The 144,179-nt window shown below is 31.9% G+C and overlaps 12 protein-coding genes and 1 pseudogene across 21 annotated transcripts in view; 6 read left to right on the forward strand and 7 right to left on the reverse strand.

Moving 5' to 3' along the window:
- LOC100812022 (uncharacterized) overlaps window positions 1-9,479 on the reverse strand; it is a 21,059-nt gene extending 11,580 nt beyond the window's left edge. The window contains exons 1-2 of the mRNA XM_041016173.1: window positions 7,969-9,479; window positions 7,714-7,824 (exon numbers count right to left, since the gene is read on the reverse strand). Of these exons, the coding sequence (XP_040872107.1) occupies window positions 7,714-7,824; window positions 7,969-9,244 (1,387 nt within the window). The 5' untranslated portion in view covers window positions 9,245-9,479. The remainder of the gene's footprint in view (window positions 1-7,713; window positions 7,825-7,968) is intronic.
- A 6,138-nt stretch (window positions 9,480-15,617) lies between these two features.
- LOC100813114 (G-type lectin S-receptor-like serine/threonine-protein kinase At4g27290) lies at window positions 15,618-24,330 on the reverse strand (annotated as a pseudogene).
- Window positions 24,331-27,647: 3,317 nt separating this feature from the next.
- On the reverse strand, window positions 27,648-31,631 carry LOC106798964 (G-type lectin S-receptor-like serine/threonine-protein kinase At4g27290). Of its 2 annotated transcripts, XM_014776739.3 has the most exons (7): window positions 30,223-31,631; window positions 30,024-30,128; window positions 29,601-29,746; window positions 29,281-29,491; window positions 28,927-29,164; window positions 28,693-28,840; window positions 27,648-28,157 (listed from the first exon to the last, which is right to left on the reverse strand). In XM_014776739.3, the coding sequence occupies exons 1-7, from the start codon at window positions 31,514-31,516 to the stop codon at window positions 27,864-27,866; spliced, it is 2,436 nt and encodes an 811-aa protein (XP_014632225.1). In that variant the 5' UTR covers window positions 31,517-31,631; the 3' UTR covers window positions 27,648-27,863. The 2 variants fall into 2 exon arrangements, with proteins under 2 accessions (XP_014632225.1, XP_014632226.1); XM_014776740.3 differs by lacking the exon at window positions 30,024-30,128 and having other exon boundaries at window positions 30,223-31,599.
- A 5,792-nt stretch (window positions 31,632-37,423) lies between these two features.
- Window positions 37,424-44,594, reverse strand: LOC102670291 (probable receptor-like serine/threonine-protein kinase At4g34500). Its single transcript, XM_006582675.1, has 3 exons — window positions 44,552-44,594; window positions 42,292-42,700; window positions 37,424-37,526 (listed from the first exon to the last, which is right to left on the reverse strand). The coding sequence occupies exons 1-3, from the start codon at window positions 44,592-44,594 to the stop codon at window positions 37,424-37,426; spliced, it is 555 nt and encodes a 184-aa protein (XP_006582738.1).
- A 4,955-nt stretch (window positions 44,595-49,549) lies between these two features.
- On the forward strand, window positions 49,550-51,735 carry LOC100500370 (uncharacterized). The gene is made up of 2 exons (NM_001250074.2): window positions 49,550-50,115; window positions 51,437-51,735. Exons 1-2 carry the CDS (start codon window positions 49,662-49,664, stop codon window positions 51,490-51,492), a joined length of 510 nt encoding a protein of 169 aa, NP_001237003.2. The 5' UTR covers window positions 49,550-49,661; the 3' UTR covers window positions 51,493-51,735.
- A 9,753-nt stretch (window positions 51,736-61,488) lies between these two features.
- On the forward strand, window positions 61,489-64,214 carry LOC100782462 (uncharacterized). Its single transcript, XM_003527255.4, has 4 exons — window positions 61,489-61,951; window positions 62,932-63,112; window positions 63,193-63,286; window positions 63,709-64,214. The coding sequence occupies exons 1-4, from the start codon at window positions 61,638-61,640 to the stop codon at window positions 64,068-64,070; spliced, it is 951 nt and encodes a 316-aa protein (XP_003527303.2). The 5' UTR covers window positions 61,489-61,637; the 3' UTR covers window positions 64,071-64,214.
- A 3,538-nt stretch (window positions 64,215-67,752) lies between these two features.
- LOC100783006 (mRNA cap guanine-N7 methyltransferase 1) lies at window positions 67,753-73,502 on the reverse strand. The gene is made up of 13 exons (XM_003527256.5): window positions 73,141-73,502; window positions 72,665-72,804; window positions 72,504-72,572; window positions 72,341-72,412; window positions 70,976-71,077; window positions 70,667-70,723; window positions 70,042-70,180; window positions 69,724-69,788; window positions 69,553-69,603; window positions 69,243-69,305; window positions 69,011-69,134; window positions 68,794-68,855; window positions 67,753-68,149 (listed from the first exon to the last, which is right to left on the reverse strand). Exons 1-13 carry the CDS (start codon window positions 73,214-73,216, stop codon window positions 68,051-68,053), a joined length of 1,119 nt encoding a protein of 372 aa, XP_003527304.1. The 5' UTR covers window positions 73,217-73,502; the 3' UTR covers window positions 67,753-68,050.
- A 2,665-nt stretch (window positions 73,503-76,167) lies between these two features.
- Window positions 76,168-81,608, reverse strand: LOC100783543 (beta-glucosidase 25). Of its 6 annotated transcripts, none has more exons than XM_003527257.5 (13): window positions 80,876-81,607; window positions 80,564-80,630; window positions 80,397-80,455; window positions 79,603-79,678; window positions 79,451-79,522; window positions 79,275-79,362; window positions 78,768-79,023; window positions 78,189-78,304; window positions 77,863-78,086; window positions 77,716-77,747; window positions 77,226-77,328; window positions 76,779-76,887; window positions 76,168-76,438 (listed from the first exon to the last, which is right to left on the reverse strand). In XM_003527257.5, exons 1-13 carry the CDS (start codon window positions 81,002-81,004, stop codon window positions 76,246-76,248), a joined length of 1,524 nt encoding a protein of 507 aa, XP_003527305.1. In that variant the 5' UTR covers window positions 81,005-81,607; the 3' UTR covers window positions 76,168-76,245. The 6 variants fall into 6 exon arrangements, with proteins under 6 accessions (XP_003527305.1, XP_006582226.1, XP_006582224.1 ...); XM_006582163.4 differs by having other exon boundaries at window positions 79,603-79,634; window positions 80,397-80,474; window positions 80,876-80,950; XM_006582161.4 differs by having other exon boundaries at window positions 80,397-80,474; window positions 80,876-80,950.
- A 5,421-nt stretch (window positions 81,609-87,029) lies between these two features.
- On the forward strand, window positions 87,030-89,753 carry LOC100784609 (organelle RRM domain-containing protein 2, mitochondrial). The gene is made up of 4 exons (XM_003527259.5): window positions 87,030-87,284; window positions 88,381-88,449; window positions 88,577-88,683; window positions 89,306-89,753. The coding sequence occupies exons 1-4, from the start codon at window positions 87,122-87,124 to the stop codon at window positions 89,402-89,404; spliced, it is 438 nt and encodes a 145-aa protein (XP_003527307.1). The 5' UTR covers window positions 87,030-87,121; the 3' UTR covers window positions 89,405-89,753.
- Window positions 89,754-102,206: 12,453 nt separating this feature from the next.
- On the forward strand, window positions 102,207-105,935 carry LOC100785133 (uncharacterized). Its single transcript, XM_003527260.5, has 2 exons — window positions 102,207-102,796; window positions 105,705-105,935. The coding sequence occupies exons 1-2, from the start codon at window positions 102,456-102,458 to the stop codon at window positions 105,763-105,765; spliced, it is 402 nt and encodes a 133-aa protein (XP_003527308.1). The 5' UTR covers window positions 102,207-102,455; the 3' UTR covers window positions 105,766-105,935.
- Window positions 105,936-109,069: 3,134 nt separating this feature from the next.
- Window positions 109,070-113,078, reverse strand: LOC100814182 (organic cation/carnitine transporter 4). The gene is made up of 2 exons (XM_006582165.4): window positions 112,529-113,078; window positions 109,070-110,427 (listed from the first exon to the last, which is right to left on the reverse strand). The coding sequence occupies exons 1-2, from the start codon at window positions 112,962-112,964 to the stop codon at window positions 109,160-109,162; spliced, it is 1,704 nt and encodes a 567-aa protein (XP_006582228.1). The 5' UTR covers window positions 112,965-113,078; the 3' UTR covers window positions 109,070-109,159.
- Window positions 113,079-121,593: 8,515 nt separating this feature from the next.
- LOC100814717 (disease resistance protein RUN1) lies at window positions 121,594-132,298 on the forward strand. 4 transcript variants are annotated; one of them, XM_041016657.1, is made up of 7 exons: window positions 121,604-122,363; window positions 122,564-123,677; window positions 123,784-124,068; window positions 124,226-125,188; window positions 125,276-126,003; window positions 127,940-128,038; window positions 131,959-132,298. In XM_041016657.1, exons 1-5 carry the CDS (start codon window positions 121,849-121,851, stop codon window positions 125,828-125,830), a joined length of 3,432 nt encoding a protein of 1,143 aa, XP_040872591.1. In that variant the 5' UTR covers window positions 121,604-121,848; the 3' UTR covers window positions 125,831-126,003; window positions 127,940-128,038; window positions 131,959-132,298. The 4 variants fall into 4 exon arrangements, with proteins under 4 accessions (XP_040872592.1, XP_040872591.1, XP_006582229.1 ...); XM_006582166.4 differs by lacking the exon at window positions 127,940-128,038; XM_026128985.2 differs by lacking the exon at window positions 131,959-132,298 and having other exon boundaries at window positions 127,940-131,937.
- Window positions 132,299-135,439: 3,141 nt separating this feature from the next.
- Window positions 135,440-138,057, forward strand: LOC102666185 (disease resistance protein RPV1). Its single transcript, XM_006582167.4, has 4 exons — window positions 135,440-135,967; window positions 136,061-136,097; window positions 136,564-137,087; window positions 137,419-138,057. The coding sequence occupies exons 1-4, from the start codon at window positions 135,510-135,512 to the stop codon at window positions 137,540-137,542; spliced, it is 1,143 nt and encodes a 380-aa protein (XP_006582230.1). The 5' UTR covers window positions 135,440-135,509; the 3' UTR covers window positions 137,543-138,057.
- Window positions 138,058-144,179: the final 6,122 nt, after the last annotated feature.

Below are 144,179 nucleotides of genomic sequence, written 5' to 3' on the forward strand. Positions count from 1 at the left end.
AAAGTCGATGTTAACTGACTCACGTTAATATTGATTTTTGAAAAAATCGATGTTAATATTAGAGCGTTTACACCAGTTTTTCAAAAAATTGATGTTGGGAAATTATTAGTTAACATCGGTTATTGTGAACATCACTTGATTAACATTTATTTTTTAGTGAAAATCGATGTTGAACCTACATTTAAAAAATATGAATCAAAGCCCTATTTTCCCGCGCTCTCGTCTTCTCAATCTCAGCACCCTCTTTGCCTCCACTCTTGGCATCTCTATCTTAAAGTCCCTACTAGTAAAAGCATTGTGTCTTCGAATTCTAGTCTTTGCACTCCGGTGTCGACGTTTTCCGCCACTGTGACATCTCGTGTCTCTATCAGGTATCGTCCCTCTATTCTACTCTTTCTCTTTCTATTTGGCTTGTTTGTGGCGTCAGGTACATCTCACGCCAAGTACCTTCCCTGCCTCATCTCGACCTAAGCATTTAATATTTTATGGTATGCTTTATTTATGGGCATAGAAATCCTAAGTCTGTTGATACAATAAAGGTTATGTACAATAACCTTATAATGCTAAACTTATTCCTCGTGTCATGAAAAAAAAGGTTATGTTTTATGTATAGTGGATTGTGCTATATAGCAACCTTATAATGTTAAACTTGTTACACTAGATTGTGTTATACATTGGTGTTGTCTGGCTGTAGTGGATTGAGCTTAAAGAAGCAGAGACATATTCCTCTTGCAGGGAATCTGTTTTATGCATAGATCAGCAATTTATGTATTGTATTGTGTATGTATATTCAATACTTCAACATGAAACTAAGATGCAACACAGGTATAAGCGTGCTTTTTTCTCATATTAATGTAGCACCATAGATAGCAAAAGTTTTAGCCTTGAGATGGAGTCTACAACTGACAATTAATTATAGGATGGAGAGGATTGAGACTGAGCCTGATTTTAATTTTTCAAGTTGTTTGTGCATGCTTTAAGGATAGTAAAGGAAGTCCACAATTGCTCTTGAAATTGAAGGACTGCATTCAATTAGATAGGAATAAACCAGCACATGTTATGGCACCACTTGGTAGGTGCTACCAAAATTGTGTGGGAAGACTTAGTGCCTCGACAAGCCTCTATAAAACTATAATGATGGACTCGTTTGTCCTTTTTTATTAATGAATGATTTTATTTTTGAATAAAAAAAGGATAAAGGTATAGCAATATTCATTAGCTAGTGACTGCAATGCTTGTAAAATATGCTTCGTCAAATTTAAGAAAAGAGACTTAACCTTTACGCATGAATATACTATCAAAATATGTCTTCCTGAATGGGATAAAGTCACACCTTTAATGAAAAAGTGATATTTTCATGCATCGAAAAACTTTGTGAGTATCATAGAGTTAATAATTAGATGGATCAAAGTTTGATGAACGCATGTCGCATGAGCCCTATGTATGAGAAAGGTGTGGAACATTTTTTGTAATTCGCCTTTGAAAGAAGTCAACCGGATGAGGATGGAAAATATTTTTGTCCTTATATAAATTGTTTGAATGGGAGAGGACAACTACTCAATGACATACGAGAACATCTATTGTATGATGGAATTAAGAAGAATTATACAACATAGATATGGCATGGTAAATTGACACACATGCAAAGGGAGTCCCAATCTGAACCAGTTGATGTACAAATGGGAGATCGCTTAGAGGAAATGATTTGTGATCTTGGACAAGAATCTTTTCAGCAATCACATGCTCCTATGTATGATATATTTGGTGTTAATATTGAAGATGATGATTCAACCCTTGAAAGTTGTCTCACTTTTTTCTCCACACAAATGCCGAGTAACATCAACGGAGATGAAGTTGATGACATCCTCACAAATCGTAATGATCAAAATGAAGGAGAATTAACTAACATCGTATAATGTAATTTATTTTATATATACTTGGTTTGTTACTTCTAGTTACATAACTTAAGATAGTTTTCATATGTTGTTTAATTAATGTTGTTGTTTTTTTTATAGACACATGGCTACACCACTCAGCTCACCTCCTTCTCCTACTAAGTCAGCAGCACCTTCTTCACCGTCTTCGTCGAAGAAGACTAAAAAAGCAACACAACTCAAATCGTTGCCTACTAGACCAGCTCGGGTGGAGAGACCAGTGGTTTATGTTGATCTTGTCACTAAGAAAGCCAATGGTCCCCACAGAAAGAAATTACAAACATATTTGGGATTGTCACTCACGATAAGGTAGATGTTACATATGATAATTGGAAACAAGTCTATGTCGCTCAAAATGATCTGATCTAGGAGGATATTCAAGTATTTCAATTAAATGTTGAATGTTGTTGTAATATGTTGTACTAAAAATCCTAATTTGTAATTTACTAACTACAAAATGTATTTATCGGATCGCAAGCTGAATTTGATATCCCTGAATCATCCGATTTGAGGACAAAGAAAAAAATACTCTAGGCCATAGGAGAGTGGTAGAGGTAGATTAAGTCAGATCTAACCTCTAAATGGGCCCTGGCACACGGCAAGGAAGGTAAGGAAGACAAAGTCTATGAGAAGTATGGAATAAGCAAAGAGAAGTGGACCTAGTTTTGTCAGAGTCAAGAGATCCTTCAGGGGAGGTTAGTTGATTTTCAACATTTTTAAATCTTCATATTTATTTATTATTGTCAACTAAACTAGTTACCATTATGTGTTATTGTCATAGGATGTTCAAAAAAAGGCACATGCCCAGAAACAAAACATTGTTCCCTCACATGTTGTCTCATGGGGGATATGATTTTCTAGAAAAAAAAGTTGATGGAGGAGAAGCAAACAAAACGATTGGAGGAAGCAATCCAATCTGGGAGCACTAAAATAATCGTTGATCCTCCATCTCCCATCAGACGACACGTGAAATGGAAGATGGTCCGCACGAAGAAAACTAATCAAATGACGTCTAAGGTTGTAAAGGAAATTACAGGCAGGATTGTAAGTCACTTTTATTTGTCAGTGGTCATTTTTTATAACAATTTTTGGATGAGTAAACCAATATTGTTTCATCTGTTGATTACAGGATTCCTTTGAGGAGAAGGGCTCACAAGACAGCTTTGTCGCCCATGGATATCAGGATGTACTCACTGCTGCCATTAGGCGACCAGAGCACCCTAGTCGTGTCTGTGCTGCTAGAGCCGGCGTGACAATCAAACACTACTTTGGACAGGCTTCAAAGGGCTCCCGCACCTCTTCCTCCATGGTTGCTGAAGACCTAGAGTTGCTAACAAAAAAGATTAGAGACCAGTTGGAGGAGTCGATCACACAAAAAGTGACTCAACAATTAATTATGTTCTTCAGCCAGATGAAATCACAAGGACTCACACTGCCTCCTGAGTCTGAGGTTGGTCCTTTTGCTGCTCATGTTAGCACAAAGGAAAGTTGTGTCGATCTCTTGAGATAGGACCCAAAAACGGGTGACTCAAACAAAATTAGGTTGTATGTCGATGACATTCCTCCCTAACTTATTGCTCTTGGAAGAGTTTATGAGGGGTCCACAACCGTCCACAACGTTCCTTTAGGCAATGATCAAGTGAAGGTCGGTGTTGAGGACGTCTAAGATGTTGATGCTCGCGTTCCTATTGCCACTCAAGAGATTCAGTAGTGGGGTAGACACTTAACACCTTCCTTGTTTGTCCAACACATCTCGTAAAGCCTTTTTTAAAATTGGTATTTCATTTCATTTTTTTAATAATTATTAATAAATGATTTGTTACAAATCAATTTTTTATTATCATTCGCTTAATGTTTATTAACTGTGTAGGATAAGCAGGTAGCCGAAGGACCGGTGAAACTTGTAGATATACCAGATCCTGATGTAGACCCGCTATACCTGATGACATTGACCATTCCGTAGTTTTTCCTGAAGCCGTTACAAGTGTCGTGAGATGGTAGCGTGTTTGGGGTGTATAATCATAACTTCCCATTGTACCTAAAGCATATCTTTCTGAAATAACTTACGGTGGTCAATGTCTGAGCATCTTTATTATACAATTGTGAATTATGCAAGTCATTTTACATTACTGTGTATTACCTAACTGATTGTTTTATATTTTTGCATAATGTACTATATTTTAACAACAATAAGCATATGACTGAGACAACTATGCGAGTGGAAAATGTCGATGTGTATGGATTCCTCAAGCCACGGGTTATACAAAGAACTAGGCAATCACAATTCAAATCAGAAGATTATATTAAGAAATAGATGCAGAATTCACATAGAGATGTGTACCTAGGATCCTACTTGAATGGATAAGTTAAATTGAACAGATCAATTTAAATCATGTATGTTTTATAATAACTTAATGTTCTCCAATGCAGTGCACATTGGCAAATGGTCATCATTTTGCCTAAGGACAATGTTGTCATCTGGTTTTATTCCTAGCACAATAGGTTCGACAACTACTTGAAAGGAATTACTAACAAGTCAGATATATTTTGTAATACATCTACTTTATGATTACAATTTGACTTCAATATTGTTATTGAATAATACACATGCATGTTTCTCTTAATTAGTGCTTTGAAAGGATTCAACGATAGACAAAGAAGTAAATATACGGGTACTACTAGATGGATTGTAGTTAAAATAAGTCATTTCAACAATGTTTCATGTCTTAAAAATTAAACTTTATTACACTTGAGTTAACTTTGAATATCTAAATATCCTATTTAGTTAGTGTAATAAGAAAAAAGGAAGCATTGAGTGCAACTACGACGTAATGCATTGGATGTTAACAATAGTCCTAGGAGGTTTCAAGGATAACTGGAAAACAGTAATTGTTTACTTCAAAACTAATTCAATTTCTTATAATTTTTATTATTTAGACTCATTTAATAACTTATGTGTTTTATTGTATCATACAGTATTTTACTTATCAAAGATCATTGGAACTAGAGAAAATGAAGGCAATTCACATTAAGTGGGCAAGATATTATTTCGAAGTTAAACTTCAAACACTTGGAATTTAAGTGATTTTATAATTGTAGAGTAGTTATTATATTAATTTAGATTAGGTTACAAATGATTTTATTTATTGACTTTCGTTTTTCTTATAACTCATTGTAAATATTCAATTATATATAGTGGACAAAATTTAAACTGGTTGATAAAGATTGTCTGGTCTGCTATTGCTTTGGAATTTTACTAAATACAAAAACAATCAGGACTTCTAAATATTTTATTTTTCTTGTAATTTTTTGTATGATACGACATCGGTTTTGTATAAAATCAATGTTGTGTAATTTACTTAACATCGATTTTGAAAAACCAATGTTATCATTGAAACTTTTAACGTCGATAGTTTCAACATTGGATAATAACCGATATTAAAAGCCTATTTTCTAGTAGTATCTTGAAATTTTTGTTGGACACTACTCCAATCAAATCTCTAAGTCTTTTAAATCTTTTAGGTGAGGTTCCTAATGAGAGTGTCTTACTAACACTACTACAAATATAATTTTTAGCAACATATTTTTATTCTAACACTTAATAAAAATATTACTAAAAACTTTTGACGATATTCAATAAATTTTGCAAAATTATGTATAATGTTACTAATATGTTTTTGCAATATTTATCAAATATTTTGTATAGCCCATATTGTTAAAGCTTTTTTGTGACATTTTTAGACTTTAACAACATAGACGATATACAATATTTGATAAAATGTTGTAAAGCATATTGGTAACATTTATTTATAATTTGACAACATTTTTTAATGTGACCAAAGATTTTTAGCAACATTTTTATTAAGTATTAAACAAAAAATATTACTAAAAGTCACATATGTAATAGCATAAATTAAGCTTTGGCTCTTTACCTCTTGCATGAGAACTGCCCAGGTCCTAAGGCCTAAAGTGTCACTCAACCACAAATTCCTTGATAGAATCTGGCAAAGCAAAAATTATAAGCAATGCCAAGCAACTCTTCATGCTATGTTTGATTTTCCGATGGGGAAACTCCAAACTTAGTTTGAAAAATAACTCATTTTAGTGACATATTTGGTTGTATCCAAAAGTAATTTTATAGAAGTAAAACCTGAGTTGCTTTTGCAAATATAAGTTGGTCCACACTTAAGCTTACAAACTTTTATCCAAACATGCACTTAATCTTTAACAAGTTCCAACTCAACTCACTAAACCCATGTGAGATTAATGGCCTTGTTAAAAAGCCACCTGGCCCAAATTCCCAGTTAAGCTGAGATGATTACACTGCGAGTTCTTCATATAATTTTAAGTTTTTTTAATTTCAAAAGATATATATAGCTATCATGATTTAAGACTTTGGAGACAAAAATAAGGGTGAATAATTTACCAATATTGATTCAGTTGTATCGGCTCCAAGGCTTTTCATTTAAGTTATAGATTCCATAGAATTATGTTCAATGAATCTATAACATATTGTAAGGATCTTAGAATCTATGATTCTCTCATATAGTTTGAAAATAAGTAGAACTTACCTTGATCTATGAAAGACATAAGTTCTTCAATCTTCTTTGTCTCAATCTATCCCTTTCCTTTCTTTTATTTTTTCTCTCACGTTCTTGATGGTCATTAGAGGAAAAACGCTTATGGCAGAGATAGAATCCTTTGCTTTTTATAAACCAACTTCCATCAAGTTAGTTATCGGAAGTTTAATAACTTCCCATAAGTTTAACAAACTTCCATCAAGTTAGTTATTGAAAGTTTATTAACTTCTCATATTTTCCAATAGGTCCCTTTATTTTATTAAATCAAGTTTAGGCTCTTAATTCACATGAGTCACATTTCTAACATTTTCCCACTTGACTCTTGTGATGTCATAACACTTCATGATTTAATAATTACATAAATCATAATGCGCATTAAAAGAATTTTGATAAATTGGCTCCATCATTAATCATAATTAAAGATAAAAACAATAAGATTCATGGCGGTTACATGTCATTTAATCAACATATTCTCTTTCATGTACTACTATATTATTATTCTCTTTAATATGACTATAAAATGAGAATTCCATAATGGATTCAAACAAAAGTCATTCTTTCAAAAACATAATATGTTTTCCACATCATAATTTGCATGCATATACACATAAAGTGGAAAACACAAATTTCATAAACTTACACAATAATGAGCTCAAAGTGTCAAATAGACATTATTAATAATAATAACATTCAACATTCACTAGCAAACATAATGCCCATATTCACTACATGGCCAGTAAATACTTTGGGTGATAAAGTTAATAAACTTCCAATAACTAACTTGATGGAAGTTTGTTAAACTTATGAGAAGTTAATAAACTTCTCATATTTACCAATAGGTCCCTTTATTTTATTAAATCAAGTTTAGACCCTTAATTCATATGAGTCACATTATTCTAACATTTCATAGTTATTTTTTTCAGTTGACTTCTCTGGACAAACAAAATATAAATATTGTGTCAACTTCTTTTTACGCCTTCATTTTTAAATTGTACAAATAACAAATTTTGTCAAAGAGACACAGAACAGAGTTCAGCTATAGGGCCACTTAACCAAGATTTCAAAGGATCCTCTAAAAACCCAATAACAGCACTTGTTAAGGGAATTGACAAATATCAGAGTGTTCATTTTTTAAAAAGATATAAAGAACTATCCTGCCATCTTTCAAGAAATTTAAAAGAAGAAAAGAATAACTTTACCAGCAACGTTCCTTCTGTAGATGAAAAAAATTGCAAGGATACCGCCTAAAGTTGCAGCAACGAAGGTTATTATATTTACTATTTTAGAGATCTTCTTGTGCCAGTTAGACTCTTCATCACCATTGAATTTGATCAAAGAAAACAGCAATGGTTAAATTCCACATTGAAAGACCAAGATTAAATTCTCAGAGATTGAAACTATGGTGAGAAGAATAATAAAAGGATTAATTGGAACTATGGTGATAAAATATTTACCTAATTCTGAAGGAGGCAACCTTATATATAGACGCTGCCCACTTTCGCGATCTGGAAACAGTTTGATGTCAAATAACTCACCAAACCACATGACACAACCACTGCCTGCTCCACTTATATTTGTATTTGTATATGCCATACAAGAACAATCTTTCAAGCACTTGGTTTTGCATTGCTCTAGATCAATACTCTCATCCACATATGTTCTTTTAGTATCAGGAACTTTCAACCTGTCCAATGGAGCAAACCCATCATCCTTGCAACTCAATGGATGTTTGAGGACACATCCTTGGGTCCTGTCCATTGAGTTCCATTTTTCAGGAGACTCAGGCTTGTACCCTTTTAAGCACTCACACATTGGTAATACACTAGGGCTGCAATATTCATTGGCTCCACAAATCCCATAATGATCACAAGGGTCTTCCGGCCTTGTTGAATAAAACCCCCATGATTTAGTCGTCTCTGACCATACATAACGAGAACGATCTTGTGCGGTTTGGTTAACTACCAATTTTGATAGTAAACTAGCATTCTTGAGAGTCCATTCGTAATAAATCTCTTCCTTGTTGGAGACAAACTTGTAAAGGTAAACGGGATTGTTAATTTTCGGCCTGCCGCCACTGAACTGCAAACCATTCCATGGTCCGACTCTCTGGTACTTTTTGTTTCCCTTCATCAAATACATTTCAGGATAAGGGTGCAGAATAATACCCCAAGTGAAGTCTCCTGGGGTTGGATCATCAGCACTCTTCCAAGCTGAAAGGTGAATACTGAGATTTCTTTTGAGGTCCCATCCAATCTTCATTCCTGACACCATTGTATCAGAAGGGTAATCAAAGCTTTGCCACAGATATGCCTCTTGATTTGCTGCATTCTCATCCCTTATCACAAGATTGCCAGAATCCAAGAGATTTGCCACTGGATTTATTGCTTCTTTTAGAGAACTTGTGGACCAAACTACAGTGTTATTGTGTGTAAGGACCAAGTGGCCAGAACTTTTTAGGCTCAAGAGGGCAGAGGAATTGTTGATTGGGAGAACCCAAACAATGTCTCGCGACGGAATATTCTTGAACCAAATCCCGAGGTAGCTTTTGTTTGGATTTCCAAGATGGAAGAAACCAAGTTCAAAGGTTCCACTTGGGGAAACTATGGTTTTTCCGAAACTGAGGGATTGGGATTGTGAAATGGATGATGTGTCTGCTGCTATGGAAACTACAAGAGAAGAGACAAACAGTATATAAGGTATCGAACTCATCATAGTAAGAATAAACTTCATTGAGTATCTAAGCTTGAGAGTTAGAGCTTAAAACAGCCACGCAGAAGACTATGAAAACTGAAACCATCTGAATAGAGAGAAAAGCTTGTGCAAGACAACAAATTTTACGAAGTAAACTGAATTAACGCGTGGACTAGTCGGTGGCTCAATGCTGAATAAAGACAAGTCACGTAGTAATGTGCGATGGAATGGAACAATTTAACTTCTCTTGTAAATCCAAATAGTGTAAGCTTTTCAATAGATTTTCAATATATTTGGCTTGTCTTTCTAGCCTGTGTGAGTGTAAGGCTAGAAGGAACTCAGTCTTAAATATTTTGGCTCTAAGTCGTTGTGCGTGTAACCCACGGCTTTGACTCTTGAGGCATTTGAAAAAGACAGTGTTTAGCAAAATTGAAGGTTTGGGTGCTCATAGCATAGGAAGGACTATTTACCAAAGTGAAGAAGCTCCCCGTTTAACTTGGGGTTTTTTCTTAACAGGCTAATTGGACTAATGAATAAGTCATACTTTCTAAAGCTGAAATATATTTTTCTCCTTGTAACTTAGTATTTTTTTTATTTTTGTCCTACCAAAAAAAAATATTTTAATCTCTATAAATTATATTTGTTTTACTTTTGGTGTCTATGGTTTGTCTTTTTTACAAAATAAACTAGACATTGACATTTATATTTTCTTGGCAATGATTTGTCTTTGTTACAAATAAACTAGACATTCAAATTGATTTTTTCTTGGCAAGCTTTATTGTGTCCATAATAATTGAACCATCACAACCTATCTATCTATTTATAAATTTTGAGCCACACAACCATAGGCTGTCATGTCACTTTATTAATCTTGTCACATATGCACAATTGCTTACAGGCCAATTCTTCTACTGCTTTTTTTACTCATTGTTTTCTTTCCATAATCATTAATGTTTACTATTCAATTTCAAATTTAATCTTCAGTTTAATATTCATCACTATTTTTTATTGTAATTCATTACTCAATTTCAACGGTTATACTTAATAGTATTCATTGTTTGGTAAGGACTATTTACCGATTCACACAAGTAATATATAAAACGGTAAGACCAAGTATCGTATTCACAGAAAATTTGTTTCACCTAGGTTATGTATATTTAGTAGGTAAACACTTTTTTAGCTTTGAAATGAAATAAAAATTGAGTGGTGAAATAAGTTTTCTGCAATATTAACTACCTAGACAAAAGTAAAATACTAAAAGTTGTAAAATGCAACAAATATCAAGATAAAAGCGTTGGAGAGTTTCCTATTGAAATTTCTCTTGTCTTATAAAAGGTTTTTTTTCTATTTAATATTATCCTAGTGTTCTTACACTGAGAAAATACTCAGACCATGATTCTTCACATGAATGATCGAGCCTAACTCTCTTAGTTTTTGTTCTTGATTCCTCAACAAACTCGTTCTAAAAGAGTTGTACTAAACATACAATGTAAAATATACTAGATTACTGTATTTTATTCCTACACAAATAGATTTGTAGCATGCTCTATCAAGTTCTAAGGTTTTAAAGCATTTTCCAAGACTAAAAAACCTAACTAAACATACAAATGGGTGATCAAGCCACAAGCATGTAAAATAATTGTAGATAGAAGCAAAAAGAACACTAGAAAATAACATTAAATAGATAGTTAGAACATTACATCATGAGTTTCAGTAGTTTACTCCCCAACAAAGAGGTTCTAGCCTTTCATTACAAGTAAAGCTTCAAAACAACAAAGAAAGCAATGTTTTTGGTGAAAGAAAATAGAAGAAGATGAAGGAGAATGTCTTCTCCAACCTCTCTGCCCTATTTATCTTTGTTTTTCACATAGCAAATGCTTGGCTAGACTCTGGTTATGGTGGTGACTCTTGGTTTTCCGCCAATCTAAGTGTTTTATAGACTCTTGGACGTCTCAACACACGAAGGCTCACTCAGTTAGTATGTCTCGCTGAGCGAGAGTAAGTGAAATTCCGCTAAGCAAGCTTGGGTGCGCTAAGCACAAGAAGAGACAACGTCCTCCCTAAGTGGATTGGCTGCACGTTGGGCAGGCTTATCTCTGACTTATCCTCTTCTAGGGTTTCTCATCCGCTAAGCGAGCTGGCTGCCTCGCTAAGCGGATGAAGCTCACTCAGTCAATATGCCTCGCTAAGCTAGTTCATCAGTAGCTTTTTGCACCTTCTCTTCTTTGGCCTACAAACTGAGTTGACTTCAACATTAGGTCACAAAAAATGGAGTTTAAAATCACCCAAGAAAGAAAATATATACAATTTCCGCAAAAAGAACCATAAATTGAAGGCACATTGCTATTTTCTCGCAAATTTTCAATACAATAATAACTCATGAATAGCAACTAATAGAATAACAGTGAATTTACGAAGAAAAGGCACACAAATGCGATCATAGAAAGGGACTATAATGATTAAGAAACCAATTGGGATGATTAGGAGGGATGCGAGAGGGATGTTAAAATGTTTTGTGATCCCGGTGTCCATGGTGGAGCCTTGCTAAATAGAGAAGGTTTGGACTTATGCTAAGCAAAGGGTCATTATGATTGAGCAACAAAATATAGGGAGCATGCTTAGAATAATTTTTGCATTTTCTACTTGGGTTGCCCTATTTATATGCCTTATGTTGACCTTGACATGATGTGAGACTTAGGTTTTTCCTATTTTTTTATTGTTGTAGATGGGCTTGTAGAATATTTCACATTATAGAAGATTAGGAAACTGATGGTGGCAGTGTCAACAAAAGATTAGGGAACCAACCCAATTGTGACAGTTTTTTCAAACAAATGGCAACAAAATTTGGGCCAAAACAAGATCATTCCCAAATCAATAATATTATCCCATTCCCTCATGTTTCATTACAATTGCACTTTTGGAAGCTTGTGTTGTACACCGAAATGTCCATTTCCTCTTCATTATTCATCATTCATAGTTATGTTACATAATTGCATTGCGCTACGCACACGTCATTTCTTTAAACCTAAGGCCCCTTATTAATTCTGTTGCTTCCACTTTTATGTTTATTTTTAAAATAACTAGAATCCAACTTGAATTACTGAGAATGTCTTTGAATATCTAAGAATATTTTCTTTGGTTGCAGGTAGTAGGTTGAGCCAAAAAGCTACAAAGTTAATTATTCTTGAGTGATAGGCGTCAGAGTTGACTCTAGACTGTTGTGTTTGGTTTGTCACTGCTCTGATCCCACTCGTGCCTCTTGTTATTGACCGTATTTATCATGTATGTATTTGTTTGACTCACACCAATGATAATTACATGGTTATTTATATATCAATTTTGTGTTATATAAGCAATTATGTGCATTGTGAGTGAACCGTAGTTTCCCATTTGAGATTCTATACAATGATTAATACGGAAAGTTTGCATTAATCTCTATATGGAATCTTGAATTATTCATTTGGACAGTTTAAGAATACTCATTTTTTATAGTAGATTAATATGTATATGTTAATTGTCTTTTCTTAAATTTGTTAAAATTTTGATATACTTCATTTCAGTTTGTTCTCCGAGTGCATAGTTGAATGTGGTGGATGAAGACATGCCACCACTTTCATCTGGTGTACTTTGGGACATAGGAAAATTGCTTCCAAAATTTCAACAAATTTAGAAAAGACAATTAACATGTAGTATTGAATCTACTATAAAAAAAAGTCTTCTTGAATGGAATAGGGTCACACCTTTAATGAAAAAAGTGAGGTTTACATGCATGTTAGATAACTTGATAAAGTCTTACAGCAAAGGGAAAACATGGATCAAAGTTGGATGCAAGCATCACACATCAGTGACGAGTATGAGAATAGAGTTGAACAATTCCTCCAATTTACTAAACTCAATGCACCATGTTTGCGGGGTAAATTTTTCTGTCCATGCGTAAAATGTGGGAATAGGAGACACCAGTCAATATATGTCATAGGATCATTCCAAATTACACAAAATGGATATGGCATGGGGAATTGCCAAACAAGCCATCAGTCTCTCACCCTGAGTCAGTCGATGTAGACATGGGATACCGTATAGAAGACATGATTTGCAATCTGGGGCAGGACAGATTTCAACAAGCACATGTACCTTTGTATGAGAAAATAGAAAATGATTCAAAGATGCCTTTGTATCCTGGGTGCACAGCTTTCACAAGGTTGTCAGCGGTATTAGCTTTGGTCAACTTGAAGGCACGATTTAGCTGGAGTGACAAAAGCTTCACTAAATTGCTTGTTCTATTGAAGAAATTGCCTCCTCAAGATTAGACGTTACTGAAGACTCAATATGAAGCGAAGAAGATTTTATGTCCAGTGGAAATGGAGTACTAGAAAATCCATGGATGTCCAAATGATTGCATTTTGTATAGAAATGAGTTTGCAGAAATGCGCAATTGCCCTATATGTGGTGTATCACGCTACAAGATCAACAATGGTGAATGCATTCATGATGCAACCGCAAACAACAGTCGCCCAGCAAAGGTCCGTTGGTATCTTCAAATAATACCAAGGTTTAAGCGATTTTTTGCTAATGGACATGATGCAAAACACTTGACATGGCATGCAGACGGGAGAAAAAGTGATGGATTGCTCCGACATCCGGCTGATAGTCCGCCATGGAAGGAATTTGATTGTTTGTATCCTGATTTTAGGAATGAGCCAAGAAATCTAAGGCTTGGTCTTGCTTCAGATGGAATGAATCCATTTGGTAACTTAAGCACCAATCACAATTCATGGTCTGTTTTGCTCATGATTTACAATCTCCCTCCTTGGTTGTGCATGAAGCAAAAATACATAATGCTTTGTATGATGATAGCGGGTCCAAGATAGCCAGGGAATGATATTGACGTCTATCTGGCTTCGTTGATCGAAGACTTGAGAAAATTATGGGAATACGGGGTTGATGTGTGGGATGGTAATCTGCAGCAGACATTTAGGTTGCGTTCAATGGTTTTCTGTATCATTAATGACTATCCAGCATATGACAATTTAAGTGGTTATAGTGTGAAAGGTCATCACGCATGTCCTATATGTGAGAAACATACTAGCTTCTTCCAACTAAAACATGGAAAGAAGACAATATACACAAGGCACCGAAGATTTCTCAAACGGTATCATCCATATCGACGATTGAAGAAAGCTTTTAATGGATCTCAGAAAAATGAAAGTGCATTGAAACCATTAGATGGAAAAGAAGTTTATGATCGCGTGAAGGATATCATAACTATCTTTGGAAAGACACAAAAGAAATTTGCAATTGAGACAAACATATGGCAGAAAAGGTTCATATTCTTTGATATTTCATGCTGGTCTGATCTTCATGTTAGACATTACAGAGACGTCATGCACATGGAGAAAAATTTTTGTGATACTTTAATTGGCACCCTTCTTAACATTAAAGGCAAAACAAAGGATGGTTTGAAGTGTCGTCAAGACTTGGTTGAAATGGGTATACGAGAGTAGTTGCATCCAATCTCATAAGGTTCGCAAACGTATCTACCCCCAGCATGTCACACAATGTCAACAAACGAGAAGAGGAGTTTTTGTCATTGTTTGTGTATGCTAAAAATCCCACAAGGATACTCTTCAAATATCAAGAGCATTGTATTCGTTAATGATTTGAAATTGGTTGGCTTGAAATCTCATGATTGTCATGTATTAATGCAACAACTATTGCCTGTAGCGACAAAGTTTGGCTTGTCATAACATGTTTGTGCTTTGTTTTAATGCTATCTGTGGCAAAGTCATTAACCCGACAAAATTAGATGAATTGGAGAACGAGGCTGCCATTGTCCTTCGTCAAATGGAGATGTATTTTCCTCCATCATTTTTCGACATAATGGTTCATTTAATTATTCATCTAGGGCGGGAAATCCAAATTGATATATAAATTATAGTGTAACAATTATTATTATTATTGTCAAATGGAGATATATTTTCCTCCATCGATAAATTTTTTTTTTCCAGCTGATGGTGTTTTGTCAGGTGGTGCTGGCCCCTAGAAAAATATTGACTTGCTACAAAATGCTATTACTGCCATTACTCTATTAGGAAGCATAATGATGTTATCGAGGTACCAATTAATTATGGAAGCAAATCTATACATATCAAGATCAATAATGTTTGTGCATAGTTTAGCCATTGTCTGGATTTTTTCTCATGTATAGAAGTTGGTTGAGTCCTAGCACAGCAATAAAGCATGGTAAAAGGACCAAAGGCTAGTGGTAAAGCATGTATAGTCCTAGCACAGCAATAAAGCATGTATAGAAGAGGTAATGATAGTGGTGCATGGTGAAAGGATCAAATGCTGCTGATTGCTAATTGAAAAAGTATCAGCTTGTCTCAAAACATGGATCATGATTCCAACGGGCTCGACATTACAATTATCAAATATTCTTTTATTCCTACTTTGCCAAATAAAATCTAGTGCCACTGCCTAAACAACAATCCACTTCCTATGATCATACACTTCAAGCTCATTTCTTATCAAAGATATTTACTACATGCATTTTCACCGACCACTTAATGAGGTAACGGTTAATTCATCATTTGAAGTCATTTGCTTTAGATTTGTGCCTTGATTTCTTTCTTTCAAAATCTGCCGTGGAAAGAAACCAGGCTCTTTTGGCACAACCACATCCATCTCACACCCCCCCAACATTTGAATTACTGAAGTCATGGTTGGCCTATCCTCCGGGTATTGTTGCACGCATAAGAGACTAACATGGATGCATCGCAGTACTTCTGGGATAACAGATGAGTCCTTTATGCTTGAGTCAATCAGCTGTAAAGCATTATGCTCTTTCCAAAGTGTCCATGCCTGAAACATTAAATAAGCAAAATATTAATTATTGATGTTTAAACTTTGGCATAGAAAATAATAAGTAATTTCAGCGCTTACATAACCAACAAGGTTAAGAGTTTGGTATTTGTGACAGAGATTTGTTTTTATTCCACATACAATCTCCAACAACAATATACCAAAGTTGAAAACATCAGATTTGATTGAAAATTGCCCATCAACAGCATACTCCGGGGTCATGTATCCACAACAAGAAAAATTAGAGCAAACAATTCACATTAACACTAATATAATAATACTCGGGTCCCTAATAACTTTTTTGCAGTTGATCTCCGAGGAAAAAGTTTTGTTTTATTTTTAAAAAGTAATTCTAAAAAAATATTGTCTTCATCTCTCCCACTCATCAACTTGGCTGTGCCGCTTCTTCTGCCCCCATCGATAGCTGCTGCGGTGACTCCGCAGCAAGTGATCTCGTTCTTAGATCTGGAGAGGCTGAGCTAGCTACATCCTTCTCCTCTTAACGAGCCACCCACCTCTTCCGATTTTGAGGAAGATCTCCCACCACCACCAGTTTTCAAAAACCCTCATCCCTTCCCACAAATCTATAGCCCCAACACTCTTTCTCCAAATCCGAAACCGAATTAGGATCCAAGACCAAATACGCACAATGTTTTCTCTGTCTAGATCGGCACAACCCAGCCAATACCTTTGTGTCATGCACAACCCCTGCTCCCCAACACCCCATGTTTTTCTCTATCCCTCATCTGAATATGCGCGTGACCCACCATAATCCCAGGACATGTGTGCGACCACGATAAACCAGATCTCTGATCTATAGCGCTACCTCCACCCTCTACCTTGTTGATGTCGGGTTGGGTAGTTATGGAGGGCACCGACAAATGGTTTTTTTGGTAGTTTCTGAATTTTATTTCCATTGAAAAATTATTTACCTAATTTTTTCAATGCTTGTTGCAAATTAGTGAATGTTCATTGGAATTGAACATGTATTTGAGACATACAAGATTTATTGATTCTGAATATTTTTTATGATGGTTGAGATTTAGACAAATGAAAGTTATGAATTAGAAGCAAACATTTTGAACGTAATATTTGCAGATTGTCATTATGGTTGATATTGGAAGTTGTTGGGGTTTGGGCATTTGCATACTATTGCGGTGGTGGTTGTGTCATAGTGAAAGTTTTTGTGGCCGGCAACGATTTTGATGGCAGAAGTTGTTGCGAAGGTGAAGAGGATCGCAAGGGTGGTGATGAGTAGGAATAGATTGGGGTTTAGAAGGGGTAATAGATTGGGAAAAGAAAAAAAATTAACATGCAAAATGATGTCTTTTTTACTTTTTTAAACACAAAACACTTTTTCCACGTGTAATTCCACTCAGATAAAAATCACATGTAACATCTCACGCGGCATGCTTGTGTGGTCGGTTAATAACCAGATAACGATTTTGAATTAACCAAAAACAAGTATTTATGAGAAACCAAAAACATATTTAAGTCCAATATAAATATAGAGATAAACAAATAGATGTGGTGTATTATAATTAGACAGAGACTCACTAAGTCCCAACTACTCTCTCTGTTTCCTTGAGTTTGGTCTCTCATTAAGTCCCAACTACTCTGTTTGTGTTTCCTTGAGTTTGGTCTCCTCCAAAAGCTCTTGTCATTCCAAAATCTGATATTTTTTTATTTAACTTTTCATCAAGTAAAATGTTACTTCCAAAATCTGATATTTTTGGATTTAACTTTTCATCAACTAAAATGTTACTTGCTTTGAGATCTCTATGAATAATCCTTAATCAAAAATGTTGATGAAGATACAAAAGTCCCTTAATAATTCCAAGTATTATCTGGAAGCTTGGAGGCCAATCCAATAATTAACGTTTTATTTGATATGAAAAAGTTAAAAAGTTTGTTTAAATATGTTTTTGATTCCTAATAAATATTTGATTTTTATTTTTGTTCTCTAATAAAAAAAAATTTGCATTGATTTCCTAATAAAATAACACTTTTATTTTTATCCTTGATGTTTTGTTTTAGTCTTGCTAAATTAGAAAATTTTATGTTTGTTTTCTACTAAAATAGAAAATTTTGTTTTAGTCTATATTAATAACAAATGAAAAATATTTATAATAGAACAAATACAAACAAATTTAATTTATTAAGGGTTAAAAATAAGTGTTAAGGACCAAAAATAAAATTATTATTTTATTAGAGACTCATCATAAAATAAAAAATTAATAAGAAACATACAAAATCGAATATTTATTAGGGATAAAAACATATTTAAGCATAAAAAATTTATTTCAATATTGGATATTCAAGATTAATTAGCTGCTAAGTATAACTTAAAGAAAAGAACACAAGTGAACCTAGTTTAAGCATTCTTCATATATTACATACCAAATATGAAGAAGTCTAGGCTACCATTAACCATGTATTCATATACTAGTAGTTTTTCATGTCCTTTAATGCAACAGCCGAGGAGCTTTACAAGATTTCGGTGTTGAAGCTTTGCAATCGGTTTTACTTCTGTTATGAACTCAGTTATTCCTTGTCCAGACCTACTTGAAAGCCCCTTCACAGCAATTTCTTGCCCACCCACTAATTTTCCCTGCATAATTGCATTCATTTTAGGAGTGGCTTTCAAAATGAATAATTCTTCTCTTGATTCTAGTTGTTCTTCTTTTATTTAGAGCTAAAATATTGAATTACCTTATATACAGGTCCAAAGCCACCTTGTCCAATCTTATTGTTCAATAAGAAATTGTTAGTGGCAGTAGCGATTGTTAGCAGATCAAACAAAGGCACATCCACATCTTTTAGTTGTCTTTCAATGCTTTCTTTTGTCTTTGACTTATCTGGAATCAGTATAAAGAATAAAACATTCAACAGTATCATGAAACATAAGGGGGGATTCAAATTGGTTTAAATAGATAAATCTGCAATATTCAATTAGAGAAGGAAACAAAAAATAAATTGTGTGAACTTATGGAAATTTCTATTAGAAATCGTATTTTATATATTGTAAGCTCCCAAACATAGAGAACTGAGATGATAAGTTTCCAGAGGATGATACTGCCACTACAACATTGGAAATTAAGCTCTGTTTTCACATAGTCCCGCGAATAAGACGAGCATTATTACGGCTGATCCAGATGAACAAAACTATATACAGCACTTGTGTTGAGACTTGAGATAATATATGACCAACATATTCTATTGTTGGCAAAAGATGAAGTTTCATTGCAGCAAGAACTGTCCTCCCTACAGCGAGAGTCTGACATGGCAAAAAAAAATATAGATCCAGCACTCATTAAAAGAGCTTGTAACATCAATATCAGAACCTTTTGTCACATTTTTAGATTCAGTGATAGATTTGTGACTTTTGCTCTCTCTCTTTTGCCTCTTCTCCCTTCATTGTAGTCTTTGATTTTGGTGTTATTTTGGATCAAATTATGATCCATAGAAGCTAAACTTGAAGTTGCTGGATTGAATGAAGTAGTTTATGTGATTCTCAATTTGTGATTCATTTTTCTTAGTCATGTGATCCTTTTCCAAATCCTTGCTTAGATGCTGCCTGATCAACCTGTCTTTAATTTTAGGGATTGAATTTTGTGGAAACAAATTTGATTCTAGATCTGAATTGAAAACGTGTGAGAACCTAATTTTAGGGATGAAATCATATTAAAGATTCACTGTGCAATTCTAATTTCTAGGTTAAGTTAACTAATGAATTAGGAATTTAACATAGGAATCAAGGATTAATCACCTAAGAAATTATAATTAATCAATTGAGTTAAATCTTCTTTGCATTGACCTAAGAAAATGATTTGAAATTGAATCACTTATGTTGAATGCTATAGAATTAGAGCCAGCAAACCTTTTTCTCTTTGATTTATATTTTTGCTCCAAAAATCTATTCGAAAATCATAAAGTATTTTTTTTCTTGCCATAGTAAGCTCTAGTTTTGCGACAGAAAAATTCTCTTTTTGAGAATATATTGAAAAAACACTAGCTCATTCAGCATAGTGAATTGACAACTCCATGTAACAAATGCTTCTACTTATTGTTTTGGATTCAATATATATTTGGTCTCTGATAAATATTTGTAACATCTCATTTTTTAAAAACTAATTTAAAAATGATTGTAATTTATAAATAAATAGAATTTTAGAAAATGATGAAATTTTTATAATCAAATAAATAGGAAGAAATAATTATATTAATTAAAATAGTGGTTTGAGAGAAAATAAAAAGAATATTTTATTTATTCATTTGATAGAGAATAAAATAGAGTTTATTCTTATAAAATAATAAAAATAAATAAATAGAGTAAATGATAGGTTGTGAGTACCCTACCTATAAATAGAAACATGTGATGTCAGTTTGAGACTAATGATAGTTTATATGCCTTCTCTTCCTCTCAATCTCGTTTTCTTTTTTTCTCTCCCAAAATCCTCTCTTTTTCCGTATACCACCAAACCTATCTCATAAAAATGACGATCTTGAACTCATTCACCGTTGGATCGTTGTGAAATTTGAGCATCAGGTTCGGAACTTATTTCCGAACATTGTCACCGTTGATAATTATGAAAACATGTCAGAGATGAGAAAAATACCCTTTACATCATAGATTTTCCTTTCTTGCAGAAACCCAGAACTATCTCAGTAAAACTACAATCCTGAACTCGTTAACTGTTGGATTGTTGTAAGTTTTGGTATGTCATTCGCAATTCATTTTCTCAGATCTTTACCGTCAGGATTTTCAAAATAATGTTTGCAGATGGAGAAATACTCATCGCACATAGACAGTAAAATGAAGGCTTCAATCCCTTCTTCTCTCTCTAATGCTTAGAAACCCTATGAGAACATTCAGAGGAAAAGCTTGAAGAATCTCAGAAAATTGTTAGAGATACCACTATCGCTGTTAGAATACACACGTGAGTCCGTTTAGAGGTAAGGGATGGGTTTATCGCAATTAAGGTTAGAATGAACATCTTTAGGGATCCTTAGAGGATTAAATTGGGTTTATTTTGGGATGTTTATTGAATTTTTCCTTTATGATTATAAATACAATATCGATGTCATGATGCAAATTGGTTGATAAAATTGAGTTCTCCTAGTGTTTTCATTTTTCATACCTATGATTTTGATTAATTGGTTTTGATATAATTGTGCAAAATTATTTGAGGGGTTTTACTTCCCATGTTCTGATAAAAATTTTGTATAAATTGTTATATTGAAATTATGAGATGTGAAATTGTGAACATGAGATTTAGTTGTGAATAAGTGTGTGGTTAACACTTGATATGAAAATACTTGTGTTGTGAGTTGTGAAGTATATAATAACCTGACGAGTGTTTATATTGAGAAAAGTGTTTATGCACATTGTTAAAGAGAAAGTGTAGGTTCCTAGTTAGGAACCAATGTTAAAATGTAGCGCAATGTGTTAAACATGTTTGAAACATGAGTGTGGGGTCATAGATATTGTATAATTCATGAGCAGTGTTTGATTATAATATTAATGTTGAAATTGGGGATTACGTGTAAACCTCGTGCCAGATTACATTGGGACACAATGCTCTGATAGGATGTGACATTGGGGATGAGTTTTTTATTTTAATTGCATAATGTTATTTTATTTTATTTTACCTCACTGATTTAACAAAACATTTTTTGTAAAAATTGCTTGAGGTCTCTGCCATTAGTCGGAATTCGTTATATGCTAACGTGTTCGTTAACCAATCACATGTAATCTTTGTCTAAGTGAGATGACACGTACAATTTAAAAAAAAAAAGAGTAAAAAATGACGTCGTCTTTTCTTCCACTACCCATATTCTTCTTCACCATCACCACCACCCCCAAAACCACAACAACCCCAGTCACAACCTCACTCCAAGCCACCTTTGGAGAGAAAAAACCAAGCTCGAAATACCCATCATCAACAATGCAACCTGAATTCGAAGCACGAACCACCATGACACATTCTCAAAGCAGCACTATGACAACAACAACCTCGTCGCATGGCATCATTGAACTTCTCGAAGGCCACCCTTCGCGCAATGTTGTCGAAATCATCTTCCACACAAGTTAGGGCCCCAAGCCATTATCGGGTCGGATCGAACTAATTTCAAGGTGTAGAAAGTGTCGCACACTGTGGTACAAAGTCAGGGACTAAATTGTCTATTTACTCGTTTTGTTATCATCAAATGGCGTGGCATCTTTTAGGAGGCACGTCCACATGTCATGTCACGTCATCCTTTAGTGTCACGTTGGATAGTCCATGTGACACTAAAATTGAACTCACTAACTGCATTATTTTAAAATTTAACGGAATGATTATTTTGCAACCCTTATGCAAAGATAGGGACTATTTTGAATTTAATATTAAGTTAGGAACTAATATGCAAAATGGGTACAATCTCAGGGATTAAATTGCCTATTCATTCCTTTACATTATTAATGAAACTGTATAAATATGAAATTTTGTCAAAGAGGAACATAACAGAACCCTGCTATACAAATTTTAAAGGATCCTCTACAAAACCAATAACAGCACTTGTTAATTAAGGGAATTAACAATAGTGAAATGTGAGAGACGAAAAGAATAATTTTACCGGCATTGTTCCTTCAGTAGATGAAATAAATAGCAAGTACAACTCCTAAACTTGCAGCAATGGAGGTTACAACTTGCAACAATGGAGGTTACAATTATTATTATTATTATTTTACCGGCATTGTTCCGGTTGAATTTGATCAAACAAAACAGCAATGGTTAAATTCCACATTGAAGGACCAAGATTAAATTCTCAGAGATTGAAACTAAGGTGAGAAGAATAATAAAAAGATTAATTAAAAAGTTAATATAGTATTTACCTAGTTATGAAGGATGCAACCTTATATATAGACGCTGCCCGCTTCCTGAACTGGAAATAGTATGATGTCAAATCAAATAAATCACCAAACCATATGACACAGGCACTGCCAGTGCCTGTTTCACTTATATTTGTATTTGTATATGCCATACAGGAACAATCTTTCAAGCACCTCCTTCTGCATTGCTCCAGATCAATAGTCTCATCCACATATGTTCTTTTAGTATCTGGCACTTTCAAGCCATCCACAGGAGCAAACCCATCATACTTGCAACTCAATGGATGTTTCAGGACACATCCTTGGAACCAGTCCATTGAGTTCAATTTTTCAGGAGACTTAGGCTTGAACCCTTTCAAACACTCACATTGGTGATGCAGTAGTGCTGCAATACGCATTGCCTCCACAAACCCCATAATCGTCACAGTAGTCTTCGGGCCTTGTTGAATAAAGCATCCATGATTTTCCAGTATCTGACCATACATAACGTGAACGTTCTTGTGTGGATTTGTTAATTACCACTTTCGATAATAAACTAGCATTCTTGAGGGCCATTTGTAATAAACCTCTTCCTTGTTGGAGACAAACTCGTAATGGTAAATGGGATTGTTAGTTTTTGGCCTGCCGCCACTGAAACACAAACCATTCCATGGTCCAACTCTGTGGTACTTTTTGGTTCCCTTCATTATATAGATCTCAGGATAAGGGTGCAGAATAATACCCCAAGTGAAGTCTCCTGGACTATAAAACAAGCTCGAATTTGATCTTCGTTACCTTTTCTTAATAATGAAAAACATTTTGAAAAAAGTGAGACGACCTAGAACTACTGCTTCAAGAAAAAAAAAAAAAACAAAAATGGATAATCAGCATTCTTCCAAGCTGTAAGGTGAATACTAAGATTTCTTTTGAGGTCTCATCCAATCTTCATTCCTGACAGCATTGTATCAGAAGGATAATCAAAGCTTTGCCACAGATATGCCTCTTGATTTGCTGCATTCTCATCCCTTATCACAAGATTGCCAAAATCCAATAACTCTGCCACTGGATTATGTGCTTCTTTTGGACAATTTGTGGACCAAACAACCGTGTTGTTGTGTGTAAGGACCAAATTGCCAGAACTGTTTAGTCTCAAGATGGCAGAGGAATCATTTATTGGGTTGCCACCGTTTGCAACCCAAACAACATTTTGTGACGGATTATTCTTGAACCAAATCCCCAGGTAGCTTTTGTTTGGAAGTCCAAGATTGAAGAAACCAAGCTCAAAGATTCCCCTTGGGGAAACCATGGTCTTTCCAAAACTGAGGGATTGGGACTGTGAAATGGATGATGTGTTGTCTGCTGCTATGGAAAATACAACGGAAGATACAAAAAGTGTGTAAAGTATGAAACTCATCAGAAAAAGAATAAACTTCATTGAGTAGTTGAGCTTAAAACAAAGTTTAGGAAGTAACCAGAAGTTATTAATGGATTAGACAGTGGCTCATTGATGATTAATAAACAATAACGTGATGCAGAAGGCAAAGACTCTCTAACTTGTCCTGTAAATGCAAATCACGTGAGCTTTTCAGTAAAATTTTCAATATATTTCGTGATTTACATGTTTTGGTTGTGTTTTTCTAGACTGTACGCAGTCTTGAATATTGCGGCTCGGTCATTGTCCGTGTAATCTACGAGCTGGAGCCTTGAGACATCTGAAAAAACAATGTCAGACAATAACATAGGATATATGGATGCTCTGACGCTCATGAGGACTATTTACCGAAGTCCTCAAACGCCAGCTTACAACCATCTATAATAAATATCTAATTTTATATTTTTTAATGAATTTTTATTTTATGATGAGTCTTTAATAAAATAATAATTTTATTTTTTTATCTTTGACGATTATTTTTAGTCTCTAATAAATTAACAAATTTTATATTTATTTCATGATAAATATTTTTTATTTGTTATTGATACAAAATAAATCAAAATTTGTTAATTTATTAGAAAATAAAAAAAAATCTAATTTATCAAGGAATAAAATAAAATATCACAGATAAAAAATAAATGTGTTATTTTATTAGGGATTCAACGCAAAACAAAAATTTATTAAGGAATAAATATAAAACTCGAATATTTATTAAGGATCAAAAACATATTTAAATCAAAAGGATAAGATAAATTACCGCTTTCATCCCCAAAAGTGTAATGCACAATTTAGTGTTTGAAAGAAAAACAATTCTAAAATAATCCCTAAAAGTATAAAAAAATGCATAAAAAAACTTCTTGTATCAAGGGTTGAACATTAACTTTATGTCCTATTTCAATAGTCCTTGAACTTTATAACTTAACTAATGTTAAATTAGTTCTTAAGATTTACAACTAAATGTCAAATTAATTCTTAAGCATTACAGTTTAATTACAAAATGGTACACGAGAGTATAAATTAAAGTTAACACTTCACACTTTATGACCGGACTTCTTTTTACACTCCTTTTACACTTTCAAGTATTATTTTAGAACATTTGTTCTTTCAACGATCAAATTATCATCATTTTACACTTTCAAGAATAAAAGTGATCATTTACCCCAAAGAATATATTAAATGAACTAATGATTAAATCACAATGATAATAATAATGATAAATTGTCACTTTCATCCCTAAAAGTGTAACGTTGTAAATGAATTGAATGCACACAAGAATGAGAAGGATTTAGAGATTGTGAAAATATAGCATTGCACAATTAATAATGATTTAAAGAAATTAATTAGTATTATTTATATAAATGCATCTCTTTTTTGTAAATCATCTCTTAAGAATTTCACAGTTAAGTATGTTTGACTTTGAATAATTTTGATATGGGTGACCTCCTAGAAAGAAGATGAGTGAGATTAAAGTACTCCGAAAAGTCTTATGTTGATTTATAGAGACGTTCATTGGTTCTGAAAATAGTGAGTCGTTACAACCTACAATTGATATTAAAGTTGGTTGTTAATATCTTAGAAAAGATTACCGATATAAGATTCTCACTGGCAGATTCTTGTGACCAATAAGAAAGTTAATTTAAATGTCATTGAGTCAAGTGTCGGAGAGTGTGAGCAACCAAGATGTTAGGTCTCATATGTGTAACAATCGTGCTTGTACTAGTTTTCCTAGAGGTTTATAGGTTCTCAATATATTTTCATTCACCAAAAAACATGCAATTGTATTTTGAAACTAAAGTGGATACATGACTCTTCAATTTAATAATATTAACACTCATTTATTGGATAGTTAAGTATAATTAAGAGGGATGTACATTAAAAATTGAAAATTGTTGACTTCTTGACAAGCATACCAATTCGTCCAAGTAGTATTTTAGAACGATAAGATCGAGTGTTGAGTCCCCAAGGACTTTGTTTATACTCAGAGTTTGTATATGTCAAATTTTAAGCAATTAATGAATTGAATTGGTGTTGTTGAGTGATGACACATAAATACAATTGATGGAAATTAACTGCAAAGTAAGGAATGTGCAAAGGTACGAAAACAAACACTAGCTCAAAATTGTGAAATGACGTTGATGATGAGTTATAGAACTGTGTTGGGGGCTCAGCTTACAATAACCACTCTTCATGCAATCATAAATGATTTTTCTCTATTTAACATTAAATTGATTATTACCCACATCCTCTAAACAACTCTAACTATAATTCCTCAAGTGAGAGAGTCTAAATCACTTAATATCGCTCTTAATCCCTTAAGAGTTATATTAAACAATTTGCATTACGAGCATAGATGCATAAATTAGGCTAAACAATATCATTATATTCCTATATATGGATCACTTAGATATTCTTTCCAAGTTCTTAATATGAACATTTCACAATGTCTAAATCTTAAAACATTACATGAGAATGGATGATCAAATCACAGATATGTGAAAAAGAACAGAAAAGAACAATAATATCAACATAATATTAAATAGATAGTTAGAATCATTTCACCAAAAGAGCTTAGTTTGTAGAGCTCCCAACAACAGGGAGTTTCTCATTGTTATGAAAAGCTTAAAAATGTAAAAGGTGAAATGAAATGAAAGAGGAATCGAGTGAAACGGATAGGCCGAAGCTCCGAAAATGGATTTCCTTCAACAACAGCTATGGCTTAGCTTCTTTTGCTTTCCTCTACTTCTCCTTTGCTTCATCGTGAAGGAAGGTAGTGAATGAATGCTTCACTTTTTGCAAATATATTCTCATTCGATGGCCAATCAAAACCTCCTTTATGCATTAAGCGAGGATTTCACGTTGAGCACGACCATTCAGTACTTCAATCCACTTTCATATCTCTATTATATTTCTACAAAAAAAAAAATGCAACCAAAATTACTATAAAATCATTAACTTTAGCATCTTCTAGATAAAAACTCAAAAGAAGCTAAGTTCATGTCGTTTTAACACAAAAGAAGTAATAAAAGAGAAGAAAATTAAATAATTGTTATGTGATTTCAATATACAATTAATGTATACATAGTACTTATAAAAAACGAAATTCTATTCTAGTGTAATGTTAGAGTGAGAATGAAAAAATTGAGAACAACTAAAGGTATGAATGTATGAAAATGGATGATGTGACATAATAATAAAAAATGTTTATATTAACATATAACTTTTGGCTTTGCATTTTAATTTTATATTATATATTCAAGTTTTATGTATAGAAAAAATATTGTTTAGAAGAGAAATTGTAATAAAATAATCAATTAGAAGAATTTTTTAATAGAAATTCTTTATTGGTCATTGACATAACTAATCATCCTTTATCCCATGATAATAATAAAAAATTAATAGATACATAAAGAAAAAATTTACATCAAACCATCACAATATGCACTTCAATTTTATAGGTTATAAATAGATTATATCTAATTTACAACAATATATATATCCATCTATCTCATTGATTATCAGCGAGCAGTTAATAAGGTTGTGGACATTGCATTGGTTGAACTAAATGAGCTTGAATTTGCTTCAATAGATTCCTTCTTCGGAAAATCCCCTGGCTCTTTAGCTTCATCCAATTCCACCTCACTCCCCAACAATAGAACCACTGAGGTCATTGTAGGCCTATCCTCTGGATATTGTTGCACGCACAAGAGTCCAATATGGATGCAACGTAATACTTCAGATGCAATACAAGAATCCTCCATGTTTGGGTCAACTATTTGTAAAGCCATATCCTTTTTCCAGAGTGTCCACACCTAAATCACAAGAAGAAAACTGTTATTAGCCAAGCAAAATTGTTCAAAAATATGTGAAGTCTAACATAGATAAATCAAATAATTATCTAAGTTTTTAGTTTCTAAACTTTTTCGAAATTCAGTTTTAAATTTCTAAGCTTTTGTTTGACTTGTCAATATTTTTCAGTTTTTTTTTCATTAAAATTTTTAATCCCTAAACTTTTGTTTGATTAGTTAAGATCCCTCATATTTTTCCATTAATTAAGATTTTTAGTCTCTAAACTTTTGAAAAAAAAATTATTCTTAAAATCTCATTAAATAAATAAAAATAATAGATTCAAAATTTTGTTTATAAATACTTAAAACTCAAATATCTAAAAATTGAAGAACCTTGATCACTCAAACCAAAGTTTAAGGACTAGACATTTTAATGAAAAAAAAGTTTAGAGAACTTGAATAATCAAACAAAAGTTTAGAGACTATAAACCAGATTTTAAAAAAAGTTTACTTATTAAAGACTCGGTTAACCCTAAATTAAAATCAGCCAAATGCTTACATGATCAACAAGGTGAACGATTTGATTTCCACTAGAACATCTACTTCTCTTCCCACATATAATCTCCAACAGCAAAACACCAAAGCTGAAGACATCAGATTTTATAGAAAATTGTCCATCAATAGCATATTCTGGTGCCATGTACCCACTGCAATTAACCGTTGAGGGGAATAATATTAATGTGACATGTCTCTTTAAAATAACAGAATGGTGCTAAATAGTTAAGACACTTACTATGTTCCAACAATTCTGGTTGTGTTTCCTTCAATATTCTCTCCTCCAAAAGTTTTAGCCACTCCAAAATCTGAAATTTTGGGATTCAAAGTGTCGTCTAGTAAAACATTACTTGCTTTTAGATCTCTATGGATAATCCTCAATCGAGAATCTTGATGAAGGTACATAAGCCCGCGAGCAATTCCACAAATTATGTGGAAACGCTTTGGCCAATCTAGCAATTTCCCTTTGGTACTATCTGTGGTATTCATAGGAATCATAGCAACTGCATCATTAAGTATTGAATATGCAAGCCATCACTATAATCATAAAACACTAGTGAGTACTAATGTAAGATTTCTTGATATTCCTTACCAAAAATGAAGTAGTCAAGGCTGCCGTTAACCATGTATTCATAAACTAGCATTATCTCTTGTTTTTTAATGCAACAGCCAAGAAGCTTTACAAGATTTCGGTGTTGAACTTTTGCAATCAGTTTTACTTCATTTACGAACTCGCTCATTCCTTGATCCGAGTTTTTTGAAAGTCTCTTCACAGCAATTTCTAACCCACTGGGTAATTTTCCCTGCATGATCACATTCATATGAATAGATGCTATTTGTAATATAAACATGTTTCTCATTATTTTTATTTTGGGTATGAATATTATTACTAGAACCAAAATACTGAATTACCCAATATACGGATCCAAAGCCACCTTCTCCAATCTTGTTCCCCTCTGAGAACTTATTTGTGGCTGCAATGATTATTGACAAATCAAGCAATGGGAGATCCAGATCATTCACATAGCTTTCATAATTCTTTTCTGTCATTGATTTCTCTGGAAAAAGAAAAACGTAAGTATTATGTGAATTTTTTTTATGCCTTCACATTATCAAACTATACAACTAGGAAATTCTGTCCAGGAGACACAGAACAGAACCCTGCTATAAGGCCACCTAACCAATTTCACAGCATACTCTAAAAATCAAATAATTTGAATAACAGCACTTGTCAAGGGAATTGACAAACAGCAGAATTTCTACTTAAAATATTCTGTGCAGAACTATTCAGCTATTTTTTCTGTCAAATGTGAGAGAAGAGAAGAATAATTTTACCATAAATTTTCCTTCTGTAGAGAAAATAAATAGCAAGTATAACTCCTATAGTTGCAGCAACGGATATTACATACATTATTTTAGACACCTGGGGCCTGATAGAATCTTCATCAAACAAAACAACAATCATTAAATTCCATATTCAAGGACCAAGCTTAAATTAAAAGGTTTAATTTGGAAAAGTTAATAAAGTATTTACCTAATTCCGAAGGAGGTAACCTTATATATAGACGCTGCCCACTTTCTGGATCTGGATACAATTTGATGTCTAATAAATCACCAAACCACATGACACAGCCACTGCCTGCTCCACTTATATTAGAATTGGTATATGCCATGCAGGAACAATCTTTCAAGCACTTGGTTCTGCATTTCTCAAGATCAATACTCTCATACACAGACGTATTTGTAGTATCTGGCACTTTCAAACCATCAACCTGAGCAAATCCATCAGACTTACAAGTCAATGGACTTTTAAGGCCACATCCTTGTGTCCTAACCATTGAGTTCCATTTCTCTGGAGACTTTGGCGTGAACCCTTTTAAGCACTCACACATTGGCGATGCAGTGGAGCTGCAAAACGAATTCCCCCCACAAACACCATAATAGTCACAGTACTCCCCTGGCATGGTTGAGTAGAAGTTCCACGATGCAGTGGCCTCGGACCACACGAAGCGAGGACGCTCTAGTGAGGTCTGGTTGAGCACCACTTTTGTGATCAAGCTAGTCTGCAAGGTCCACATGTAGGTGACCTCTTCCTCGTTGGAGACAAATTTGTAATGGAAAACAGGATTAGGCTTCATTTCTGGCATGCCACTGAAACGCAATCCATTCCATGGTCCAAGTCTGTGGTGCTTCTCTTTTCCCCTCATCATGTAGATCTCAGGATAGGGATGCAACACAACTTCCCATGATAACTCTCCTGGTGTTGGATCATCATCACTCTTCCATGCTATGAGTCTTCTATTTAGCTTCCTTTTATGGTCCCAACCAATCTTCATCCCTGCCAACATTGTGTTAGAAGGGTAATCAAAACTTTGCCACAGATATTCTTCTTTGTCTTCTGAATTTGCTTCACTTTTCTCTCTTATCACAAGGTTGCCAGAGTCTAATAGCTCTGCCAATGGATTCTGTGCCACTTTTAGAGAACTTGTGGACCAAACCTGATTGCTGTTGTGTGTAAGGACAAAACTGCCAGAACTGTGTAGTGTCAACTTGGCTGAGGAGTCATTGATTGGGTAGGAACCGTTTGCAACCCAAACAAAGGTTTCATCCGAATAGTTCTTGTACCGAATTGCGAGGTAGCTTTTGTTGGAATTTCCCAGAGGGAAAAAACCAAGTTCAAAGACTCCATTTGGGGAAACTATGGTTTCTTCATGACTGAGGGACTGAAACTGTGAATTGGATGATTTGTCGGCTGCTATGGAAACTACAAGAGAAGAGATAAAGAGGGTATAAAGTATGATACTCATTAGAGAAAGAATAAACTTCATTCAGTACTAAGCTTGAGAGTTAAGTTAGCAATAGTATATAACAAACATGTTGTAGATTAAGAAAACTGAAACAAGTGTTATATATAAAGGAGGAGTGTTAAGAAGTCATCATTTCAATATATTCTCTCTAATCCGTTAAAACTTATTAAAAACTACAAAATTAAAAGAGAAAACTATTAAATAAAAAAGTGTCCCACAATATTTTAATATTTTCAATAAATTTCCATTAATACAAAAAATATATATTCAAATGTGTTAAAAAATCGAGAGGTTAATTTAAAAGAAATTTTCATCAATGAATCATCAATAATCACGTAAGTAAATTTAACATCATATTTAACTCAAAATTGTAATGCTCGTATCTAAAAATCACGATTGGTATCAATAGCTCAGATCAGGTTTATGAAAAAATAAAAATAAAAATACAAGTGAAGAGAAGTTTCACATTGAATAAAAATAAAAAAATTGATAAACATATAAGTGCATAAAAAACTCATAAATTTTAGAATTAAAGAATTGAGTTGATGTGTAATGTGAAAAGTGTGTTCTTTGAATGAGAGATACCAAAATTTACGATACATTGAGTAAACGACCGAAGTAATGCCTTAACAATAATGGAGTCTAGCTACTCATGCACCAAAATTTACCATACATTGAGTAAACGACCGAAGTAATGCATTAACAATAATGGAGTCTAGCTACTCACATGCACAAAATTTACAAGGGAGGACAAGATGACAAGTACATTGCTGAATGCTGAACTAAGAAAATTCAAAGTCAATAGTGTCGTACGTGGTGCCAAAGACAGAGAGTCTAACGTGGTGTTGCTAAATATACAGCTGTATTTTTTGTCATTATATTAATGATGCGAATATTCATTGGCTACTTGTTCACAAAATCGTAGAAATCATATAAACTTCTTTTTTACACCAGAAGTCATCTAAACTTAAGCATAGTAAATGTTAAAAAAGTATTTATTAAATCAAAGTTACATTATCATGAATGTTTGTTAAACCACATCATTCAACCGTTATTAATCATAATAATGCTTCAACTATTTCACAATGTTTCATTAGTTGTCAAAATGAGTGAACAATAACCACTAACTGCCAACCGTTCATTTTCCCTTTTCTTATTCCCCCGACTTTTGGATCACCATTGTTATCTATACCATCTACATTGTATAATCTCAAACCACAACCTTCCCTTGCTAGCTAGTGTCCTTCATGCTTGTTCTTTTCCATTAACCTTTGAACTTATGGTCCCCTTTCTCTCTTGTTTTTTTTTTCTTTTTTGCTTACCTTTTTATTTTCAACTTGAATGGATGAATAGCATTTCCATATTATTTGTTAACAGGATGAAATGTTGCATGTTAAGTAGTTTTTTATTTTCTTGAGTTGTATAATATTTTTTAATTTTGTTTGAGAAAACAATTTCAAGTATTCATATAACACGTAGATTTATGTTTAGCTTTAAAACAATCTACTTATACAGATCTATATTTACACAATTCTTTATTCAACAAAGAATTTCTATTCACCACATGGGCAGCTATGTGAATGCAATTTCCGAATTTCAGTTTATGTGAGGCGGAGTAGGCGAAGGTTTGATGTTATACTAGTCAAAAAAGCAAGCACGTTGCTTTTTATTAACTTTTCATTTATTAAAGCAATCTTAGATTATCAAAGAAAAAGTAAAGCATTCATGTTTCTTCCTTTTGGTTTACTATTTTTTTTTCTCATTAAGAGATAGCTAACTTTCTTTCCTATTTGTTTCCCTTCCTTAATTAATTATCCTTATAAGAATATCGAGTTACATGCATATGTCACATATAATTCAAATTTGATAAATTTAAATTTCATTTGGAAAAACGTTTTATATTTTTCTCCTTAATTACAAAAAATGTTTCGCATTATTTTTTACTTCACTCTTTGTTTCTAAAAGTTTACGTAAGAAACAGTAAATTCAATTAAGAGGAGCGTATATAATACAGCTACGTGACGAATGTGAATTACTAACTTATTGCAGCTTTCCTTTAAATTATGAGAAGTGTGCAAGTTTGAGGTTTCTAAATAAAATAAGAAAAACTAACATTATATTTGTGATTGAGAAACCAAGCTCAAATCTCTTAAAAGTAAAATCTTGAATTCAAAATTTGTAAATAGAAGAAAAAAATTACATTATAGAGATTATCTATCAGTGAAATTTTTTTATAAAAATTAATAATCAGTAAAGTGGATCAGTGATACTTTACACCAATAAATATTTAAAAAAAAATAAAATAATATAATTAAGAAAAGTCCATTCTTTGCTCTATTCAAAGTCAAGCATGCATATGTTCCGAGTCGCATCAGAAAGTTCACCATGAGAACCGCAGCCAATATCTCTTGTCCTTGATAGTTCTTGAATGGTCGTAATATTGGAACTTCCAAGGAAATTAGTGTGGGGTCATGCAAGAAACTTTTCATGAATCACACACCACTCACAGAGTAAAGGCATCAGCATCTAGCAATGTTAGTTATCATGTTTTCTTTTCACACTGACACGTTGGGAAATTGATGATAGTTAATTTGGAAAAGGATCGCAACTATTTTTGTGTGAAAACGATGCAATTATAAAAAAAACTACATTTTTTTCACAGCAATACTACTATAAGTCTGTGTAATTAATTCCTTTGTCTAGAGAAAAAATAATTTATTTAGACTCACATGAACCCAAAAACAGGCAGAAGATCAACATATACAAATTCAGAAATTCTAACAAATTACAATAAATAAATGAATAAATAACACAAATATTGTTGTATGCTGGTTCATTAACAATCATTAGTTAGTTCTCTTACTCTTTACCAACTTAGTATTTTTCTATTTTTTGTTATTTTGTTATAACATGTAATAGTTAATTAGTTTTAAGTTGGTTGGGTTAGTTAGGCTTGAAATAGTGCTTTTATTTTTTCTTCTTGTATAGCTTAGATCATAAGAGAGTTTCGTACTCAGAAAAAATTCTAGAGAGATTGAATAAAGTGGCTGCTGTGAGCACAGTGCAGTTTTGGTTCATCCCTTTTTCTGCATTTTGCTTATTCTTATTCATACAAGAAACTCATTTTTTTGTGAAGTAAAATCTGATATTAACACAATAAATTGGTGCGGTGAACATGGAGCGATTTTGAGTTCGATTCAATAAATGGGCTCGGCCAAGTATGAGGTTGAAAAATTCCCATGATTTTGGGCTATGACGATTGAAGATTAGAGTTCTTCTTGTTCAGCAGGACCTCAAGAAGTCAAACTTAAAAAGATGATGGCTATGAGGATAAGAAAGCACTACTGCAGAAGACACACAGTGCAATTATCCTCAGTCTCGGAGACAAGGTGCTAGGCAAGTCTCTAAAGAAAAAATTGTTGTTGGGGTTTAGTTTGGTCAAAACTTGAAGGTTTATACATGATCAAATCTATATATATATATATATATATATATATATATATATATATATATATATATAAAGGTACACTAATATATTAAATTTCTACGGAAAACAAATCTATGCAACAAGTTTCTTTTTTTTTCACGACTAATGTGCTTCCATTAATATGTTTGGGTTGAACTGAATCACTTAATTATACTTATACAAGAATTACTTGGAAAACATAATTTCAATAGATAATTGTCTACTTCAAAACGCGCCCAATTAATTATGTATACGTCGAGTAGTATTAAAGGAGGAAAACAAATTAATCTTGAGAATCTAAAGATCTAAAAGTTCAATCGAAATCTAGTTTAATAGGTTTAGCAGTGTGAGTATTATAAATTAGTGTCATATTTAATTCTTATGAATTAAAAAAAAAAAAAAAAAAACTAAGGTTCATGGTTTTGCTAGGTGATTTCTCGATAATAAATGGAATCTTAGAATGCCCAGGAAGTCAAGTAACTAACAAACTTGATTTTTCTTCATCATTGAATGCAGATCGAGTAGCTTGCCAATTTGTTATATGATGAGTACATTATTTGACTAGTGGTCAGATTCTTATATAGGACCAATTAGCTAATTAAGGACGTGACAGTTGCTTCTGCACATTGAAAAAAACATCACAAAGGTACAAATATAGCCAATAAAGTTTATTGATAAACAACGGATGAAATGAGGCATATGAACCTTCCTCTGAAATTACTTTGCACCAAAGTATACTACTTCGTAGTGTGACCACTTAATTTATTGGACCTGAATAAGCCCAAATCCTAGAAAATACCGAAAGAAAGCCATGAAAGCAATAGCTCTCAGCCCAACAATAACTGTAAACGCGTGGAGGAAACAGGGGAAATTGACCTCTCTTTTCTTTCTTTTTTTTAATGAATGTGTAAATCAATGATAATTTAATTTTGGAATGAATAAAAGTTCTGATTTATTTAATGGATGTACGAAAATTATGATAATTACATTTTATCATTAAGTTTTCATGAGACTATTTTGTTATTGAAATGTAATTTAAAAATCAATTTGACATTCAGTTGTAAAATTTAAAAATTAATTTATTATTAAGTTGTATGGAAGAACAAAACTATTATACTTTTACACATTAAGAAATTCAATCTGAATTTTTGTTCTTTCAAGGATTAATTTGTTGCCAATTTACACCTTCAAGAATCACAGTCAATTAATCATGAAACAGTTTTGAACCAAATTTGATGTGTGGTTGCATATAGTTGGCATTGTTAGTTTCAACCTAATGTTGATTTTGAGTGTATGAGTTTAGTTTTTTTTGTTACATGTATGATTTTTTGATTTAAATCACATATATCTTCTTTGAAGGTAATTATATTCGATGAATAAGACTGTTATAGACAATAAAATTCTTCCTTTAAGTATTTAACACCAATTGATTCACGTGTGTATTTGTGGTTACATTATATGATGAATCTAAGTTTGAATTTATGAAACTGACATCATTATATAAACTTTAGAAAAACAATTTATCGGAATTCACTTTAATAGATTTTATATTTTTTTATAAAATAAATAGTTAATATATTTATTTTCATTACAAAATCATCTAAATTGTATTTGCCTCCTCCCCTAACTTCAGTTGGCCCCGGGACAAGCTAAGTAGTCATTCACATCTTAGCGAGGAGGTCTAAATATTTTACTAGTCAATTAGTTTTTTATTTTATTCCAACATGTATTTAACTTCTAGTAAAAAAATATTCATTTAAAAAATTCTTATGAAAGCAATTGTCGCCATTCCTAGTAACCTTCATCCTCCACTGCATGTATTAAAGATGTCAGTCTAAAAACACGTTAAAACAAACATAATTTTAAGGAATTATTTACATATTTGTTCTCACACTAAATAATTCATTTTTATCTAAAATTTATTGAGTTAAAAGTAGTTTCAGTTACGTTTTGTGTTAAATAAAAAATTATACTGATTTTATTACTTAACTTGCTTTTAAAATAAAAATATCCCAATATAAATCATTTTATTTCAAAATTAACTTTTAATCAAAATCAATGTTAAATATGGTTTCATTGAAAATCAACTTTATAAACATTCTCCCAAGCGCACACTAATCGGGATGCCAAAGAACTATTATAAAACTTTTCTAGGTTTATGAAAACAATTTTTATCCTCAATAAGTATTTTTTTTAGTAATTAAGACTTATCAAAATCATATTTTAATAAATTTATGATAGAAATTTAAACTTAATTAAAAATATTTAATAAATACTTAACTAAGATATTTATCTAACTATATCTTTAACGAAAATTAAATCTCACCTAAATACCAATTGAAAGGCTATGCAGTACCCTCCTTAAATACCAAATTCTCAAAGCTCCTGAGATTGTGCCCCTTTTTACAACCATATTGTCTAATCATAGACACCTCAACCGCGAGCAATCAAAACCAAATACATCAGCACCCTACAAAGAAACCACCCAACAACACCTTATCACTACCATGTGTCAACCCTAACTCAGATTGGAGAACCACCTTGAGCTCATTGCTTTTATCCTTTCTACCACAACCCAAATTGACCAATCACTTATTGGCTATGGAATTTTAAGAAAATGAAATCTCTCCATCGATGTGTATGGGTAGAGCTGGCATCACCCATTGACACAACTCAAACTCACTCATACTATTATATTACCACCTTGGTTTGTGGTGTCAATTATAAATGTTGTCTTCACCATAAATAAATAAATAAATAAATATATATATATATATATATATATATATATATATATATATATATATATATATAAAAGTTGAAACCAACTTTTTGCATAATGGTGGTAAGTTGTAACTTCGCCCCGACAATGGAGTCGATTAGACGTTATTTCAATTTTTACTTCCTGCACTCCCTTTTTACTTCATGCGCCCCTTGAGTTTTTGTGATTGGACAAAATTATCCTTGATGGATTTATTATGCCCCAACCCTTTGCTTCTCTGAAACCCATCCCTTTTGGCACTCCAGCCCCAACACCTAGCAATGACCAGGGAAAGAAGATTGAACCACATCGACGTTGTTAGGGCTCAACCACATCAACAACGTCATGTTGCTCAGCCATAGTGACCACTACCACTCGGACATTGCCATCCAAGTCACCATCACCTTCAACCACTTTGGAGAGAGCCTCATGCATTGATCCATGATTAATAATAAGGGAATTGCACCCTCTAATGATTAAAAAATCTCTAATTTATGGGTACCTTTCCTACACCATGTTTGAAAGGTTGGGTCAATTGTGCAGTTGAGGGTGTGATAGTGTTTTCAATGATCATTTGGTGAGACTGAGGTAGTGAATGTTGAAATTTGAACAAGGTTTGTGAGGTTGATGTGGTGTGGCATGGATTAGTGTGGGCGCTCCAAGGTTGAGTAAAGTTATAAGGAACAACCGCACCCTATTTCGGAATAGGATTTTTCCTATTCTAGAATACTTACACACTTTTGGAATGGTCATTTTTCAATATGATTTTTGGGTAATATCTTGCGTTTTGATAGTGTTTTTGACGAAGTGGTAAGGAATAGGAAGCGATGACACACAACAAAGATGAAGGGGAAAAGGGTTGTCGCTACCACAATGGGGTGTGTATTAGAGTTACGGGTTGAGTAAAAAATTCAAGAAGAATTAGATTCATATTCCACAAGATTACGAGTTTGAACCTTGTGTAAGTCAAAGGATCTTATTGGTGGGTGAGTGATGTGTAAGTATCTTTGTAAACACTCAATAAATCTTGATGCATGTTCTAATCCTAATGATTCTTGAGACATACTATGACTCAAGATTCAACTCATCTAAACTTTTTTTATAGTAAAAAAAAACTTTTAGAGATGAAATTATAAATTATAAATTTACTATGTTGTTAGAAATGCTTATACATTTGTCATCTAGTGAAGATATACTCTTACTCTCTTAAATGATGATGGAAAATATTGTTTTAAATTATGGATTTTTTTGGGTAAAATAAGTTATGAATGTTTTGGTGGATTTATATATATGATTTGAACTCTTTATTTAAATGAAAAAGTGAGGAGTAAATCAAACATACCAATTTAAAGAGTTTAATTTTCATATATATGTTTTTTTTAAAAATTATATTATGAATTAATTAGAAATTACTTTAAATTTAATTTTTTTTAAAACCTATTATTTTAAAAACCTGGATTTTCTAAAACAATTTCACATTATTATATTTTAAAAATTATTTCCAAAATAAGTATTTTAAAACCCGAAAATTAGAAACAATTCAAAAATGTTTTATCATCATCTTCTTATATGTTCTTTAAGTGCTTTGTTCAATTTATACGAGACAAACTTATAAAAAAAATAGAGGTATATTCAAGACAAATACTTTCAAATATATTTAATGAAAAAAAATTGGAAAAACCGATAGTAACCATCTTTTATTTCACTCCAAACATAAAACTATATTTAGAAACATTAAGCAAAAATATATCATTGTATCTTTTCTTTTCGATTAATGTCGGTGCTTTAACATATATGCCAAAATAATTTTATTAGGGGAAGATAGCATCATAGAAAAGACTATGCTAGTACTACACGCTTGGGGGACCTCACAACCCATACATGGGCCAATTGTTACCGGTAACCGGAAGAACATAGCCCCGAATCATGAGAAGCATTGCATAAAGGGTGCACAAAGGAGACAGATATTTGTGAGTTGCCGGTGGACGCTGGTCCACGTGTTTCAAAATCATATTAAACAGGAGGCAGCTACTTCGGGTCCCTCTTTAGGGCAATGTCATGATTGTGGCTTGAAAATTTGCTAACCCACGTCACAGTGTCAAACATGTAACATGTAAAAGACCCTGATATTTTTTCTGACCATTTTCGTCAAAACAACGCAAACCAAGGTGAAATGTTGGTTCTCATTTTGATAATTGATATTGAGTGGCTAAACTTTTCATAGAAGATGACTTCATGGTCATTTTTCTAGTAAACAAGATTTTTTTAAAATAGATTTTAGTGTGTTTGGATGGAGTAATTTAATAGGAGGATTCATTTTTTTAAGGAATTTCAAATGATTCATGATAAAATAACTTATTTGGATAGAGTATTTGAAAGGAGATTTAATTTTTGGTATTTTTATGAATCATTTTAATTGACTAAAACAGTGAGATTTCAAATTCTCTCAAAAAATATAGAATTTGAAATATTTTTTTCCAAGATGTTTACTCTAACTCACATTCTTGCTCGCGATTCTTTCTCGTTCAACACTCACAACTACGGGTGACCAAAGTTTTTACGGCCGATATCGACATAAGTTGTTTTTCACTAACGTTGGCCTAAATTTTTTTTTTGTCATAACTTTTTTGTATGATGTCAATCAAAGTTATTTTTTATCGATATCGGTTAAGATTTTTTTTAGATGATGTTGGTCAGGGTTATTTTCTCACTAACGTCAGTCATGGGAAATTTTTGGCTAACGTCGGCCAATGATTTTTTTGGTCATTATCATCCAGGTTTTTTCAGTTGATGTTGACCAATGATTTTTTTGGCTGACGTTGGTTAGATTTTTTCTACTAAATCGGTCATGACTAACTTTTGAGTAGACACCTGTTAAGATTTTTCAGCCAACGCCAGCTAAGTTTTTCCAGCCAATATCAGCCAAAACTATTTTTTAGCCAATATCGGCTAGGGTTATTCTTTAGCCAATGTTCGCTATGGTGTTTTGGCTGATGTCAACTAGATTTTCTTAGCCGACGTCAGTTAGGATTTATTTGCTGACATCAACTAGGATTTTCTGGTTGACATCAGTCAGAGCTATTTCTTAACCACATTAGTTAGGTTTTTTGGTTGATGTTGACTAGGGTTTTTTTTGCAAACACTAGCTAGGTATTTTTGACCGATATCGGACATGACTATTTTTAGTCGACATCGACTAGGTTCTTACATTCGACATCCACTAGAGTTTTTTCGGTCGACACTAGTCATAGCTATTTTTTAGCCAACATCAGCCAAGACTATTTTATAGGCGATATTAGGTAGGGTTTTTTGTACGACATTGGTCAAAGCTATTTTTTAGCCAACTTCGACTAGGGATTTTTTGGCCAACGTTGACCAATGATGTTTTTCAGCCGACATCGGGTAGGTTCTATTGGTCGGCATCGACCAAGCTATTTTTTGGCCGATATTGGGTAGATTTTTTGTCAACGCCTGCTAGGATTTTTTAGGTCGACGTTGGTTAAAAATAGCCTTGGTCAATGTCGTTCGAAAAGGCCCTAGCCGGTATCGGCCAAATAAACCCTAGCCGACGTTGGTAAAAAAATCTAACCAACATCGACTGAAAAATAGACTCAACCAACGTTAGCAAAAAAATAACCCCGACTGACGTTAGCTGACAAATATTCCTGGCATACTTTGACAAAAAAAATCTTATTTGATGTCGACCGAAAAATAGCCTTGGTTGATGTCGATTTAAAAACATCACTGGTTGTGGTCAGGCAAAACAGTCCTAGTTAAAATTATCAATATTTTGTATTTATAAATTATTAAAAATTGAAAATATTTTTTAATTAATATTTCAAAATTAGATTGTGTTTATTTTCTATAAAGTTTAATATTAAAATTTCATCTATTTAAAATATAAAATTGAAATTTTGCATATGGAGAAAATTGAATTGCCCTATCCAAACAAAGAATTTAAAATGAAAGAAATTTGAATTGATTTATCCAAACAAAACATTTGAAAAATAAAGAAAATTAAAATCAAAGCAATTCAAATTCTAGGCATTTCAAATTTTTTAAAATTTTGAAATTCCTGATCCAAATACAAGGTTAGAAGTAGGTGTAGAGTATTCATGTAGAGTGTGTTTGGATAAGGAAATTTAAAATTTTAAGATATTTTAAATTCTGGGAATTTTAAATGCTTCAATTTAAATTCCTTCATTTATAAAATTTTGTGTTTGGATAAAAAATTAGATTTCTTCATTTTTAAAATTTTGTGTTTGGATAAAAAATTAAATTTCTTCATTTTCAAAATTTTGTGTTTAGATAAGGAAATTGAATTTCTTCATTTTTGTGTTTAAAAAAAAACTGTAACAGCAGTTAGAAGTTAAAATAAAATGATGTATTGATTATTGATTTCTAATAATTGAGAATAAAAAATAAAAGGTTATTTCCGTTTAAGGGATGAAATTAGATGTTTATGCTAAATGAATATATTTGTAGGTGGTCAAAAATTGTTGGAGGAATCCTAGCAGAGTAAAAAATTGAAGAAAAAAAGATGTTGGAGAATTATAGAAAGTGACATACTTGTTGTTGAGAAGATTCTTGACAGCCACGACGGAAGCATCATGTAGAACACCTCTGTACACAACGGCGTAGCCTCCTTCCCCAATAATATTCCCTTCCACAAACCCGCGCGTGACGAGTTCCACTTCCCAAATGGTGTACCAGCGGCCCCACCCTATATCGAGATCCTCCATCAACACTAGTTCGCTGCTTCGGTGGTGCTGGGCCCCACCAATTTCAACCTTGACCTCCGCCTCCTCCATCTTCTTCGGATCCGAGGCCTTGACCATGGTGATCTCCTTGGACACTAGAGGGATGCTCCCTGAGCTGTGTTTCGCCGCCAGGTTCCGCTTCTTGTGAAAGCAGAGGAAGAAGATCAGAAGCAGAATGGTGAGAGAAGCTATTTCACAAAAGAATTTCAAATTCTTTCCTAAAATGAAAGAATTTGAAATGCTAATATTTAAATTAACTAAATTTTCTCATCAAAATATTCAAATTTCAATTTTTTTCAAATTTTTATCCAAACATCTTATTTAACTGAAAAGTAATTAAAATTCTTTAAAAAATTGAATTATCTTATTAAATTTCTCTATCCAAACATACTCGTAAATGTTATCAAGTGTGTATTTGTGTAGGTATTATCAAGTCTGCATCAATTAATTAATTGATATATATAAGATTATTCTACTTTGATTAATATTCTTTGTTTTAAGTCTTACATATGTTAGTTATGGAACTAATTAAATATATATATAAATTCAATTCAAAGAAACATTTAATAATTAATTTTATTGGTAATAAATTCATATTAATCATGTGTGATATCATTAAGCATATGAATTGTTACCGAAAGTTATTTTTTATTACTGCATTATTAATATAAAATATTTATTGATTTTATTAATGATTAATTTTCATTGGACATTAGTTATCTTTAATAAATTCTTCTTTTTTAATTATATTTTTTTTATTCATAAAATTTAAATTTAATATTTAACTTAAGAGAACTAAATTCAATATTCTTGAAACCAATAAATTATTAGTTTATACAAAATAATTTTAACTTAACTATAGATTTTGAATTTAAGTTTTAAACATGTGTAATTATATTAAATACTTAAATACAGTTAAATATGTAATTATCTCTCATGAAATATACTTAGGTTTTTAAAATATGTCAAATTTGATCCACAAAGGTTGGACTAGTAAATTCAAAGCTACATGAGAATCTTGAGAAGTTAAAAATCCTAACAAGTTACATGTAAATTAAGATAAATCTATATGTTATATAAGATAAAAATTTGACATATTTTAATTTTATAAAGATGAAATATATACTAAAAATTTTACAAATAAAAAAACATACATCTCTAATTTTATGAGGAAAAAAGACATATTTTAAGTTTTTTTAATAAGATTCTTTACTTGTTTAAACAAGTAAAGCAGAAAGTGAATAAATATAGTACTTAAAATAACATTACTTGTAGAAGAAAAAGCTAATGAATGTATTGCAAGGAGCACCATTGGATTCAAAATTTTGTCCTTCAGAACTATTTATTATGAATTTTATTTTCTTAATTTTAAAGTAAAAAAAATATCTTTTTTTTTTAAAAAAAAAGAATTTAATGAATTCAATATCCCTTCTTTTAGTGGAAATTAAAGAAGATGCAACAAAGAGAAAACTCCAAGGAAAATTGCTTTGAATTGCTACTGTGGCCCCAACCCATAATCATAAAAAAAAACTAACTACCTAGGCTTTCCATATGAATTACAAACTCCATTAAAACCACATGGTTTTTTTATGCCCCAATTAGCCTTCCAAGCTGTCCACAAATATGACTAGTCATCACCTCCCAAAGGCCAAGGTTTGTCCAGCATGTGATAGATGCGTTTCACCAATTAAGTTTCCGCAATTCTTGTTATACTCACATATATTTTTTATTAGAAATAATCATGTTTAAATAAGATAAAATTAATATTAACGATAAAAAAAAATTTCTTTAAATATTTAAGGGAATTGCATAGGACTCAGAATCCCAAACTTTTGTCTCTTGTTACAAGGAGCACCATTGGATTTTAATTGATAAGAAAGTATATTGCTGACTCACTCTCCAAGGTTACTTTTCTGTAGCCATCCTTCCCAGCAGACCAATGTTTTGACTTTTGACCCATAAGAATTGATGAGCCATGTTATGCTTGGAAAAAGGAATTGAACTAGATCCTATATGATACCTGAACGCTTGTAAAAAAGTGCAATTAACTTTTGGTCCAATATATATACCTCCAGCAACGTGCATCTCTAGGGTTACCTTTACAGGGCCCATCTAAACTAAGTAAAAGAATAAGTACTGTTTAAAATATTAGTATATCCATGTAGTAGAATGTTTATTAAATATATAAAAATTGTTTGAAACCTTTTCCATAAATTTATCCTAATGAGTCCTAATCATCTGTTTTTTGGTCAAAGTATTGTTATTATTATTATTTACAAAAGATTACTGATTTGCTTCTTTGTAATTCTACCTGATCAATTTCTGGTTTGAACCATCTCTTAATTTTCGGAGGCCAGATAATTTTTTTAAGTGCCCCTTTATATGGTGTTATCTCTTATCTCTACATTCCATCAAAAAAATCTCCTCTCTTTAAATTTTTCTAACCGATAAACAAATGTTATTATGTTACTGGGTACCAAACAATATAAAACAACCCATTCCGTTTATTTTGTAAACGATAATCCTTTTAATGCAATACAGCTTCATTATTATATTAAGTGCACATAAGAAATATAAGATTCGTTTAGTGATCAGAAAGAAAAAAATCTCATTAACAAAAATTAACAATACTAATAACTGATATAGCATTTACCCATAAAAAATATATTAGGTGCACGTTTATACTGGCCTTATTTAACTAGCCGTGGGTCCAATAGATTTGCAAGATTCACTGGTAAGTTTATTTTAAAGATTTGATCGTTTTTTCTTACTGTATTAATTTGATACTCTGAGTACCAAGAATTGAGTTTAGGGGAAGAAATTCTTACTAAAGGTGATATCTTCATTTAATACTTTACTATGTATTGAATAAAATCATCTTTAAAAATAATATATGAGAGAAACTGAAAAAGCACTACTATTCTGAATTAAAATAAAAAAAATGACATTGATTTTTGAAAAATAGTACTATATTTTAAGTTATTAGTTATTTTTTATCTAAAAAATTAGATATGATGTGAAGAAATTTACAACATTTACCTATGATATTAAATTAATTAACTGAACTAGATCTAGATCTAAATCCTTTGAAATATCTAAACGGATTATCATTCTGATTTTATATCGGTACATAATATTCCAATAACTAGATTTTAAAAGTAATTGTACTTTTTCATATATATCTTTCATAAAAGACAATATTTATTAAAAGACGGTTAAATACTAAACACCTAACAAAAATTCAAATTGTATAATACATCACTTTGTAGAAAGCTAATCCTTCCTATAAAATCAATCATCGTTAGTATAAAAGTAACTGTACTTTATAATATCGCAACAAATTTAAATGCTTAAAATCAAACTCTTGTAACAAATGTTATATGTTTTCTTAAATATGTAACTGAAAATCACCATGCCTAATTTAGTCTCTTTTATTAACCACAACCCATTCAGGTCGTAGGCTATTGTCTAAACTAAATGAATTTATTAATTTAAGGCTACAAAAAGAGTTTAGCACTTTCACACTTACACACACTGAATCTTTCCCATGAGTTCATAACCATGAAAGTTCTAAATGACCGTTTCACCCCCCAATCAGTAACAGAAACAGAAAGATGCTAGTTTTCTGACCAGCTCTGAGCCTACTCTGACCGTTACTCCCCTTAACCCCTTTGTCTCCTTCTTGGTCTTGATGAAATGACCAAGTTACCCTTTTGGGATCTAACCAGGGTTAATATTTTTTTTTTCCTTCTATGATTGTGTCTTGCTTTCTATGTTAGTCTTGATTATGCTTTCTTAATGCACCTACTTTGGCTGTGGTGATTGATAATTTCCTTCCTCCTGTCAACGTCCATCCATTTCCATGATGCAACCCAACTAAACAAATAAGAGTGCCAGTTGAACTGATTGGGCCAGATAAATTATTGTGCATCATTATTTGGTATTTTGTGTGAATCTCACAATACCCTATATGATATGCAATTGTGTTTCTAATTTCTAATTACTGATATATGACCTAAAAAAACAATTTTTTCATATGCTTTTTAATCTCATCTAAATTGAATAATGGAAATTAACAATCCATTTTCTAAACTTCCACACTTATTATTTATTTGAAAATGTACATGTGGACTATTCATTTATTCTTATCTAAAGAATAACATAAATTAAGTTTCATATTATAATGTGAAGAGCTGTCCTTGTCACTCTTATATTTTCTATTATTATTATTATTATTGTTATTATTATTAACTTAAAACTTTTTATTAGATAATTAATAAGATGAATAATTTATTAAAACTTCTTTTATCTAATTAAAATTTTAAATAACAATTATAATTCTTTAATTTTGAACAAAAGTCATCTCTTAACCATATTACTCGCTTAATTTTCATACATTTTTTTATTGAATGACACTTGACATGGAAAAAAAATAGCTATAAATCAATTTACACAAATTTATTTTAACTTAATTAATGGTCTCATCTTTGACTTAAAAAAAAGTAATCTTAACTTTAAATTTTAAATATATAACTATGTTAAATACTTAAAATGAGATTATTATTGATTATAATAATCATATTCAACTCAAAGTAAAATTATCTCTACTAGAAAATATCAATATTCTCTATTAAGAAAATAAAATCAAACACAATAATAACAGTATTTTGATATTAAATTCTATTTAAAAATAGTTATTCACTTACAAGGATGGTTCAATGTTATTTAGATCAAAGTAAAATTTTAAAATTAGTCATTATAAACCAATTAAAAAATTATTAAAATAATTTTATTTTATTTCAGTGTTATTTTTTAGATTATTTAAGATATAAAAATTACTTATTAATTTGTGATAATTAATTTCATTTAACATTTTTATCGTTAATAAAGTTAATTCATTTAATCTTTATTAAAACACTTTTGGTTTTAATGAAAATTTTATTTGTATGTTTGGAATTTTAAGGAGTTTTAGCTTATTTTGCGAATAAAAAAGTTCAACTGATATTAATTTTAAAAATATTATTTTAAATAAATAATTTTAATAATTCAATTATCAGTCCAATTCTTAGAATATTTATTAAAGCAAGTGTTTTTAGCTACAAATATCATTTAATATAAAAATATTATTCATAAATATTAGAAATTGTTGTAAAGAAATTTAATAATTAATAATAGAACTCTAGATTTAATAAAATCAATTTATATCAATCCTAATGCATTATTAATTCGATTCAATTACTTAATAAAAGACATTTTAGACAAATGAAAAGCGAGTTGGCTGAAGATGATGACAATATATAATATAGATCAATATATACTCCTTATAACAGGAACGAAAAATAAAAAATGTTATTCGTGTGTCTCTTTCTACACCTTTTATGAAAAAAATAAGAAAAAAGACCTATTAAATTTTTTATATACTATATATATAGAGTAAAATAGGTTACTTACCTGATGCTGATCAACTAATCAAACATTTATTAATAAGTGTGTTCTAATATGAAATTATTCCAACTTAATATGTTATTTTAAATTTGAGTTCTAACTTAATCACTTATTTTAAGTTTGTGTCCAAGATATGTAGTTCTTAAGTTTGAGTTCATGATAAGTAGTTATTTTAATACTTAGAGAAAGAATTTTACTACATATAATTCATAGCAAACAAAATTGTTTTTGATAGAAAATACCTATCATGTTTGCCTAAAAGGAAAAACAAAATGGTTATTCAAGGTGAAAACCCGTATATTGAAAATGAGATGCTAGAGAGTAGTAGACATGAAAGCAGTGTTTTGCTTTTACTTTCGGGCAAGGGTAAGAAGCAATAATTAAGGTCAAGCAAACATCCTAATTATTTTAGCATGTACTAACAATGCTTGGAACTTTCAAGATAAGTTACAACATACATTCAAGCAAAGGACCAACAACTACATTTATAAGCATAAAACAAATCAACGTAAGATGTAGTTGAGACATATAGTTTGATATTGAGTAGAGTAACCAGCATGGGTCATAAAATATCGTTGCAAATTAAACCTCTGAAGCCATCCATTCATCATCATCCAATGAGACCCACACCACCACACAGCAGATAAAAAAAATTATTAATTAGAACAAATAATTCAACACTAGCTCATTAATTAAAGTCTGAAATTTGTTTTTTAACTTAAATATCGAACTGTAATCTAAATTTATTTTCATTAACTAAAGTGCGGAGTTTTGATTTTTAACTTAAATATAGAGTTATAACTGAAGATATTTTTATTATTTTGATGATGATAGTATTAATATTAAGTAATTTCTATTAAAAATTATAAATATTTTTTTTGTCGAAGAATGCAAACACATATAAAATAAATATTTTTCTCTTAAAATAATTTATTTAATACTCAAAACTTAAATCCTGAATGAGTAGAGGCATAAATCAGTATCACTTGATCATTATTAATACTTGAAACATTACTTTAGTCCAAAATGAAACCATGGGATAAGAGAAAAAATTAGTAAGTTTTAAGTAAGAAGTCTCCAAATACCTAAGAGTGTGTTTGGATGGAGAAATTTAAAATTCTGATAAATTTTAAATATTTCGATTCAAATTCTTTTATTTTCAAAATTTTGTATTTGGATAAAAAAAATTAAAATTATGAGGATGAAAAAAAAATGAATGGAAAAAAGAGAAGATATGGTTAGTGTGCTAGTTATATGTGTTCCTCTATGTTAACAGCTGATCGATATTTTTAGGAGATCAGATCGTGTTCCGAAGACCGTAAAAAGAAAAGTTCAATTTCTCATCTTTTAGAAGAAAATTGAAATTTCAAATTTTAGTTGTTTAAAATTCTATTTTAAAATTTCAAAATTTTAAATTTTTCATAAAAAACATTCAAACAAACAATAAATTTTAAATTACAAAAATTTAAATTTCTCTGATAGATTATTTTCCTCAATTAAAATTCTTTATTCAGAAGCACTATAAAGGTATTTAAAAAAAATCACCAACAACCCAAGGGCAACATAGTCACTCCACACCCACCCATGACCTTTTCTTAAACAGCCTCTACATTTTCCTTTCCACCCTCGTCACAAGAAAAAAAGAAAACTCCCCTTAAACCCCCCCCCTTCATGTTCTTTTCTTTTCTCTTTTTGCTCTAAGCAAAAACCACCACTCCGCACCACACCACCACCATGGCAGCAAGAGCAAAAACTCCCCTTAACACTCTCTCCTCTTTCACATTCACACTCTTTCTCTCATTCTCTCTCCTCCAACTTTCTCTCTCCTCCCCCACCACCATCCACGACCTTCTCCGCTCCAAAGGCTTACCACCGGGGCTCCTCCCGGAGGAGGTGAAATCCTACACCTTCTCTGAAACTGGGCACTTGGAAGTGTTCCTGGACGCACCATGCCTCACAAAATACGAGAACAGAGTCCTCTTCGAACAAGTCGTCACTGCTAACCTCACCTACGGAAGCCTCATAGGAGTGGAGGGTCTCCAGCAAGAAGAACTCTTCGTGTGGCTACCTGTCAAGGACATTATCGTAAATGACCCCTCTTCCGGGTTGATACTCTTTGACATTGGCCTCGCCCACAAACAGCTCTCGCTGTCCCTCTTTGAAGATCCACCTCACTGCAAAAATCAAGGTATAAATTAATTATAACTATAATAATTTCGATCACACTACTACTACCCCTCAATTTTTTTATTTGGATCTCCTTTTAAACATGGTTTTCACTGAGATTTTTTTTTTTATATATAATGTTAGTTGTTGATTGGTAGTTTGTTTTTTTTTAAGAAGAAAATTGTATTCGGGATTTTTTTTCTCTTTTATTTTTCATTTTCCCACTAAGTAAAACTTATAATTCTTTGTTTTCACTTAGATCTGCCACTACCCTTTTGATACTACTTTCCAAAACTATATATGCAACAATATTGGGTCACACTGCAAACAATTGAGAGTTCTTTGACCATATCAATTATCAATCTACTGTCTCCTGCAGTCTTTCTGAATGATTCTACATTATTTTTAAATTTTTTTACCATTTTTTGGGAGTGTGAGTGAGGCACTGAATTTTTTTTGGAATTTTGTGTTGATCGAGGTTTCTGTTGTTTTGTGCAAAAGAAAAACAGCTGCTCCTTCTCACAGCTTCATTCATGACTCTCGTTTCACGAACTGAATACTTGTGGAGTTACAGCAGAAGCTATTTTATAAAATAAATAAAAAAACCAATTTTGTTACTCTAACGTTATTCTCTCTCTTACAATAGTCCCCTAAAATAATATTATTTTTTTAAGTAATCTTTCAGTTGTTGAATATGTATCAGTCAGCTTAGTTCCTGAGATGTTATACTTAAGTAAAGTTCAGGAACTACTTCAAATAGTTTTTTTAGTATTTAGTACTACTCCATCCACATAATTTCTAATGTTTTTGGATTTATTTATGTAATTTGTTTTATTTTAAGGATCATATAGTATTAAATGGGTAGTTTACTCTTAATTTTTTTTACTAACTTTCAAAAAAATTATTTGCTTTCTCTGAATTTACCTCTCATGTCTTCACATCCCAATTACCACACTGTCCTTGAAAAAATACAAGAAGCTCAAGACAATCACATCCTCACTCAACTTTTTCATTCAGACAAAAACAATTAAGAGGAACTTTCCTGTGTTCAAAGGGGGAAAAAAGTACAATATTCTACGCAATATGTCAGTTCCTGAGGCTCCTTATTCTGCATCTCACAGTAACATTTTTAGGCCAGATCAGTGCAGGTTCATGTGGGTGGGGTTAATTACTTGATTTTATCTGTTTTGTTGTTTCTAGTTGTTTTCTTTTTCTTTTTCTTTTTATTTGCATTGTCATCATTTGAAACTTTGCGTGAATTTTTCAAAGGGCTTAATTAAAAGACGAGATTTTTTTGTTCATATGCAAAACTCGTGGCTGAGGCTGATTGTATGGTTGTGCAGGTGGGTTGAGGAATCATGTGAGGAAGGAAAAAGGTTTCTTCGAGGCCCTGAGGTAGAAAAAGATGCCACCTTATTTTTTTCAGGCTTCACTTGTTGTCTTTTTCTTTGGTCATGTTTATATAAATTTTAGCCTTGCAATATTATTGCAACTATATAGTAGTCATATGAATTAATGGAAGTAGGTGCTTGTAGCGTAGAGGTTGAGCATTGTAAAAATGTGAGGAGAGAGAGAGGAGAACAAAAGAAGAAAAAAAACTATGGAATCTGATAATGTCGTAATCAAATTTAACTTTTGTTCATTGTGTTGTTCTGTTTTGAGATAAAAAGATATGATAATTGTCAAAGCAAAGGATCAAATCTAGGTTTATGAATTCGCAAAGCAATGACTAGGAAACTTGCCAACGAAAATGGGGAAGAAGAGGTATTAGGAATATGTTAATTGTCCCTTCGTTTTTTTATGCCTTTCTCTGGCACATTGATATTACAACTGGATTTTTTTGTTCTTTACTTTTTGTTAGGGGAATAACTGATTGGAAGAATTGATTAAGATTCTTAGAGAGAAAAATAATATATTCTTGGCCCTCAGAATATTAATTTTAGTTCTTAAAAAAATTTAATACATTTTTAATAGAAAAACATATTTTCAGTCTTAATAATGAACTAAAACAATATCACTGTTTTTATAAATGAACTAAAAATAAAAAACATATCAAACTGTTCTTTAAGAACTAAAACTAAGTTTCAAGATATTATGAGGAATAAAAACATAATTTATATAAAAAAATTGATCTTCGCTGTCCAAAAAGTTAACTTGATCGTCTAGGCTTGCACACTTTGCATAAAGAATCCTTTACTTTGAAAGGAGAAAAGCTTCTCTTTCAAAAGGACAATTGGTGTTGATGTAGCATTGAACTCCTCTTGAGCATCAATGGCATGCGAGTCTTCTTTCACATACCATATTAAATAGATTGATCATAGTATAATATTTAAGCTTTGCTATGTCTAATCTCGTGATAAAAAAAGGTAATATACTGTTTACCCACGTTATTTCTACATGCTCTGAAATATCAACGTTGAAAAAATATCTAAATTTGGGTCATTCAATGGAATTAGTATCATGTGCATGGTATGAGATTTTTAAATTTAGACAAAACTTTAGAATAAACATTAAAAGTGTTTTTAAAAAATATGTTTAATTTGAGCCTTTTTAGTCAAACCAACATAAAAGCAAACTTGATTGCTTTGCTGGATGCAACACGAGTTATTGAATTGCAACGGCACAAAATTACAATTTCCATGATAATTGCTTTTATTAGGAGTTTAGCTTTTCTTTTCGGTGAAAAAGTTAACAACTTTTTATTGTTAATATTATCCTTTAGATGGATTTTGGGAATTTGGAAATGAGGAGGGGAGTATAGTAGGTTGAAGTGTGAAACTGTTCGAAAGTCATACTCAAATAATGCCATGATTGTGTTAAGTGCGTCTATTGCTGTAAATCAAGAAGTCAAAAAATCATAGAACAATAAGATTCTCTTTTCTTGAGACAAGTTTACAAAACAACGGAGGAGAAAAAAGTTTCACGAGAAGGAAATGTCGACAAAAAATGCATGTGGCAAATTATATTCTTCTCTCTCCCAAACCTTAAGTTTGGTTTTTTCTTAAAGAAAATTAAAAATCTTATAAGAATTCTAATATATTTTTGTTGAGATTTTAGTGAATCTTTATAAAATATCAATAACCACCCATGATAGTTAATCGGTAAACGTGACAAAATCTTCTGTATAATTAATATAATTATCTTATGTAACGTCTATATATTAATTTGATGAACTCACTTAATTTAATTAAATAAAATAAAATCTACTAATAATAAATAATTAATATAATTATCTTATAATATTAACTCACGTTAATTATTGAAATAAAAAATTTTAATAATTTTTTTCCTTAGTTTAAATATGGTCACGATCGAACGCCTCCAAGAAACTCTAAGACTCCATTTTAGTAAAAAAAAAAAAAAAAAAAAAGTAGTGAATTCTTTTAATTCAACGAATCCTGGTTTGATTTTCTCTATTCCGGCTGGGAGGTTGGTGGTGATATACATACCAAGGTAGATTTGTCCTTTCATTGCTATTTGTTTGTGAAAAGCCTTATTGGAATGTTTGTTTCCAATAATGGAGGTAAAACACCAAAATAAATTCATGATAAAATATTAAAAAAATGAAGAAAGTAATGTGGATATATATAATTCATTTGAGCAATTGGCTTTGTATAGGCTGCTGCCTCTCCCACTCCCTCGTATGTCGTATATCATGTCTTTTGTTCTGTTTTTTATTAAAAAAAATTGAAGGAGTGTTTTTTATTAATATAATAAATAAACAACTTTAGTCAATAAAAACCTAAAAAAAATAAACAACTTTAGTACATGTGCATCGATTTGGGGTGTACGCTCACTTTTCTAAAAGGACCAATCATTATTTAAAAAATTAAAACTAACAACATTTCTACGGAAATAATTTATTTTAGATTTTTGGATTATTTTTTTAGTCTTATAGTGTCTTATATGATGCAAGATCTTTGTTTATTTTTTTTTCTAGTGATAAATTCTAATTCAACTTCTTTAATCATTTTTTTTTTAGTTTCACATTTCAAATTAATTAGGAAACAAGACATTAAGAATACATTTTTTGAGAAAATATGAGTTATTAGAAGTTCTTTTCCTTGAACCAACCTCCTACATGAAGAATTTCTTTATTATTATATTTTTCTTTTATCATTAAAATATTTATTAAATTTCTTTATTACGTGTTGTACCAGACCCACAGGTAGTCGGTCTCCATAGTGGATAAAGTGAGATAGACATCAGAGTAGGAAATATATATCTCAAACAAATATTTATCTTATGATTCTTATCATTGAAGTTTCTTTTCAAGTACCTCATTTTAAATATAAAAAAAAAACTCGACCTAAAGAAAAAATAATACTTACCCTATCGAACAAGCGAAGAATTAAGTAAGAACACTCATTTTAAATAAAATATAGATTTATTATTCATTTGTTTTTTCACTCATTTGTCTTACATATTTTTATCTTATATTATTTATTTTAACCATTGTAAAATTATAATATTTGATTTATTATTTTAACATTAAACTTCGCAAATTTGACAGATGTGGACACTTCTCAGCCCGAGCCTAAGATAATCTCTCTAAAATACACATTAAGATGTTGACCCATTTTTTTCTTTGTTGATTTCTCTCAATTAAATTTCCCATGTTGCACTAAGTTACTTATGTATAGGGTCAATAGTTCCGTAACATTTAGCAACAATAAAATCTTTAACCCAACAAGTGCTCTCCGATCCAAGCGTTTTCATTAGTTTTTATTAGATGATTTATTTTAATTATTATACTAATTAACATAATAAAACATAATGAGTGTATTTGAGAAATTATTTCAGATAATTTTTAATGTTTTATTAGCTGGAAAGTCTGTTTGATTGGTTGAGAACTCATCTTAGTTACTTTTTTAACTAATTTTGGTTATGTTTGATAAAAATGAGTTGATAGGCTAATAGTTAAGTTAGTTGTAACAAAGGCTGACCCAGCAATATAAAGTTAGGGGGCAAAATATAACTTATATGATCTTGTAATAAGAAAATTACCTTGATTATTTATTTTATAAAAAGTCTAAAATCCATTAAAGTAAATTTCAATAGGTCTAGTAGAACTTAATATTTAGTTTCTATTTCCAAAAGTTTATATTAGTTTCATAAATTCTAGGTGGAAGTCGTAAATTGATTTTGATGAGAAGTTAAAAATAAAAAAATTCAAAAATCATAAATAAATATATGATTTCTAGAAAAAACAAAAACATGGAGAAGCTCCACCAATATATATATGACTTCTAAGAGAAAAATAAAAATTTAGAAGTCGAAATTACGTTTACGACTTCCACTGAAATTGTGTTTCCATTTATGACCTACCATGGGCGGCTATTTTTATTCAAAATCTACCGGATTTGCTAGTTTTGAAAAATAAAAGTTCCCCTTATAAAAAAAACATATATTTTAACATCTTATTTTTAGTAAAATAAATTAAAAAAATTATTTAAAAATAAATAATTTAGAAAAATGATAAGATTTTTATAAATAAATAAATAAATAAATTTATTAATTAAAATAATGATTTAAAGTAAAATAAAAATATTTTATTTATTCATTTGATAGGAAATAAAATAGAATTCTTATTTATAAATTAAAAAAATAGAGTAAATAATAGGCTATGTTATGATACGTTTTTACGTTTTCTCTTCCTCTCAACTTTGTTTTCCTTCTTTTTCTCTCAAAACTTTTTTTTTTTGCGTACATCCAAACATGTCTTAGTAAAATGATGATCTTGGACTCATTAATTGTTGAATAGTCGTGAAATTTGAGAATCAAGTTCGGAACTCATCCCCAAACATTCTCACCATAGGAATTTGTGAAACAATGTCTGAGGTGAGAGAAATGTCTTCACATCATAGCTTTCTTTTTCTCGCATACACCCAAACCAGTTCCAATAAAACTAAGATCCTAGACTCATTAATCGTTGGATCTTCGTGAAATTTAAACATCAGGTTAGCAATTCAAGTTCACACATCTCTGCCATTGAGATTTACGAAAACCTATCCATAGACAGAAATGTTTCTCATACGGAGAAAGTAAAATAGAGGCTTCGATTCCTTCTCTTTCACCCTAACACTTGGAGACCCTAATAGAGCAACCAGAGAAAAAACTTGAGGAATCTTATAAAACTTTTAAAGAGTCTACTATCACTGCCAAAATACACACATGATCCCGCTTAGAGGTAAGAGATGAGTTTATTGCAATTAGGGTTGTAATGAACATATGTAAGGATCCTTGGGGGATCAAATTTGTGTTTATTTTAGGATGCTTATTGTATTGTAATTCTTCCTGTATGATTATGTGAAATTGTTTGAGGGGTTTTACTCCCCGTATTTTGAGAAATATTTTTGTATAATATGTTTTTTTTAATAAGATTAGCGTGATAAATAGTTATATTGGGATCACGAAATTGTGATTGAAATTGTGTATAAGTGATAAATTGTATATGTGATATTGTGGGATAACACGTTGCTTTGAGATTATAATATTGTTATTGAGATTGAATATAAGTGTAAAGTTGAACATGTGTTAATTTGTGAGATACAAGTAAATATGTGATGATGGATTATAACATTATGAGATGTTAAATTGTAGACATGAGATTTGGTTGTGAACAAGTGCGTGGTTAACACTTGATGTGACAATACTTGTGTGTGTGAGCTGTGAATTATACAATAATCATACTGGTGTTTCCCTTGAGAAATATTTATGCGCAGTGTTAAAGGGGAAAATGTAGGATTCCTAGTTAGGAATCTAAAGTATTAAATTGTAGCGCAATGTGTTAAACGTGTTTGAAACATGAGTGTGTGATCATGAATATTGTATAATTCATGAGTAATGTCTATGTGTAAAAATTATTTTAGGGGTTGGACCTGAATTAGGAATGTGAGACCCTAACGAATTCTTTAGAGTCTAGGTATTGGGAGTAAAGACACTCGATTTGAGTGTTCCTTTAAGTTTATGTTGATTCCGTATGGTTGGAGCATTATTGCAAAATAGAATGACCCTGACTGGTCACCTTATGATTTTACATAGTGAGAGTGACTTGACATACTTATTGTGTGGTATGTCTAGTTATGTACTCCTAAGCGCTCAGTGTGGTTTTTCATTGACATGGTACCACATTGCATATAGGTTCGAGTCTTAGTATAATTGTTGCATAACGTTTGCTAATTGTTTATTATGAAATTGATGAATGTTATTACGTCTTGACCCGAGTGTGTGATTCATGTGTAATGTGATTGATGATTGAAAAATGAATTTTAAATGATAAAGTGGTGAAGCGACTTGAATTGTATTAAGTTGAACTATGTTATAAATACTTCCACAATTTATTTTGATTAAGTCTTTGTTTATTTGTATTTTTTTTAGAAATGTGATAACTCACTTATGGTGTGTTATTTGTGTTTGAATCTTGTGATGATCTTGAACCTTATGTTCGTGGAAACAAATGACTAGGTGAATAACTTTAAAGAACCTCATACTAAAAGGCATTAGAATACGATGCTTTGATAGAAAATGACATTGGGGTATAGGTTTCTGTATTAATTACATGAAGTCTTGGATGATCTTGTTTAGAGCCGAGATAATTTTATTATTTATTTTGGACATATTCTATTATGATGTTAGAAAAGTGAATGTGAGCCTTTCACCCTTTGAAATGCTTTTATTTAAATGTGTTTTAAAAACTTTTAATTAAATTCCGCATTCTTATTTCTTTTACTTTAGTACATATATGTGTGGGATAGAGGATGTCACACATAGTATAATCATATTTAACTGAAAGAATATTTGATGGTGTGTTTTAAAGTTTAAGATGTGAAACTCTTATATCGTGTTTATAAGTTTGCCTTGTTAGCATCTGTTAATAAATAACTTTAAGTTCCAAATCAATTTATAATCAAATGAAAATAAAATTATAAGAGAAAACAAATGTTGATGGCTTCTAGGTGCACCACCATTACAAATGACTCACCATGCATTGCTATTAACAACCCTATGATTAATCTATGGAGCATCTTCTTATCCTATACCCTATCCACTTTATTTCTTTTTGGTTCCTCTTCTTTTGCCTCTCACCTTATGAACCACCTTAAGAATGGTCATTGTGTTGTAAGAGTTATTGTTTTCTATTTCTACCCTATGCTAGTTATTTTTTTTCTTCTATCTTTACATTAACTTTTTCTTAATTATTTACAAAATACTATCGTGACTCTCTTTATATATTACACTGACTCCTTTAATTGTTTGAAACTATTGCATATAATTAGGATCGGTCCTCACATTTTGAGGGTCCATGAGGAAACAATAGAAGAATATTTTTATAAATAAGTATTCTAAAGTTAAAAATATGTTGTCCCTTAAATTTAGTCTATTGTTGCTTTTGGTTCCCTAGATTTAATTTCTTTTTTCTAGTCTCTTATTCTTTAAAAATACTTTGTAGACCCTCCCATTGTAAAATACAGATTTAAATACAATTTCATAGACAAAATGCAACAAGGACCCAAATATGAAAGATAAGAAATATATTTAAGTTTATTGTAAAATATAGGATGACATATAACTTTGGTCCTCGAATTATATCAAATTCATAGTTTTGGTCCATTTATTTTGAAATAGAGATATTTGATTCCCCTATTTTAGAAAATTTGTATTTTTGGTCATATTATCAATTTTGTCTATTTTTATTTCTTGCATTTTAATTAATTAAATCATTTATTGATGGTAGCTTAAATGAATATATTAAGTCTACAATTCAATTAGACTAAAATAACAAAATAAAACAAAAGCCAAAAATAGGAGAACACAATGACTCTATTTTAGAATGGAGTGACCAAAATTATAGATGAATAGGTTGGTGAAAACTATATGCAAATATAAAAAAATAAGCATATGTTCCATTAAAAAAGTAGACAGTAATTTCCTTAAAATGATAAAATATATCATTACATGCAAAATATTTTCTCTATTAAAAAATGCATATAAATAAAAAATGTTACATGCAAAGTGAAGTTTAATTTTTTGTTGAAAATGTTAACTTTAATATTCAGATAAGTTAAACTTAATAATTAATTTTTTTAAATGACGATAACATTAAGTTATTGCCAAAAGAATTTGAAACTTTTTTTCTTCTCACATTAATTTATTATACCCCCTTAATTATGGCCACAGAGGAGTTGCTCCTCCAGACAACCCTCAAGGCCGAGCTTGCAGGTAATATAAGGAAGATTCTTGTAAATATTTTAAAAAATAGGAAGTATTTGTGCAATTTTATGAAACTTGAGAAATCATTAATGTAATTTAGATCATATTTGATAAAATTAACTGAAAAATTAGCTAGAAATTGAAAAATTAACTAAAAGCTAAAATCTGTTAATCTAAAACTATATGTTGAAGTAATTATAAAATAACTAGAACAAAAAGATTTAAAAAATCATAGTTGTAGTTAGGAAAAGAATAACCCCTAGAAAAGAAAAAAATAATACAAGAACAATTTCATTATCAACTGCTAGAGTTTTCATCAAAGCAAATAAAATTTTAGCATGCATATAAAAATGAGAGTAAGTAAGAAGGTTGGAGAAAAAAAGGAGAGTAATGAGCAAAATGATACTTTATATGTATAAATGATAAACTTACTTATAAAGAAATAACAAATTCTATTCAAAATAAAATAAAAAATTTAATTATTCATTTAATATTTATAGTTTATAAATTTATTTCTCTTAATTTTTATAATTAATGAGTAAATTTTATAATTCTTAAGTTTATATTATAAATTCTAAAAAAAAAATTATTGTTACAATTCTTTAATTAATTGAGTTAAAAATAAAGAAATTTAAAAATTATAAAAATAAAATGATGATAAAAAAAATAACATCAAATAAAAAAAGATACTATTAATGAAGTACAGAATCTTAGAGCTATCAAAAAGGGCTAGTCCAGCCCACGTGGGTTGGCCCGCAACGGGTTGAGCTAAAAGTGGGCTAGCCCAGTTCGGCCCACTTTTGTGTGGACTAACAAAATGTCAGCCCGGCCCGGCTTATCATGGATTGGTGGGTTATGCGGGTTGACCCACTTTTCTGCCTTTTTTTTTGTAAAAATAAAATAAAATTATTCCAAACAACTTAAAATAAAATCCAATATAAAAACCAAACTAAATCAAATCCAAACATTCAATATTAAAGTGATTGAAGTCTTCAAAATAAACATTCAACATTAAGATAATTGAAATTTAAATATCATAAAAAATAAACTTCTAAACTATTGAAATTAAACATTAGAGTCATGGACTGTGAACTCCAGAATAACTTCTTCTTTTCCAACATCATCATTAATTTCATCTACAAAGACAAAAAAAATAAACAATATCATTAATAAGTCAAATAAATAAACAACACACATTATTGTTATGATTATTTTAAGAACAATTATTGTTATGCTTTTACCCATGACTTCATATTGATTATGTGAGTGAAAAATTATATAAATGTGAAATTTACTCACATTATTGTTATGATTATTTTAAGAACAATTATTATGATTATATGCTATAAAACTATACACATATCTTTGATGATTTCAAAGTTAAGTTATTTATTTTATATTTTACTCTTTTTACTTATTTAAATATTAATAAATATGAAATAAACAGGTTATAAGAAAATATATGATAAGTTACCTTAATAAATCATAATATTTGATATATTGTATTTTATGATGATAACCCCATGAAAAGATTGATCATCAATATGTTTAATTTTAAAAGATATTCATAATACTTACAAATTTCATTTATAATAAATTATTTATAATAAATTATAAAATAATAAAAAATATATTTTATAAATATTTTATAATGCAAAAGTTTAATGAATTTAAATTTAAATAATTATAAATTTATAGTTACTATTTAGAGCCGTCAAAATGGGTTCCGGTCCGTGAGACAGTCCGATCTAATGCAGGTTAGAGGTGGGTCGAGTTCAATTTTTTTTTTTAAGATCGGTTCCAACATCTTTTCCAGTCCGACCCACTTAGTCCGTGGGTTAGATGGACTCAACCCGTGGATTGGTGGGTCCGCCCATCAACTCATCAAATTTAAATAATATATTATTTTATTATTATTATTATTATTATAAATTTATAATTATTAAAAAATTAAATTTTTATTTTGTAGAAGCCTGTCCCTTTCTTAATTTCTTAAAAATATAATTTCTTTATATTTTATTGGTATCTAATATTATTTAATATATATATATATATATATCAATAAATTTATTTTTTTCTAAATATTTAATATCATATTAAATATAATTACATTAAAATTAAGTAAAAAAAAATATATTTTTAATTAAACAGATATAATCTTCAAACATGGTTAAGCTATCAAATATTTTCATGATTTGTTCCTTATGTGTAACCCTATATCCTCTCTTTTCTGTTACGAATAAACAACACTTCTTAACCGTGTCATCTAAGCCATCCCATATCCTTTTGTTTTGTTCTCTTCAGTCTGTTTGCGAGTGCGAGTGAAAAAAAATGGGTGGGGGAGGAGCTATGAGGTCGGCGGCGAAGATAGCCGGAATTGGCGTGTCCAAGGCGGCGCTCCGGCCTTCGGCGCTCCCTACGGAGCAGACGGTCCGCAACGCGTCGCGACCAACGGCGGTCTCCGGAGTGTCGTCGCAGTCGGCGAAATCCGCGGAGGTGGCGCCGCTGCACACGGCAGCTGCCTGGGACGATTGGGACTTCGCCGAGGATGGCGAATTGGTCGTGCCGAGGATGGTGTTCGGTTCTGTCCCCACTCTCGATGAAGCTAAGGAAGCCACCGCAGAGTTGAAGGACGCTATTGATCAGTATATTGTTTTTTTTAGTATTATTTTTGTGTATTTGTGGTTTCAGTTTTAAAGTTTTTGTTTTGAATTTTAACTGATTTTCTGTGCTGGGTTTTTTTTTCTAAAGGTTTAATTTCTATGCTCTTAGTGTGAAGTTATTTTTGTTTTGGTTGGTAACCATCGAATTGGTTAAAACTGGGTTTTGATCGATAATGTTAGTCCACTTGGTTTTGATAGATAAGGTTAGTGCACTGGCACACACTATCAGTGAGTATGAAATTTTTTTTTTCTTTCTTTCATGCTGGACAATTAAATTATATATATAAATTTCCGTTTTTTTTATGAATATGGAAACTCACTTTTTATTGAAAATGACAGCTTCTTCGATTGTTGTTGTTGCTGCAGCGGCTTTTGTTGACCTTTGTATAGTATGTTTGAGCATGATGTTGTTCTTGGTAATATTAGGGATAAACACTGTTGTTGGCTTTGTTATCTTTTCCTACTATTTCTCTTTTTAAACATTTTATTTCATCCTTGTTTCTAGATATGATTATTGTCTGAGTAAATTTTGGTAATGTTTAAAGGTATTGCTTTTGGGAAGTGTAGGACATAGTGCATGTTTGAATAACCATTCTGAACATACTTATGGGATGTGTAGGACGTAGTGCATGTTTGAATATCGGTCCTAAATGTAACTTTTGGGTTCTGAACACACTTCTGGAAAATAACATATGTGAATGTATTTTTGAAAAGGTGCAACCGTTATTATCCAAACATGTATTAATTCATTTGTTTTGGTGGAGATAAGTTATATTTATGAATTCCCTTTCTTGGGTCTAGTGTGCAATCATGGGGAACAATGGTTATGTTAAATTTTGTATTTTGAACCTTACTTTACTGGAGGAGGAAGTTATTCTTTTTCACATAAACACACATGGTGGGATATCTTCGATGTCGTGATACACTTATCCCTATCTGAGATCATATTTATTGTATTTCAGAGTATATCTTTGTCCTGAGACTTCTCAATATTCATCTCCCGGTGGTCAAGTCTCTGCTTTGTCTCCCACTCTCTATGGGCCAGTGAACAGATCTTGTGTCATTGATGCTATTTCAGATCCTACGGCCCCAAAGCATGCCATTCAGGCTTTTCATTTGCTTAGCACTAGTCGTGAGGCCCAGGTAAACTGGTGATGTTTCAAGTCAAAATTACAGTCTCTTTCGCTATATCAAGTTATTCACTTGTCTTTGGTTTCAACCAGGCTGTTGTGGCTTCACTTGCTTGTGACCCAAATGTATGGAATGCAGTCATGGAAAATTCTGCTGTCAGTAGTTTCTTCCAATCACAACAGTCAGGTAATCTTAATTCCTATTCAGTGTGTCTTGGTTTTGTAGGATAAAAACTTTGTAAAAACTGAAAAATCTGAATTTGGCTGTGCTATTTTGGAAGTTTCAACACTTAAAACTGAATGGAGTCTTAGGTGCTTTTGGCACTTTTCTCTAATTCACCCAGTAATCCATGTAGTAAAGGTTTACATTAAAGGTTAGCATAAGCTACTGAGGTAGAATTCAATTCCAATTGGAGAACAACATTAAAAGCACTTAAGGAGTTGGATCTAGTTATTGTCCTTATTTTAAATGTTAGTCCCATTACTTTGATAGTGAATCTTATCATGTTGAATTTTCACATGACCATAGCATGGGATTTTTTTGTTGTTATATCTCTTAATTAGAAATTAAATAGTTGATGCCATATGTTAATGCAAATTGTGCTGCAGTGGCTGGTTTTGGAGCAGCAGAAAATTCTGAGGAAGTGGATAAGTTATCAAGCTGTGCTTCTGAAACAGTCGAATCCCCTGAGAAATTGGAAGGGTCGGCTGAGTCTCACCCGGGGAACATGTTTGACGATTTCATGGGTCTTCTGCAGAATGTGAAGCTTACAGTTATTGAATTGGTAAGTAGGTTGTCTGGTTTCCTTCAGAACATATTCCCAACACCTGATGCTATGAGAGAGAAAATGTCTTTCGATGCTGATGGGAACACTAAAGCAAGTTTCATGGATAGTAAAATTAGCATGGGAGGAACCTTCATAGGTTTGGCAGTGCTGGTGATAATGGTGATCGTGACAAAGAGAGCTTAGACTCTAACAAGCAAAACTACAATTTGTCGACTTTTCTGATAGTTTTGAAACCATGTTATTAAATATGAACTGTTTTTAAATTGAGATGTGTCGCACTTGGTGATTTATTTCCATTAAAATAAAATTTGAAAGTCGTCCTGGAAAGTTAGTTTTTTAAAGCTTTTTATTTTTATTTTTATATCATCTTTGTTTGTCTTTTGAGTCCAGTGTGGATAGATAAAGTTAATTCTGAAAGTGTTTGAAATGGTTCACACTTGGATGAGTAGGGAGTGAATTGGTTGTGTTCCTTTAAGGGCTAGCATTTAAAGTTGGCCAAACATTGATTTAAAGTTTGAACATGTTGCCGAATCACTGTAGTTTATAGCTCTACCTGGACTAAAAGATAAGTGATGGTTGTTCAAGTTGTTGAATACAAGCACATACCGTAGCTGAAATCTTGTGTGATGTAAAGTTGAAACTGGTTTCCAAAATATCATTATGTTTGAAAGTTTCAACTTTAATCTTAAAAACTACTTGATGAATGCAAGTATTCCTACATTGAGTAGAATAGGAATTTTAATATGGTTCTTAACTTACGAGATTTTTTCACCTATTGAAAGTCTTTTATTTTTTCACCCTCTTTATCAGTCTTTAACAATTGGTGCTTGCATTGCGAGATAGACCACAGAAAGGACTACTTATAAGTTGGATTAAGATGCAATACAAGTTGGATTAAGATGCAATACAAATAGAATACTAATAGGTGAGTGAAGTCTTAAAAGGAAAAAAATGGCCACTAAGGTTAGTGTCAATAAAGTGAAAGTTGTGGTGGACACCAATCCTTAAAGGAAGTGACCATGTTATGAGTTTCACATTGAGTAGAATAAGAAACTTAATGTGACACATAGCCATGTGGACATTGATTATTCAGAAATGGCTATTGAACACCTTATTTGCCATGTAGCCATTAAGAAACTTAATGTCACACATAGCCATGTGGACATTGAGTATTCAGAAATGGCGATTGAACACCTTATTTGCCATGTATGTAGCCAATAGCTATGCACTCTCCATACGGGCTTCTAACAGAACACAAGGATGATCGCTCCATCAACAACAATACAGCAACATGCAAGTTGTTCTTCCACTACTTAGCTGATGCTTTCCGTGCTGGACTTCAATCCCATAGGAATTAGAAATCATGTAGGATTCTTAGATACTACTGGTTAGTTAATTAGGTTAGTTGATAAAAGAATTAAGGTGCATGCTTATTGAAAGAAAACCTAAGAAAGTTTTTATAACACACATTTTATGGCATTAATCATCATACATGAAGTACAGCTAAGTAGTGGAAGAACATTAATATATTAATCCGTAACCAATGTCGATCGTAAATATTTTTGAAAAGATAAGGAAAAGTTAAGCTTATGGAAGAGAAGACTTGGTCAAAACCTTCTGGGTGATATTTGAAGCTGGGGAAAAGTTTGGTTGATGTCTAACCCTATTTTACACGAATTAGACTCTAGAGAGAAAAGAAAAAAAAGTATAAATATAATAGGTGATATAATATAATAAAAAAAGAGAAAAAAAATATTAATATTGAAACGTTTGATATATAGATATCATTACTCTACAGCATGTTATCCATGCAGAAGATTTTATCCATTTACGTACATCACTTTCATAATCTAGTCTCAGTTTTCACTGTAGACTAACACAAAAAGTCTGGAACATCTATCAACGTAGTGATGTAGACCAATTCAAAGTCTGGAACATAATAAATGGACGTGGAAAAATTAAAGGGAAGCTTGGTGACTCTTTGAGCAAATTAATATCGTAGAATTACAGGCAATTTATTGTTTCTTTATTTCGACAGAAACTGCGTAATTAAGCTAGACAATGAAAGACACGTGGGAATGGGAGATGTAGTGATGCGATGCCTGCACGACTAGCTTGCAAACTTGAAGCTGAATCACCATCACGCATCAAAAGTTGAATCCATCAGCCACACCAAGGTCCTTTTCCATAGAGTAGAAATAAATGAAATGAAAGTGAATTAAGATGAGATAGTCTTAAATTAAAGTAAAATGTAAAAGTGTAAATTTCATTGTAGTTTATTATTTATTTCTCTTTTTTTATGTTTTTTTCAACTCAAACAAACGAACACTAAATCAGTAAAAATATTAATATATATATATTTTTTTATAATTTTAATTAATATATAATATTAGTTTTTTTTATAAGTAGGTGAAAATCCTTTCTGATCAAACATGAAATAAATATATTTATCCTTTCTAGTACCATGATTTCTAACAAATACAATGAACCAATGGAAGTTCTTTATATTTTGATTATTTTGGTTGGTGATTTGTTTATCAAATAAATTTGTTCAAAAATTGAGTAGAAAATATGAATATAAAATTTTAAATTGTGGTTTGCAACCGCAATAACTGCCGCAACATATAGATTTTTTGATTCACTGCATTCACATTGTGATTACAATTGTGTAGCATTTTGGATTTGCATTTTCCAACCACATCTAACACCAAATTCACATCCAGTAAGCCAAAACTAATGTGAAAGTTATAAAAAATTGCTTCAGCTTGAGGTGGATCACACCAATGTGATGCCAATCCAAACATGCTTGTAGTCACAGTATCTCGCAATGTTAAGGATCACGACAAAGTTGTAACTGCAACCACAAACACATTTTAGAACCATGATTTTAAGTGGTAGAAAACTAGAAATAGGACCAAGTTTGCTTAATTTATTTTAAGAAAATACATATAGACTAAATTAACTAAAAAATAACTTAAGAAAATGAAATTACAGTTTGAACCATAGTGGCCAGAAGCATGCATGGTTAAGCTTCTAATTTAAGTATAAATGGGTAAGATGATGGGTTGCCCTATCCATGGTCCATTTGGGGTTCATAGTAAGAGGAATGACAATAAAGTGGTGTGTAGTAGCATAAGCATATGTTGGTTTGTTATAGGAATATCCATGCATTCTGTAGCAAAATTTTGGTGCTGGGTGACCAGGATTCTCACTGTAATAGTAAAGTACACACCTTGAGATGGTATTTTGGTGATTGGATATAGAGGAGCAATGGAATGGGAGAAGTGCTGGTTTTGGTTTGCGAGTGCATGCTAGGAACACTGGACTGCACCAACTCGGGAATTTAAGGAAGGTCATTTGCTTTTAAAAAGATTCAAAGTCAACTAGTTCTTCTTATATCACATCATTGGTAACAATTATGTCCCTTGCAATCACAATGTAACAAAATAGCAAAACCCGTAGTTAAATGAATTGCATATCCATATCCAAGATTTGGAAAATACTATTTTCCAAGATTTTTTTTTAGAAAGTTGCATAAGTGACTAGATAGATTTCATCTAAGAGAGCGATTTTTCATATGAAAGATTGAATATCATAAGCCTTAAGTTTATAGGGCAGACATCCACGAGTAGCCAATAAATGAGTGGCAGAGTTAACCTAACAATAACAACTATAGGATAACATTGATACCATCTAAAAATTTAAATGAGGCTAAATCTAAAAAATTAGCTCATTAGGTTAAGATGAGTTACCCCTTCACTTATATACAGTTTTAGACATATTACTAATCAACGTAGGATTTCCAACATTGTGTTGGCAGACAATTGTTCCTTCAGTAAAAATAAAAACTCGTGCCAATGGATCATTTTCAATATTCACTAACATTATCATCTGCTGTAACAGGGAAGAATATATTACAGAGGAAGTTTGTTAAAAATAACCTGCCACAAATCTAATCAAGAAGATAATACAAATCCGGAGGCAGAGATTTTGTTTTCAATTATTTATAGTAGACCTACAAAATTCAACGTACATATTGCAGCAAAAAAAATTGCTGGAGCTCAAGGTTGTGAGATCAATGGTACTGGCACATGGCAATACAAGCCGATTCATGCCCTATGCCATTGTATAAAATTCAGTCACTGGCTGTTTCTTATTCACGTTTAATCATCAGTGCTAATGTACATGATGTCTTCCTCTGAAATGTGCATTGACCCTCGGTTCCTTCTGCCACTCTGTTGGGTTTTGTCAGGTTGACCTCGCTGTGTGATCACAAGAAAAACCCTTCAGCTATTTTGTGATCACAATTTTTAAGGAACAAGTTGACAATGGTGGCATTATTTAGAACATGCAAATGTTTAGTATTCTTATAATACCTGTTTCCTTGCAGTTTATCTTTAATTGACAGTTTTTCCTTATTTCTACTTCAAAAAAAAATTATGGCTTAAATATATTCCCCCCACAAATGTAACAGATTTTTAGTCCCTCTAAAATTGAGTTTATGATCCTGCAATATTTGTTGTTACTTCTTACGATCCTTGGCATAAAACCCACTTGCATGGCCACCAAGTCACAGACTAAACAAAAACTGCTATATCTTACAGGAATCAAAAGCTAAATTTGTTAGGACAGAACATTTTTTCTAATAGCAGGTCATGGTGGGGACCAAAACAGATGACAGCAAACATAGGAGGGATCAAAAACTTAAAAAAATTATGCAGAGACTAATCATAGTGTTATATTTGGAGAGACCTCAAACATATTTAAGCCAAAATTTAAATTATGAAAAAATAATGATATACGTGACATGTCTTGCTTTAAAGGGGAGAGAGTACACACTAAAGGTGAACTGAAAAGTTTTCATTGTCAACATGAAGCAGCCAACTCAAGTGCTTTTGATACTGACCTTTCTCAATACAAATGACATGTATAAATATGCTGCCTCCCATTCATCAGCAGAGAGTGTACCTGACAATAGCAATACATACATGCACTATGTTACTAGGTTTTCTGTTAATCAGGAGAGGTAAAGGTGGGGTTTCACATACAAAAGACAGGGAAAAAAATAGTTCAATGAAATTAAATTGAAATTGAAAAGATAGAGACTGGGCACAAAGTGTTACTTTGATCTTGGTTGCCATCTCCCAATGCACCAAGTCTTCGCATGAGCTCCACAAATTCCGGTTTTTTCATATACTCATGCACAAATTCATGTGAGTTCTTTGCGAAAACAAGCTCAAAGTCATTCTGTAAACAACAAGTTTAAATTAGTAGTCTAGAAGTACAAGCCTTTGAAATCTGATACCAGCCTTAGAAAATCTAGAATTTCACAGCGTTTCAAACAGTGATGCATACCTCTTCAGCTAATGACTTGAATACATGGAAGGGGACAATCCATTCAGGACAATCAACAGCGTCCTGAAACAAGACATCGTGTCTTAAATGGAAGCATAGGTATTAACAGTATGCCAGCTTTACAGGGCCCTAAATAAGAGCAGTCTTTGAATGATAACTTCATAACACTTGTTACACATAGGTTCTCAATGTTTATGCAAACACAAAGTCATACATCTTAGTTATTTGACAAGGAAACTCCAAATCAGCCTTTGTGATGGGAAAACAGCTACTTGATGTTCAGAAAAAGAAGGTTAAAAAGAAATTCTACCTCCAAATGGAACGTGTACTTTATTCCAAAAGGGCTGGAAGATTTAAATTTCTGAAAGAGACAAGGAGAAATCCAGGTAAGTAGAATTCACAAAATCATTTCCAAAATTATCGAGGTTCCACACATTAACAAAGAAATGATGAAGCAGCAGGATCAGGAAAACAAAATTACCTTATCAGAAAATTCTTCATCAAAACGCACCCAATAGACTCTGTTGCCAAAAGTTAATCCTTCAGCTACAAATTCACAGAGAAAATAACATCTCCAATCAAGAATGACAAAAAAGATCTGCCGTACCCAACAAGTCAAATAGCGCGCATTGCAGCGTATAACGCTATCAGGCCGTGGTTTTCAGCAAAAACACAATTGCGATGGCATTGCGGAAGCCGTGAAAAACGCCATCGCAGTTCAATTCGTGTCATTGGACATCATCAACTACTAAATTTAATTTAAAAGAATAATAATCAGAATTGAACATGAGAGAAAAACCTTCTCTAAGCTTCTTGATTATCACATTGGCATCAGGCATTGTTCCAATGAAAATGCCTCCTGGGCGAAGTAAAGCTGACACATTAGCCAATGCTTGCCGGGCACGGGCCTCCGTAGACCATGAGTAATGCAATGCAAACTGCAGCATTAAAAAGTTTATCAGACTAGAAAGTATAAACCAATATACACTTTCAAGATGGAATGAACATAATTTGTATTGAATAGAATAGTCTAACTGCAAACATTATGCTGATTTTGCTTGTACTGACAAAATGGTAAGGCTATTTTGCATATTGAAGGGGGGAAAATGTAGTTATGAAGAAAAAAATGGTAGACATATCACCAAATTGCATTTTTATTTAATTTGTATCAGGACAACTGTAGTGGAATGAGGGCTTTGCAAGAACAAAATTAGACATCAAATAAATCATCTTAAATGCAACTAAAGAAAAACATAAGGATGTTTAACAAGAATGTATGGGAAAAAAGTTAAAGCAAAGAGCAAGGTAAATACTGGGAGAGACCACTTCTAAAGAATATTAGATTTTCTAGCAGGGCAAATGAATTTCTCTTTCTGCATAAATACACCAATTATATATAATTAGTTCAAGAGTGTATCATTTACCTGGCAGCTACAAATATCAAAAGGAGCATCATCTGCAAGAACTTTGTCCAAGCGAACCTAGCGAATGATATGAACAATTAGACCTTCTTTGAACATCTAAACAAAATTCAGAAATTGATATTGAAGCTGTGGATCACAAGATCACTTTCTCTAGAGAAAATTAAGGATGTGTTTGATTGTATTTTGTTTTTTAGTTTGGAAAACTATTATTCAAAACAATTTTCAGATGCTAATCGTTAAACAATAGAATTGGGAGAAGATGAAAGAGTGTTAGAAATGTTATTTTCAAAGGATAGAAATGTTAATCACCTCATAACAATCTCCACATATAAGGCGAGCAGGAAATGTAAACTTTTTACGTCGCTGATGATGGTCAGCATCACCGTTGTAACGTGTCCGGCAGTCCTTGATCTGGAAAGATTGTTGAATTCAATGAGCAGACCGTGAGGACAGACATGATAATTACAAATAGTTTGACATGACAAGGTATACAGTGTTTCACCATGTAACGGCAAGGATTTGAGCTATAAAATATAATTGCAAGTTCATCACTTAAAGTTGGGGAAATATATAGCTGCACTGGAAAATTTACTACCACTAGCAAATACTTGAGTTCTGCATTGTAAGTATAGGATTCATAATACATTATATATATATATATATATATATATATATATATATATATATATATGAAATTCTTCAAATCCAAATTAAGAACAAACTTCTTGGGAATTACTAGAAACAAAATGAATAATTATAAATCATTGTCATCATAAATCAATGCTGGTTCCTTCTCTACAAATTGGAAAAAGTATCAATCTCATTCTCTTCTTGAGCATCATCCATAAAAAGAACAACTTCCATTTTTTGTTCATCAAGAGACAATGCTTCTATGTCTCATATTTGGCTAAATTAGATTTTCATAACTTTTCTTCTTTGGATAGATCATAGATACATATAAGTAAACTTGTGAAGTTTTTGAGAGCATAGTTATCAATATCAGATAGTGACACACAGAGGACAACTCTGAAAATGCTATAGCAGGAATCAGGATGACCGCTATTAAAAATATTTTAATACAAACTAAAATTTATACATAATAATACTCAAAAAATCAAAACAAAAACCCCATAATTAAAGAAATCCATGATAAATAATAGTCACAAGTTTAGACACTCAGTCACCCTCAATCTTGGAGCAATAAAAGAACATGGTGATGAGGTCCAAAAATGAAAGATGGTGGTGAAATTAAAAGAAAAAGAACATAACAAAATAGATACAAATTAGCAGACCATGAATTGGGAAATCTAAAGAAAGAAAACAAAATGGAACACGGGAAAAAATGGGTTTTTGATGCCCTACATCGTGGTAGCACCACTATAGCACACAAAAAGATTGTCACTCCGCTCCACTATAGCGCCACTCTATCTTGCTATTGACTACTATTTTAGAGTATCCGTATCAGATATCTATCCGATATGGATACATGAAGAAAATGCAAGATTGATGCTTCATTGGCAACAAGTGTACCCTTAATTGTTGCCTACAAATGACTTTATTGAGTTAGAAAATCCTTAGTCAACTGCATCTTAGTATGAATTGATGGAATTGATTATGGACACAAACAGATAAGGAAAACCGGTGCAGCCAATTATGGCAGCACGTAATACTTACCGAGCCTTCAGCAATGTCAATACCAACATAATATCCAATTTTGGCCTTGTCCCATTTGATAAGATCACCACCCTGGTAAACATTATGAAACAAAAAAGGATGGTTAGCCAAGAAACTGAGAATGTCTTTTGGTATATAAACAACAAATGAAAACCATTAACACCTTGCCACAGGCGAGGTCAAGTACTGCATCTCCTCGACGAGCATAAAGCTGAATTAAGACGCTTTTAATCTGTTAAATGACAAAATTAACAATACAATTAATCAGCGATCACATAATACTCCATGGGAAACAAATCATATATTAAAGAATGCAACACATACCCAATTATTGAGTTTCTTCAAATGAATTATCGGACTAGCCTCCCGTTCTTCCAAAGTCTGGTTGGATCTCGCACTATAATGATCTGCTACTTTCCGAGCAAAAATCTTTGTGCTTTCATCCTCAACAAAGTGTGCACCACCTAAACACAGTGCATCAAATGAAAATTAACACCAGAATCACAACCCCTTATAAGCTTGCCACAAGCAAAGAAATTGCAATTATGGTAGTGGTTTCATTGCAATTCTTGATATTATAGAAAATTGTAGACAAATGCACATGATGCAACCACAATTTCAGTAGCAATACAGCCACAAAAACTCCCAAAACTTTCCCTTTAAACCCATTTCCCCCATTCAAAAATTCAACCAACCCAAAGTGTCAAAACCAATTAAGCCCAGATCCACATACCCTCCAAAACGGTGAAATCAAAAGGAAAAAACAAATAGGGTAGTGCCAAAAGCACTAAAAAAATTACCTTGAGGATCATGTCTAGCTCTGGAATGAGGTGGACCTAACGAGCTTGAAGGGGATTCCTGGTACCCTCGTTTCATCGGGAGCGATGAATTAGAAGAAGAACGACACTGACTCTGCGTGTGGAATGATGCTGCCGCAGAAATCGTAGGGTGTCAGAGAGAGACAATCGAAACTGTTCCCAAGTTGTACTAGGAGAGAGAGAGAGAGAGAGAATCGGGTGTGGTTTTGTGTTGGGTCGTGTGCGTGGGGTATGAGTGTTTGATTTGAAGAGAGAAAGAGGAAAGTGAAAGTGAAGGATGTGCAGAAAGGAACAAGAATTCGTGTCTATGGAAGGAAGAAGAATTTATAGGTGGTGTCAAGATGGTGGCGGTGAAAGGGGTAAATGGACCTAACTCGTTGTGAACTGTGATTGGGGGGGTACCACGTGGGAATTGTGGTCTGCGTGACATTTCAAAATGGGGGACTTGCTATTTGCACTCCCCTTTATTCCTGATATAATACTTTTTTTTTTTAATTCTGAGAACATCTGATTTTGCACTCCCTTAGCGTGTTTTTGGTTTAGATGAGATAAAAAGAGAAAATAAAAATATAAGATTTTTTTGAAAAATTGAAGTGTAAAAAATATAGGTCCCATAAAAAAGTACACATTTCTCTTTAATCTTACTTATCTCTTTGATTCCAAACATATTTTAATACCACATTAACAAATACACTCATTCACTCTCCTTGTTATTAATAGAGTCGAGCTTGATTACTTGAATAGAGTGTGTGAGTTTTGTAAAGTGTAAAAAATATAAGATTTAAAAAAAAAAAATTAAAGTAAAGTGTAAAGAATATAGGTCTCATAAAAAAGTACACATTTCTCTTTAATCTTATTTATCTCTTTAATTCCAAACATATCTTCACATCATATGAACAAATATACCCCACTCACACTCATTATTAAAAGAGGCTAGCACGATTACTTGAATAGAATGTGAGTTTTTGTAAACCGTGTCCTATCCCTATCATAAAAAAACTCATACTTCCTACTCACTCACTGAAAACATAAAGCTTCTACTTTCTCTAGAGAAGAATTCACTACAAGAATTAAAAATAAAGAAACTTCATTACCCGTTAAGAAGCGACGATGAAGAGCTAAGAAGGGTTGGGTTGTGTGATTGGACGAACCCTCACCTATGCACTACTCTACTATGTGGAGGTCCTCATTATGTCCATGGACGATCTCCTTCAGTCTTCACTTTCTTCGCACCTCAAAATTGGATTGCACAATTACTCCAATCCAATGACTTATGTGTAAGTAAAATTATAGAAAAAAATTGGATTAGAGTAACTATTGGAAGGTGGTGTAAAGGGTGAAAGAGAGAAGAATTCGTCATGAATTTAAATCTTTCGCTCACAAAAATTAATAAACTAACAACTAATATTTATGTACGATCATGTGATAAGAGTCTAAGGGAAGATAAATTAAACATAAAAGTGATAAAAGGAAATGGGCTGAAACTTGAAATGTGAGATAATGCATGAGAAAGAGAACGTGATTTTTAATAATTTTTTAAATTAAATTAAATGTTAAATTACTGTATTATCCTTACAACAAATAAATTAAAAATAAGGAAAAGTATAAATCGTTAATGCACTAAAAAAAAGAGTGTGTATATTAATAAACTCCACTTGGGATTACACCCTTGTTTTTTTTAGCACGAGAGAGAGAAGTAGCTTCAGCTGTTCAACCTTTAGTCTAATTCCTTTTTTTTTTTTTTGGTGAATTTTAGTTTACTTTCTTTATCCCACCATTGAGTTATTTTGCATTAAAATGTGTTGTGCTATCTCTCGGTTTATTTGACTTTAGACAAACAAACGTAACTCCTAATGGATAAACAAATTCTGAACTAAGATAATATAAGGGGTGTTTGATTTGATTGTTTTTTTTTTTCATTTTTACTGGAAATAGAAAATGGTGATGAAAATGCGTTTGGTTGAATTTTTGAAAATATTTTCAGTGAAAATATTTTTTTAAATAGTGAAAATATTTTTCCAAATGAACCAAAAACTAAAAATAATAAAATCTCGTTTTCAATTAAAATTAAAATCTCATTTTGGATAAAATAAAACACGTTGACAAAGAATGTAATTTTAAGCAAATCTAAAAATACATTTTCTTTTAAAAACACATTTTTAGTGTTTTTATTTCTTGAAAACTGAAAACAAAAAGTCAAACCAAACATATTTTTAGAATTCTAATTTTTTAAAAATGAAAATAATTTTCAGAAAATGAAAATAGAAAATAAAAATGGAAACCAAACACTTAATTTTCTAACCTTTAGATTAAATTATAATTACTTCAAAACTTACTGATGAGTTACCTTTGAATTGTAGTATTATATAAATATAAATATAAATATAAATTACCCATGGTGCCCGACTTGTTAGTAAAAATGCCTTATTTCGCCATATATCTTGTTATTTCAGTTCAAAATAATGAACAAATACATGGTTAATTAGTGAACTCAACCTTAGACAATTATATTTCATTCATCTTTGAATCAATTAGAAACATATTCAAATAAGCCTGAGATAATCATAGGTTCACTTTCTATCGGTCATTATCTGCCTATTGAACCAATACATGGACTTGAACCATGGAATCAATGCTTATGTTCTACGTACACAAGACTTGAACAAAAAATATAAGGAAATCAAAGCATCTTGTCACTTGGAGTATCAGGCATGGGCTAGTACCATCTCAATGACCCTCAACTTTGAGAAATTATTAGGTAGTTTTGGACTAACATATATGATCCTCACCAATCTTCGAATAATACATGGTCAATTGTTAATTTTTCTGATACTTGAAAAATTTTGAATACTCTCAAATTCAGATAGAAACTGGCAAGAATCATGAACACATGATGGTCTGAAGCTACCTAATAATTTCTCATGGAGTTGAGATGAAAGATAGGAATGACACGTTATCCTCCTTCTCTCTTCCTTCTCAGTTGTTGGCTTCATTAACATTTTTCACTCCTTTTTAGATGCCACTTCCTTCATTAATTTTCAAAGAACTATACAATTACAAAATGAATTTGATGTATGATAAAGCAATTCAAATTTCACTATGTTCTGTCTCTATTCTGAGCATGTTTTTGAACCATTGCACCGAATCTTTTGGTATCCTAGTAAGATTGTTCCTGAAATCCACATAGTAGAGTCCAAACCGTACGGTGTATCCCATGTTCCACTCCCAATTGTCAAGCAATGACCATACAAAGTAACCACGTACATTGCAACCATCTTCCCTGCATTGAGTTCATAAGATTTTGTCATGATTAAGAAGACTAGCAAGTAATGTTACAGAACCCAGAAACAGAAATATTGAAGGACTTGCAATAATATAGGGCTTAAATATGTTTTTAATTAGTCCATCAATTTTAGTGGTCTATCTTCTTTAGCCCTCCAAATTAAAATAAAAACTTTTTTAATCCTCAAATTCATGAAATGATTTTATAAGTTAGTAAGGACTAAAAAAATATTTTTGCGAATTTGAAAGACTAAAAAATGCAAATTTTAATTTACTAGACTATAAAAGACAAATTCCAAATTTGGGGGAACTAAAAACATATTTATGCCATCATATACCTTATAGCAGCAGATAGGTTTGAGAGATAGTCTCTATGGTATCTTATCCTCTTGTCATCATTCAAGGCCTTTTCTAAGGTCCTAAAGGGTCCACTTGGGTCATCCATTCCTGCATCAGAAATCTAATAGATGTTAAAAATGTTTATGGTTACTAAAGAATTGAGATTAGATTATATTAGTTTCTGTTGGATTATATGAAAATGTCTAATCATATTTTAGAATATCTTAAATTATTCTCTAGGATTAGCTTTTGTATTCTTCATCTTATCTTGATTTGTTTTCCTAATTAGCTAGAATTATGGTTAGTATAAATAAGGTTGGTACTATAGTTTCCATGAATATATAGTACATTTCAGTTAATATCTGAGGCTTCATTTTCTTTTATCTGTTTTCCTCCTTCTGTCTATAACTATATAACTTCAACAGTTTCCCAACCATAAAACTCACCATTCTCCGTTATAATTACTGGCGTGTCCCCATATTTGTCTTTCACATGTTTTACCAACTTTCGGATGCCCCATGGAACAATGTGCAGCCAACTTGAAGCTGCCTGAGAAAGAAGAATTAGCATGAAGTCTACTGTGTCTGTGTACATGTACATTGTAGCCTTAGGCTACGTTTGGATTCATAGTGACCAATGAATTGGAATGAAGTAGAGTGCACAGGAGTAAAATAGAATAAAATTACCATTGCATCGTCCATTGTTAGGATATTTTATGATAAAAGAAGAAAAGAAATTGAGTATATGTTTTCACAAAGAGGTCTTAAAATTTTGTAATTTCTAATAAATTTCAGTCAATGATATAGAATGTGTTCTAAAGAGTGTATTAGAAAGTGTGTTGTTAGCATTTATCATTTTTCCATTTCATTCTATTTTAGTTCATTTCATCTTTTGCCATCTATCCAAACACAGCCTATAATGGTTTTCTGAGCATACCTTTTCTCCAATTGCAGATCCTCTTCGGTATGCTACGATGAAGGACAAAATCAAATATCAGAAACTTCCATTGAACTACAGTTATGCTTGTTTAAGACAAAGAAGAAACAGAAAGGGAAGCGAAAAACTTCAGCATTAATAGCTTACCGGTTGTAATGACAGCAGCATCAGTAGCAGCATCTTGCATAACTAGTTTACGAATCCGAGTCCTGTCGTTACGAGTATAGACTGAGGTGTAGTGATTTATGCCAATAAAATCCAAAGATCCCACAAGAAATTTTGAGGCTGTATCAGAAATCTCCGGCAATCTCTTAGCTACAAGTTTCTCCATTGAGAGAGGATATTTTCCAAAGAAAAGTGGGTCAAGGAACCTGATTCACATTGGTGTTTGTGGAAGATGAGTTCTTAGTTTTTGCCACTAAGCAATGAAATTTTGTGATAATCCTTATTCATTATGCTGCAAGAAAGGTTACCATCCAAGTGAAAAGTCCATAGCTCTTGCTGCTGCGTCTTTGTCTTCATCAAGTTCTGTTATAGGTTCATACCAAATGACATCTAGTGCTATTCCTATTTGACCTCCTTGTTGTTCCTGAATTATCCATCCAAATAAAAAAGAAATCATTATTGACATTTTTAGCTTCTCTGAAGACGGTTGTTTAGTGATAATTTAATCAAGTAAATACCCCACTTTAGTCTCTAATATGTAAGTTTCAATCATAGTCCTTAGCATTTCATAACTTTCACTTTAATCTTCAATTTTCAATATGTTGCAAAATATAATTTATTTCAATGGTTAGTGTCATTGCCAAAATGTGGTGAAAAGGACTAACTGTGTTTGGAACCACATTTTACAGGAAGAAAAACGCTCATTCGATCAGAAGCTAAAGCAATGACATTTGCAACATTTTTGGAATCAAGCAATTAAAGTAAAAGTTTTGTAAAATTAAGGACTAAAATCAAACAAACTGAATCTCAAGAATAAGTAGAGCGTTAACTTTCTTATTTTCATAAAAAAAAAAAATTATGAGTTGTGAAGATGGTCTATTTGAAACCTTGAAATGTAGTTGGTAGCTTCTATAGGCAGCAGCATGTGACAAGAGAATGTTATGAGCAACAATGTATGGCTCAGTGGATGATTTTCCTTTCTTACATAGAAGATGACCCAAAAGGGAACATCTTCCTGGTGCTTGAATGCCTAAATCATAACCATGGAGTGCAAAGTTATGAGGCTCATTGAAGGTAATCCAGTGCTTAACTCTGTCTCCAAAAGCTTTGAAGCATGTATTGGCATAATGCTCATAATCTTTTCTGTGAGTAAATAGAGGGAGAATATGAAATTCAATTATTTTTCTCCAAGGCAAATGCTAACTAGTGCTTAATTAAGGAAATAAAAGGAAAAAGTTTTGTATTGGAATGCCTTAAAATGCAATTTCCGGTGATTTTAAAATGTTTTTCATATGATTATCAATAAAAAAAAAAACTAATTTCTTAACCAATGCCTTAGGATACTTTATAGCAAAAAAATTTCCCAAAAATTAAATAACATTGGAATAACTTACATGATTTGTGAGCTTAACCATCCTTCATATTTATCTTCTAGCATCTGTGGAAGATCCCAATGATATAGTGTTACAAAAGGCTGGATTCCTGATCGAAAAGAAGAGCTAAAATTTTAATGCTATTTTTTTTGTTGCTATATTTTAAGATCAAATTCCCGAATAAATTTTTGAGTAACCTTTTACAAGTAAAGAATCAATGAGGCTGTTGTAATATTTTATTCCCTCTTTATTGGGTTCCCCTGTTCCATCTGGTCACAAATTCAGTTAGCATTTAACATGGACCAAACTACACAAAAATTAAATGGTGTTTGGAAATAGAAAGACTTACTTGGAAAAATTCTCGGCCATGATATGGAAAATCTGTAAGAATCCATTCCCAAATCCTTCATCAAGTTTATATCATTCTGTGTGAAATGGAATATGTGCGAGCTTCAATGTGAAAATTTATTTTTTGACGTTTGAGCAAAGTTATGCGAAGCGATTAAAGAGGGAAAAAAAGATTTTAATTTCATTTCATACACTTAAAAATATAAAAGAAAAACACGGTTACTGATAAAAAAATCTCTCAAAAAATTAGTAATTACTTATTATTACAATAATCAACAATTTTTTCATTTTTCATATGCAATACTACAATTTATAACTGAAGGATGTTATAAAAAAATGATTTTATCAGTACATTTTACTTAAATTAAAAGAAAAACAAAACTGAAGTCACATCAACATAACAGTTTTGTAAAAAAAGAATTGAAGTCAATTAACAAAGTAGTGGGGCGTTTTATATTAAAAAATACAATAAGTACCTTATTATTATTATTATTATATAGTAATAAAAAGATCTTTTGCAACTCTTTACACGCTATGGAACTTTATGTCATGAGTTACTTTTACGCTGATTTTTTATTTTTTTATTCGTCAAGGTTGGTGAAACGTTCTCATCATCATCCCCATGGCGGTGCTCATTCAAATTGTTTACGATTTATACAATATTCTAACTCAAGGCATATTTCAAAATGGATAATGACCACATGCACCAAAAATTGAGGCAGAAAAAGAAAATTGAAGCAAGTAATATGGATAGAGTAAAATTGAAGTCAACAAATGTGTCTTCCTATAGTTCACCTGAAATCGGTGGTATTGATCCACTGCCTTGTCTGCATTGCTGAAGTCCACAATTCTCCCTATCATCATAATGCAAAACTAGAAAAAAAATGAGAAACTTCTCCACAACTTGAAATCTTCCCTTTTATTATTTTTGATTTTTATGACACATTTGATTTTTTTTTTACCTGGTATTCTTGAGAAAGTATCCCATATGCTATCTCCTTTGTTTCCTTCATCAGTAGCTCCCTCAAACTGTGACATAAAACATTACACAATTGATATCTTCTTTGTTAGACTCGTGTCATTTCAATCTGAATTGGAGTTTCACCTCATTGACTCGCTTAATAAAGGTTTGTATTAAGTTTTAACACAGATTATCGAGACAAAACTTTGATTCAGATTGAAGAACAACATCACCAGAAGCATCTATAGAACTGTATCTAAGTTTTGTGGATTATATATATATATATATATAGAAGGAAAACTGAGATGCATACCTGGTGAGCTGAAGAAGCAGTTCCAAAGACAAACCCTTCTGGAAAATCTGCTCTGCTTATTGATTCTGCCCCCACAAGGAGTTTGGTCATTATGAGGAAAAGAGTAATAGAAATAATAGTAATCCTCATAATGGTTGATGATGAAAAGTTTTCTGTAGATGGTTAGTGAGTTTTTTGTGGTTAGAGACTGTATTGCTTTGCTTTTATTTATATACAGCAAAAATGTAGCTATCTTTGCTGTAAAGGTGAAGGCTATGGCTGAAGAAGAAATAGACTAAAGAGGGCGAGTTTCCTTGGAAACTAGCATATGTGAGATATAAATTCCCATTTTTTGTTCTTGTTATTCAACTTCTTTGAGGGACTATATATATATATATTCTCATCAATCAAAGACAGATAAAACCACTAGGGAATTGGGATGACATGGCACATTTGATAAGCAAGATATTTTACTTAATTTTTTTAGAGCAAAATTTGGTAGAAGTGTGTGTTGTTTTTTTTATATGTAAAAATCAAAGACACATATTAGAGAATTTACAACATCTCACACTCTTTTGTTGTTGTTGATAGAAGTGTTTGATGTATGTGTGTGAAGAGAGATGAAGATTGAAAAGGGTGTATTCAGATGATGAGAAAACTTGAACATCAGGGAATGGGGGTGCAGTCTGCGTCAATAAGAGGTTACAATTGCGGGGAAGAGATTGTTTTGTGTTGTTTTCTAAATGCCACCTTGTGGGGTGCCTTACCCTTTTTATACTTCTCCACTGAATTAGGTAATAATTATCTTCTTTTTTTCTTGTGGTCAAGTTGAACTTGTGTGTCTCTCACTCTAATCCATTTCTGTTCAGTGTTCACGCAAAGGTATGTGATTCACCCTGGCACAAGTAAATTCAAAGAAAAAACTTAATTAAGCCCAGTTTATCACATTATTTATTAAACACTCAAATCCTTATTTGACACGTGTAGAAGCATTCTTAAAATAGATTAATCTTTGTCATAATTATTACAATTCTATACAAGTTAAATAATCATTTGAGCGTTTGTGTCACGTTTTATGATGTACTATGCACCAATTGGAATCTTTTATTTCTCGTTTGGAATGGTTCGTAAAAGTACTGCCAAATATGGTCACGGTGTGGCATAAAAAATTAAATGTATTTTTTTTTATTATTACAATTTGAATTATATGCATATATTATTTTCAAACATGAAAATAACTCCCCCGCTTAATTTGTAGTTTATTTTTTCATATTCTGTCCTAAATCCAAATTAAAAAGAATCAGTGTTTATGAACGCAAATTCTTGTCAATTGAAGAGAGCAACACAATTGTCGTAAGAGAGACCAATTACATCACAGACAACGACAAATCACACCGTTTCATTTATTTATACTTTTCTCTAACATGTTTTTTTTAAATTTGCCTACCACGCCAAAATATGTCCTAATTAGTGGCACTCCCAATTCTAAACCAAAATTAGTGCTAATATAATGATAATGACAAGTTTTGTCAACAAAAAAAATATAATGACAAGTTTGCGAAATATAGTTTTTTGGGGATCATACTTGTGCAATAATTGTTTGGGGTTGCCAGATTAGAAAGATAATGGGTTGGTTTGTATAAAATTAAAAATAAATAAATATTTCTCTAATAAATAGAAAATAATTTTTAAGTAGAAATAACTTAAGACAAACATAATAAGAAAATAGAAAACTATTTATTTTATTAAAATAGTTTTTTTTTTAAAATAAATTTATACAAACTCATGTAATGTTAAGCTTGGGGTCATATTAAATAATTCTCATTTTTGAAAAACTTTACATGTAAATAAGTTCAATCTTTTGGGAGGAGCCAAGCCAACATCAATTAGATTCCCTGATTTTATTATGTTTTATACACAGATTGCAAATAAAAAATTCATTACGTGGAATGCGCATAATGATTAGCTGAACATAGACGTGCCAAACCTATTTTATACAATAAAGAAATTTTAAGATAAGAATAACAATTGGACATTTAGTTTGGCAACTTTGTGATAAACTTAACAACCTAATTTGTCATCCCACTTTTGTCCAAGAGAACCGAAGAACTTGGGTTGTTCAAAGTCCAAACTATCTTCAAAGACATGAGTGTTTTGGATAAAGTTTTGGAGTGTTCTGAGTCTGCCACAACCTCACCCAATAATTTAACTTAAAAGATTAGACCCCGTGGAATCGGTTCGACCATGAAGTTGATTATATTGATAATTTAATCATAAATTTAACTGACTTATAGTTTGTTTGTTTAAGATTTAAAAAAAAAACTATTTTCTTTCCCATTTATAAATTGGAATATATAGACTTTTCACTTTCCCATTCACTTTATTAGACATTTTCAATATTATCTTCTTTCTTTCTTTTAAATTTGTATTTCACACATTACTTCTACAATTAGTAAAATAAATCCCTCTCGACCATCTCAACATCCCTCTTTTTATTTATTTATACACCTAATCATTTTAGCCACTTATTTTTTTTATTATATTGTCTTTTATCTTTGTATTTTACTGATAATATCTTTAAATAATATATCAAAAATTATTTTTTTAAAAGAAATTATCAGTATTTAAAAATAAGTTTATATTATAATTCAAATTATTTATTATAAATTCAAAACATGATTTATATATTCAATTGAATGGATCCACAATGGGGATGATAACGAGTACTCGTAGATACAGGTAACAGATTTACCTTTGCAGGCACAGATGTTTTTGTCATCCTATTCACAAGTCTCAAAAGTCAAAATGATTGGCAATTCAGCTTTGTAAACATTACATTGCACATTTGCACTGTATTAGGTGACGTTGATTGATTATTTATCACTCTATCACCTAAATAGTTTGCATCCTTAGGACAAAATAAATCATCAAAACAAAAATCAGAATTGAAATACCAAAATTCTCATAGTAGTAAATCAGAATATAGTCTATTTTGGTGGAAGAAAAGTTAGCATAAAACAAAGATGGCGATTTAATTTGGGACCTGCATTAGATCAGCTCCATCTGTGGGATGTGATGCTTTTAATTTTAAGATTGTTTTGGAGAGTTGGAGTTGCGGTTTTAGCTGCTGCTTTCCTCTGACTGAAAAGGAATAGTTAAACATACGTGTCTAAGCTTGAATGGGAGAGTAGTATTCATTTAAGAATCCGTACAAACATTTTTACTACTAAAATTGGAGGTCCATTTCTCTCCATTAAGTGGAAGTTCCACTAGAAAAGAGAAAGACTCAAGGATATCTCCTAAAGTTGTGTATATAAAAATTGTTATTAGAAGTAGTGTACTGATACAAAAAATTTATTAATTTTGTCGAATATTAATTTATATCCGTCACTTTTAGTAGAATCATCTGTTTGATTATTTAATTATATTTTTTTTATTCATAAGACTTGAACTAAAATTTTACTTAAAAATATTAAATTTAGCAGCACTCAAATCAACCGTTAGAGATTGTTTGAGTTCTAGTTGAAATTATGATGACATGCATTCTTATGGACATTTAACTGACTAATGCAAATGATAGCCTTTGGATCCGTTGGCATACTTAATTTTGGGAGGTGCAAACATTTAATCACACATGCAGGTAATAGTAGTCTTTTGTAATTAATCGTATTCAAGAAAATATTAATTTTACTCACATTTCAATAAGAATATTGAAAAATCAAGAGTTCATCTTGAAAAAGAAATAAGTAGTGATTGCATGTTTGAAAGTCCAATGAAATTAAATCCTAATATTTTCATTCTGCTGAATTAGATCATGTTTTTGCACACATCAAGTATTCGATAAAATTCCAAAATCCAATTTTGTTTTTTACTTTTTCTTATTTATTTTTTATGCAATTGTCTTTTAATTTTGATTTCTTAATTACTCAATTCTCGTAGTCTATAACTTTACTATTAATTATCCAATTATTGAACAAAAGTCCCTATAGAGATGATATTTTACTTTTCACTATGTTACTTGGAGAATTTGATATTTTTGCCAAAATCCCAACAAGTTTTATCCATCTTGAGCGTCTTTGCATCTTTATTGTTTATTGTTTAGGAGATGCTTGAGCGTGGAGTGTTTTGTATAAACAATCACTTTAGACCCCACCAAGTTATTTCAAAAGAGAAGGTCCTGATCTAAAGTTTGGAGGATATGAGCTCAAATTAAGGCCTCCTTCAAACTGCAAAATGCACTCAATCTAGAAGAGTCAAAGTTAAATTGTATATCTTTCACTAGCAAATTAGACAATGGCTTAGAGGTTTCTGAGAAATCTCTAATGAAGCACTGGTAGAAGCTGACACGTCCAAGGAAAACTCCTAACAACTTTCAAATTTATAGATGGAGGCAAAATTTGAATGACTTCCATTTTAGCATGGTCCACCTCAATGACTTTGGAAGACTAGGTGCCTAAGTACAATCCATTTTCTTATACCATGAAATGATATTTCTCCCAGTTAAACACTAGATTCACCTCTGCATATCTTTGTAAAATTTTAGGCAAATTGAGGAAATATTTATCAAAGTTTGTGCCATAAACACAAAAGTCATCCATGAACACCTCCATCAAAGTTAATTATATAAAATAATTATTGTTCTAATCTTGAATTGTATTATCTAATCCACACAAATGCTTTAACAAAATGTTTATTTTAACCATGCATCATTTGCTATGTGTTTAAGTTTGTTAGGACACTGCTTTTAAGATTATACTTATGTTTTCAAAAAAATTGCTGTGATGAGCTCAAAAGTTTCATTATGACAATCTCAAACCAATCAATCCTTAGAAGTTATATCTTTATCCATATACTTAATTTAAAATTGTTTTAAAGTATCAGTGGATTATCATTAAACTGTATTTCTTATGAATTTTAATTATATTATAATTTTAATACTAAAATAAAATTATTTATTATAAATTTTAATTATATAAAAATAAATATTTATCTTATACATTACTAAAACTAAAATACTAGTTAACTAAAGTTAGAATCACAAAACAAGTTTAACTTAACTCTAAACAAACTCATCCATCTTTCAAGTCAAACAAAATCATTTTAGCTAAAATAAGAGTTTAATACATATGTACTAATAATTTTATATTGTCATCCAATCATAATTTAACTTTTGAATTATTTTAAAATAATTATTTTAAAATTTAACAGACTTATTATACATGATATATTGTGATCGGATGATTATATGTAAAAAGATTTACACTTTCGGTGCATAACACTTTTTTTTTTCTTAATTAAAATATATATTTGAACTTAGACATTATTAGCTTAATTCATGCACTTCATTAAATTACTTACGATCCATTTTAGGGTTTACTTTGCTATCTATTTTCAATTGAAAAATATATAAACTCATATTGAAACTATCAATATGTCATTGATTTGTGTAGAATTAGACTTAAATAGTTTAAACAAAGGTTTTGAATTTGAACCTTGTAGATAAATAAAAATGTTGGAAGAGAGAAAATCTCTCAAGGTGACTAATCAAGTTCTCTAAGTAATTAATCATCAACAAAGTCAAGATTATATCAATAACATAGTAATAATAATATAAAAATAATCAATCCGTACCTAAATATAAGACATTGTTTTGAAATTTCCTTGATCCTTTTTATAACATTTTTTCTCACTTTTCCTCGTATTTTTTTACCCTTAATTATTTATTCATAAATAGTAATTTCTATAAAATTTCTCTTTCTCTTTTTTTTTGTAAGGATATGAGAATTGAAGAATTTAGTTTCAAAGATTAAAACTCCACTACTATTAGTCTCTCCATACATTAATTATTTAGGGGGAAAATAATTAAGTAGAAAAGTAATATAGTTAGTTGCAATAATTTCAATGATAATTTTAAAAAAATATTATAATTATAGATAAATTTAATGCTATTAATTAAATTAATTATTTTTAATATGTACAAATCAGTTATAAACGTTTATAATTAGGAATAAAGATAGGAAAAACTAAAAACTGATACCAAAACTCTTAAACCCAAAAAAACCCAAACCCAAAGATCCACAGTTGCTAAACTTGGTACCAACACACCAAAGCCCATCTGAGTAATTTCATTTTTGCCAGTTTTTCTTATAAATAATATAAATTTTTCTTATAAAATAAAACCCCAGGGGCTCCACTTAGTTGTTCCTCTCTGGCCTCTTTTCTTTCTACTTCTCATCAGGGTTTTACTTTTAGCTTAAACCCGCGGCCATGGCGACGAGAGCAGCAGTGGCGGCGCCGCGCGTTTTGCGGCGGTTTTTCTGCACAAACTCAGCCTCTTCTTCTTTCCCCTTCGTTTCTACGCTGCCTCCCGGTGCCACCCCCGCCCCAACCCGACCCACGGCGGAGCCCAACACCAACCTCTTCGTCTCTGGTCTCTCTCTCTCGATTTTCTTTCACTGTTAATCAAATTATATTAGTTTTATTTATTTACTATCGTTGTTGTTGGCAATAGAAAGTTTTAGACTTGTTGTCGTTTGATACTGTATACTTAGTATAATTAGGTGTTATTATGAATTGTGAGTTGAATGTGTGCGTTTTGATGTAGCTGTGAGTTTTTTAGGTTTTGACGAGGTTAAGGTTTTGAGCAGATTTTCTCGTTTAACTTTGATTGCCTACTCTAGATTGTATCTTTTGCTATACTGACAACTTAACTTAAACAGCTTAAGTTTTTGTTTTTCTTTACACATGATTCTCTTTTTTCTTTATAAGTTAGTTTTTAGAAGCTATAGAATAGGTGAGATGTATCAATCTGCTAAATGCAATTTTTGTTATTAATTTTTAAGCACTGAATAAATGAATTGACCTTGGAAAGAGCTTTTTCCAACTCTGTTGGTGAAGTAGAGGGTTTGGTGGTTGGAATAAAGAGTGAGAAACTGAAGGAATAACTAACTAGAAAAAACACTGTAAGAGTTGAAAGATGAAACTCTTCTATCTGAATTGGTTTAGAGACCAATAGGGGTAAGTAGAAGAAACTAAAGGGGCTGTAAAGTGTAAATTGTATAATAGATGAGTTGGTGTAGAGACTGGAGAGATGATATATGCTGGAGAAAGCCTCTACAGAAAGGAAAACTCCTAAATCACTGCCCAAATTTATGCTCAGAACATGATCAGTACCATCAACCAACCTAAATCAAAAAAACATATTCCTTAAAAACAAACTCTCAGGGCCAGAATGAGTTGCATTGATTGGTTGCTGATTTGCTTTGCTGGCATCCTAGCCATTTTGCTTTAATCCACACTTGCTCTAATTGTTTGGTTTGCTGACACAAGAAACAGTAAATCACTGTAAATGTAAAGCCACCAAGATATTGCTTTTAAGTTTTGATGCTCCAAATTTCCAGGACTGAATGCCCCACAAATTGTGATAGTTAAAAGCCTTTTTCCCATGCAATTGGCTAACTCCTTGTCACTTGTATTATGTAGTTGACTATGTTGATTTTTGATGTATCATTGTATCTTACTTTTAGGTCTTAGTAAACGTACTAATACAGAAAGGCTTCGAGAGGAGTTTGCAAAGTTCGGTGAAGTTGTTCATGGTTTGTTCTCCATGTCTAAGCATATTTTAACATTGAAATTGTTCATCTATTTATATTTTTACACTTTGTCGTGATATATTGAAAAATTGAAAATATACTCTGAAACACAACTGTTTGCTTTTTTCAGCGAGGGTGGTAACTGATCGAGTCTCAGGTTACTCTAAGGGGTTTGGTTTTGTTCAATATGCTACAATAGAAGATGCTGCAAAGGGCATTGAAGGCATGGATGGCAAGGTAATCTAAATTAAACCTTAAAGCTTACACCTAATGTGGAGACATGGAAATCTCTTTCAGAATATTGTTTGTCTTGGATTAGTGTCTGATTGTGTATATTCATTCAAAGACTTCAGTATGACAAACTGAGATAATTATGCATTAAATACCAATGCTGCAGCATAGGTGCACATTAGAAGATGAAAAATATTGGTGTAAATATTTTAAAAATAATTCCCAGGAATCTAACATTCCTAGGAATCGTTTCTTTAACTAAGTTCACCACTGAAACTTTCCTATGGGAGGGGGTGGGAATCTAAGATTCCTTGAAGGGGAAAGTTTTTTATTAACTATGTGTCTCATTCCCGGGAATATCTTGCACAGCATATCTATGACATTCTTACGAAACATAAATCCCAGGAAACATGATTCTCCGGGACGAAAGAATATTACGTGTACCAAGTTTAGAATATCTGCTTTTTAACCACCCCAAACCTTGTCTGGATTTCAAAGTTGGCATAAATATGCATAGTTTGATATATCAACTCTGATGTTGTGTGGTTACTTTATGCTTTGGCTTTTCTTACCAACTTTCTGTGGCTATTCCTGTAATGCTGACTGTTATTTCCCCAATGCAATGCAGTTTTTGGACGGTTGGGTTATATTTGCAGAGTATGCGAGACCAAGACCACCACCAGGCCAACCTCTAAATAGCAACAGTTCTCAGTATGGCCGGCAGTGATTCCTGTTATTTATCTAAAACATTCTTATGCCCATTGAACTGGTTGTCTCAATTAGCAATTGCAATTCAAAAAGTATTATTTATTAGGGCATGGATGCTCGGGTGATCTTTAATTATCTATAGAAGTTCTAGATTATTGTAATGGAAGGATAACTTATGACATTGTTGTAATGCAAGATTTCTCGTTGATAGTCTTGCATATTTTGTGGTTATGGTTACTCCAAAGTAGCTTCCTGTTTGTACTTAAGTATAGATTGATGCCAATGTCTGGACACGATGGGGTTATCTGGTCTGATAATCCCTTACCCTTATACTTGAAACGAGATAAAAATGATTATTGTCTACGATATATGAACATGTTATCATATACTTTTCTGGGAGTTTATTTGTGTTGTGTGTTTATGCTTTCTGCAAAACAGTTGCATATCCACCATATTGATACTTGAGATGTTTTTATTTAGTTCCTGCACTTGATTGTTGCTGAATATTAACGGTTACCATGGCGAGTCTTGCTCAATTACGCGCACAACATTTGATAGGTGCTAGGTTGTTAGCCGTAGGTGTGCACGCAATTTTCTCAACACAAATGGGTTTTTTAGTCTACTTTTAGTAAGAACCATGAACACTAAAATTGTATGCTAGACAGACGCAGCAACATCAGAGTTGAAATGTAGGCATGTCTTACACAACTATAGAAACCATTTTTAAGGGTAATTACAAAAATATATTTTCTTTTTTGTTTTTAAAGTTTTATATAGGAAACAACTTGTGAGAAAATTACTAATGCCTTCCTAGTTTCCCCAAACTATAAATACGGCAATTTTATTCGGAGCCTTGTAATTATACGAGCCCCAAGATTTGTTCTTATTCTAACTTCAGATGGATCAAATCACCCTCCAACGAACTTGTGTCTACTATTGTTCTCACCACATCCTTTTGAACTTCTTCCGTAGAGATTGCATAGAAAACCTAATAGTACCTGTCTTAAGGATGTTACCTTATAGGAGGCACTTCAGTATCACAAAAAATGAACAGAACCTAACCCAACAATGAGTGTTGATGTTATTGAGGCAACAAACTAAGTGAGGAAGATCAAAATTGAAACTGTGAAGGTGATCAACATGTGAGAAAATACAAATATTTGATGTAAATAGACCAAGAAAACACAATATGAAAAAAGACAGCAAGAACTACCTTTATCTGATCAAATATTAGAACTGAAACTAAGACGCTAGGAAGAATACGGATGAGAAACATAAGAGGAACATAATCAAACTAAAGCAGAAGCAAAGAGGACGAAAGAAAACACATAGCAAAAGGAAGTTAGAAAACCAAAATCAACTTAAAAAAGTTGAGAAGAAAATCTCCCATAGGTTCAAAATGAAAAGTCATAATCTTTCCTTATTACCTTAGGCATCCAATTTTTTCTTACAAGCTTATGTTACAGATTGCAAATTTTGCCTACAAGCAGCATTATTGCAAGCACTGAACCCATTTTATAGAATCGTTTAACAAATTGTATAGAGGAAGTTAGACTAAGAGAGGAATTGGAGGAAGAAGTTCCACAACTTAATAGAAAGTATGCTAATGCAACATTGATTAAAGATAATAACGTGAAAGAACTAACTATGCATGGAAAACCCAATCAATCAAAGGAATGCAACGGAGGAAGACATCAATTAATGCCCTAAACTAGAATGAAACCTAAGAGTTCGTGCCACAACACAACCTTCTAGAGTACAACCATTTCCCGTAAACGAGTAAATGAGGCGAAGAATCATCTTGATGGATTGGTGGAGAGTACAAATTGTTTAGTGATTGGAGAAATTTCACAGAAGTATGAACAAGATTATCTCATTATGACGAGACAAAGACTAGTTTGTTTAAATTTATTTTTTTAAAATAAGTATTTCTTAAATAAAATGAATAATTTTTTTATGTATTTTTTCTAAATTTAAATAAATAATTTTATACATTTTTAAAGAAATAAATTCTATCTTTTTTTTAAAAATACTTATATAATTTTTTTTTTGAGTTTAAACAAACTGAGTCTTGGTTGAATGATTAAAATAAGTGTTGTATTGTTGTTTCTAGCATTTGCAACTAGCAATAAGCAGAGGCTCTGGGCAGATGGATGTGTACAAAAAACATTTTTACATGGTGAGCTAGGCTGAAAAATATATATATGGAGCAACTAAGGAGTTTTGAAAGCAAGACTCACTAGAGTTGTGTGTGCAAGTCAAAGAAATTCTTGTACCATTTGAAGCGCACACCAAAAACATGGTATGAGATTTGAGATAGATTGCAGTGTGGACATTAATTAAGTGGCACGGTAGCACCCACTGACTGAAACCTATTTGCGAAAAAATGAGATGGCAAACTAGCTATAGTGCTAGTGTAAGTAAATGAACTTAATCATCACTAGAAATGATGAAGAAGAGTTCACCAAATAAGAGAATGATTAAAGAAATGTTACAAACTTTCTTTTCTTTTGTGAGCGGGTGTGTATGAGTACAATTTCTTTCCTTTCTCTTATTTTATTCTCAAACACAAACTCGTGTTAGAGAGAAAAGAACTCTTCCTCTTAGCATAAACCTTCCCAACATCTAGGGATGATAATGGGTCACGATGGATACAAGTAATAGTCTCTCATCACCTGTCTAGTTAGATAAAATTTTAATCCCATGCTCATCTTTTACTCACACGGGTATTCATTAAACGGATATCTACATATTTTTATTAGTAATATATGTAGGTATTCACAAGTAAATCAGTAATTATACTAATCAACAATTCATTAATTGATCAACACATAATAAAGTACGAAAAAATTGTACTAATAAATAATTTATTCAAAATACTTGAAACCCGTCAACATACTAATCAAAATACTATAATTTGGAAGATAAATTTAAAACCAAATAGGCTAAATTTTTATCTAATGTATATGTCTAAAGAAAAAAAAGTCAATAAGCTAAAATACTTTAATCTTAAGAATAAAAAAAAGAGTTTTTTTTTGTCAGCAAAAAGATATATATATATATACACACACGTAAAAAGGGCATAAGTGATCCTCCCTCAACTGGTTACTAATATTTGATAACCATCCGTGTAGACTTATACAATTCCCTTCCCTTGTTACAGAAGAAAAAAAAAACTGCAACGTCTTAGATACCAACTATCACATTATAGCATGTGCAATATCCATATCATGCCATCAGCACTTGCAAGGATCCATCACTATGCATTGATCTCCCTAGCTATCTTAAGTGACCCAGGGACACCAATCTTTCGAGCAAGCACCGGTATTAGACATTGAGTAATTAACGCTCTCACAAATAAAATTACCCATACTCACAAAGATTATGAGAATGCAACAAAGATTATACCTTTAGAAATAATAACAAATACAAGAATTTAATGTGGTTTAACATTTTTTTCCTATGTTCACGGAACCGTCTCAAAAAGTATTTCACTATCACAAAAATGATTACAAAATTGTAAGTCACTCCAAATAGTGTATCACTCTACAAACCCAAGTACCCCACTCAATGATTACAAGAAATGATAACACTCTCATGTAAAAACACTTTTCTCTTAAAAGTTGAAATAAAAATAACTTTCAATGTATTGATTTAACTAAGGTTCATCTAGTAAAATGTAATCTTTTACTTTACATTTAAGTCACATAAACCTTAATGATAAAAATCTAATTTTAAATATATATGCATCTTATTTTTTCGCTTGAAATTCTAGCATGATACATTGGGAGTGAAAAATCTGAAAAAGAGTTTGAATAATTTGTATCACATGCTGCATTCAAACCTTAGGACGTAGATTAAAAAAAAGGCAATTTAGATATTGTTAAATGTTAATAGCCCCACCCTTTCAATATAGCATAAAATAGGCATACCATATATGATCAAATTTCATATATAATATATTTCCTATGATAAATGTGAATATGATGTATAAAAGCTTTTCGCTTTAAAATAAAAAAGAAATGTCTAAAATCTTTAATGATAGCACAGGACACATATACAACACAAGTTCTTGTACAGTATATATCTTACTTTTCCTTGGACTTGACAGTGCCGACATTTTATTTAATCAATAATATTATATATTGTGTGGTAGCCAATATATATGTAAATATGCAATGTATAAAAACAGAAAAAGAAAAGAAAGGGAAAAGTCTGAAAACTAGAAGCTAGGATGAAAAGACAGATTCATTGTGATTGACTACATAAATCTTTTTTATTTAAAATCACGTACTAATACTATATGGTTAACAGGCACACAATATGATCAAGTTTTATGCAATTTTGTGCAATAAAATGCGAATGTAATGCGTAAAAACTTATCACAGAAAACGTTCTAAAAACTTCAATGACACCGACGATGGGGCATAGGACAAAGATAAAGACTATGCCAGAAGATTAGATACTAAAATCAAATTGAATGCTGAATCGATCAGAGACGTATAAATTAAAGTAGCCAAAATTTCTATTAATTGAATTAAAACGCCCTCTTTAATTCAATTCATCAAGTAGCAAACACTGTTGTTATTGCTTTCAAATGTTAGTTACGTTGATATTTCCTAACAATTATTGATCTCACTTTCTGTTACATTGATTAGAATGTCGTCAAAAATGAAGTTCACACACTATGAAGCTAGCGACCCCATGCAATTTCGTAATCCAACAACTTCTAAACCCAAACATTATTACCAAACCACACATGGACCAAAATAAAAAAGCCCCATGAAAGCAATTTTTGGAACGGACCAATGGTATTAGAGCAATGCCCTCTTGTCAAAGCAACACGAATAAACACGTACCACAAGTCAAATATTGAGAGTAACGAAACAGTGGATATTTTGCATTTAAAGTGCTTTGTCACCAATCATCTCAATGAAGGGAATTGGAACGATGAAATTAAATGCGTTTTCGTTTCTCATCGGCTTCAAAGTTCAACCTTATCTATGTGCAAGACAAAATTTTCCCTAAAACATTTATGTGGACTTTCTTTGTTCCAGACATGTCAATTTTCTTCATGAGGACCTGGCAACCCAAACGAGTTTTCTCGATGGAAAAATGGTTACATGAGAACTGAAAGCCACTGCATATAAATGCATATATGTACTTAGATGTTGTGGTGGGAAATAGGTTTTATTTAGTTATTGTTGCGTCTTTGTCAAGACCTTAAAATGAAATGTGAATGGTTGCATGAGAATAAAATCTAAAGCTTGATCAAGAGAATCTCTTCTACCTTCTTCAAAAGGTAAGGGACAGGAAGGAAGTCTAGTACGAATAAAATCTCAACTATATATTTATTTGTTTTTTTTTCAAGGCTTTAATTTTTAACAAATTGAGCTGATCATATCAGAACTGCTTCGCTCATTCAAAGTTCAATCAATCAGGGTCTTTATTTTGAATAAAGTCTTATTTTAGATTGAAGATAAAAATAATCTTATTGTAAACAAATTTATTAGCAAACTCAGGTTTACTTGAACGTGTAATGACTTAAGAAGTCATGAGATACCACCGATTAATAAATACAACAATTTCTAAAACTTACCAGGTATATTACATTTTTTTTAACACCACAAGATGCTTGAAACAATTCATACCAACTGATGCACATGCTCGGTTTTGAAGATATCTTACAAAGCTGAGATATAATGTGTAAAATAAATATAAATATAAATTGAAAGTAATATTTTTAATTGTTCTTAAATGAAAGATAGTAATTATAAATATTTTAAAATATTGTTTTTTTCCTATTACTTAATTAGTATTAGTATTCTACTTTTATAAATATAAATATGAAAAAATGTTTAAAGATTATTCAATAACACTTATACGATAATTATTTTAATATATTTTCTTTTCTAAGATGATGACTTTGAGATTATTGATAGGCTATAGCTATGAAACTTTTTTAATAGTGGTAATTGTTGGGGCCAGATGGTACACACCAATGAAATGGACACTTGGTTGCACATGCACTTTAAACCTTAAACTCCACTAGCTAGTAGTCTAGTGACATGTTATTGTTAAGTAAAATAAAAGTTGTCGAGCACTCATGATTTAATTAGAATAGATTAGATTAGTACTAAGTTTTTAGTTATAGCAAGTGGAGGTTTTTTGTCCTTAATGGCTGCAAAAGAGCCTTGACTTCGAAAATAATAATAACTAGATAGTCGAGCTGTCGATAGAATTACGTGTATTTTTCTCTTAACTTGCAATTTTAAAGCTTCTAAACATAAGTAACGATGGTCAATAAAAGTTTATGTACTTAATAATTGTTAGAATTTTAATCTTTAATCTTTAATTGAATATTATTTATTTTTTACTCAGAAGTCAAAATTTACTGGTATACAATCTAAAATAATTTATCAAAGGTCTTAGAATATATAACATGTTTGATTATATATTAAGGATTAAAATAAATATTTGGATTTGTTGTTGGTTTTTAATTCAAATGTTCTTTAATAATTATTGTTGATGATTTTATGACTCTTCCTCAATTAAACCATCTTTTTATTTTTCAATGAGATCATCGCATCTCTTCATATGAAGAGAAGATAAATTATGAACAACGATTTGGTATATTGAATCATAATCTTCTTATATAGTGCTAACCAATGTGATTTTCATTATTCCCTAATAGTGGACCAACACTAACATATATTACCTTATTTAGTAGAAGTCAAAATTCACTAGTATACAATCTAAAATAATTTATCAAAGGTCTTAGAATATATAACATGTTTGATTATATATTAAGGATTAAAATAAATATTTGGATTTGTTGTTGGTTTTTAATTTAAGTGTTCTTTAATAATTATTGTTGATAACTTTATGACTCTTCCTCAATTGAACCATCTTTTTATTCCTTAATGAGACCATCACATCTCTTCATATGAAGAGAAGATAAATTATGAACAATGACTTGATATATTGGGAATCATAGTCTTTTTATAGACTGTTAACCAATATGGTTTCCATTATCCTCTAATAGTGAGCCAACAGTGACATATATTACCTTATTTGATTTAGTAGAAATCAAAATTCACTAATATACAATCTAAAATAATTTATCAAAGGTATTAGAATATATAACATGTTTGATTATATATTAAGGATTAAAATAAATATTTGGATATGCTGTTGGTTTCTAATTTAAGTGTTCTTTAATAATTATCGTTGATGACTTTACGACTCTTCCTCAACTGGAGAACCTTTTTATTCCTCAATGAGACCATCACATCTCTTCATATGGAGAGAAGAGAAATTATGTACATCAACTCACTATATTGGAGATCATAGTCTTCCTATAGTGTTAATGCAATGTGGTTCTCATTACTCCATAATAGTGGAGTAACATTGTCATATATTACCTTATTTAGTAGTTTAATAAATTCACTTAATTTGACCACATAATTTAAAATTACTAATAATAAATAACTAATTTAATTATCTTATAATTAGCCCACCCTAATTATTGAAACATAAAATTTCTTAGTGGTGCATTCATACATTATTTATATTTAGACTTCCACTTTATTAATATGGTTCATCTCATGTATCAATAATGAAACCCCGTGGCTTTTACAATTGTTGTAAAATATGACTAAATCCTAATGATCATCACATTACCACACTCAATGACATAGATCAATATCGATGAACAACATGACAGTTACATGACAGGGTGATATCAATCATGTTTATTTTCAGCTTATCCAACTTAAATATTGCACATAAATAAACAATAAACTCACAAAACATAATCTTTATATATGCAGAAAATCAAATATATGAAATCCAAATCTAAACATAGAACATAAGTAAAACTTTCACTAAATCAAGACAACAACTAAAATAACACCATATGAACAACATATGCTCATGAAGATACCTTAAGTGACAATCATTAGTTAGTGAGTTAGCTAGCATACTGTATTTTTTATATGTTCCATAAATATCTTTATTTTTTTGTATTTTTTCTTTAACAACTAAATACTTTATGTCAATAACGTTTAACTTGATTGAACTCTTATTTTTATTGGAGTAAAACACTATCAAATTCACATAAATCCTTAATGATCTCTAAATATTGGTAATAACAGGCATGTAAATGACAAAGTTTCACAATCACATCTTGTGATTTGATGCCTTAGAGCAAACTATAAATTCCACTATGATGGTTGATGAGACTATAAAGGATCTATTTGGTAGACTTCTAAGATATAACTCCCCATGCCACCTAACAATAGATTATCCATACTAAATTAAAATACCTAATGATTTCTAAATTGTCAAATTCCTGATAAGCATTCAGTCTCTTTTTCTTTTCAAACAGTGCATTATGCACTTTTTAGTTCTATATTTGGTAGATGAGAAAAATATGTAAATGATAAAAGAAAAAAGATAAATAGGTAAGAAATAAAGTTAAAATATATATTGTTTGATTAAAAAAAATGAAAAACAAACAAAGGAGGAATAATTTTATTAGTTTGTTTGGTACGAAAAAAGGAAAAATAAGATAAATTATAAATAAAATATTATTTTTGTCCTTAAACATCCTTTCATTTTTTAAAAAATTGATAGAAAGCTGCCAATTTCCTAATTTAATTAAATATAATTAAAAAATTAAGCTGCAGGCGTAATCCATCCATTATGCTTGCAGAATAATCAATTTTCACACAATGAAGATACAATGAGTCACAAGAGCACGCAATGCAATATTGTAACCTCGTTATAACAGTGATATTTTTTTTTTTACTATTTTTTATTCGTTCGAGAGTGAAAATCCCACACTGTGAGCCCTACAATTGTTCCTTTTTTTTTTTTTATGTAGTTTGCATGTACCAAAAACATGTTGGACATTTTAGTGTAATTGATCTCTTTATTATGTTAAAATAAGAGTGCACGCTTGTTTTAATGTAATAACGAGATGTTCGGTTTAGGCAAATTTTGGAAGTTACATGGAAGTCAAATTTTGGAAGTTACATGAAAGTTATTTTTCAAGAAAAGAAAGTTTTTTTTTTAAAAAGATAAACTTCCATCATCCGCCAACCGTTTTATTTTAAAGGATAAAACTTCCATAACTTCATTCAACCGCCAAAAACCACCTGTTCTTTGATTATAAATAATCATCCTGGTTCAGAAAGCATAACATGTGAAAAACATACAAGACCAAAACAAAATTCTTGAATTATAATCTTCTGATTTTATCCGATTGAACAATTTTGGTTGAACCCCGAAAGTTGATTCAATCTGAAAGTGTTTATACACGACTTTAGATTTATCCAGGATTATCTCGATTTTCAAAATTAACCAACAAAAGATTGAATCAAATTTTTCGAGATGACGAACGATAGTTCGAAGATGATAAGCAAGTTTGCGAAGTTGGACAAGTTTGAAGGGCAGGATTTCAGAAGATGGCAGAAGAAGATGCACTTTCTCTTGACAACATTGAATGTGGTGTATGTGTTGAGTACACCGATGCCGGTGTATATGGAAGACGAAACTCTGGATCAAACAAGGAAGCGTTCGAAATGGGAGAATGACGATTACATTTGTCGTTGACACATTCTGAACGGTATGTCTGACTCTCTCTTTGATATTTATCAAAATGTTGAGTCTGCTAAGGAATTATGGGACTCTCTTGAATCCAAGTATATGGCAGAAGATGCCTCAAGTAACAAATTCTTAGTTAGTAATTTCTTTAATTACAAAATGATTGATTCGAGGCCTGTTATGGAACAATATAATGAACTGCTGCGGATTTTGGGTCAGTTTACTCAACATGATTTGAAAATGGATGAATCCATTGCAGTTTCATCTATAATTGATAAACTGCCTTCTTCTTGGAAAGACTTCAAGCATACCTTGAAACATAAGAAGGAAGAGTTGACTTTGGTTCAACTCGGTAGTCATTTCATGATTGAGGAGTCGCTGAGGGCTCAAGAAATTGACAAAGTCAATGATAAAAACATAGCAGGTTCCTCTTCCGTTAATATGGTAGAGAAAAGTGGAACAGTTAAGCAAAATTATAATGCTAAAGGTAACAAACGAAAATTTCAAGGAAATAAGAACAAAGGTCCAAACAAACAAACAAAATTGTCATGTTGGAAGTGTGGGAAACCTGGTCATTTAAAGAGGGATTGCTAGGTGTTCAAAGGAAAGAACAAGGCTGGTCCAAGTGGGTCTAATGATCCTGAAAAGCAACAAGGTCAGATTGTAGTGAATAATTTTAATTCGAATACGAATTCAAATTATGTATCACTAATATCTGATGCATTATATGTGCAGGATGATGATGTTGCTTGGTGGTTTGATTCGGGAGCAACAAGCCATGTGTGCAAAGATCGTCGTTGGTTCAAGGAATTTAGACCAATCGATGATGGTTCTATTGTGAAGATGGGCAATGTTGCAACTGAACCAATCCTAGGATTAAGTTGTGTGAATTTAGTTTTTACTTCCGGAAAAAGTTTGTATTTGGATAATGTCTTATTTGTACCTGGTATTCGTAAGAACTTATTGTCTGGTATGGTTTTAAATAATTGTGGTTTCAAGCAAGTACTTGAAAGTGACAAGTACATCTTGTCAAGACATGGTTCGTTTGTTGGATTTGGTTATCGTTGTAATGGAATGTTTAAATTAAACATTGATGTTCCTTTTGTTCATGAATCTGTTTGTATGGCCTCGTGTAGTTCTATAACTAATATGACAAAATCAGAAATTTGGCATGCTAGATTAGGACATGTTCATTACAAAAGATTAAAAGATATGTCAAAAACAAGTATGATTCCTCCTTTTGATATGAACATTGAAAAATGCAAAACTTTCTTGTTGACCAAGATCACTAGGAAACCTTTTAAGGATGTTAAAAGTGAGACTAAAGTCTCAGACCTTATTCATAGTGATTTGTGTGATTTGCATGCTACTCCATCATTAGGTCATAAAAAATATCTTGTTACTTTTATTGATGATGCATCAAGGTATTGTTATGTATATTTATTAAATACAAAAGATGAAACTCTTGATAAATTTAAAATTTATAAGAAAGAGGTAGAACTTCATCAAAATGGGCTAATCAAAACTCTTCGTACGGATAGGGGAGGTGAGTATTATGATCCAGTTTATTTTCAATCTACTGGAATAATACATCAAACTACAGCTCCCTATACACCACAACATAATGATGTAGCCGAAAGGAAGAATAGAACCTTGAAAGAAATGGTGAATTCCATGTTATCCTATTCGGGTTTAAGTGAAGGATTTTGGGGTGAGGCTATGTTGGCAGCCTGTTACTTGTTGAACCGAATTCCTAACAAAAGGAATAAGGTTACCCCATATGAACTTTGGCACAAAAAGACACCAAATTTGAGTTATCTCAAAATTTGGGGATGTAGGGCTGTGAGAACTTAGCATAATTTGGCCGATCATTTAACCAAAGGGTTAAGTAGAGATCTCGTGAAAAGGTCGGCTGTGGGATTAGGATTAAAGTCCATCTAAAATCTCTTATGTTAAGATACCCAATTCCCATCTAATATGACATTAGGTGTTGAATTCAATGTGGAAAGCTTAACATGTAGAGATTGGAACACATCATCGAAAGTATCCCAAAAGGAATGTGTTCGGTTCTGTAAGTTAAAGAGGTTGAAGTATAACTTATCAATGGTTCTTTTGAAAAATTGCATTTGCAGGTGCAAAAAAAAAAAGAAAAGGACTACCTATATAAGCATGAAGTTTAGCCGCTTCAAGAAGCTGGGACTTGGCTTTGATATGCTTATGAAGGATAGGGACACAAGCTAGTAAACTAGTGTCGAGCAAGAGTAATGTTATAAACTATTGTGCAGATTATCTTCATGTATTCATTATGAATAGAAAGGGTTCAATCCTTAGTGACACCCTGATATTCGAATATTTGAAACGTGTAATTTGCTAAGATGAAATTCAATCGTCACGATATTTCATCTATGCAGTAGTTTGTGGTATGTTATGACTTTGGTGATTTGATCGGTAATTACACTAAAATGGGGGAGGTTTGTTGGACATTTTAGTGTAATTGATCTCTTTATTATGTTAAAATAAGAGTGCACGCTTGTTTTAATGTAATAACGAGATGTTCGGTTTAGGCAAATTTTGGAAGTTACATGGAAGTCAAATTTTGGAAGTTACATGGAAGTTATTTTTCAAGAAAAGAAAGTTTTTTTTTTAAAAAGATAAACTTCCATCAACCGCCAACCGTTTTATTTTAAAGGATAAAATTTCCATAACTTCATTCAACCGCCAAAGACCACCTGTTCTTTGATTATAAATAATCATCCTGGTTCAGAAAGCATAACATGTGAAAAACATACAAGACCAAAACAAAATTCTTGAATTATAATCTTCTGATTTTATCCGATTGAACAATTTTGGTTGAACCCCGAAATTTGATTCAATCTGAAAGTGTTTATACTTCAGATTTATCCAGGATTATCTCGATTTTCAAAATTAACCAACAAAACAAAACTCCTTTGCCTTTGTACTCTTTCCTCTCTCCTTCCTTACTCTTCCACGCTATTTCACTTACACCAAACAAACATTACTAAAATAAATCAAGTTAGTATTTTTTTTATAACTAAACAAACTTAATCACATCCAAAAATAAATGAATTAAGGTTCTCAAGGGCATGAATTGTAATAAAGATGAAACGATAGTGGCAAAGTGTTAACGAGAAACAGATAACGACAAATGATTGATGGAGAATAGCTTATAGCGTGGCGTATCTCTCGCTATAAAATTGGGGTCTCTGATTGTCACAAAGCAAAACTCGGTTATTCACAAACGAAGAACCAAAAACTAACCCTCTTTTTTTTTTCCTACAATTTTAATATAACAAATGGATTTCATTCCCTCCATTTTCTCCTTCAAACGCAGAACCTCTCTCTAGCCGTTTCCAAATTCCTCCGTTTTCTTTTTTTCTTTTTCTTTTCATTTTCCACTAAAAAAAATAAATAAAGGAAAGAAAAAGAAAAAAAGAAGCGAGATGAGGTTTTTCTTCGAGTTCGTGTCTTGTTGCGGCCTGCCGACGCAGCGTTCGCCGGAGCCAGTGGTTCCAGCGAAGGAGGAAGAGAGGTCACTGGTTCCGGCGACGGCCGTCGCCGTTGTGCCCTCCCGTAAGAAGATGAGGATGGGCTCGGCGGAGTGGAGGCCGTCGCTGGGGTCAATCTCGGAGGATGTTACGCCGCCGGCGCCGGCGCTGAGGGATAGAGAGAGTCCCCGGAAAGGTGAGGTGGCCTCCGCTGGAAGGGACGCGAAGAAGAGGAGCGCCGGTGGTGGCGGAACTGCCAAGGTTCGGCACCGGAGTTTCAGCAACGCTTATTACGGGTCAGTGAATAACTGTTTTTCGCGGTTTAATTTAGCGGATTATTACAAATACCACCCCTACGGTTTAAGAAAATAGTAAAGGACTTTAATTTTTAACGAAAATAAAAAATAATTTTCAACATAGAATTTTGAAAAAATAAGTTGTATTAGCGATAACAAAAAACTATACATCACATCACAGTCCAAAATAGTTTTATTTCTTCGTTACCATTACTATTATGTCAAGTTTGTTAATAAAAGTCAAATCAAGAATTAATAATAATTTATAATTAAACCATCATGTAAAATAATACATTACTATTAAGTTAAATTTATTAATCTTTATAATAAATATATTAAAATTTGTACAAATGATAATTTTTGATAAGTGCATAGTCATTAAGTTCATAAACTTTATCATTTTTTAATCTTACCAAATATATATGTTAAAAGGATAAAATTAGAAAAAAAAAATAGAGAAAAAATAATTATATATTAATAGTGTAAAAACTTTTATATAATCATTTGATTATAACTTTTCAATTTATCATGATAATTTTTTAATTTTTAAAATAATTATCTTAAAATAATTTAAAATTTAAAATAATTCTAAGTTATCACTGTATAAGAATTAAACTCGTTTTTAAATAGAAGGAATGAAGGATTTTATATATATATATATAAATTTGACTTATTGAAGGACTTCTAAATTGAAGAATCAGGTTCGTATCTCGTATATAGATAGAAAAATTGAGCAATTATAACTGACGTTACGTTTCATTAACTATTTTGTGTGAGTGAGTGAACTTTTTATGAAAATGAAAATTAAGAATGAATTATTTTAGAGATATTATTTGTGGGCCAGTGGCTGCTATGTTAGCACTAAACATTAGCCGGTTTAAAAATTGAAATTTAGAAGTAGGTACCCTACCCTTTTTCTTCTCTAGAGATATACATTATATGCAGTTGACTTATCTATTGAAAATATATGATTTTTTTAATAACATTGTAATTTCACGTTATATTTATTTTATGCATTCAAGATATTAATATTGATTGCGGATTCACGTTATGTTTATTTTATGCATTCAAGATATTAATATTGATTGCGGATTCACGTTATGTTTATTTTATGCATTCAATTGATATTGATATTGATAGCAAAGTTTCAACTGTTTATATTTACCCAAATTCCACGCCAAAGTCCAATCCCTTAATAACTTGTGGTTTTGTGCAATTTAAAAGTCAATATACAGCACAGGTTAATTAATTTAAGGATTTGCTAAATCTCCCTATTTATAAGATTACATATAGATGAAGTAAAAAGAAAAACCATATAGATACCGATTTCTATAAATTGTCGACAATTTGACACGTTAAGATTTGCAAATTTCCTTATTTGATTTGACGCGACATGATTAGAGAGTATTATCGGTTATAGAGGGTAATTGATGAAAGATTGAATAGACCTCCATTCATAGATCACAAGAAAAAATTTTCTTTAGATTCTGGTTTGTCATTTGGAAAGTTTGGTTTTCTTTAATTTCTCTAAAAATTTAAATGCATAAATTAATTTTTAATTTATAAAAGAAATTTAATTACTGATTTTTTTATTTCTTAAATATTTATTAAAAATGTTATCCAAGCATAATCTTATTATTAGTCAACTGTCTCAGGAGTCAGGAGGGTGCTTATGTTTCCAAATTTAAAGAAAGCACATACCTTGCACGGCAGTTAAATAGCTCTTTGAAAAGAAAATGTTTTTGAGTTTAGAAAAAAATCAGACACCGATTGGATGCTTCGTCAAACGAACAAGTACACAAGTGAGGGAAAGGGAAAAAAGGAGTAAAAAATAAATGAAACTTTTAATTTATGAACCCGAATTGGATGCTTGAACTCGAATTCATTATGATGCATTGAGGTTGTGGTAATATGTTTATTTTAGATAATTCGAAACTATACATATTATAATATTTATATTTATTTAACTTATTCAAAGTGTAGATTTATACTCGTTATAAAGTTCCATGTATTCAAATTTACAACATGACTATTAATTTATACCACAGTGCTTTACGCATGAGAGATACTTAATTGGTTCTTGTCTTGAGTTTTCACCAAGTCATATCATGGCCATTCGTATTTTGCGATGCTCTGGTGGTATTATCTTTTTAAATAACTATTGATTTATACTTCGGTGCTTTACATATGTAGCATGCATATTGAGAAGCCTTTTTAAAAAAAATGCTTATTGAGATATACTTGGTTCTTGACTTGAGTTTTCACTTGTCATATCATAGCCATTCGTATTTCGCAATACACTTGTGGTACTTGCCTTCTAATCAATTATGTAAGGGATGATCGTAAAAAAAAATAATGTAAGGGATATATTTGATTTGAAGAATAGTGTAAAAGATGGTCACTAATTAAGAAATTAGTTAATATATGGTTAAAACTTTAACTATATAAGTAATTTGCTGTGCATACGTATATACTTTATTACAAGTTTAATCATTAACTGATTATTTTTATATATTCTTTTCTGAATTTTCCACACATAATGAGCTAAATTCGTAGCAATTGAGCAATATTTTTAAAATTAGATTCATGATTAAACTGATGAAGTTATTGTTTTAAAGTTTAGTGATATAACCGTAGTTGAATTATGGTTGAATTGATTTTATATTTTAATATTATATAATATTTTAAGTAATAAAATAATGAAAAATTATAAAAATTGTAAACTAATATAAACGACTAAATTAATATAAATGTTTTATAAGACAAAAATTAAAAAATAGTTAACAATAATTGATGCTTATATGAAATATTTGAATATCTTTTTTTATTTATTTTAAATTTATTTTGAATGTTGAATTTCTTGGAAAAGTCACTAACATATCAACTTTATTTTTGCTCTAATTTGCAGGTCAGCACCTTCCATGCCGACGATGATACCAACATTCTCTCCGACGCCATTTATGTTCTAAAGTCTAAACATTAGACTTGAATTTATAATAGCAAATGTGTATATATACGTACTACTTGAATTGGGGTTAAAAAAAAAGCACTGTACAAGTGTCATTTTGCATTGTGAATGCAACTGTAGCCTTTTTTTTTATCACTCCATTGTTTATAAATGAATACATATTCTTCCTAACCTTTTTTTTCGCTTCCTTGATAACGAAATTTTAAGAGAAATGTTAGCAAAATGCTTCCTACATTATAAAAAGATTGATGTTTAAAGTTTTTATAAGCTAAAGTATAATTTAGATCTTTTTATTTTTGTCAAACTTTAATTTTTCTATTTTAAAATTAAGATATTTAATCTTTCATCATCTTTCTTTAGTGTTAATTAAGAGCATTAAGTTATCTCCCAGACACCTTGTCTGTATATACAGTACGTTTTGAGCCCTTCCATAAAGAACAATTATTGAACATTAAGACATTGTTTAATAATGTCCAAGACAATTGCTACCATGTTGTGACTTAGCCACTCCATATTATTTTCTTAAACTTCAATCATGTGTCCCCAACATCCTCCTTGTTCCTGTTTTGTGTTACATACCCATGCCTTTTCTGCCATCTAATTTTAGTATTCATCATTCTGTCAGTTACCACGATTCAGTAGTGATTTTCTCTTCCTCGTAGTGCCCCAAACCCTTCCCACGATTGCCATTGTTTCTTGCCCTCTCTCTCCTCTCATGTTGTGGATTCAAAATCTCATCTGGATGAATTACACTTGTTGGGTACTGAAAGAGAACCAAAGACTGAAAAGGGAGATCCTTAATAAATAAATCCAAAATCGTAGATCTCATCATCTTTCCTGTTTGCATTTTATTGCTATTTTGTTTTCTTTTTTATGGAAGGGGAGAGATTGAGAAGGAGGCCGGGTGAGGGTGAAAGAGATTAGAGTTATTTTAAAAAAAATATATACAAAAACTACGGCTATGTAAATTGAAAAGAGGTGAGAATAACAATTCACTAACACTAATCCAAAATGTAAGATCCAAACATGCACCCGAAAACAAGCCCATTAATGTAAAGTCCAGTTTCTTTAAATAAAAGAAATAGTTCAGATTATGAACCCCTATTCATTTGATGAATAATAATATCTGCACACAAAAGTTACGCTGTTTTCATTTTCACATTACTTTTTAGATAATACATAATAAAATTTACACATTCCTATATGTTCCCTCCAACTTTAATTTCCTGAATAAAAAGTAAATATGATGTATGGAAATGGCAATGCAAATAATATAGTCGTATATTAATTATTTTTGGTTAAAATCATATATTAAAATTCAGCTTACGATTATAGAGTTGATTAATTTGTTATACCGCCTGATTGTTTTTTTCCTTTTAAGTATCATATTTTCTTTCTCTAAGCCTTAATTTTTTTTTTCTTTTTCAATCTATCTTGTTGATGATAGAAAACACACTAAGGGTGTTGGTGTGTTTGGTTTTACATTTGAGCGTCTAAGTTGAGTTTCACTCTTATTAAAAGGTCGCACCTGACAAATTGTTTTTCAGGTTGAGGTTAATGTGATATTTATACTAAGTGAGGTTTACTCCAAAACTGGTCATCCCTTGCTTTTTTATTGAACGTAAAAAATTCTAAACATAAATTAAATTACATTATACTTACTTTTAACTAAACTTTTTAAGTTTACAAAATCTTGAACTTTTTTAAGTTTACAAAATCTTATACATGGTAGACCAAATAGATGATCATAATCGGTCTATGATCATCGATAGGCATGCAAGCTAAGTATAGGTTAATTGCCTTTTGGGTACTATATATATAAGTTCACAACCTACTCGACCATTCAAGTCTCGCTCGATGATATATTAATGTCAACTAAAAAGGTGTAAATACTTGTTAGTCTTGTTAATCTATGCATGTCTCAATTTGTATTGTTTTATATATATATATATATATATATATATTATGTGTACTCACATTGTATTGGTGCTAGCTGATTCTTGCTTATTAGTTTAAGCTAAAAGTTTATTTTTTTTTTCTTATATAAGATTTAAAACCCTTAAGTCCCAACCATAGACTACTTTATAACTCACTGATTTAAGAGTTTTATATATCCTTTTAAATAAACCCTTAACCATCAATATGTTTATTGGTCTGAGTCATTTTTAATTCGATTTTTTATAATAAAATTTTATGTTTGAGCCTTATAAATGAAAAAAAGTAATTGAAAGGAGAGAATTTCACTAAAATGTGACCAGTTAAATTTTTTAACGAAAATTAATTATTGACAAAATTAATATATACTTCTTATCGATAACATGATAATAATAAAAAAACCTAACCCTCACTATTTGATAAAAAATGATTTGAAGAGTTTTATCCTCACTAAACTCAATTGGTTTAAATTAGTGAGGGTCCAACATAATTATCAAATAGATATATAATTAATTTGAAAATGCACTAATTTGATTATTTTTTCTTTATTTATTTTTAAAAGGGTTTGGTTGATATATATTTTAAAAAATTTAAAATATGACCAATTTAATTGAAATAATTTATTTCGTACTTATTCACAAGCATCGTGCATATATATGTTATCTTAGTTTTAAAAGAACATAAACTTGTTGCATATGCTTAATTTTTTATTTTACATATGCTTAATTCTTGAACTCATTTATTTAGTGATTTAAATATACACAGTTAACAATTTATAAATAAAGATGATCTTTTCATTCTATTTAAATATATATATGCAAAAATTGACGATTACAATAAAGAGCAATATTTTTTAATTAGGAATTCATCATGTAATTTCCAATCTGAATTATATATATTGAATAAATTAACCCCAAAATAGTAATTATAGGATTAAAGTCCTTAACACTTAACAATCTTCTTTGCTTGGGAATAAATTGCATTAACATTTAAAGAATAATGAAAATGAATATTACAATAATCAACTAAAAGATAGACAGATACATATATTCCAACTGACAAAATTGTAATAACACGCAATTATTTATATTGTAAAACAAAACAAAAAGTCACCGTGCCAAATTTAACAAACAAAATTGAAAATAAAAATAAGATTTAATTATCTATTTAGTCTTTATATATAATTTTCAAACTTATTTCTTATAATTATTATAGTTAATAAGTGAATTTTTTAGTATGTAAAATTTATATTTTAATTTTTAAAAAGTTTTTGTCGTTAGGAGTTAAAAAAATTTAATGACAAACTTTTTAGAATTAAAATATAAATTTTAAAGACTAAAATTTATTTATTAAATTTTAAAATTAAAAAATTCACTTTTTAACTAAGGTTAAAAATGATAAATTTAAAGATTATAAAGACTTAATAGTTAATTAAACGTAAAAATAAGAATAAAGAACCATCATACTTTGGTTGAGATAGCAGTATTTTCCTTGGCCTCCATTCCAGTTAACGTATCATAGAGAGGTTGGTTCAGGGTCTCTGGCAGATAAAACGCGAAAACGCCCCCAACTATTCCGCACAAAGCGAACACCAAAAACGGCAACGACCCACCCAAAACGACAACCAGCGGCGCCAGTATGGCACCCATCTGCGCCGCCTGCGTGGCGCAGCCGAGCGCGGCGTTCCTCACCACCGTCGGGAACAGCTCCGCCGTGTAAATAAACAACAAATTATAAGTCCCCGCCATCCCAAAAATCCCCAAAATCCCACACACCACTCTCACACCTTTCCACACCCCAACGTTGTTCACCAAGCTCCCCGCAAAGCAAAATGCACCGCTGAACCATAAGGTTCCTATGGTTAACGGCTTCCTCCCCCACCGGTCGAGTAACATCGCCGTTATCATAAACGCCGGCATCTCCGCGACAGCGTTGAGGATCACCGTGAGGTAGAGGTTGGTCTCGAGGTTCACCACGTTGAGGCTTAATCCATAGTACACAACGGAGCATAAGAAGTTGATAACAACAGCGAGGACTAATCGGGCACGTGTCATTGGCGTGCGGATCACGTCAAGTAAAGATCCCGTCATTGCCACCTGACATGATAACTGAAGTTTATTTAAGGGATTAATATCTTTAAATAAATGTTGTTCTTTCATGCACGTGTCAGTGGTTGTTGTCACTGACACATGATATGATAATGATGATGGTGATAATGGTAAGGATAATGGTTCTTGGTTGTCCATGGTGAGAATAACACCTTGTGGAAGGTGGTTACCATTGGAGGTGGCGATGGTGGACATGATTTTCATGGCCTCCGATTTTCTTCCTCGTACGAGGTACCATCTCGGGGACTCCGAGACGAAGGGGAGGACGAAGACGAGGAAGACGAGGGAGGAGAGGGAGGAGACTATGTAGAGATTGCGCCATGCGGGGAAGATGTAGGCGATGGCGGAGAGGAGGGCAATGCCGGAGGAGAAGAAGTAGAAGGTGGACATGCCGACCGTACCGCGCATTTTGGGGCCCACCGGCTCGGTGGCGAGGACGAAGGCGCAGAGGCCGACGCCACCGGTGCTGCAGCCGGTGAGGAGGCGGAAGAGGACATAGAAGGAGTAGCTGGGAGAAAAGGCCGTTAGGGTTCCAAATACGGTGTTTAGGGCACAGACCACTGTGAGTGACCCTTTTCTTCCGAGAAATGAGTCTGAGAGGTGACCGAATATTCCAGCACCTGAAATTGTGGCTACAAAAGTTAATTTTCCACAGCCGAAATACTATATATAAGAGAGATCAGATATATAAATCATAGATGAATGCTAATTAATTAAGTGTTTGAAAAAAAAAATAAGGTATTGAAAAATCATTGTTTGTTGTAATGTCATGAGTGAGTGAATTTTGAGTAAGAATAATCAATTATTTATATTTGTTATAGTACTGTTATTATTTTTCTCAAACTCAGTAGAAAATGAAAAATTAAGTGATGCACTCCGGTCAGTTTAAAATTAAAACACAACAAAATGGCCAAATAAAAAGAGAATGGAACGGAAATTAGAAAACACAGCAAATAGATTGTGATTCATAGTGTTTTGTCTCGTGCCAATAAGTATTATCCTAAAACATACATTTAAGTCCAGTTTCTAGATCTCATGCAAAGAACGTTGTTTATGTAAGAAACATGTTACATTACATTATCAAGAACTAAGACTATATCTAGCCAGTACATTGCTGTTTGAGTTTCTCATATTGTAGACCACTAAAGGAGAGAAAGAAAGAAAAGAAAGAAATTTGACATCTAACAAATTATGTGATGAACATAAATAAACTAAATAGAAAAAGATGTTCTGCAAATTGTTGTTTATATGTGTATCACATATCTCTCATTTTGTCTCTATTCTTACATTATATTTGAACAGCTTGTCGTGGCTCGTGCAGCCGCCGGAGCTGGCTATATGGCCCTTTGTTGCTTTTGTAGCTCTTCCTTACATGAGTTTGTAAGTACGTTACTTTGTATTTTTAATTAGACTGTATTTAGGGAGAAATTATTAAGAGATTTGAGAATATCATAGTTGTTACTAATATATACATTATTAAGTTTTCTTTCCTTAAACTATAAAACTCTAATAAAGATTGGTCGGACTAACTAATTAATAATTTTTCCTATCTAGGGATTGGAAGGCCACGGCAATTTTTGGTAGATAACAGTAAGAGATAACCACATAGAAAGAAAATATCTGAGACAAAAAAAGAACAAAAAAAATGTAAAGCAAAAATAAGGTGTTGTATGGTCAGGGATAAGCAAGTGTTCATAGTTATCAATCTCCACGTATTGTGTAATTAAGTTTTTCAATTTATGACAATTATAATTAATAAAATTTGGACACATGTAATTTTTTATCAATAAAAATAAAAGAAAAAAAAAAACAGAAAATTAAAAACAAAAGACAAACATAAGATTCTAGACCAGATGGATACATGTCATAGAGAAAGGCTTCAGATCAGATGGATACATGTCATACGATAACTATCCGAGAGTATAAACATGCTGTGATTCTAGATTATACAATAATTTTTTTGTAAAGAGATAACAATAAGAGAAAATTACTATATGTTTCTAATTATCTATATTTTTATTATCTCAAATATATATATATATATATATATATATATATATATATATATATATATATATATATATATATATATATATATATATATAACCACTTAAATATATAGAAGTCCCAATTATTTCTTCACTTTTTTCATTCGTAAAAATAAAAAATAATATTAAAAAATTTACAACAGTCACATTGTACTTAACAAATTAAGTTAAACCTCCCATGCTCACTCTCTTTGTTTGTTGATGACCTCTTTTTAAAACTTTTTTTGTTTATGATTAAAATATGTTTTTTATCACTATAAATATTAAAATATTTAAAATTCATTCTTATATAAAATTTTGAATATATTTTTTGTTATGGTAAAATACAAATATGTAATATTTCGGTTTGAAGCGGGATTCAAGATATCTGATCTTTCAATCCAATTAAAGAATTAACAAGTGAAACAAATTAAAGAATTAACACTTTCATAAATGATATTTAAAAGTACTTATTATTATTAAAGTTAAAAAACTTATCTTACACAACATTTTTTTGTCAGCTAATATACATGTAACATATCAATTATCAATTAGATGAATGTATAAAATAATTTAGATTGTTAGTCCACGTACTATTTACTATATTTATTAAAACTGTAATTGTAATTATTATTATTATTATTATTATTATTTGAGTCGGAGAGAAACAGTAAAACAGAGAGAGAAAACTAACCGATCATGCAGCCGCCGAAGAATACGGCCTGAACCAGTCCAACCTTAAACTTGTCACCGCAAAAAAGCCCCCACTCCGCCACCGTGGAGTCCCCGACCCACTTCCACGAGCCCGGTTCGAACCGGCACACGTTCTTCGCGGCCGGGTCGCATCCCGACCCGGCCGCGCCGTCGAGGCACTGCCACTCCGGCTCGCGGTCCGCGAATATGATAACCATCGTGTGGAACGCCTCCAACGCCCACGCCAGACTCGTTAAGATGAAGTGCTTCAGCTGCCACCGCCCGAACTCGCCGCAGTACTTCTGCAGCATCTCGTCGATGCATAGCTTCTCCGATGCCGATGCTCCGGCGGGCTTTTTCTCCGTCGCTGGAATGAGCGGTGACCGGGACGGATCGGTGCCCCGGTCTTTGGATTCGCTGGGCAACGTCGCACGCATTTGGTTTCGATCTCCTTCTCGATTTCCTTGTGCACGAGAGTGTCACTCACAACTCTCAGGGATTTGTTTTTTCTTCTTCTTCTCTTTTGAACTGTAGATGCAGAATCCTCGTCCTTAAAATAATTATTTTTAAGTGTAGATGCAGAATCCTCGTTCTTAAAATATATATATTTTTCTATACTGTGGAAATAATATAGTGGAATTTTTAAGCATGTAAAGTTCAATTCTCAAAATAATTATTTTTCTAAATAAACTGTAAAAAAAATATTTTCAAATTTCTTGTTAGTGACTCTTTCAATTTCGATTCCTAAATTCCATCTTATTCGATCATTGAAAGTAACAAAATTTAACTTTCTCAAAAAAATTAAACTTATGTTTGGAAGCAATAGTTTGTATTTGTATATCCTTACGAGTAGGAAAAATATTTATATTTAATGTATATTTATATTTTAAAATACTTGTAGCTTAGAGATTCTTACTTATTGTTTCATCTTTGGCTCGTAAAAGATTAGGATCGAGCATGGGATTAGAATATACGAGTGAGATATATTTCTTGCACTTTCCTAATTAGATACTTTTAATATGTTTATCTCTTTTCTCTTTAGAAAATTTACTTTACACGCTCTTAATTGGTGAAATATTTTTTCATTTATTTATCTCAAACTACTCTTACTTTATTTTTGATAAAGTATTCATTTGGTATATATAGTTGTATCCGTTTTAAGTTTAAAGACCTTAAGATAAAATTGTTAGTTTTAGTCCCCCACACATGTATAAAAATTAAGTAATAGTCTTTGTACTAACATTTACCATGCTCATATTGCTAAAGAAGTTGTTCATTATATGCATTAAAAGAAAGGCAACAAATGGTATATTTTGTTTAAAATTGATTTTGAGAAAATATAATGGATTGGGAGTTTTTAAAAATGACTCCTTTAGAATTTGACTATCTGGAACATATTATTAATTTGATCATGAAAACTATTCCACTAATTTAGTCTTGGAAGTGGAATTCTTATACAAATTGTTCCTAGAAGAGAAGTTCGTTAAGGTGATCCAATATCACCATACATCCTCCTCTTTTGTATGGAAAAACTTGCTCATATGATACACGAGAGAGTAGCTAATGGTCTTTTGCACCCAATGAAAATTTATAATTAAATGGCTCTCGAGTTTTAATTTCCATCTTATCTTTGCTGATGGCTGTCTCCTTATCACAAAATTAAAGCGTGCTTGGTTAAACTTGTGAAGCATGTTCTGGATAAATTTTGCTTAGCTTCTAGGTTGAAGATCGATCAATTTTAAGAACGTGTCTAGGAGTTGTCTCGGTCAATCCCAGTACTGAATTTTGTGAGACATGTAGAAGTTGAAATTTCAAACAGTTTTTGTATATACAAATTTTAACACCAAATGACATAGCCATTAAATTTTCAAGGATATTATTTATGTATCCCAATATTTTCCAGCCCATAGAACACAATTTTGGAGTCTAAACACACAAATATTACTGTATAAAAAACAAAGGCATAAAACACATAAAAGCTCAATTTCCCAAACATAGAAAAGCAATTCAAAGGTCTCAAAGACCCACTCCATAGAGCCATGCTCCATAGCTACAAATAGCATGAGGTGAAATGCTACAAAAATGGGTTAATTTCCCTTGTAAAACAACTCTTCCTCTTCAACATAGTTGAAAATGGGTGGATGAACCATTGTGGTTGTGCATAAATCTTAAAGAGAAGTTATGGAGGAGTAGTGTGAAGTTAGATAAAATCAAGTAACTAGAAGAATGAAGTATGAGAAATCATCATGAATGAGAGTAAGAGATCGGAGATAGACTTGTTAATTTTTTTTTTTTTACTCCCCTACTCTCATATTTGGTTGGTGCTCCCTCTTCTTGGCTTGTGACCAAAGTTTTGATTTTAATGGGGTTCATAGGATGCCCAATTAGAGTAAGGGTTTATAGGATTAGGATTCTAAGATGTGTTTAGTCCATTGAGTCTCAGACAAACAATAAAATGAATTTTAAATTGCATTCTTACTACTAGAAAATAGACCTTTTATATTGATTATTAAGAACTTTCAATATCGATTATTAATCGATATTGAAACTACTGACATTAAAGTATCAAGGTTAACATCAATTGTTTAAAGATCGATGTTGTTTTTTTCTCACCAATATCGGTTTCAGAAAAATTGATGTTGTTTTTCACTGATGTTGAACATGCCTTTATTATAAAAAATCAATGTTGTTTTTTGAATTTTTTTAAATATCATATTTGTTTTTTTTAATTATCAACCTATAATTATGCATTTGATGACTTATCATTCAAATTTGTATAAAACTCGTAAGATAAGCTAAATTTATAAAAAAAATATCACAAAGACTTATAAATAAAAATTTACACAAATTAATATACCAATAAGAGTTCTAAACAAAATATACCATGCACCAAGAGTACTTATAATAAAAAATTTCCCACAAATGTGTTCAGGATGTTCCAATTCCCACAAAATATATACCACACAAACTTATAAACAAAAATTTACAGATTGATAGTACTATAGTATAATGTACTTTAATTACAAATAAATCCAAAATAAAACAAAGTTAAAAGTTGCATCTTATATTTGAGTTTTAAGCTTGCAAATTTTGTGGTTGTGCAAAAGTCCTTCATCCATTTCTAATTTTTGTTGTCTTCCTCCAATAATTATAAATAATCCTATACTCAGTAATTCATTCCAAGTTCAGATGGATGAATCCTGCAGCTTTTGTAAATAAATACATGGTACTCAACACATCCTAGAATTAACATTAAATTGATATTAAACATGTACATGGTTTTAAAATTTGACAGACAGAGGAGTGCTTAATTACTTACCAAACTGTTGCAAGTCACTTTGTATTCACTCAACATGACTTTAAACGTGTCTGAGTTAGAAACTTGGTGATACAAGGAGTGTCATTTAAGATAAACTTTTGGTTGAGAGTTGCTTTTGAAGATGATGAGGAAGAAAACAGTCTGTCCAAAGTGGGTCAAGGTCACTTGATTATTTCCAGTGAGTCCATAGAAATCTCTTAATTTTGTCCATCTAGCTAGTAGAGATGGGCTCACCAATTCTTGGTTGTATGGGCTCACCACTTCTCTAATGCAACTTTTTCGTAGCTTTCTTAGCTAACCATTGTTCCAAAAGCTAAAAATAAACAATACTTTCCCATAAGTTCTTTCTTATCCTTAATATCCTACAAAACCCATCAATTTGATTGAACATTTAGAAGTAAAAAGCTTCAAAGCCCAATGATACAGGTACCAAAAAATTATCAAATAGTTGAAAATAATTGTCTTACCTAATAAACCTGTTGAGGTAGGACAAAAAAGGCCAAATATAATGGTTTTTTTTAATGATTTTATCCTGATTTCATTGGGAATTATTTAGAAGTTTTAATTAGTTATTTTACTACATAGTAAGGTGTATCCAGTAGATTAGTATGTTATTAGGATTTTTGTTGCTTCATGGTACAGTGGTACATATGGATTCTTAATTCTCTCTTTAGTAGTTATGGTAGTACATCAATACATGTTCACTAACAATCATTAATAAATCTCTTTAACTCTCAAATCTTCATCATTCACCAAACAAAATAGGTTGTCACGGTAGCAAGCAGAAAAAATCAAAGACATAATTTACTACTACTGATCACCATTGGTAGTGGTAGTAGCAGTGATATTGCTGCTGGTGGTTACAACACTGTTCAACAATCAGCACAACCACAATCATAGACTAAAGAAAATCAAAAGGTTTTTCCTAGAGTGCAATAGGAGGAAGATACACACAATGCACGAAGCTTCAAGAGAAAAATATACCGTGATAGTAACACCTAGACCATGAGCGAGAGTGAGACAAAGAGTGATAGTGCCGACATTGGTTTCAATGCCACGAGAGTGAGATCGACAACGAAAGTGAAACCGAGAGAGAGAGAGAGTGTGTGACATTGAGACCTAGACGACTGTGAGCAAGAGTGAGACCATGATTGATAGTGACCAAAGTAGTTTCAACCGCCCTGAGAGTGAGAGTGACAAAGGGTTTGAGGTTTCCATAAGCGTGAGGGAGACGAGTCGTAAGGGAAATGAACAAACTGCCAGAAGCATGAAAAATGTTATAAATAGGATAATACAACATCGATTTTTTTTCTTTAAAAACTGATGTTAACCAACTCATGTTAACATCGATTTCTGAAAAACCAATGTTAACCAACTCACTTTAACATCGGTTTTTCAGAAAATCGATGTTAACGAAGTCACATTATTTATTATTATGCCACCACATTTTCGTTTACATCGATTTTCTATAAAACCGATGTTAAAAGTAAATTTTATAGTAGTTTATCCTTATTTTGGATAAGAAATTTATTATTCTATTATTTTTTTCTCCCCCAAACCTATATTTTTTTCCTCAATAGTTCAAGTTCTAGCCACAATCATTCAAGTTTAGAATAGTTTTTCTATTTTTTATTTAAAAATGTAAACATATATATGCACCCTTTCTTATGGTTTATTTCAAAACAAGTTGAATTTAATTAAATTATTTATGATTATGTTGTGCAACAAATTTTAAAAACTTCAAGATTTGAATATAACCTAAGTTTTTTAAATTGGTTTAATTAGACTCATTTTTGTATAAAGTTGAGGAGAGATCAAGTTACTCCAAGAGTTACTCTTCATTCTTATCATTTTTTTTAAATCTAATGGTTGAAATTAATTAATGACTCATTACAATCATTAAATTTTTAAAAAATAAATAGTAAGAATGACGAATAATTCTAAAAGAATTATTTTTAGAATAATTTGACCACTCTTCATATATAGATATATAAATATTATGCACGGATGTTATCACACAAATAACTTCAATGCATATTTAAAATCAAATAATTTTTATAAATGAATTTGAATCACCTTATGAACCAATCAACCCAATCCAAAATATGAAAAACTCCTTTGAATAAAAAATTAGTTTTATTTAGTTTAAAAGAGACATAAGCTTTGAGTCAAATTAGATCTAAGGATGTTAGGAAAATTTCAAATTTAAGAAATTTGAGCCGACCCAATCCAAAGTATATGTCTTTTGGGAAATTTATTTTAGATAATTAGTCTATGATTCTCATTTGACAACCCAACACCAATAGAGGGTGATGCTGATACTGATCATCATAGAAATCATCATACACCATATGATTATCAAAATACCGGTATTGAGCTTCAAATTTCAACTTACATTTTGTTGTCTTTTCGTTTCTTTTGCACGTGGGGGGAATCTAAACTTCCAAATGAATGTGTAGGTGCAACTTACAATGATATTGGAGATCCAGTTTGGCAATGCAAGCACTGTAATGTTATGATGTAGTATGATGAAAGGATTAACAAAGACAAACAGTCCAAAGACCCAAGGTTTGCATTATGTTGTGGTGATGGAAAACTACAAATTCCTCTACTACAAGATCCTCCACAACCATTGAGACAACTACTATTTGACACAAACAATACAAAAGCTAAGAACTTCCAGCAACACATTCATTCATATAATCTAATGTTTACATTCACATCACCTGGTGCCAAAGTTGACACAACCTATAATATTGGAAGAGGTCCTTCTACATTTCACATACATGGTCAAGGGCATCATCTTATTGGAAGCCTCCTACCTATGGCTGATAACTCACCCAAATTTGCATAGCTATATATTTATGCTACTGACAACGAAGTTAAGAACAGGCTTGCCCAAAACCCATAAGTTTTTAACATTCGACAAATTGCATGTTATATTACAGTTTTTAAAAAATCTTTTTAATAATGTATACTATCAACACTTTGTTATGCACCTTCAACAATATTCAGGAACAAAGATATTCTTGATGAAAACATTATCATTGGAATCAAGAATATGCTACATAAGCACACTCGATATGCATAGAAGTTTAGAATGGCAAGGGACAAACTACAATCTTCAGCTATTTGTGACCTAAAACTAAAACTCATTAGTGATAGACAATCAAATGGAAAATTATATAACTTGCCAAATTATTTTGAAGTTTCTGTTTTGATTGTTGGTGATGAGCATACAAACAACAAAAGAGATATCATCATTGAAAAGAAAACAGGAAGACTCAAAAGAATAAATGAACTACATCTTGCATATTTGCCTTTGCAATATCCCCTTTTGTATCCAAAAGGTGAAGATGGCTATAGACCATTTGTTCTACTTGGATCTTCTCAAATTTCATGAAAAACTAAGAAACAACAAACAGTATCTCGCTCCTCTACTAAGGTCGAGTATCGATCCATGACAACTGTAACAAGAGAGTTGAAATGGTTAAAAGATCTTCTCCACAATCTTGGTATCTATCATTCTCAGCTTATGCGACTTCATTGCGACAGTCAAGCAACGCTTCATATTGTCAAGAACCCGATTTTTCATGAGTGCACCAAGCACATATAAGTGAATTGTCACTTCATTCACGACAAATATCTCACTGGCAATATTTCACCTACTTAGGTTCCTAAACATGCACAATTAGCTGATATTTTTACTATGACTCTTGGTCCCACTCAGTTCATCTCTCTACTGTGCAAGTTGAGAATATGTAATTTACATGCTCCAACTTGAGGGGGGTAATGATATCATGATGAGATAATAGAATCTATGTGAAATTATGTGCAATTTTTAAATTATCCCTATTATTAACCTGTAATCATGTAAATCAATTTGTTTTTAGTCTAGACGTAATCTTAGGATTTTTATTTGGAAAATCAATCTATATAGCTCAATCTTAGGAGATTTTGCTATAACTTTCTTGTATATATTTATGCCTTAACAAAACATGAAATGGAGAACAAAATTGTTCCGTTATACTTTATTCTCTCATGGATGGCTACATATTTGTCTACCTTGAGGCACACCGACATAGAATATTATGATCTTTCTAGCGATTTGTTATTGTAAGGTTGTATAATGTACCAATCACGTTTTGTTTAAGTCATTTTACTCATGACAATAAATATAGAAGTTAAAAAAAATGATTCCTCAATCAATCAATGAAATAATCAGAACATAAAATCTAGGAAAAAGATTTCAGACCATATCTTTGTTTTCTGTTTTCAGGTTTTATATGCTTCAAAAAATAGAATCTGTTTCAGAATTTGATCGAAACAGCCATTGTCCTGTCCTCTGTCATTTGATGGCTTGACTAGTCTCAAGGATTTTGATTCATGAGAAAACAATACGTCAAAAACTGACATTACCCAACATTATTTATCGCAATGTTTTGAAAACTAGATTGAAGATTGAACAGGCAATGATTTTGAAAAATATTTTGATACATGGTATCACAATTACTTTGTTTTCTTCTTTTTTCATGTCTTATGTACATAACACAAATTGAATGTTTCAGATTTTTGATCTAGACAGCTATCCCCTGTGTTCTAACATGTGGGGGCTTTACTAGTTTCAACGATTTGTATTCTTTAAGAAAGAGAACAGAAATAAAAAAGGAAGTGACATCGACCAATGCTCTCCCTGCTGCAATGTTTTGAAAACCAGATCATAGACTAAAACAAGAAGACCTATGGATCATTGCTTGATTGGTCCAATACAGTTAAGTTTATGATTAAACTGTAATTAAACTTTAATTTGGTCGAATTAGATATGTAGCTTGTTCATGGTCCAACGAGTACATTGCATATTTTTCCTTGATTACTATATATATAACTTTACATAACCCTTTACAGAATGTAACTTTACATAACACTCATTCAGTAGGAAGTTTTTTATATCTTACACAACACAGATGAACAGGATCAGACAGAGGAGAAATTGGGTAATGACAAGCATGGGCATGAGCAATTGTACTATCCTGGCTTTTCATGGTTAATTTGGACGTGTCCTCATACAACAATTTATGCAATAACACTTTTTTTTCTTTTAATCCATACAACAATCTAAGATAGGATTATATCTGTGGGATAACCTATTAATGTTTTAATAAGTTTTTTCATAGGAGAAAATAAAAAAAAATATTCTACAAGCTTTTAATAATGTTTACCAAAAAAAAAACTAGTCGAATAGAATTATAACTTCAATCAAATAATAACCAAAAGATAAAAATAAAATACAAAGTTCACATTGGGAGGTCCATGGAACTTAGAAGAGTAGAGAAGTTGCAATAGATATGAAAGCCACAAATTATTTTGATTTCATGTTTTTGCTACACCAGATATTTACAGATTTAGGAAATAAACTTTTCAGCTTTTCAATACCTCTAGCTATCAGGGATAATGCATTTGAATTAAATTCTGTTTGTTTAAATTTCAACGCAGGTAGATGTAGCTCTTTAGTCTTTATGTTGTTAATAAAAAAATTTAACAGTAAAATAGCTCTTACCAAGTAAGCATGGGGTGTTACAATCCATTTTACGAGTATATGAGAAAACTTATATTTATTGGTGCGATACATCTTATATTCAACATCTCCCAAGTTTAATTTCTTAATGGTGATATATAATAATCCATTCACCAGCGCAACTATTGGGAGGCTAAGTGGAGAATCTTCAAAGAAAAACGACAAAATCTCACAATTAGTGGCTTTTATATAATATATATTATCTTCAGTAGAAAGGAGAGTGGAAAAATTAAGTGCGATCATATTAACTTTATATTTTCTCAATAAAAAAAAAAATAGATTTGGCTTTCTGCATTTGCAACTTCACCCACCACGCCTAAGGCTCACAAGGCTCGAAGAATGAAAATTCCAAGACACAATTATTAGATTTATAATATTTCTTCACTGCCCACAATAATTGTCCTCGCATTCCGCTTCTGAAATTGCAATGGCTTCTAACACCATCATCCAATACAGCTCTTCTTCATCTCATTCGATCATCACTACATATGACGTGTTTGTCAGCTTCCGTGGTGAAGACACGCGCAACAACTTCACTGCTTTTCTCTTTGATGCTCTCTCTCAAAATTGCATCAATGCCTTCAAAGATGATGCAGATCTCAAGAAAGGCGAATCCATAGCACCTGAGCTGCTACAGGCCATTGAAGGGTCTCGCCTTTTCGTTGTGGTCTTCTCTAAGAACTATGCTTCCTCAACTTGGTGCTTGCGTGAACTTGCACACATCTGCAACTGCACTATTGAAGCATCCCCGGGTCGTGTTCTTCCAATTTTCTATGATGTTGATCCATCAGAGGTGCGGAAACAGAGTGCTTATTATGGGATAGCCTTTGAAGAACACGAAGGAAGATTCAGAGAAGATAAAGAGAAGATGGAGGAAGTACTGAGATGGAGAGAAGCTCTGACACAAGTGGCCAATCTCTCTGGCTGGGATATCCGAAATAAGTATAAATTTATATGCAGTCAGCCATATTAAATCCATGTGCATACGTTTCATCATTTCTTAGTCAAGTTGACTCTAAATTTATACATGTTTAATGCAAATGGTGTTTAAAAACTCTGAAATTATCTTTCCCTATACATATATACATTCTTCTGTCGTGGTTCTGATAATTTGCCATTCTTCATTTTCTCTAAATTTTCAGGTCACAACCTGCAATGATTAAAGAAATTGTTCAAAACATAAAATATATATTGGGTCCCAAATTTCAAAATCCTCCAAATGGTAATCTAGTTGGTATGGAATCCAGTGTTGAAGAATTAGAAAAGTGTTTAGCATTGGAGTCGGTTAGTGACGTTCGGGTTGTCGGAATTAGTGGAATGGGAGGAATAGGAAAGACAACTCTTGCCCGTGCTTTATACGAAAAGATTGCTGATCAATATGATTTTCATTGTTTTGTTGATGATGTAAACAATATTTATCGACATTCTAGTTCACTAGGTGTACAAAAACAGTTACTTTCTCAGTGCCTAAATGATGAAAATCTAGAGATTTGCAATGTTTCTAAGGGAACATATTTGGTATCGACTATGCTACGCAATAAAAGAGGACTTATAGTTCTTGATAATGTTGGTCAGGTTGAACAATTACATATGTTTACACAGAGTAGAGAGACTCTATTACGTGAATGCCTAGGTGGAGGGAGTAGAATCATCATAACTTCTAGGGATGAACACATATTAAGGACACATGGAGTAAATCATGTTTACCAAGTCCAACCATTGAGTTGGGACAATGCTGTTAAGTTATTTTGCATAAATGCTTTCAAATGTACCTACATTATGAGTGATTATGAAATGTTGACACATGGTGTACTATCACATGCTCAAGGCCATCCCTTGGCAATTGAAGTAATAGGCAAATCTTTGTTTGGTCGAAATGTTTCACAGTGGACAAGTACATTGGATAGGCTAAGAGATAATAAAAGTAGGAATATTATGGATGTGTTGCGAATAAGTTATGATGATCTAGAAGAAAAAGATAGGGAAATATTTCTTGATATTGCTTGTTTCTTCAATGATGATCATGAGCAACATGTGAAGGAAATCCTAAATTTTCGTGGATTTGATCCTGAAATTGGCCTACCAATTCTTGTTGAAAAATCACTCATAACCATTAGTGATGGCTTGATTCATATGCATGACTTGCTGAGAGATTTAGGTAAGTGTATTGTTCGAGAAAAATCACCTAAAGAGCCAAGAAAGTGGAGTAGATTGTGGGATTTTGAAGATATCTACAAAGTTATGTCAGACAATATGGTAAAATAGTTTTTCAATGTATAAACATTAGGTTGCTCCATTTTTTCTAGAATTTGTATATACTTTGAAAGATCTAATATTTTCTTTCTTGGTTGCAATGTTGTAGGAAGCAAAAAATCTTGAAGCCATAGTTGTTAAATATATTTCATGGAGGGTTCTAGGAACAACAATGAGAGTTGATGCTCTATCTAAAATGAGAAACCTTAAGTTGCTTATGTTTCCCATTGCTTGGACATTTTCAGGAAACCTCAATTATCTTTCCAATGAATTAGGATATCTTTATTGGAAACGATATCCCTTTAACTTGCTGCCTCCATGTTTTCAGCCACACAAACTTGTTGAGTTGAATTTTTGTGGGAGTAAAATCAAACAATTATGGGAAGGCAGAAAGGTAGTGTAAATTTTTATGCTTTTTCAATTTTCATTTTCTTTAAATGAATGTATCAATAGATAAATTATGTTTTATTATTTGTTTTCTGTTTGAATAATTAATAATGACCCAAGTGTTATTATTAATTTTGCCTCTTTATATTGGCCCTTCATTGCAGCCTCTACCCAATTTGAGACTTTTGGATGTCTCTAACTGCAAAAATCTAATCGAGGTTCCAAATTTTGGTGAGGCCCCAAATCTTGCGAGTCTAAATCTCTGTGGATGTATACGACTCAGGCAGCTACACTCATCCATTGGTCTTCTGAGAAAGCTTACTATTTTAAATTTGAAAGAGTGCAGAAGTCTCACTGACTTGCCACATTTTGTACAGGGCCTAAATCTTGAAGAGTTAAATCTGGAAGGATGTGTACAACTAAGGCAGATACATCCATCCATTGGTCACCTAAGAAAGCTTACTGTTTTAAATTTGAAAGATTGCATAAGTCTCGTAAGCATACCCAACACCATATTGGGACTCAATTCTCTTGAATGCCTAAGTCTTTCCGGCTGTTCAAAACTATATAATATCCATTTATCAGAAGAACTAAGGGATGCAAGGTATTTGAAGAAGCTTCGTATGGGTGAAGCTCCCAGTTGCTCCCAATCAATATTCTCATTCCTCAAAAAGTGGCTTCCATGGCCTTCTATGGCCTTCGACAAAAGCCTGGAGGATGCACATAAAGATTCAGTTAGATGTTTGTTGCCTTCCTTGCCTATTTTATCATGTATGCGTGAACTTGATCTAAGTTTCTGCAATTTACTTAAAATCCCTGATGCTTTTGGAAATTTGCATTGCTTAGAAAAGCTATGTTTAAGGGGAAACAATTTTGAAACACTACCCAGCCTCAAGGAGCTTTCCAAACTGTTACATTTAAACTTACAACACTGCAAGAGATTGAAATATTTGCCTGAGCTCCCTTCACGAACTGATGTCCCATCACCATCAAGTAACAAGCTGCGGTGGACAAGTGTTGAAAATGAGGAAATAGTATTGGGATTAAATATTTTCAACTGCCCAGAATTAGTTGAGAGGGATTGCTGCACCAGCATGTGTTTGTCATGGATGATGCAAATGGTTCAGGTCTGCACTCCTTCCTTTCTTCCTCCTCCTATCTCTTTCTCTCTTTCTCCTTCTTTTTGTGGAACTAACATATAGCTGTGGTACTAGGCATTCAGTAAACCTAAGAGCCCGTGGTGGATTCCATTCATTTCAAGTATTATTCCAGGAAGTAAAATACCAAGGTGGTTCGACGAACAGCATTTGGGCATGGGCAATGTCATAAAGATAGAACACGCATCTGATCACTTTATGCAGCATCACAATAATTGGATAGGCATTGCGTGTAGTGTAATATTCGTGCCACACAAAGAAAGAACAATGCGCCATCCTGAAAGTTTCACTGATGAATCGGATGAACGTCCATGTTTTTATATTCCGCTTCTTTTCCGTAAAGATCTAGTCACGGATGAATCGGATCACATGTTGCTATTCTATTACACCCGAGAAAGTTTCACTTTTCTTACTTCGTTCGAACATCATGATGAGTTGAAAGTGGTATGTGCATCCAGTGATCCTGATCAATATTTTGATGTTGAGGTGAAGAAATATGGGTATCGTAGAGTATATAGACATGATCTAGAATTATCAAACTTAACAACGATGCACCGCAAAAATTTGCTGCCTCGGAAACGCAAATTTTTGGCAATTGAAGAAAACAAGTAGCGATTGCAATTCGGCTACGCTTGCTTCATAGTGAAGAATTGGAGACAGTTGAATATGGATGCAAGATTTGCAACAATCAAACCAAAAAAGGATGCACAGTTGAAGCAGCAGTACTAGCAAGATCAAGTTCACCTGGACTTTTGGGATAAACAGTCCAATAATCACTTTGCAAGGTACAAATTAAACAAAATTCACTTATTGTTTTTTAAAAAATAGAAATTAAACTATTTGTTTATCCAGACATTATTTCTTGCTTGTCGTTTAATTTTTTTAATTTGTCTTATATAATATTTCTTTATTTCTTTCTCTATCTCTCTTTGCTCGACTATATATGTGTGTAATGAAAAGGTAAATATTTTCAGAAAATATACTTTGATATTATAGTTAATTTTATATCGGATTTTGTTGTGATTTTAACTAAGTTTCTTATATAGCTATATTATGTTGTTAAATTCGAAAATTATATATATATATATATTCTTGATATTACCAGTGTTATTAATATATATTATTATCTTAATTAATTACCTTCAAATTAGAGTATTTTGTTGAATAAACATATTATGTCCTTGCCATTATAATATTTTGTTAAATTATCAGTATTATTTGGTTGTTTGCTGTTATTGAGTAATATAAATTATTTTTATTAACAACAAGCAAATTTGGTAAGACATTTGAGCAACTTATAAACTCATTTGATTACCTTATAATATAGTTTAAACAAATGAAATTGATTTAGTGCCCAAGCTTATTTTAGTAGTTTATAACTTATATTCAAACTACTTGAAGTAGCTTATAAAAATCAGATAACTTATAAGATACTATAATTTTTTTTTATCCTCAAATTTTATCCTCACTAATTTATTTAAAATTAATTTTTACCCTTTATAGAATTTAAAAATCCTTTTACTTATTTTAATTTGTTATGGGAAATTATACACTAGTCAACATATTTTTTTCTTTTTTTTTATCATGAAAGTTTAAATTCTACTCTTTTATTTTTTTAATGCCAAACTATTTATTTTAAGGAATTATTGTATTGTTAATTTTTTTATTTATAGGTAAAATATTTAGTCCCTAAACAAAAGTTAATAAGAAAATCAAGATTATATGGAAAAAACAAATTTTCTTTGTTGTTTAAAAATAATATTCTTAATAAAATATTTAAATATTAATGAATGTTTTAGAACAATATAAGTTAATTTAATTTAATTATAATTATATGAAAAATGGAAAAAATATTTAAAATCATATTAGTTTATGAAAATGATTAAATATGTAGGATGTAATTACTTTCTTTAAGATAAATAAATAATGAATTCCACCCTATCATGAATATTTTTTTTAGTTTAATAGCATTATATCTGGTGAAATATACTTCATAATATTTTTGTCCACTAAGATTTAAATTCTTTTGTATTGCTTGAATAGGTGCCATACTGTTATATATGATTATCTTCGTGTGTTATCATATCTCCACCTCTATAACTTTTAGGCATAAGAAAGAAGTTCTGTTCTTTCTTCGTATGCGCATTATTTTCTTCGTATACTTTTATATAACTAAATTATACCCACTATTATGTATAAAATTTACATTCTACCTAGCTATAAGAAGAACAAAATAAAATGAACTTATGCCCAGGCATATGAGAAAATGATTTTATGCAAAGACATATGAGAGAACTTTCACTGATGAAAAAAAATGAGAGAACTTTTTCATAAAAGATAACTTATAGAAGCTCTTATCTTTCAGAAAATTTACGAGACAACTTTGTATATAATGCCTTCCAACATTTCATGTTTTAGCATTGCTGTGAATTTTTATCATACATTTCTTCTCCCCCATGGCCCCAACTCTTTCTTTTCTTCTTCTCTCTCGATGTTCCCAGTTCCACTTTCAAGGCAAAGCGCCATCAATATCACTCTGAGTCTCACATACAATTATAAAACAATGTTCACCTGTCCATTAGCTTCTCATTGATAGTTCCTAACCCTCAAATCAGCTTTATGTGATCCATTAGGTTCTAGGTAGTATTTTTTAACATTCCTTGTATTTTGATATTTTAAAGAGTGATTTTTGAAGCTCCTAGAATCTCCATTTGGGTGCAGGAATAATCTTCATTCATCCTTTCTTCATGTATTTCTCTAAGGAAGAGGGAAGAGCTTGGATAATTTTGGGTTTTGAAGAGTAATGATAGGTGGGAAAGGGTGAGGATTTTCTTAATCCAAAAATTTTCATTTTGCATGCGAATTTGATTCTTAGAGCACCAAGTCTCTCTTTGTCTAATTGGATGTCGTTGTTAGTCTAATACATATTTAGAACCTGTTTTTGATGTGTATTGAGCCCCATGCCCCAATTTTGTTCTGTAAATATGGGTTTAAGAACAGCCATGGTGATTTCCTTGGAGTTCAAACACAGTTGGCCAAGTACTAGTGTCTTAAAGCTTATTCAAATTCATATCATTCATTCTCTTGATTGCTTGCTGTTGTTGAATTTATAAAATTGGGAGGTTTTCATGCAGGGATTTCCTACATGTCTAATGCATGATATATGATTTTAAGATATTATTGTTGCTCTAAGTTCCAAGTAGAATAGGAGCCTTGCAAAAATGACCACTCAAGTATTGAGGAGCCTTGCAAGCCTTTAGGAGGATGCATTATAGTGGAAACAAAGAACTTGTTGTTGATAGTGATCCACCCTTTATTGCAAGAGTTTGGTGACATGTATAGGTCAGCATCGAAGTCGTCTAAGAATTAAGCTGGATATAATCACTCTGACTTTAAAAAATGTGTTTTTAGATTATTTAGTGAGCTGATAGTGCCACCATGTATGTAATTACTAATAAGTCTACTCCAATAGAGTCAGAAATTTCAATTGTTTGACTAAAGAAAGAAGTCAAGTTAGAACTCTCATTTATTTGCATGAATGAAATAAATTTGAAAATTTTCAGGATCAAATTAATTTGCATGGTTTTCATTTATTCATATTCAAAACAACTTGAGTTTTCTACTTATTCAAAAATGAATACACTTGAGCAATAACAGTCTTTTAAAATTATGGTCCTAGAGCAGTCTTAGGGTGTTACTCTTAGCATTGATGTGATGGGAAAAATAAGTCAACACAATAACAAACTCTTTAACAGAGTAATAAGCAACGGAAATAAACTTTTTCAAGCTTGCAAGAACTTGTGAGGAGTAACAATGAAATATAGAGCGCAGAATAGAAATTAAGAAAAAATAGAGACACAATTTGTTTAACGTGGAAAACCCCTCAATGCAAGGGTAAAAACCATGGGTCGTTTAGGCCAAAGAAATAACTCTACTATAATCAATGAAGATACATGAGAACCTCCAACAAGTGCATTAAAATATGCTACAAATAGTCAAATTAAAACAAATTCCCAATTGATACAATAGAGACAAAAAGATAAAATCCCAAAATATAGAGCAGATAATACGAAATACTTATCTCTCTCTACATATATCTTTTTCCTGATCCAACCGAACAATTTGAAGTATCACACACGTAGAGCCTGCTGTCCAAAAAATCAGCCCGATCCAATGGTTAAAGAATCTGTAGTTGTAATCTGAAAAACACTCTCTAGTGGGTATGCAAAAATCACCAATTTTCTTTCTCCTTCTTTCTCTCTCAATGATTTGTAACTGTTTTTTCCTCTCAAATGAGTCCCTTTCATTGTTTGTCACTCTCTAATCTGATCCCTCTCCACTTAAATAAGTGAGACAAACGAGTCTTCTCATTTGGGTCTTTACTCCAAATAGGAAGGAAGCCTAAAAAAAATCCAACAAATCTCCCCCTCACAACTATGTGGAGGTGACCGCCAAATTGATGATCTCAAAGCAAGCTTCAAACTTCCTTCTTAGTAATGCCTTAGTCATCATAACAATACCACTAAAGGATTTCACCTTCAAAGGGCCACAGACATCTGAATGCATCAATTCAAGCAACTCAGATTTTTTGAATGAAGGATGCTTCTTGAAGGATACTTTGGTTTCCTTACCAACCATGCAACGAGAACATTTCTCCAAATTTGTATTCTTTAATCTTGAAGGCATATCCTTCTTGGCTAAATAATTCAACCCCTTCTCACTCATATGACTAAGCCTTCGGTGCCACAAAGATGCCTCTATATCCATAGCATTCACACGGTCTCTAGCAACCAAAGCTTTTTCCCAATACAACTTTGAAATTTTCTCCCCCTTGGCGACAACCAGATTACCTTTGGGTGAATTTCCACTTTTCAGAACCAAAGTGGATCATAACTAAAATCATCAAGTACATGCACAAAGATCAAATTAAAGCGGACATCTAGAGCATGTTTCACTCCTTTAAGTAGCAACTGCATTCTCATGTTGGTTTGCAAACAAACATCACCAACACCAATCACCTTGGACACGCCATCATTATCCATCTTCAAGACTCCAGAATCACCTGAAGTGTAAGATGTGAAGAACTCATTCCTGGCTGTAACATGCACAGTAGCACCACTATCAATTATCCACATACTCTCATCAGATACAAGATTAAGTGAATTAGGGTCATGGAGAATAACAAGATCATCATTGGTAGCAGTAGTCACATGGTCATCATTATGATCCTTCTTTTTTTGCTTACCTTCTTGTCTTTACTCTCATTCTTCCATAGAAAACAATTCCTCTGGATATGCCTTGTTTTGTGACAATAATGACACTCAACATTCTTGTATCGAGATCTGAACTTCCTTCTTCTCTTGTCTATATCACCCTTCATATGTGTCTTCATTGTTCAAACAAGTAGAAAAAACAATCCCTTAACCAAGAGCTCTGATACCATTTTGATGGAGAAAATAGGCCAACACAATAACAAACTCTATAATAGAGTAATAAGCAGCAAAAATAAATTCCCCAAAACATGCAAGAACCAATAAGGAGCACCAATGAAATATAGAGCACAAAATAGAAATCAAGGAAAAATAGAAACACAATTTGTTTAACGTGGAAAACCCCTCAATGCAAGGGTAAAAACCATGGGTCATCCAGATCAAAGAAATAACTCTACTATAATCAATGAAGATACAAGAGAACCTCCAACAAGTGCACTAAAACATGCTACAATCAGTCAAATCAAACACAAATCCTCAATTGGTACAATAGAGAAAAGAAGATAAAACCTCAAAATATAGAACAGATAATGTGAAACACTTATCTCTCTTTACAGATATCTTTTTCCCGATCCAACTGGACAATTTGAAGTATCACAAACGTAGAACCTAATTTCCAAAAAAAAGCCCGATCCAATGGTGAACGAATCTGCAGTTGCAATTTGAAAAATGCTCTCTAGTGGATATGAGAAAATCACAATGATTTTCTCTCTCCTTCTTTCTCTCTCAATTATTTGTAACTATTTTTTCCTCTCTAATTATTGAAGTACAAGTGTGAGGTAAAGTTTCACATCAGGTAGAAGTGGAAAAGTTGAGCACAATGTAAGTGGGGATAAGACCTATAAACCTGAGCCTTAAGGTTTTAGGTTAAAGTGTGGTTGTAAGTTCCCTTATATGGTTGCTCATGACTCATTGATGTAAATCTTTCGGTGTTTACTCCCCTCGAATTCCCCAACAAGATGCTAGTCACAGATGAATCGAATCACATGTGGTTGTTCTATTTAACATAACCATGTTTCACTAGAATGTGTAGTCCCTTGAATAGGAATTTTCTCGTTGCCTCGAAAGCATTGTTGAATATGGATGCATGATTTTCTACAAGCATTCCAAAAAGGATGCATGGTAGAAGCAACAAGTAGCATTCAATTTTACCATCACTTCTGGTTTTGGATAGACAGTCCAATCATCTCTTTACAAGATGCAATTAATATTGTTATAGTAAATTCTACTTTGTCTGAATAATGTGAAAAGATATGCTCATGGTCTTTATTATTCTTTTAAAAGATTCAATATTGTTATAGTAATTTCTAGCTAGTTATTTTGCCCTAGACATTATTTTATACTTGTCATTTAATTTTTTAATTTGTCTTTGGCTCTTCGCATAATAGTTCTTCCTCTTCCCATCTCTTTCTCTCTCTTTTTGTAGTGTAGAACCCAGGAACTAACATATTGTTGTGTCTGTGCTACTAGGCGGACCACCAATACAAGCATGATGAATGTTGTTGGTTGATGTGGCCACCACACATTTCAAGTATTATTCCAGCAAGTATAATACCAAGGTGGTTCAACAATCAGCATGTGGGCAAGGATAGTTTCATAAACATAAAAGACGCATCTCACATTATGCAACATGACAATAATTGCATAGGCGTTGCGTGTAAAGGGAATGGGTCCTCCAAAACTGAACGAAAATTCATGGAGTATATTCACCTTCATTTTGGTGTAGTTCTAGTCACGGATGAATCGGATCACATGCTGCTATTCTATCTCAATCAATTCCATTTCATTAAAATCATAAATTGCTCATAAATAAAATCAGATTTTAGTCATATATCAATAATTTTTACCTCAAAATAATCCTTAAGACCACCAATTGTTTTCCTGGCTGTATTATGCATAAAATCCTTTGATATTCTTAATGCAGTAAAGTCAGTTATCTAACTCAGACCTTGAGAGGGTGACTCAAGCATTCTTGAAAAAATATGAACAACAAACATGCACAAATTAAATCAGGCAATATAAAACGTTGTCATTACTTTGCACGGATGTATTTTCGAAGACATTACCTTATTGTCAACTCCTTTACCTCTTCACATTCAGCTTTGAACACAACTCTTGTTCCACAAATACAATTTTGAAGATGTATTTTATCTACAAATAACAAATTTTAAATGTTGTCATAAATAGAAGATAATAGTTTGCATATTTAATTTCACAATAACTCTTTTACAATTAGAAGACAGAATTCAAATATCTTGGACACCCTTCACTTTGGCTAGATATTACAACAACATTTTCGATTACTCTAGATGCAAGAAGCAAGAAATGCATTAAGTTCATCCACAAATGGACCAAACAAAGTACACTTTAGGCTAAATCTGTTTTTCAAAAAATATGACAAACAAGAAATACTTATTACCTAATAGAAAGAGCAAAATATCATAAAATAGAATAGAATTGTAAATAGCAACAGTAAAATACCACTTACCCATCATCCTCTATTTGGATGACATTCATCTTTGTTCTCTTTCCGTTTCTTTCATTTTTTTTTCTTTCAGTCTCAACACCTATCAAAATACCCATGACATCTACGCAAATGAAACATTTAATTTAATTATTTAAAATTGACATCAAATAAAGATAGCAGTCAGAATGTTTGCATTTAATAAAAATATTACCAACTAAATAATTAGTGTCATAACCACCACAAACAATATATCTTTATAGGTGCAAAATAATACACAAAGTCTAGAACACTTGCATTGTCCACCAATGCAACCTTAGTGAAGTACTGAAACATAATTTTGTACTTGCGGTGGGTGGTTCTATATATATCTTCATTCTCAACAACATCAAAAAATTGAATAAAGTACACTTTTCCCTCTTGTAAGGTTTTCTCAAACTTATAAATGAGAGTTCGTTTCACAGAACCATGGACTCTATCTCCCTACATTCAAAATAGACATTAAAAATTTTACAATATTATAAATATCATAAACGAAAAAAATTGTAATTTTTGAAATGAACATAACTTTGAGTCCACCAGCACCATCTCCTATCCACGAAAAATGGTATTTTGCTGCTAAATGTTTGTTTATTAGTCAAAACATTTGATACCATCTACAAACGAACAATCCTAACCATGATTCTCCAACTCTCTTTCTTAGCATTGATCTCAGTTATTGAGTTGTATTTGTTTATCATTTTATAAACTAAAAAACAATAGAGCTTATACTGAAACAAACTATAATTATAATGGAAATCAATTTTCAGCAAATTTCAATACATGCAAGAGAACTCACAAACAAATTTCTACAAACTAAAACAAAGTATATTTATACAGGAACATATAACAGAAGGACTTGCTTAGAATTCGGTGGGAACACAAACGAATTTGAATTTCAAATTCAAATTAAAAGATGAACATCAACATTTACCTCTTCAATTAAACTTCTTCTGCATGCAGAAAAAGATTACGCTACACTCCCAAAAATTACCATTTCTTGTGTGTTCTTCCACACACAAAGGGTCACCAACATGCTACCTATTACATGCTTTTTTTGCTGTTGTGCTTTCTTTTTTTACCAAACATAGTCAATAAGCGATCTCAGTTTTTGTGCGAGACCAAATTGTGTTCTGCATGCAACAGGAAGCCTTGCCATGTTGTTTTGTAGCCTGAAGGTGCAGTTGGTTTTGGTTCAATCGTAACTGTGTAATTATTACTTGAAGAAGCAAAATAGTTGGAGGCCTTTCAATCTCCAAATGCACCAAATTGTGACACGAGTACTTTTCTTTCAAATGGGGCAATTTTTGGATCATCATATGTTAGTATTATAGATACCATATAAAAAAAATATACTTGTATAATGTTAAATATTGTATAAATAGTAAATGAGACTTGAACAACAACTAATAAATGAGACTTAATCTTAGCCATTGATAAGATATAATAAAATTTAATAGACTTAGTTTTTATTAATAAGGAATTAAATGTTTCAAATGAACATTATTCATTATACAATTTTGATTATTCTATGTTAATTTTGTTATTAAATAAGAAATAATGATATTAAAATATCAATTAATTAATATTATAATACATAGATAATGAAATATATCTTTAATTATTATCACTCATAATAAATATGTTAAAATTAAAAATAATTATATATATTTTTCATGTTATCTGTTATTTTTACAATAGACATAGTTTCTATTAATTATATAAACATAAAACATACATGCTACATGGTATTATATTATATTTAAATTTTTATTTATAATTTTCATACGAGTGTTGCATCACTAGCTATTATTATTAAAAAAACACATAACTCACACGAATTTGAAATACTATTATTTTTTTTAAAATAGCATCCACAATTTTATTTTAATTATTTGTGATATATTTATAGATATTTTAAAAATATTTTTTTACGTTCACACATTCTTAAAATATATTATGATTAAGTAATAATTAAATTAATATATATTAATTATAATATAATATTATATTTTACACTTAAATATATTTTTTATCCTAATAAATACCTAATATTATGTTTGTTCCCCCATAAATTTTTGTTTTAAATCGAGTCTCTAATAAAATAATAATATTATTTTAGTCCTTGATAAATTAATGTATACTCTTAATAAATTAACAGATTTTGGTTTATTTATTACTAATAACAAATGAAATGTTTTTGCAAAAGAACAAATATGAAATTAAATAATTTATCAAAATTAAAAAAGAGCATAAAAAAATAAAATTATTATTTTATTAAAGAAACACAATAAAAAAAATGTATTGAGTAATTTATAATTTGACTTGTGGTAACTTAGTTTTCACAGAGAATAAGCTCCCTAGAAAGTGTGAAGAAGCTTCGGAAAGGAAGAGACGTTCACCTTTTGCTATTTTTTAAAATTGACTTGACTTGATTTGAGGGTTGACTTATATTTTATTTCAACAAGTTTTCTTCCACTTTTGTCAATTGCAATAAGTGGCTTCTTCATCTCACGCCATGGCCAAGTATGATACGTTTTTGAGCTTCAGTGGTGCAGAGACACGCAACCTAGTCGCTTCCCTCTACAAAGCTCTCCTAAGAGAAGGCGTTCATGCCTTCACAGATGATCAAAGTCTCAACATAGGCGAACAAATACAACCCGCGCTGTTTAATGCTATTGAAGGGTCTCGTGTTTTCTATGTGGTCATCTCCAAGGGCTATGCTTCCTCTATTTGGTGCTTGCAAGAACTAGCACGGATCTGCTACTGCGTTGAAACTTCGGCCAGACGTGTTCTGCCTATTTTTTATGATGTTGATCCATCAGAGGTGCGAAAACAGATTGGATGTTTTGGGAAAGCCTTTGCGAAACACGAAGAAAGACTCAGAGGAGATAAAGAGACGATGGAGGAAGTGCAGAGATGGAGAGAAGCTCTCACACGTGTGGCCAATCGATCTGGTTGGGTTATTGGAAATGAGTCAGTAATCCTCTCTCATTTCATGCTGAATTTTCATTTATTATCTATATCTGCTCTTAGTCATATTTCTTTTTTTTTTAAAAATCTTTTCAGGTCATACTGTGTACACATTCCAGAAATGGTTCGAAAGGTAACAAATATATTAAATTTGGTCCCACATTTTCAAGTCTTCCAAATGATATAATCTGGTTAGGATGGAATTTCGAGTTAAAGAATAAGCAAAGATTTTACGTTTTGGGTTGGTTAACGATGTTCAAGTTGTCGGAATTTCTGAAATAGGAAAGATAACTATGGGTCTTGCTTTATGTGAAAGAATATCTCATCAATGATATTTTTGCTGTTTTATTGAGGGTGTAAGCTAGTTTTGTCAAAAATGCTAAGTATATTGGAAAGCTGCAACGAGAAAAAAAAAGCCTAAACTGAAATGGGAATGTTATATATGGTTATGTTAGCTTGGGAGAAAGCAAATTTGGAAAATAAGGTGTGAGTGCAATCATATCAACTTCATATATATGGTTATGTTAGCTTGGGAGAAAGCAAAGTTGAGTAATTAACTAACCTAATATTTCTTCACTGCCCACTTCGTTTGTATCCAGAAACACTTGTCCCTTCTTCCTTCCACTTCTGGAATTGCATTGGCTTCTAGCACCATCATCCATGCAATAAGGACATATGATGTGTTTGTGAGCTTCCGCGGTTTAGACACACGCAACAATTTCGCTGCTCTTCTTCTTCAAGCTCTCCATAGGAATGGTATTGATGCCTTCAATGATAATGTACACGTTATGAAAGGTGAATTCATTGAATATGAGCTGTATAAAGCCATTGATGGGTCTCGCAATTTCATTGTGGTCTTCTCAAAGAACTATGCTTCCTCAACTTGGTGCTTGCGCGAACTAGCACGGATCTGCAAGAACATTGAAACATCAAGAAGACGAATTCTACCTATTTTTTATGTTGTTGATCCATTAAAGGTGCAAAAGCAGAGTGGATGTTATGAGAAAGCCTTTCTGGATCACGAAGAAAGATTCAGAGGAGCTAAAGAGAGGGAGCAAGTATGGAGATGGAGAAAAGCTCTGAAACAAGTGTCACATCTCCCTTGTTTGCATATCCAAAATGAGTAAGTAATCCTCTCTCATTTCACAAGAGATTCATGTCTTTCATATATATGCACCAAGTTATATACATGTGCATATATTTGGTCGCTTCTCAGTCATCCAGTTTTCTTGAATTTACTATCCCTTTCAAAACTAGACTTGAGAGATATTAAAGAGATAACATGTTATACATGTTTAATGCAAATAGTATTTTATAACAGAAGAAATACTGTTATTTTGCAAATAGTATATTAAAACAAAATGTACTGTTATTTTCTTGTCCAACACATGTACATTTTGTTTTGGTTTGCTAGGGTGATGATTTGGAATTCTTCATTCTCTTTAATTTTTCAGGCTACATCATTTACAACAGGCAGAGATCGAAGAAATTCTTCAAGAGATAATAAATATATTGAATTCCAAATCTTCAAGTCTTCCAAATGATGATCTAGTTGGGATGAAATCTCTTGTCAAATAACTATACTTACATAAAATTATTGTTTTGGTTGTCATGGGATACTTGTGTTGGATATGATTCGTTTTCTTTTGGATGTAATGTTTACCATAGGATGATACAATTTCTGATCCTTTTTATGAAACTTAAACAAAGCCTTTGAATTTTATGTCTAATAAGCTTTTTCTTATTTGAATCAATTTATTAATGTATAATATTACGATCTTTAACTCTTCATGACAGCATGAAGAGAACTTGAAACAAAAGGATTCTTCATTTGAGCCAATCTGATAAAGTCATCTTTGTTTCCTACTTTCAAGTAATCTGTTTCAGATTTTTATCTGAACAGACTATGCCCTGTTCTTTGACTCTTCCATTTGAGGGCTTGACTAGTATTTTCATCAAAGACATGTTCAGATTCAAAACTTAGAAGCTTCTTGTTATTTTTGTTACTCGAGAAAGGAAACCACGCAATACTTATTTCTCATGTGTTCTGAGTGTTGGAAGAAGAAGAAGATTTTATTTCATTTGGCACACAAAATACAAGAGTATGATCCCCTATTTATACTAAAATAGAGTGACCACTCACATAATTTGCTTATTCAAGAATACTAAATGCTCACATAATTGCTTATTCAAGACTTTGTAACTCACAACCTTACAACTTTCATCTTCCACAATTTAAGGCTCATAAAACTTGTTATTATTATTTTTCTAATTAATATCTAACATCCTCCCTTAATTGGAAAATTCTTCTGCACACCAAGTCTTGCTCGCAATCTTCGAAAATCTTCAAATTTGAGAGGCTTGGTGAAAATATCCGCAACTTGATCTTGAGTTTTCACATGAGTCAATTCTACTTCTTTCTTGGTAATGCACTCTCTAATGAAATGATACCTTGTATCTATATGCTTACTTCGTTCATGGAACACCGGATTCTTGGCAAGCTCTTGTGCAGATCTATTATCAACATAGATCTTTGTGCTTTCCTTTTGCAACAACTGAAGTTCCTCCAACAATCTTCTTAGCCAAATGGCATGACATGTGCAAGAAGTTGCAGCTACATACTCGGCTTCACAAGTAGAAAGTGTCACAATGCCTTGCTTCTTAGAACTCCATGTAAAAACACAATCACCCATAAAAAATACAAATCCGGTAGTACTTTTTCTATCATCAACATCTCCGGCAAAATCACTATCACAAAATCCCACAAGCTTATAGTTATTGGAGGGAGAATAAAACAATCCAAAATCAATTGTACCTTTCAAGTAACGAAGAATTCTTTTTGCGGCTTTTAGATGAGGAGAGGTAGGAGCCTCCATAAAGCGACACACAACTCCCACCGTATATAGAATATCGGGCCTTGTATTGGTTAGATACCTTAAACTCCCCACAAGACTCTTGAAGATCGTGGAGTCTACCTTCTCTCCTTCATCAAACTTTGATAACTTCAAGCCACCTTCCATAGGTGTGTTCACGGGATTGCAATCAAACATATTAAATTTCTTCAACACTTCTTTTGTGTACCTTTCTTGTGAGACAAAGATACCATTCTCTGTTTGCTTCACTTCCATTCCCAAGTAATATGACATGAGTCCCATATCTGTCATATCAAATTCACGAGACATGGACTCCTTGAAGTCTTCAAACAAATTTGGGTTATTGCCGGTAAAGATAAGGTCATCCACATAAAGACAAATAAATAAGACATCACCATTATTAAAAGTTTTAACATAAAGAGCATACTCATTTTGACAATGAACAAACCCATTGTCTTGGAAGTACTTGTCAATGCGAGTATTCCATGCCCTCGGTGCTTGCTTTAGACCATACAACGCCTTGTTCAATTTCAAGACTTTTCCTTCTTGACCTTCGATGACAAAACCCATTGGTTGTTCAACATAGACATCTTCTTCAAGATAGCCATTTAGAAATGCCGATTTTACATCAAGCTGAAAAATTCTCCACTTCATTTGAGCTGCCAAGGAAATAAGAAGACGAATGGTTTCCATGCGGGCAACCAGTGCAAACACTTCATCATAATCAACTCCATATTGTTGCTTATAACCTTTAGCTACAAGTCTTGCTTTGTGTCTCTCAACCTCTCCTTTTGCATTCTTCTTGATTTTGAACACCCATTTGACTCCAATTGCTTCATGACCTTTGGGAAGGCTTGATAACTCCCATGTGTTGTTCTTCTCAATGGCTTTGATTTCTTCTTCCATGGCTTGTCTCCACCTTTTGTCTTTCATTGCTTCATCAAAGTTTAAGGGTTCACTGTCAACAAAAAGACAAAACAAATCATTTATAACTTCAGTTTCATCATATAATTCTTGAATATTTCTCATTCTTCTTGGCCTTTCACTTAAACTCCCTTCGGAAGATGATGAGGCTTCATTGGTTGAAGGAGTTGGTGAAAGTGCTGGAGTTGAATCATTTGGAGTCAAGGCTTCTTCATCTATTTCTTCAAAGTACGGGAAAAAATCATAAGTGTCTTCTTTCTCCTCCCAATTCCATGTGCCTTCTTCATAGAACTCTACATCTCGACTCACAATTGTCTTTCCATTGTTTGGATTGTACAATTTGTAGCCTTTTGAGCTTGCATCATAGCCAATGAACACATGTTTCTCACTCCGATCATCAAGCTTGAATCTTCCTTGGTCGGGTACATGAGCATATGCAATGCTCCCAAATACTCTCAAGTGATCAACTCTTGGCTTCACTCCACTCCATGCTTCTTGTGGTGTTTGATCTTTGACATTCTTTGTTGGGGAGCGATTGGACAAATAAACGGCACATGCAACAGCTTCGGCCCAAAATTCCTTTGGCATATTTTTAGCCTTCAACATACATCTAGTCATATTAAGAATAGTTCTATTTTTTCTCTCCGCTACCCCATTTTATTGTGGAGATCTAGGAACCGTTAGAGGGCGACGAATCCCATATTTTTCACAAAATTCATTAAATTCTTTTGATGTGAATTCGCCACCTCTATCGGATCTTAGAGCTTTGATTACATAACCACTCTCCTTTTCCACAAGAGCTTTAAAATTTTTAAAAGCTACAAATGCCTCAGATTTTTGCTTTAGAAAATAAACCCAAGTTTTTCTACTATAATCATCAATAAAAAGCAAGAAATATTTATTGTTACCACATGAAGGAGGATTGATTGGGCCACACACATCGGTGTAAACAAGTTGGAGAGGCTCCTTTGCTCTTGAATTAGCTTCTTTTGGAAAACTCCTTCTTGCATGCTTTCCAAGGAGACATGCTTCACACAATTGATTAGGATGGTTGATTTGAGGCATCCCTTTCACCATCTTCTCCTCTCCTAAGGATTTTAATGCTCCAAAATTCAAGTGCCCAAATCTCATATGCCAACACCATGATTCATCTTTTATGCTAGCCTTCAAACATTTTGCTTCATTGGTTTTAATGTTCAAAGTGAACATTCTATTTCTTGACATAAACACCTTGGCAATCAAATTAGAATTTTTATCTCGAAGCCATAAACAACAATCTTTCATATGAATTTCATACCCCTTTTCAACAAGTTGTCCCAAACTCAAAATATTGCTTTTTAGTTTAGGAACATAGTAAACATCCGTGATTAATTTGTGAGCACCATCTTTTAAAGAAATTAAAATGGTACCTTTTCCTTGGATTTGCACCTTGGAAGAATCTCCAAAAGAAACATTTCCTTTCACCTTCTCATCAAGTTCCACAAATTTCTCTTTGCATCCACACATGTGATTGCTTGCTCCATTGTCAAGATACCATAAGCATTTGTCTTCCTTCTCACCATTATTAAGTGATAGTAGTAGTGTTGACTCTTCAACTTCTTCTTTATCATCAACAAGATTGACCTTCTCTTCAACATTTGTTCTACACTCCCAAGAGTAATGGCCATATTTATGACAATTAAAACATTCAACATTAGATTTATCATACCTCCTTTCATATGCTTTTTCATAATTGTTTCTACCTCTTCCTCTTCCTCTTCCACGACTTCTAGTGGATTGATGGCTCCTCCATTCATTATTGTCAAAATTATCACGATCTCCTCTTCCTCCTCTTCCTTGGCCATGACCACGTCCACGACCACGTCCTCTTCCACGTCCACGTGCTTTTTGACTACTTTCTCCTCCATTTTCTTTCAAAGAAGCTTTGGCTTTGAGGACTTGCTCCAATGGCTCATCATGTCTTCTATTGAACCTTTCTTCATAGGCTTGAAGAGAACCCATCAATTGGTCTACGGTCATTGAGTCTAAATCCTTAGACTCTTCAATAGCACAAACCACATAATCAAATTTAGCGATTAAGGAGCGAAGGATCTTTTCCACCACACGAACATCTTCCATATTTTCTCCATAACGCTTCATTTGGTTCACAATAGCCAACACCTTGTTGCCAAAATCTGAGATAGATTCAGATTCCTTCATATGCAATGATTCAAACTCTCTACGTAGAGTTTGTAGGCGCACCTTTTTTACCTTATCAACACCTTCAAGGGAGGTTTTCAAAATCTCCCATGCTTCTTTGGATGTGGTTGTATTTGACACCAACTCGAACATAGCTTCATCCAAACCTTGATGAATGAAAGTAAGTGCTTGTTGATCCTTCTTCTTCGACTTCAACAAAGTCTCCTTCTCATTTGGTGACAAAATAGTCTCATTTTGAGGTTGGGCATAACCTTTCTCTACAATCTCCCGTGCATCTTGAGAACCTAACAAGGCTTTCATGCGACGACACCAATTATCATAATTCTCTTTGGTAAGACGAGGGAATTGAAACATACTCAAGCCATTGTTTGCCATCTCTCAACTCACAAAGTGTTTCTCTCTCAACACTCTAGAACTCAAGCTCTGATGCCACTTTGTTGGAAGAAGAAGAAGATTTTATTTCATTTGGCACACAAAATACAAGAGTATGATCCCCTATTTATACTAAAATAGAGTGACCACTCACATAATTTGCTTATTCAAGAATACTAAATGCTCACATAATTGCTTATTCAAGACTTTGTAACTCACAACCTTACAACTTTCATCTTCCACAATTTAAGGCTCATAAAACTTGTTATTATTATTTTTCTAATTAATATCTAACATCCTCCCTTAATTGGAAAATTCTTCTGCACACCAAGTCTTGCTCGCAATCTTCGAAAATCTTCAAATTTGAGAGGCTTGGTGAAAATATCCGCAACTTGATCTTGAGTTTTCACATGAGTCAATTCTACTTCTTTCTTGGTAATGCACTCTCTAATGAAATGATACCTTGTATCTATATGCTTACTTCGTTCATGGAACACCGGATTCTTGGCAAGCTCTTGTGCAGATCTATTATCAACATAGATCTTTGTGCTTTCCTTTTGCAACAACTGAAGTTCCTCCAACAATCTTCTTAGCCAAATGGCATGACATGTGCAAGAAGTTGCAGCTACATACTCGGCTTCACAAGTAGAAAGTGTCACAATGCCTTGCTTCTTAGAACTCCATGTAAAAACACAATCACCCATAAAAAATACAAATCCGGTAGTACTTTTTCTATCATCAACATCTCCGGCAAAATCACTATCACAAAATCCCACAAGCTTATAGTTATTGGAGGGAGAATAAAACAATCCAAAATCAATTGTACCTTTCAAGTAACGAAGAATTCTTTTTGCGGCTTTTAGATGAGGAGAGGTAGGAGCCTCCATAAAGCGACACACAACTCCCACCGTATATAGAATATCGGGCCTTGTATTGGTTAGATACCTTAAACTCCCCACAAGACTCTTGAAGATCGTGGAGTCTACCTTCTCTCCTTCATCAAACTTTGATAACTTCAAGCCACCTTCCATAGGTGTGTTCACGGGATTGCAATCAAACATATTAAATTTCTTCAACACTTCTTTTGTGTACCTTTCTTGTGAGACAAAGATACCATTCTCTGTTTGCTTCACTTCCATTCCCAAGTAATATGACATGAGTCCCATATCTGTCATATCAAATTCACGAGACATGGACTCCTTGAAGTCTTCAAACAAATTTGGGTTATTGCCGGTAAAGATAAGGTCATCCACATAAAGACAAATAAATAAGACATCACCATTATTAAAAGTTTTAACATAAAGAGCATACTCATTTTGACAATGAACAAACCCATTGTCTTGGAAGTACTTGTCAATGCGAGTATTCCATGCCCTCGGTGCTTGCTTTAGACCATACAACGCCTTGTTCAATTTCAAGACTTTTCTTTCTTGACCTTCGATGACAAAACCCATTGGTTGTTCAACATAGACATCTTCTTCAAGATAGCCATTTAGAAATGCCGATTTTACATCAAGCTGAAAAATTCTCCACTTCATTTGAGCTGCCAAGGAAATAAGAAGACGAATGGTTTCCATGCGGGCAACCAGTGCAAACACTTCATCATAATCAACTCCATATTGTTGCTTATAACCTTTAGCTACAAGTCTTGCTTTGTGTCTCTCAACCTCTCCTTTTGCATTCTTCTTGATTTTGAACACCCATTTGACTCCAATTGCTTCATGACCTTTGGGAAGGCTTGATAACTCCCATGTGTTGTTCTTCTCAATGGCTTTGATTTCTTCTTCCATGGCTTGTCTCCACCTTTTGTCTTTCATTGCTTCATCAAAGTTTAAGGGTTCACTGTC

Source organism: Glycine max, chromosome 6, assembly GCF_000004515.6.
Source record: "Glycine max cultivar Williams 82 chromosome 6, Glycine_max_v4.0, whole genome shotgun sequence".
Lineage (NCBI taxonomy): Eukaryota > Viridiplantae > Streptophyta > Magnoliopsida > Fabales > Fabaceae > Glycine > Glycine max.

Bases quoted from the DNA above. Each gene is read 5' to 3' on its own strand.
- LOC102670291 (XM_006582675.1), bottom strand. From the start codon at position 44,594: ATGGGCCCTGTAAAGGTAACCCTAGAGATGCACGTTGCTGGAG. The intron at 42,701-44,551 runs GTATATATATTG...CTTTCATTTTAG, and splicing joins AGAGATGCACGTTGCTGGAG to GAAAGAATTTGAAATTCTTT. The intron at 37,527-42,291 runs GTATGTCACTTT...GGGTTGTGGTAG, and splicing joins AAGAATCTTCTCAACAACAA to AAAGGATAAAAGCAATGAGC.
- LOC100785133 (XM_003527260.5), top strand. From the start codon at position 102,456: ATGAGGTTTTTCTTCGAGTTCGTGTCTTGTTGCGGCCTGCCGACGCAG. The intron at 102,797-105,704 runs GTCAGTGAATAA...TCTAATTTGCAG, and splicing joins TTCAGCAACGCTTATTACGG to GTCAGCACCTTCCATGCCGA.
- LOC100814182 (XM_006582165.4), bottom strand. From the start codon at position 112,964: ATGCGTGCGACGTTGCCCAGCGAATCCAAAGACCGGGGCACCGATCCG. The intron at 110,428-112,528 runs GTTAGTTTTCTC...CCACAATTTCAG, and splicing joins CTTCGGCGGCTGCATGATCG to GTGCTGGAATATTCGGTCAC.
- LOC100814717 (XM_041016657.1), top strand. From the start codon at position 121,849: ATGGCTTCTAACACCATCATCCAATACAGCTCTTCTTCATCTCATTCG. The intron at 122,364-122,563 runs GTATAAATTTAT...CTAAATTTTCAG, and splicing joins GGCTGGGATATCCGAAATAA to GTCACAACCTGCAATGATTA. The intron at 123,678-123,783 runs GTAAAATAGTTT...GCAATGTTGTAG, and splicing joins AAGTTATGTCAGACAATATG to GAAGCAAAAAATCTTGAAGC.
- LOC100500370 (NM_001250074.2), top strand. From the start codon at position 49,662: ATGGCAGCAAGAGCAAAAACTCCCCTTAACACTCTCTCCTCTTTCACA. The intron at 50,116-51,436 runs GTATAAATTAAT...ATGGTTGTGCAG, and splicing joins ACCTCACTGCAAAAATCAAG to GTGGGTTGAGGAATCATGTG.
- LOC100783006 (XM_003527256.5), bottom strand. From the start codon at position 73,216: ATGAAACGAGGGTACCAGGAATCCCCTTCAAGCTCGTTAGGTCCACCT. The intron at 70,181-70,666 runs GTAAATGATACA...TTAATGCTGCAG, and splicing joins TTGATATTTGTAGCTGCCAG to TTTGCATTGCATTACTCATG. The intron at 69,604-69,723 runs GTAATTTTGTTT...TGTCTCTTTCAG, and splicing joins ATGAAGAATTTTCTGATAAG to AAATTTAAATCTTCCAGCCC.
- LOC100782462 (XM_003527255.4), top strand. From the start codon at position 61,638: ATGGGTGGGGGAGGAGCTATGAGGTCGGCGGCGAAGATAGCCGGAATT. The intron at 63,113-63,192 runs GTAAACTGGTGA...GGTTTCAACCAG, and splicing joins GCACTAGTCGTGAGGCCCAG to GCTGTTGTGGCTTCACTTGC. The intron at 63,287-63,708 runs GTAATCTTAATT...ATTGTGCTGCAG, and splicing joins CTTCCAATCACAACAGTCAG to TGGCTGGTTTTGGAGCAGCA.
- LOC102666185 (XM_006582167.4), top strand. From the start codon at position 135,510: ATGGCCAAGTATGATACGTTTTTGAGCTTCAGTGGTGCAGAGACACGC. The intron at 136,098-136,563 runs GTAACAAATATA...GTTTGTATCCAG, and splicing joins TTCCAGAAATGGTTCGAAAG to AAACACTTGTCCCTTCTTCC. The intron at 137,088-137,418 runs GTAAGTAATCCT...TTAATTTTTCAG, and splicing joins TGTTTGCATATCCAAAATGA to GCTACATCATTTACAACAGG.
- LOC100784609 (XM_003527259.5), top strand. From the start codon at position 87,122: ATGGCGACGAGAGCAGCAGTGGCGGCGCCGCGCGTTTTGCGGCGGTTT. The intron at 87,285-88,380 runs GTCTCTCTCTCT...TCTTACTTTTAG, and splicing joins CACCAACCTCTTCGTCTCTG to GTCTTAGTAAACGTACTAAT. The intron at 88,684-89,305 runs GTAATCTAAATT...AATGCAATGCAG, and splicing joins TTGAAGGCATGGATGGCAAG to TTTTTGGACGGTTGGGTTAT.
- LOC106798964 (XM_014776739.3), bottom strand. From the start codon at position 31,516: ATGAAGTTTATTCTTTCTCTAATGAGTATCATACTTTATACCCTCTTT. The intron at 29,747-30,023 runs GTAAAATTATTC...TTCTTTTTCCAG, and splicing joins CTACAGAAGGAAAATTTATG to AGAAATCAATGACAGAAAAG. The intron at 29,165-29,280 runs GTAAGGAATATC...TGAATACCACAG, and splicing joins CCTTGACTACTTCATTTTTG to ATAGTACCAAAGGGAAATTG.
- LOC100783543 (XM_003527257.5), bottom strand. From the start codon at position 81,004: ATGAGGATTACTATTATTTCTATTACTCTTTTCCTCATAATGACCAAA. The intron at 80,631-80,875 runs GTATGCATCTCA...TTTATGTCACAG, and splicing joins CTGCTTCTTCAGCTCACCAG to TTTGAGGGAGCTACTGATGA. The intron at 77,748-77,862 runs GTAAGCTATTAA...CCTTCATCGTAG, and splicing joins TGCTGCTGTCATTACAACCG to CATACCGAAGAGGATCTGCA.